Source organism: Oncorhynchus keta, chromosome 37 (assembly GCF_023373465.1).
Source record: "Oncorhynchus keta strain PuntledgeMale-10-30-2019 chromosome 37, Oket_V2, whole genome shotgun sequence".
Classification (NCBI taxonomy): domain Eukaryota; kingdom Metazoa; phylum Chordata; class Actinopteri; order Salmoniformes; family Salmonidae; genus Oncorhynchus; species Oncorhynchus keta.
This window is the reverse complement of record NC_068457.1, coordinates 12,801,386-12,945,564: the sequence shown is the minus strand read 5'-3', so window position 1 is coordinate 12,945,564 and position 144,179 is coordinate 12,801,386. Positions and strand designations below refer to the sequence as shown.

Sequence of the window (144,179 nt, the reverse complement as noted above, 5' to 3'; positions counted from 1 at the left end):
ATGGCTGCTGTGACTGAGTCCTAAGGTTTTTAGAGAAACCATTAATTAAAATGAATTGTTTACAGCTAATACATGTGATCTGCATAACATACCAATACTAATTTACATACCTTTGTATGCCTCAGTCATCTGACACCAATGCAGCTAGCCTTTAACATAGTTACCACTGGGGCCCCACAAGTGTGCGTTCTCAGCCCTCTCCTGTACTCCCTGTTCACCCATGACTGCGTGGCTATGCACACCTCCGACTCAATCATCAAGTTTGCAGACGACACTACAGAGGTAGGCTTGATTACCAACAACAACGAGATGGCCTACAGGGAGGAGGTGAGGGCCCTCCCTCCCAGGAAAATAACATCACACTCAACGTCAACAAATCAAAGGAGATGATCGTGGACTTCAGAAAACAACAGAGTGCGCACCCCCTATCCACATCGCCGAGACAGGGCTACGTGCCACAAACAAAGTTAACTTCCCACACTGAAAGGAGGGAAAAGGGCTACCTAAGTATAGTTCCCAATCAGAGACAACGATAGACAGCTGTCTCTGATTGAGAACCATACCCAGCCAAAACATAGAAATGCAAAATCATAGAAAACAAAAACATAGAATGCCCACCCCAAATCACACCCTGACCAAACCAAATAGAGACATAAAAAGGCTCTCTAAGGTCAGGGCATGACACTCCCTCCTTCTCCCCCTCTCCCTTTGGATTTGCTGAAGACCACATATTCTTTCATACCCCACAGTTTAGTTTGTTTGTGTGGATATATCTCACATTGTCTGTTATCATGTGAGTATGTACTGCTGAGGTGTATTATTGTTGGTTTGTTGGTGGGAAAAGGGGATAACCAGCCCTTGGGCATACATTACCCATTGGAAAACTTTGTCTAAATACCCTAGTTAGAACTGGGCGGACCACCCACTGTATTTTATTGGTTAGTTAGCTAGCTGTTCCTTACCCAGTAAGATTAGCTTAGGGGGTTTTGGATATTTATTATTTCTTTCCTTGGGTGCAGCTCAGCCCCTTTCCCCCACACCTAGTTACCGTGTGTTTGACAATAAACCTAAAGTGTTTGACGGTAGATTTAGGTTGTCTGTGGATTTCTTTTAGTTCTCACTGTTCCTTTTCACTGTTGTGATTTGCATGAGATGTTACGCCCCCCCCCCAGGACTGCTGGGAAAAGGGGGTTTGTAACTTTAAATTTAACTTTAAATTAAATTTAAATACATTTTTCAGTGAAGTGCCTGTACCTGCTGTCGTCTCAAATTTAAATCCGAATGTTTCAGTTGGGTAGTTAGGTTCCGGCAAGAACCCCGAACCAACTAAGGAGTTCCTCGATGAACCCCACCTCCTATGGGGATCTTTTAATAACCTTTTGGGGGCATTTTTCAGTGCCGAATAACTTTAAGGTTCTTCGATGAACTTTGAAGATTTTTGAAAAACCCTTGTTGAACCCCTAGTTTTGAGTGTAACCCCAGTATAGGTCAATCCAGAACATTCTATCAAACAACCATAAAGGAAGAGAGATTTTATACATGAAGACATGGTTGCTGTTTTCTCTGGCTGCTTTTTCCACAGAAACTCTCTCACAGCCATGGATTAAAGGTTCTAAATTATAGCCTGAGACTCTCTCTCTCTCTCTCTCTCTCTCTCTCTCTCTCTCTCTCTCTCTCTCTCTCTCTCTCTCTCTCTCTCTCTCTCTCTCTCTCTCTCTCTCTCTCTCTCTCTCTCTCTCTCTCTCTCTCTCTCTCTCTCTCTCTCTCTCTCTCTCTCTCTCTCTCTCTCTTTCTCTCTCTCTCTCTCTCTCTCTCTCTCTCTCTCTCTCTCTCTCTCTCTCTCTTTCTCTCTCTCTCTCTTTCTCTCTCTTCTCTCTCTCTCTCTCTCTCTCTCTCTCTCTCTCTTTCTCTCTTTCTCTCTCTCTCTCTCTCTCTCTTCTCTCTCTCTCTCTCTCTCTCTCTCTCTCTCTCTCTCTCTCTCTCTCTCTCTTTCTCTCTCTCTCTCTCTCTCTCTCTCTCTTTCCAATGTCAGGTCTGAGGTGCTCTTTAAGGGAAATTACTGTCCCTTCCTCCTTTTGTTTTAACAGTCCATTTAAAAAGCCTTAATTATGCCAATTTGTAAAACACCATAATATGAGGCAGAGGTGAAATTAAATAAAGAACGGTAGATAAACAGGTGGTGCTATAATCTGCATCCCAAATGGCACCCTATTCCCTATATACTGCACTACTTTTGACTAGGGCTGTAGTCAAAAGTAGTGGGAAGGGAAAGGGGATACCTAATCAGATTCACAACTGAATGCATTCAGCCGAAATGTGTCTGCTGCATTTAACCCAACCCCTCTTAATCAGTATGTAGGGAATAGGGTGCCATTTGGAACGCATCCTATGTTATATGACCTCTTGACCTTCTCCCTTATAGATAGATAACTGTTCTGCTGTAACTCCCAGATCACGTCTCCTTGGGAACTGGCTGTGGCTGCACACATTTTGACCCCCAGTTGCACTATAGGAGAGACTGGAACATACAGCACTGTGAAAGATAAAGGTTACTGCAGATTGTATTAGCATAAAGGGTATTTGACCATTGGGCAGCGCAATAGGGCATTTATCCCGGGTATGTTCAATAGCCTGTCTTTTTAAATGTAATTTGGTATTATTCTGAATAACCTTAACTAACACAATGTACTGGAGGTCACTCCTTAGTTTGGGATATTTAATGGAGGCACAGTAGCACCAGAGCAAGGCTTGAGAAGTCAGTGGAAAAATAATAATTGTATTTTCCTCAGCTATTCTTTTCCATACCAAATCCCTCTTTCTTTGTACTTTGGAGGAAAATCGGTGTTTGATAAAAAAACGTTAAATGTTTTTTATTTGTAGATCTGGATGGTATTTTCCCTTGGAGGGAAGATTGAGGGTCTACAGTAATTCAATTCCATCTCTCACACACACACACACACGCAAGCAAACGAAAAGAAGCAAAACCCCAAAAGAAAATGAGTCTTCCAGGCACCCTATTTTCTGACTGTTTGATCTGGCTACCAGTGAAAATGCAATCACAGCAGACACAGCACAAGATGCCATTTATGGAAAACACATTTTTTTGTGTTCTGTTCTGGTTTTTATTTATATTAGTCCACCAGGATCCTCTCCATCTTTGTTCGTTTGTTGTTGGATGATCAGGAATGTCTCGATCAAATCATCTATTTCCACATAATTCTATATAAATCCTGTGTCACACTTCCTTTCCAACTTGGCATTCTGAAGAGCACTGAATTAATCCCTTTCCAGCATACAATATCACTTTCCTCCATCTTCAAGATAGGATTGACGTAGAACACTGTGTCGGGGGAATGCTTGAGGTGTTTGGACTACTTCAACTTACTCCAACGTGTTAATATTCATTGCAGTGGAAGGGCAGACATGATTCTCAATGCACGCTCAATGCATGCAAATGGAAGTGAGAAGAGAAATGTGGCACTTTTATCACAAGGGATGCATAAATACCAAACACAAATCCATGGAAAAAAAACTTGGCCCTCGTAAACTAAACCAATTTATAAGGAGAGCAATGAGTTCATCTGAAATCAAATAATTCATACCTGGAATGCATGAATGTTTAGTTTCAGGTCCGGACTGAGGAGTCTTTCATTCCAACTCATGTTTCTTTCAAAGACTAATCAATCTTATATTGCAAACAATACTTGAGGGATGTGAATGGATACGCGGTCCAGTCTGACTCATACATGTATCTGTCTTAATAGATCCCAGGCTGAGGCATGGGTATCTGCCTGAGGGTCAAAAGAAAATGAAAACCAGAAATCAAACGTATCCACTGATACAGTCAGTGATTTGGAAATGTCAATTACAATCTAGAACTATGCATGCTAAAGTAGTACCTACCGTATTAAAATGTAGATGTTCAGTTATTTTCCTCCCAATTTATTTCCCAGTCTGTTTCCATGGAGCAGTGGTTCCTCTACTTTGTACTGTCCCGTACCCCTTCAAACATTCAACCTCCAGCTGCGTACCTCCTCTAGCACCAGGGTCAGCGCACTCCCAAATGTTTTTTTTTGCCATCTTTGTAAGCCTGCCACACAGACATTATACAATACATTTATTAAACATAAGAATGAGTGTGGGTTTTTGTCACAACCCGGCTTGTGGGAAGTAACAAAGAGCTCTTATAGGACCATGGCATAAATAATAATAAGCAATAATTTTGCTCTTTATTTTGTCATCTTACCACAGGTTATTAAGAAAGGTGTGCTTTGAAAGGATGCACATAACTCTGTAATGTTGGGTTGTATTGGAGAAATTCAGTCTTAAATCATTTTCCACACACAGTCTGTGCCTGTATTTAGTTTTCATGCTAGTGAGGGCTGAGAATCCACTCTCACATAAGTATGTGGTTGCAAAGTGCATCAGGGTCTTAACAGTGCGATTTGCCAAGGCAGGATACTCTGAGCGCAGCCCAATCCAGAAATCTGGCAGTGGCTTCTGATTAAATTACATTTTCACAGAACTGCTTGTTGCAATTTCGATGAGGCTCTCTTGTTCAGATATCAGTAAGTGGACTGGAGGCAGAGCATGAAAGGGATAAAGAATCCAGTTGTTTGTGTCGTCCATTTGACATTGTCCGTAAGCTTGAGTTCATTTGCGCACAAAAAAAATCATACAATGATGGAAAGACCTGTGTGTTGTCCTTGTTAATGCAGACAGAGAAGAGCTCCAACTTCTTAATCATAGCCTCACTTTTGTCCCGCACATTGAATGAATTTGAATCCTACATTCAGATCATTCAGGCGAGAAAAAACATCACCCAGATAGGACAGTCGTGTGAGAAACCCGTGATCATGCAAGTTGTCAGACAAGTGAAAATGATGGTCAGTGAAAACTTTAAGCTCGTTTCTCAATTTTAAAAAAAACGTGTCAATACTTTGCCCCTTAATAACCAGCGCACTTATGTATGTTGTAAAAGCGTTACATGGTTGCTGCCCATATCATTGCATAATGCAGAAAATACACGAGAGTCCAGGGGCCTGGCTTTAACAAAGATAACCATTTTCACTGTAGTGTCCAAAAGCCTCTCGTGGATGCTGCAGTGTACCCAATTGTCATCGTGCGCTACTGCTGGCATGCACGTTACCACTTCACTTTGTCTCCCTGTCATGGCTTTTGCGCCATCAGTACAGATACCAACACATCTTGACCACCAAAGTCCATTTGATGTCACAAAGCTGTCCAGTACTTTAAAAAATATGCTCTCATGTTGTCCAGGTTTCCAGTGGTTTGCGGAAGAGGATGTCTTCCTTGATATACCGCCCATAAACGTAACGGACATATACCAGGAGCTGTGCCAGGCCCGCCACGTCTGTTGGCTCATCCAGCTATAACGCATAGAATTCACTGGCTTGTATGCGAAGCAGTAATTGTTTCAAAACATCTCCTGCCATGTCACTGATGCGTTGTGAAACAGTGTTGTTGGATGAAGACATTGTCTGTATAGTTTTTTTGGGGCCTTTTTCCCCAGCATTGTCCCATCCATATCCGCGGCAGCGGGACGAATGAAGTCCTCCACAGTAGTATGGGGCTTGCCTGTCCTAGTCACTTGGCAGCTCACCATGTAAGACGCTACTAGCCCCTTCTTATCATTGGTATCTGTTGCTTTTATACATGTCTTACTACTTAAAAGTCGTCTTTTTTCTCGCTCAAAAAACTCCAACGCTTTTACAACATACATAAGTGCGCATTGTCATGTTTCGTTTCTAAATGTCTGCTACCTGTATTTGACATTGTTGCTATGTTGCTGAACACTAGATAGTTTCAATTTATTTTTGCGTTGTCAAAGCAGATGTTTTTATTAGAGCTGAAGAAGTCATGTTCAATAATAATCATTATAGGGAATAAGAGTCCCATGGTGACTGGCTCGACTGCGGTGTACTTTCCCCATAGTGAATTGATGGATGTCATGAACCTATTGAGCATGATCATAAGGGAGATGGAGGGATAGATACTGTGTAGGCCTTTGTGACATGAATACAATGATCAGTGGAGACTTAGTCAGTCAGGAGACCCAGGGGATGAAGGCCTGTAGAAGATGGATACGACTCTCTAGGCTAATGTTGTATGCAATACTGCATGAAATTGTGCTCTCACATTATTAAATGACAATGGTAAGTGAAAAATGATCTTAGGGTTAATAACAAATGTTACTTTCGAAAGGGAAGGATGTGCTCAGCTCACTTCAGTTTGTCTCAATCACATTGCTTATAAGAGAGAGGAATAGAATATGCACACTTGTGTGTGAACTAAATGAAACTTGAGTTGGATGGCTGAAAGAAAGTCTTCATTGTTTCCTTTTGAACAAATTCTGACCTTGATGACACTGCCATGCATATAGCACCATTCAGAATGTGTGTGTAGCTTTGGCAGCACTTGAAAGGCGTGAGGTTACACTCACCATTCTGTACATTGAGAACTTCTGCAGTCTGTTGCATTATACTTATGCAATTCTCCTATTTTCTGACCCATGATTAAAATACATTGTTGTCATATTACACTGCTCTAATTTGGCAAAGGTTTGAGTTCGACATTTCAAAGACGTGTCCCGGCATTCTGAGAGCATTCCAGCACTCTGAGAATTCTGAGAATATGACCCCTTTTACGAATGGATTTTATATTCCTTATATTCCTTCCTATTCCTGGATTTATCGTCTTCTTCGGCGCCTTTTGCCTCTGCCCTGCTCTGCCTTGACCTGACATGTTTGCTGTAAATAGACCGTGTTCTGTCCCTGATAAACTCTGCCTACCTGGGCAGGGTGAGCTCTTCTTTCTAAGGAACATTTTCCCACGTGTTGGACATTGGGAATGTTCTCAACTAGAATGTTAAGAAACAACGTTCTTCTTTGGGAATTTCTTTACTTCAGCATAACATTTCCGAATGGTTACTTCGTGGTTCTATTTAAAAAGTCATGTTCTCAAATTGTTCCAAGAACATTTTTAAAAAATGGTCTTCTGTGGAACTTTTACTACTTCAGATTATCGTTTCCTATAGGTTTCCTCATGGTCCTGTAAAAGGTAAAGTCACAAATAAAATATCCCTTTTTTTTCTGGTTTTAATATACACTGCATTCGGAAGGTATTCAGACCCATTTACTTTTCCCACATTTTGTTACGTTACAGCCTTATTCTAAAGTTGATTAAATAAAAAAAATCCTCATCAATCTACACACAATACCCCTTAACGACAAAACAAAAACAGTTTTTTTTCGAAATGTTCCACATTTATTAAAACCAGAAATACCTTATTTACATAAGTATTCAGACCTTTTGCTATGAGACTTGAAATTGAGTTCAGGTGCATCCTGTTTCCATTGATCATCCTTGAGATGTTTCTACAACTTGATTGGAGTCCATCTGTGGTAAATTCAATTGATTGGACATGATTTGGTAAAGCACACACCTGTCTATTTAAGGTCCCACAGTTGACAGTGAATGTCAGAGCATAAACCAAGACATGAGGTCGAAGTAATTGTTGGTAGAGCTCTGAGACAGGATTATGTCGAGGCACAGATCTGGGGAAGGGTACCAAAAACATTCTGCAGCATTCAAGGTCCCCAAGAACACAGTGGCCTTCATCATTCTTAATTGGAAGAAGTTTGGAACCACCAAGACTCTTCCTAGAGCTGGCCGCCCGGCCAAACTGAGCAATCGGGGAGAAGGGCCTTTGTCAGGGAGGGACCACAAACCCGATGGTCACTCTGACAGAGCTCCAGAGTTCCTCTGTAGAGACGGAAGAGCCTTCCAGAAGGACAAACATTTCTGCAGCACTCCACCAATCAGGCCTTTTCGGTTGTGGCCAGATGGAAGCCACTCCTCAGCAAAAGGCTGAATGCCAAGCCTCAAATCTGGAGGAACCCTGGCACCATCCCTACGGTGAAGCATGGTGGTGGAGGCATCATGCTGTAGGAATGTTTTTCAGCAGCAGGGACTGGGAGACTAGTCAGGATCGAGGGAAAGATGAACGGCGCAAAGTACAGAGATGCTTGATGAAAACCTGCTCCAGAGCTCTCAGGACCTCAAACTGGGGTGAACTTTCACCTTCCAACAGGACAATCCCCCTAAGCACACAGCCAAGACATTGCAGAAGTGGCTTCGGGACAAGTCGCTGAATGTCCTTGAGTGGCCCAGCCAGAGCCCGGACTTGAACCTGATCGGACATCTCTGAAGAGATCTGAAAATAGCTGTGCAGCGACGCTCCCCTTCTAACCTGACAGAGCTTGAGAGGATCTACAGAGAGGAATGGGAGAAACTTCTCCAAATACAGGTATGACAAGCTTGTAGTGTCATACGCTAGAGGACTTGAGGCTGTAATTGCCTCTAAGTTCAATAAAGTACTGAGTAAAGGGTCTGAATACTTATGTGACTGATATTTCAGGTTTTTAAAATTAATTTGCAAAAATTTCAACTCCTGTTTTGCTTTGTCATTGTGGGTTATTGTGGGTAGATTTGAGGAAAAATAACAATTTAATACATTTTAGAACAAGCCTGTAACGCATTTATTTTGTGAAAAAAGTCTGAATACTTTCTGAATGCAGTGTAAATACAAAAGTATGTGGGCACCCCTTCAAATTAGTGTATTCGACTATTTCAGCCACACCCGTTGCTGACTGGTGAATAAAATCGAGCACACAAACATGCAATCTCCATAGACAAACATGTTTACTCTGCTATCTTTGACTAACGTTAGCAAATACGAGTAACTCAATCTGGTAGCCATTTATTCCCCACCCATGTCTGAAAAACACTGTTACTAAAAATAGAATTGTAGATATAGCTAACTCACTCTCGGTGTGTTGGTAGTAATGGTGAATGTGTATACATTGTCTATGGTTGGTTAGTTGATTCTCAGATGGCTAGCAATCTTGCTGCCAATTTAGTGACTCTAACTTGCTAACAGCAAGTTGACAATATTGAAATGTCCATTTTAGGTGTGCTAATCTAGCCAGTCTAATAGAGATCAATACAATTAGTGGGGTGGTTAAATTGTGTATTGTTGTGTGCTTTGTTGTAGGGGATACATTACATCATCTGATTCCAACAGTATGTGTTTCCAACCCCAAGATGGTAAGTTGGCAAAATATTTACAAGCTGAAGGCTAAGATAGCTCACTTTGCAGTAAGCATGTCATTAACATGAATTGGGTAGTGTTTGTATGGGTTTGTGTTTTAGATGTGGCCTGAGGACCACAGAGTACCTCCTAGACCATGTAATACATTTAGTCTACCCCTTTTCTGTTTTTTTACCTTTCACCTTATTTGTAAAACTCAGGTTATCTGGAGTCCTTCCACAGGCCCTACTGAAAGTGGAGGCCTTCTGGGTACACAAGCATGAGAGTGGAGACACACAACAAGATTTTGGGACAAAAACGAGTTGGGGACACTGAAAGGTATAGAATCAAGACGACAGTAATGACACAAACACCTCATTCTTCTCTCTGCAGATTCTCTAAACACAATACAAAGACACGTCCACAAAAATCCGCTGCTACTATTGACAAGAATGATCTGTCAAAGTCAATGAGCTGGGGGAGGTTTACAGATAGGTCTTTGAGGTGAGGAAGGGGTTTTGGTTGTGCTTAGAAGCAATACATGTATTGGTGTGTATGAGAATGATTGAAAGGTGCCATTTCTCCTCAATCTTCCATACACAACAATACATACGGTGTAAGATCTGCCCTCCTAAGACCTTTAGCCCCCCTCGCCCATTCACGTTGTTGACTGATCTTTCCTCTCAAAAGCAGCTCCCAATATCCCTCATTGTTCCTAAACGATACACTAGTCTGTCTCTAAACACTTAGGTCCCAATCCGTTGACACCTTTACCAACAAAGGCGTGTTGCCCTACGTCTCGTCCACAAAAAGTGTAAAATGGTAACACCACAACCACGTCTTTCCAAGAGACGTGCAGAACGAGCAAATCTTCTGCAAGAGGTCCAAGCAATTGGTGGCTACGGTCTTCGAGCCCTACACCACTTCCGGTAGTCTTATCCATCTGGCTGTACACCGAAGACGAGACAAAACCATTCGCCACAAGCACTCTGCCTCCACAGCCCACCATGCCAAAACACCATTGCCAGTGTACCGAAGCCGGATAAAGGACCATAAAATAAACATGTATATTTTCGATCAATCCTCAAAATTTGTCTGCCTTTATGGATGAACCCGAATGTATTCGTATAAGTTGAACGTGGTTCTGCAGCATCAAACAGATGTCAGACAGAAATGTCAGCTTGTATATTTAGCAATAAATCCGCTGATAGGAACATCACTGAAAGGCATTCAATGGCTTGATCGAACAAGGACAACCAAAAACGCATAGTGCGATCAGTATCACATAAAGCCTTTGCGAAATGCCACAAAGCAAGATTACATTTATTTTCAGATCTCGCCCCCCCATCAATACACCGGAAGCTGTCAAAGAGAATCTCATTCAGCGCGCAAAGTCCAGACCTGCCTTCCTCCTGGGCAATTATGTGTGAAACACATCTCACGGACCTAGAAAGTCCTCAGACATGATTAAGCAAACCCAGATTCACCCAGGTTGAAATTCCCCTTAACTACATGTATTCGTCATTGATTTTAATTGGAGACACAAATTGTTGCACTCATTTTTCATAATTTTTTGTCTTTATTACAAGATAAGACAGGGTTGAATTAAAGGAATTGTTGTCATGATTAAATACATGTATGCTCAGTTTTCTCAGGCTTTAGTCAGTCTACCTCCTGAAATGACTTAAATCAGCCAATCCCTGAAATTACTTCAATCAGTCTACCTTCTGAAATGACCCTATCGACCCACTTTGAACTACCTCCACTGCCATCATTGAGTGAGTGTGCTCCAGGGCATCCACCCCCTCATCACCCCCACCCCTCTCTTCCCTTGCCTTGCCATGCCATGCCATGCCATCCACCCCCATCCCCTCTCTCTCGTCGACATGCCATCCGACCCCCACCACCCCCTCTCTCCCCTCAATATGCCACATTGGCACGCTTCCCTGGGGCATCTCTGCTTCCTCCCCAAACACGCCTCACTTTCTATCAGTGTCTGTGGACGCTGTAAAGGTTACAACAATACTTGCTAATGGTTTAGACTCACATGATGATGAAATAAGGAGACTGACATTATATGTGATAACCAAAACATCAATGTCTTACCATCTGCTGTACTGACATTGATTTTCAAGACATGTTACATATTTATTTTTCATTTTCAATTATCAAGCCTTGGAACTGTCAGTGGTGATTTTAGAATGTAAATCTTGGTGGGGCAAAAATACATATTTTTTAAATGATGCATGCCAGCAAAGCCACTACACAACACAACACTCAACAATACATTAATTGCACTATAACGGTGACAAACGGTGCCCACAAACTGTTAGGGCCTACATAAAGCTGTCCCAACAGCAGAGTCCCAACACATTACCACTGCTACACCTGGCTATCAGCAGATCCTTGTCTGGCAGCGAAACAGTTCACTCAGCCTCATTTACTGCCTTTAAAAAAAACATAGCTGATATGGCTGACTTGTTTAAACAAATGTGTTTTCCACTGACAATTGAGATGTACAAACAATGACATAAGGGGGGATAAGAGGCAATCTGTAATTTCAATTAAGACATGAATGAGAGAGCTAGGATGGATGTTGTCAATATAACTATTTGTTCAGATGTTTTGAAATAAATTCAGAACATGGGCCGTTCTTACAATATTCTCCCTGTACCACAAGTCAGAACAGTAGGATAAATAACGGGGGCAAAAAAGCATACAATGAAAGCTCTTAAAATATTTCATTACCATTCTCTAAAAAAAGCTGTAGGCTAATTAAGAGGGGAAAAGGGACCAAATTACTAGCGTGAGTCACATGGCCTACTAACACCTTACTACAGTACACAAAATACACTTAGTAACGTTATTACTTTCTTAGCTACAGTATACATATCTCCCTGACATATTACAGTTGAAGTCAAAAGTTCACATACACTTAGGTTTAAAACTTATTTTCAACCACTCCACACATTTCTTGTTAACAAACTATAGTTTTGGCAAGTCGGTTAGGACATCTACTTTTGTGCATGACACAAGTAATTTTTCCAACAATTGTTTACAGACAGATTATTTCCCTGTATCACAATTCCAGTGGGTCAGAAATGTACATACACTAAGTTGACTGTGCCTTTAAACAGCTTGGAAAATTCCAGAAAATTATGTCATGGCTTTAGAAGCTTCTGATAGGCTAACTGACATAATTTGAGTCAATTGGAGGTGTACGTGTGGATGTATGTAAGGGTGCGTGCTGGTGGCAGGGAAGTCAGGCGTAGGAGATTGAATTTGGTATGAAACGGAGCAGTTTAATAAGTGCTCAAAAACTCAGAAAACAAAAATATACAAGTGGGTACAAAACCCGTCGCACACCAGAACATATCTTGTACATAGCTTACAAACAAACAATCACCGACAAGGAAAATGAGGGGGAACAGAGTTTTAAATACACAAAATATAATGAATGGGATTGGAACCAGGTGTGATACAAGACAAAACCAAAGCAAAATTAAAAGAGGATCAGCAATGGCGAGAAGGTCGGCGACTTCGACCGTCGAACGCCGCCCGAACAAGGAGAGGGACCAACTTCGGCAGAAGTCGTGACAATGTATTTCAAGGCCTACCTTAAGACAGTGCTTCTTTGCTTGGCATCATGGGAAAATCAAAAGAAATCAGCCAAGACCTCAGAAAAAAATTGTAGACCTCCACAAGTCTGGTTCATCCTTGGAAGCCATTTCCAAACGCCTGAAGGTACCACGTTCATCTGTACAAACAATAATACGCAAGTATAAACACCATGAGACCACGCAGCCATCATACAGCTCAGGAAGGACACACGTTCTGTCTCCTAGAGATGATTGTACTTTGGTGCAAAAAGTGCAAATCTATCCCAGAACAACAGCAAAGGACCTTGTGAAGATGCTGGAGGAAACAGGTACAAAAGTATCTATATCCACAGTAAAACGAGTCCTATATCGACATGACCTGAAAGGCCGCTCAGCAAGGAAGAAGCCACTGCTCCCAAACTGCCATAAAAAAGCCAGATTCCAGTTTGCAACTGCATATGGGGACAGAGATTGTACTTTTTGGAGAAATGTTCTCTGGTCTGATGAAACAAAAATAGAACTGTTTGGCCATAATGACCATCGTTATGTTTGGAGGAAAAAGGGGGAGGATTGCAAGCCGAAGAACACCATCCCAAATGTGAAGCACGGGGGTGGCAGCATCATGTTGTGGGGGTGCTTTGCTGCAGGAGGGACTGGTGCACTTCACAAAATAGATGGCATCACGAGGGAGGAAAATTATGTGGATATATTGAAGCAACATCAAGACATCAGTTGGGAAGTTAAAGCTTGGTCGCAAATGGGTCTTCCAAATGAACAATGACCCCAAGTATATTTTCAAAGTTGTGGCAAAATGGCTTAAGGACAACACAATCAATGTATTGGAGTGGCCAGCAAAAAGCCCTGACCTCAATCCTATAGAAAATGTGTGGGCAGAACTGAAAAAGTGTGTGCGAGCAAGGAGGCCTACAAACCTGACTCGGTTACACCAGCTCTGTCAGCAGGAATGGGCCAAAATTCACCCAACTTATTGTGGGAAGCTTGTGGAAGGCTACGTTTGACCCAAGTTAAACTATTTAAAGGCAATGCTACCAAATACTAATTGAGTGTATGTGGACTTCTGACCCACTGGGAATGTGATGAAAGAAATTAAAGCTGAAAGAAATCATTCTCTCTACTATTATTCTGACATTTCACATTTTAAAAAATAAAGTGGTGACTCTAACTGACCTAAGACAGGGATTTTTGACTAGGATTTACATGTCTGGAATTGTGAAACTGAGTTTAAATGTATTTGGCTAAGGTGTATGTACATTTTCGACTTCAACTGTACATCATTTATGCAGCAGCATACAATACATTTTTGGATTCACCTTCCAAACCACTCATTGTTGAATTTGGGGTCAAAGTCCCCTCATTCTGCTTGCACCTCTCACACAGTGGTGAGTTGTCCGGGAATATTTTATGCAGTATTACTTTAGAGTAATGTAACCTGTGTATCACCTTAAACTGTACAAGGTTGTGTCTGGCATTCACTGAACTTTGGTTTATATTCCTGAGAGATTCTACCCAGTCCTCATCTGAGATTTCTGAACCAAGTTCTTGTTCCCAAGACCTTTTAATGGTGTCTGTGGATACCTCTATGTGGGCCTGTCGCACATCATACAGTCTAGAGACCAACCCTTTTGAATGGGGTTTGACAAGGATCAGGCTGTCTAATGTAGGATTATTTGGCTTATATGTCTGTGGGATATATGTCCTTAAGAAATTCCTGATTTGGAGGTATCTGAAATGAAGCAAACTGACCATCAATGTATAAGTTATCAATTGTTGTGAGACCCTTCTCTCTCCACTGTGAAAACACCACATCATCCAATGCGGGGTGGAAAGCATGATTCAGGCAAATCGGGCTGTCAATGTATACAGTGGGTATGTTAAGAAAATACCTCATCTGTTTCCAGATCCTAAGAGTATGACAAATGACTGGACTAGAGTTATAAGTGGCTTTTTCACATACGATGGACTATTAACAAGTGCAGGGAGTGAGGAACGTTGACAGGAGGCCTGCTCAATCAAAAGCCATGCAGGCATATCATTCTGTTGGATCCCAGGTAAACTTTTCCTCCAGAAAGACACAATGTTCAGATTAGCAGCCCAATAATACAGTTTAAAGTGAGGAAGGCCAAAGCCCCCCTCTATCTTGTACTTGCATAAATGCTTCTTTGAAATTCTGGCTGCCTTGTTATCCCATAAAAATGGAATTACTATTGAATCCAGTTTCTTAAAATAGCGTTGTGGTATGAAATTGGGTAGACATTGGAAGAGGTAAAGAAACCTGGGTAGGACAACATTTACATTTACATTTAAGTCATTTAGCAGACGCTCTTGTCCAGAGCGACTTACAAATTGGTGCATACACCTTATGACATCCAGTGGAACAGCCACTTTACAATAGCGCATCTAAATTTTTTTAGGGGGGGGGTGAGAAGGATTACTTACCCTATCCTAGGTATTCCTTGAAGAGGTGGGGTTTCAGGTGTCTCCGGAAGGTGGTGATTGACTCCGCTGTCCTGGCGTCGTGAGGGAGTTTGTTCCACCATTGGGGGGCCAGAGCAGCGAACAGTTTTGACTGGGCTGAGCGGGAACTGTACTTCCTCAGTGGTAGGGAGGCGAGCAGGCCAGAGGTGGATGAACGCAGTGCCCTTGACAACCATTTTAATAGTGTTTATATGACCAACCAAGGAGACAGGCAGAGTTTTCCAAAAATCTATATTTAGTTTAATAACAAAATAAATGTTCATGTCCCAATTCGCTTTCAAAGCTGATCAAGTTCTTGTCACTACAATGTCAAGGCTTGTGAACTTGTCCATCACTGTTCTAAATGGGGTATATTGCAGAAATTGCATATCATGAAATAGTGAAATCGACATCAATTCACAATTTTTCCAGTTTATCTTGTAGCCAGAGAAGGAGCCGACTGTATTTATCAAGTTAAGTAAGGGGGAATATAAGTTTTATGCTTGGATAAAAACAAAATAACCTAATTTGCATATATGGACATTTTGTAATGCATCTCTATTTTAACCGGAGCTATATCGACACATGCACGAATGAGAGTAGCAAGGGGTTCCATGGCTATAGCGAAGAGAGCAGGCGAAATAGGGCACCTCTGTCGGCAAACCTTGAACAGGCGGAATGACTGCGACATTTCCTGATTGGTTACCACGGACGCCATTGGGTGTGCATAAATAACTCTTATCCAATCAATAAATTCCTTTCCAAACCCGAAATGCTCCAGAACCGACATCATATACTTCCACTCAATCTGGTCAAACGCCTTCTCTGCATCAAGAGCTATTACCACGGCCTCAACCTTATGATCGTGATACATTACGTTGAAAAGGCGTCTCAAATTGTAGTGTATATGTCGGCCCGGGATAAAACATGTCTGGTCAGGGTGTATGATGTCAGAAATATATTTTTTTCATTCGGTTTGCCAATATCTTTGTCAACACGTTATTTTCGATGGGGAGTAACGAAACTGAGCGATAAGACGACATCTCCATGGAATCTCTATCTTTTTTTCAAGATCAGTGCTATTGTAGCCTCATACAGTGTTTGCGGGAGTTTGGCATTTTCTTTGGAATGTTTAAACATTCGCAACATAAGTGGAGCTAGACTGGCACAGTCCTTATAGAATTCTATTACATATCCATCGGGCCCAAGGGCCATGCTGTTTGGAAATTGTGCTATCGCTTTGTTAATTTCCTCTAAAGTTATCCCAGCATCGACTGCAGCAGCTGCACCCAGGTCTAGTTTAGGAAGTTCACATTCAGTGAGGAAGTGTTCCATAGTTTGTGGATCAGTAGCATCGGATTTTGATTGGTATACTGTAGCTCCGAGTAAAACTGTGCAAAGCATTTATTAATATCCTGCGGATCTGTTACAAGTTTACCCTTCTTGTCTTTTCAGTTTGTGAATAGCTCTAGATGCCTCTACATGCCTTAGTTGTCTTGCTAATAATTTGTGGTTTGTCACCCAGTTCAAAATAACTTTGTCGCGTTCTAGCAAGTAAAGAGCCCACCAGTTTTGAAAGGATGGTATAGTATTCATATTTCAACTTTGTGATCTTCTCAATGACTGCATTCAAGGAATTTGTCCTAAAAGCATTCTCCTGTTCCCCTAACTCTCTTTCAATTTCTCTCAGCCTAGTATTGGCACGTTTCTTACTCTCTGCTGTATAAGAAATAACGTAACCTTTGATCACAGCCTTTAGAGATTCCCAAAGGGTGGAGTAGTCAACATCCCCCATGTCGTTAGCTCTGAGGAAAAAGGCAATCTGCTCCTTCAAATACTGACAAAAAGTCTCATCTTTCAACAAGTATGTGTCTAAGAGCCACGGTATCCGGGCCTGTATACATGTTGTCGAGTTCCAGCACCATGGACAGAGAATAGGGTGATAGACGCAGCTGCTGAAATTAGTTTGGAGTTCAACAAAAAAAATAGTAAATTCTGGAATATGATTTATGAACCGACGAAAATAAAGAATAATCCCTATCTGTTGGCTGCGTCAGCCTCCAAATATTGACAAGGTTTGTCATCAATGTATTTAGACAAACACTGGCATTTGATTGTTGAAGTGACCTTGATAGCTGTTTATCTAAAAGAGGATCTAACATACAGTTAAAGTCACTTCCGACAATAACAGTTGTATCCAAGATATTTGGTATGGCCTTAAATACCCTTTGAAAAAATAATGGATCATCAAAGTTGGGTCCATATAAATTGACCAAGGTTATTGGTTGGAATTCAGTGTTCCAGCCGCAATAATATACCGACCATTAGGATCTGAAATCGAGGATGAGTAAACAAAAGGAAAGTTATTCCTCATCAGGAATGCTTACCCCTCTTCCTTTTGCATCAAAATTAGACTGGTATATCTGACCGATCCAGCCGACTCGTAGCTTGGCCTGAGCCAAGCTTTTAATATGAGTTTCTTGAAGAAGCACTATGTCAGCACCCAGTGATTTAAGATGAGACAAAACCTTAGCTCGTTTCACGACATGACCTAAGCCATTACAGTTCCAGCTGACTGTCTTTATTCCACCAGGTCTACTCTGTGCTCGGTCACTATGTGGCATTTCTTATTTTAGGGCAAATTGTTGCTTTAATATAAAACCCCAAAGAAAAACTTCCAGCTGTGCGGGAGCTTGTCATGCCACCTGTAATAAATGTGAACATAAAACACAGAGCCCCTTCCCCACTCCCCCCTCCCCCCGTCCCATTACTGAGTGACTTCCCCAAACGAAGCACTCGTTGACTAACACACAAACCTTAATTCAAGCTGTATGCCTAGACACCCTAACTCGTCATCTATAGATGCTCCACATATAAACTAATATTAAATAACACTCCCCTCTCACGTTAGGGGGTGAGTGGCGCTAAAACATGATAGGCTAAACAATGCTATATAAGCCATAACATCTCACCCATCATATAAGTCCCAATTTCTGATCTTCTGATCGAAAAGACATAGGCTGGAAATCCAAACACATTCCTGGCCTGTATTTAGCTGGCTGACACAGCCGTTCTGTATCCTCAGCCAGGGAGCTTGCTTGACAAGAACAGATCGGCCTGTATTTGGTCATTTAGCCGGTTGACACAGCCGTTCTGTATCCTCAGCCAGGGAACTTGCTTGACAAGAACAGATCGGCCTGTATTTGGTCATTTAGCCGGTTGACACAGCCGTTCTGTATCCTCAGCCAGGGAACTTGCTTGACAAGAACAGATCGGCCTGTATTTGGTCATTTAGCCGGTTGACACAGCCGTTCTGTATCCTCAGCCAGGGAACTTGCTTGACAAGAACAGATCGGACACTTTTGGGTTGTCAAACGTACGTGTTGATCCCTCGACTGTCACCTTAAACCGGGCTGGGAAGAGGAATCCATATCGGATGTTGGCCACTCTGCATTTCTTGATTAACTCATCATACTCTTTCCGTTGGTTCCTCACCTCCAAAGTAAGATCTGGGTAGAAAGACACCCTGGCTCCATTTTAGTTGAGAACTTTTGACTAGCCAGCTTTAGGATGAGATCCCCGGTCTGGGGATAGTGCAGCCGTGCGATGAATGGCCTTAGTGGCCCGCCCTTGACCGGTTTAGTTGCCTGTGATCTGTGTGCGCAGTCGATCAGGATGGCCGTTTTGAAGTGTTCACTCCCCAGCAGGGCCGGTATCAGCTCTGAGACAAATTCAGTGGGTTTCCCTTTCTCAGTGTCCTCCTGGATCCCAAATATTCGGATGTTCTGGCGTCTTGAATGCGACTCGAGCATTTCCAATCAGGCTTTCAGGGTTTTGTTGTCATTTCTGAATGTTGTGTTGAATGTTGAATGTTGTGTTGCTTCTACTTCCTGTAGCCTGGCCTCGTGATCGACTTTCGTCTGCTCAACCTCATGCACCCTGCCCCTAGTTGTCTTCACAGTTTCTGTCAAAGTCCCAATACTCTTTGAGATATCAGCCAACCTTGTGTCCTCCTTCTTGCTTAGTGAGTTTATAGCAGCCAGTAGGTCACTTTGAGTAGGTTCTGTGGGGAACTCTTGGGAGCCAGCATCTTCAGCTAACTCCTCGTGGGTCGGTGATGTTGAAATTGGTTCATTGTCTATCTCATTCAAATTATCTTGTTTAGCGCACCCTTTTTTTGATGCCCTTTCTCTTTGTCATATTGCCATATTGCCAGACATTGTTTGATGTTCTAGGTTGCGAGAGGTTAAGATAAATATTGAGCGGAGCTCTAGTACAGTTATTAAAGTGACTATGCAGAGATGATAACAACAGAAAGCAAATGTAAATCATCTTGGTAGCCATTTGATTAGCACGTCTACTACATACCACGCTTCCTCTAGCGCCCAGTGGCAGCTTGTCAGGAAGTCCAGTATCCAGTTGCAGAGTCAGGTGTTTAGTCCCAGGGTCCTTAGTGTATTGATGAGCTTTGAGGGCACTATGGTGTTGAACTCTGAGCTGTAGTCAATGAATAGCATTCTCTCATAGGTATTCCTTTTGTCCAGGTGGGAAAGGGCAGTGTGGAGTGCAATAGAGATTGCATCATCTGTGGATCTGTTAGGGCGGTATGCAAATTGGAGTGGGTCTAGGGTTTCTGGGATAATGGTGTTGATGTGAGCCATGACCAGCCTTTCAAAGCACTTCATTGCTACGGACGTGAGTGCTACTGGTTGGTAGTCATATAAGCAGGTTACCTTAGTGTTCTTGGGCACAGGGACTATGGTGGTCTGCTTAAAACATGTTGGTATTACAGACTCGGACAGGGAGAGGTTGAAAATGTCAGTGAAGACACTTGCCAGTTGGTCAGTGCATGCTCGCAGTACACATCCTGGTAATCCGTCTGGCCCTCAGCATTGTGAATGTTGACCTGTTTAAACGTCTTACTCACGTCGGATGTGGAGAGCGTGGTGCTCTCATGCATGTTTCAGTGTTATTTGCAACGAAGCGAACATAGAAGTAGTTTAGCTCGTCTGGTAGGCTCGTGTCACTGGATAGCTCTCGGCTGTGCTTCCCTTTGTAGTCTATAATGGTTTGCAAGCCCTGCCATATCAGACGAGCGTCAGAGCCGGTGTAGCATGATTCGATCTTAGTACAGTATTGACGCGTTGCCTGTTTGATCGGAGGCCATAGCGGGATATCTTATAAGCTTCCGGGTTAGAGTCTCGCTCCTTGAAAGAGGCAGCTCTAGCAAGTATATCCAGCCAGCTGTATGTTGATAATGTCGTCGTTCAGCCACGACTCCATGAAGCATAAGATATTACAGTTTTGAATGTCCTGTTGGTAGTTTAATCTTCCGCGTAGGTCATCAGTTTTATTTTCAAAAGATTGCATGTTTGCTAGCAGAATGGAGGGGTTTATTCAATCGCCTACAAATTCTCAGAAGGCAGCCCGTCCTCTGGCCCCTTTTTCTCCACCTTCTCTTCACATAAATGTCGGGGATCTGGGCCTGTTCCTGGGAAAGCAGTATATCATTCCCCTCGTCGGACTCGTTAAAGGAAAAAAAGGATACTGCCAGCCCGTGTGAGTAATCGCAGTTCTGACGTCCAGAAGTTATTTTCGGTCATAAGAGATGGTAGCAGAAACAGTATGTACAAAATAAGTTTAAAAATAAGTTACAAACAACGCAAAGAAACTAACAAAAAACACAATTGGTTAGAATATGTAAAACATCAGCCTTGTTCTCCTGGCCCCATCTTGTCAACTGCTCAATATATGATCACAGTGCTACTGAAACACATGTAACTCTGCATAAATGATTATGTTTATTTCATAACCAACTCATTTTTACATAACATGATTAAGTTGGCAAGCAACACTGAGATATTCGTTTCTCATATCATGTTCCTCAAGGCAGCTGGTCTATGAATTAACTGTTCATGACATTTCACTTCAGAGGGCTTTTTTTATAAAGCTACAGGATTTGCAGGCTTTGGTTCTAGCCCAGCATTACCCAACACTATATAAAACCGGACTCCACAAATCACTAACCGGGACCAGGGTTGAAGACCAGACCACTGCTTAAGATGTTGCAATCCCCTGACCTTTTCCATCCAGCATTCAGCAGACTGGAAAGAGCATTGGGGTAAGCATCTGTCTGGCTGTCACATCACTACAACTGCTCCTATCCTGTAACACATTATATTAGATGGACAGCAACAATATCCAGTAGTAGATTTAGTACTTGTTATTTGTTTGTTGTATTTAACCAGCTATAAACATTGCCCCAACCACATTTTAAGATCCTCCAAAAATACCTAATCTAGAACCAAAACAACTGACAACAGCAAGCATAGCAACACCGTGGGCATTATTAACAAGGAATGCATGCCTGATTCAGGAAATAAATACCAACACCGACAGTGGCACAAGCAACAATAACTCCATGCTCCCCACTCACAGTGGTACAATCTGCACGTCCTCACAGATAGTCCCTAGTTAACCTTCTCACCCATGACTGGCCAGACCAGGACCCACACTGCAACCTGGACCAGTCATACCTAAAGGGAAATCATACTGCACCATGAGGGAGCCCAGAAGAAGACTCTTTAGCCAACCTCTTGAAATATGTGGTTTAATAGATAACAATTCTATCATAGTATACAATTCTGTCATGGGGTGCGAATTGGGGGTCCTGGGAAACCAGCGGTCCGGTCACAAAATGTTTCTGACTTCATCTGAGCCCAGTGATACAGTACTTATAATTGGAATGTAAATATCAAAATGGATTGTTTACTTGACAAGCGACTGAGAGCTGCCTCTGAGTTAGGGGCCTGTAGAGTCTACCAAGTATTCACCTCCCTAAGGAGGATCTCATTTACTAAACAGAGTTTAAACTAGTCTAAATAAGGCTAAATGTCTACTGTTTGACATCAAATCATGCTGTTTTTGGATGCACCAGCCGTTTGGTATACACGCTCTAATGCCAATGACGTTGGATTCAAAGGGGATTTTGTTACATTTGCAATTTCTCATGAACCTGTTTGATAAGAATCTAATACAATGGAAAAAAAAGATGCGGAATTATTTTGATATGGGGATGTTGGCATAATAAAGTTGAAACATATGCAGTTTTTGATTGTGTGTGTGTGTGTGTGTGTGTGTGTGTGTGTGTGTGTGTGTGTGTGTGTGTGTGTGTGTGTGTGTGTGTGTGTGTGTGTGTGTGTGTGTGTGTGTGTGTGTGTGTACGCATACATGTATACATTGTGCATATATGTGTGTGAATACGGTGCAGACCGTACGCATTACAAATGTATACTAATTAAACCAATTATTAAGGTTCAGACAGTATATGCATATGCGTTTAAATCTAATCCTAAACCAGTTTAATAAGGTAAAGACAGTACAGTATCCGACAAGCATCAGAGCTGGTGTAGTAGGATTCAATCTTAGTCCTGTATTGATGCTTTGCCTGTTCGTTCCTCCGTCTGAGGGCATAGATTTCTTATAAGCGTCCGGATTAGTGTCCTGCTCCTTGAAAGCGTTTAGCTCGGTGCGACTGTTGCCTGTAATCCATGGCTTCTGGTTGGGAAATGTACGTACGGTCACTGTGGGAACGATGTCGTCAATGCATTTATTGATGAAGCCGGTGACTAAGGTGATATACTCCTCAATGCCATTAGATGAATCATAGAACAGATTCCAGTCTGTGCTAGCAAAACAGTTCTATAGCGTAGCATCCGCATCATCTGACAACTTCTATATTGAGCGAGTCACTAGGGCTCCCTGCTTTAGTTTTTGCTTGTATGCAGGAATCAGTAGAATAGAATTATGGTAAGATTTTCCGAATGGAGGGCGAGGGAGAGCCGCAAGAGCTCCGGAACACTGTGGAAAGTAGACGGATCGGAAGCTGTTTGAAGTAACATGAGTATTCCAGCTATCTGACAAGCCCATCCTCAGATAACAGCATGAATCAGCAGAGATAAGTCACATTTAGTCTGAGATGAACTATTCAGGGCTGTCTGAACCAGCATACGCTTGTGGTGCAGATTGCCTATGAAGGGGAAACAGTGATTTGGTTTACTTTGACACTTTATGCATGATCATATCCTGGATCATTTTTGGTCTACATTTCTGAAAACACATTTGTCAAAATAACTGATAACTTGTCGGATGTGGAATGCTATTATATATGCAGATGGAACATTCGGAGAAAAGAACATCCAATATTGCCAGTTGCCTTGCCCAAGGCTGCATACATTACCTTGTAGTGTTGTATTGGACATTTAATGACCCTTGTGACTATTGCTTTATAGTAAAAACAGAACATGTCCTTTAACCTTTCATGACAACGGAAATTGCATCTTCTATTTCTCCCCATCCCCTGAGACAAAACCAGTTTGTTCAGTCCAGTTCCCAGTCCAGAAAATATCAAAACAAAAACAATCAATCTCCCGCAAAGTAGCAGTGGATCCCACATGCCATACAAGTAGCAGTGGATCCCACATGCCATACAAGTAGCAGTGGATCCCACATGCCATACAAGTAGCAGTGGATCCCACATGCCATACAAGTAGCAGTGGATCCCACATGCCATACAAGTAGCAGTGGATCCCACATGCCATACAAGCCTATCGAGAGCACCAAATGTTCTATTTCTTAATCACTGCAGTGGCTCTGAGACCTGAGAGCAGGGAAATTAAGATAAAGAGCTTGAATGGGATCAAATTCTGCATTCTATGTCATTATACTATTTTGCCCCCAGGTCCTGAAACAGAATCTGTATTATTCCAGTGTGTGCTGTACATGCACAATGAGGGTGTGCACTTCATTCCCAATCTACGTTGATGTTGCTGCTGCAGGAAATACATTTGTGTGCCGACATCCAAGTCCACTTTTTTAGACCTATTCAGTCGATACTCCAATATCGTCCAGTCTATTGGACAAGGCCACACAGGTCTGTGAGAATACAGTCTTCTTTAATGATCTCATATCAGTGCCTCTTCTATGAGGGAAGTCATTATATTCAATGGTATATGGAGTGCCTTTGTAGAGTACAAAATTATTTCATAAATCGTAATATATGCAATTGAACTAGTACACATTCACAGTTTATGCTCAACGTGCAGGGTTAGGTCGAAAAGGGATTATGTCTGTCAGTCATTTATGATCATGCTCTTCATATCAAATTTATGGACTAAGAAATGACTCAAATAGGCATATTTACTTTGACTTCTGTTGTTTTATTTGTTTTATGTTTTATTTGTACACTTTTCAAGGCTATGACACGGGCTTCGATTCACTTCAAATCGAAGGTAATATCCCTGAAATCCTCACAAGATTGGAGATAGATATGTGAGCTACTGTATGTTGTAAATCTGGAATTCCAGAGGTATTAATCATTGGATTGTTCCTGAAAGCATCTGGTAGAAAGGTTCTAGCATGGTGCTTGTTAAATGGATCCAAAAACATCTGGTACAATGGGAGCACGCTCAATTATTTCCTCGTTATGAGCCTCAGTGTTTGGCATATGATGTGATTATTTTTCAGACAGCCTTCCAACCTCCCAATCATAATTAGTTTTACTCCAAATTAAAAATAAAAATATACATTAAACAAAAGTATAAAAGCAAACATGTAAAGTGTTGGTGCCATGTTTCATGAGCTGAAATTAAAGATCCCAGAAATGTTTCATATGCACAAAAAGCATATTTCTCTCAAATGTTATGCACAATTTCTCAGGTGCTTCTACACCTGCATTGCTTGCTGTTTGGTGTTTTAGGCTGGGTTTCTGTACAGCACTTTGTGACATCAGCTGATGTAAGAAGGGCTTTATGAATGCATTTGATTGATTGATTTAACTCCTCATATCAAGTAAACCAGACAGCATGATTTTTTATTTATTTTTTATTAGCAGATAGCCAGGGGACACTTCCAACACTCACACGCTGACTACACGTTGCAAAATAAATGTAGAAATCTATGTTAGCCCTTGGCAATGAGCATCTGCGTTGCCTTGGGCTAAAATATAAATCAGTTCTATTTCTGATGTATTTCTGGCAGATCGCGCTGCAAGTCCTGCCTTTCCCATCTCCTCATTGGTTTATAGAAGCAGGTACACACATGCCATCTCCTCAGTGTTTATACCCACGTGGGTGACTGAAAGACGAATGAGGTCAGTGGCGGTAATGCACCTAATTTATGAAGTCAAGAGAACAAAAATCCTGGAAGGAAGAGAGAAACGATTCGGTTGACTGTTTTATGTGTGGATTAATTGGCGGAGTAGAGGACCTTGTGCATTTCAGGTAAAATAACAACTCATTTCAGGTAAAATAACAACTCAATGTTTATATCCCAGGACAAATTAGCTAGCAACAGCAAGCTAGCTAAATAGGACAAATTAGCTAGCAACTTCAAGCTACTAGCTAAATTGCCAAAAATGTTTAAAGCTTTTCGACCTGTCCCCAAATTAATTTAATTGGTTCAGAGTTTGTGATATTTTAACCTGCGTGTTGTAATCACATTTGGTGTGGGGGGACAAAATAAATGTATGCACGATGGCGCACGCGTGCAGCCGGTTTGGGTTCTGTGTTAGACATCATTTACAGTACAAACAAAGCATTTGTGTTTAGTGAGTCTGCCAGATCAGCGTCAGTAGATCTGTATAGTATATTTCCCCATAGGAAACCATGGGAATACCACAGAGTTCAATACGTTTTTGTTGTCGTTTTATTGTTGTCATTTGCATTTTAACTAAAACAAGGTGAGCAGGTCTCATTGCCAACAAAAGCGAAGCAGGCATTGTGACATTGAACAATAAACTGGGAATAGAACGTTCTGAAGGCGAGTTGGTGCCACGGTGCGCAATAGAACTAATAGAGGCTGGTAGGGTGAAAAATGCCCTAAAATAAGGCCTGTTTTTTTGCGATTACTTCAAAACGACGGGAAGCAGCTGGGAAATATGGTCGTATTATGAAACTGGGCTCCACGGCGGATGCAATGAACTAGTTATCAGAAAAGAACGTTGTTAAAAATGTCATGTGTCAAATCGAAGTTTGTCACGTGCGCCGAATACAACAGGTGAAATGCTTACTTACGTCCAGTCTACTATCTACACGGATTTCAGAGCACTCTCGTCTAAGTGTACCAGAGCACAGAATAATACATTTACAAGCGCTCAACGCCCTTTGAATATGGCCGGTGTCAGTAAACATTGGAAAAAAAGTGTATTTAAATTGTTTCCAGCAGCACATTTACAGTCACCAACACTCTTGTTAACACAAAACCTGCCTTGCCAGCTCTGCTAGGGCAAGTAAAATGGTCAATTTTTGTCTAGAAGCATCTAGCAAGCTAGCCAATGTTAGCTTGGGTGCTTGACTGCTGTTGTAAGGCCAGAATGCTCAAATCAACCCTACTCCTCTGCCAGAACATCCAGTGTGTGCTCCGAGAGTGAAACGTTCTGAATTTACAAACTGACAATCTGACAATGCTCTGAATTTATGAGCGTCACGTTGACCAGCTCCATATTTTCTGTTCCATCATAACGGAAACCCAGAGGGTTTTTAATTTTTCATGGAATAGAAACACCATAATATTACTCAAATGAATTAAGCAAGTACCAGTCAAAAGATTGGACACAACTACTCATTCCATGATTTTTCTTTATTTTTACTATTTTTATAATAGTAAAGACATCACAACTATGAAATAACCCCGGTCTCCCGCGTGCCCTGCATTCTGTAGTACAGACATGGCCTTCTCTCCCTTATGTAAAGAATTAGTCACTTTCCCATGTTTACTACAGTAACTACAGTTACTACAGGATGAACGTCCGGCGCCGACAGAGATGGCCGCCTCGCTTCGCATTCCTAGGAAACTATGCAGTATTTTGTTATATTACGTGTTATTTCTTACATTGGTACCCCAGGTAATCTTAAAATTTAGTACATACAGTCAGGAGGAACTACTGGATAGAAGAGCAACATCAACTCACCATCATTATAACCAGGAATACGACTTTCCCGAAGCAGATCCTGTGTTTTGCCCACCACCCAGGACAATAGATTGGATCCCAGCTGGCGAACCAAAACAATGTCACCGTAAGAGGGACAGATGAAGTGGTCTTCTGGTCAGGCTCCGGAGACACTGCTCCTGAGCATTCTACTCGCCAATGCCCAGTCTCTTGACAACAAGGTTGATGAAATCCGAGCAAGGCTAGCATTCCAGAGAGACATCAGAGACTGTGACATTCTTTGCTTCACGGAAACATGGCTCACTTGAGACACGCTATTGGAGTCGGTACAGCCAGCTGGTTTCTTCACACATCGCGCCGACAGAAACACGCATCTTTCTGGTAAGAAGAGGGGCGGGGGGATATGCCTTATGATTAACGAGACGTGGTGTGATCACAACATACAGGATCTCAAGTCCTTCTGTTCACCTGACTTAGAATTCCTCACAACCAAATGTCGATTGCATTATCTACCAAGAGAATTCTCTTCAATTATAATCACAGCCGCATATATTCCCCCCCAAGCAGACACATCGACGGCCCTGAACAAACTTTATGTGACTCTATGTAAACTGGAAACCACATATCCTGAGGCTGCATTCATTGTAGCTGGGGATTTGAACAAGGCTAATCTGAAAACAAGACTAATCTGAAAACAAGACTCACTAAATTCTATCAGCATATTGATTGTGCTACCAGGGCTGGTAAAACCCTGGATCTCAAAAGGATATTCAATGTCTGCTTTGTTAATTTTTACCATCTACTAATAGGTGCCCTCCTTTGCAAACTATTGGAACACCTCGCTGGTCTTTGTGGTTGAATCTGTGTTTGATATTCCCTGCTCAACTGAGGGACTTTATACAGGTCATTGTATGTGTGGGGTACATAGATGAGGTAGTCATTCCAAAATCATGTTAAACACTATTATTGCACACAGAGTTTGTCCTCGCAGCTGAGTATTGTCACGGATCCCCCGGTACTGCAGCTCATTCCATTCACCTACTCCGGAGGTCTACTGTACGTCACCAGCCTTCTAGGCATCACTGAATTGGATTCATTACCACCAACCCCGGACTGTCTTGTGTCATTACTCATACCTGGTTCCCATTCCCCCTGATTAGTATGTTATACATGTGCCCTCTGTTCCCCATTGTCCTTGTTGGTTATTATTACCATATGGGGGTGGTCCTGTGAGTACCTGTGCTGTTGTATCGGCTTCCATGCAACTTGTTATTATACATTGTTTTACGGGTCTCGTCCCATGTATTATTTAGAGGTTTTACTCCTCGCTCTTTTGTTTGGCTGGAGAAAATAAAACCCCCTATTAGGTATTTCTGCTCGTGTCTCCTATCATTTTACCGTGTGACAGTTATGTGGCTTGTTAAGCAAATGTTTACTCCGGAACGTATTTAGGCTTGCCATAACAAAGGGGTTGAATAATAATTGACAACACTTTTCAGCATTTCATTTTGAATTCATTTGTAAAATATGTGCAAACATGCAGTAATTCCACTTTGACATTATGGGGTGTTGTGTGTAGGCCAGTGACACAATCTCTATTTCATCCATTTTAATTGAGGCTGTGAATACTTTTTGAAGGCACTGTACCTATATGTGCAGATATACATTTTCTCCCTCCAGAGGGGCGCTGATTCAATGGGCCCTGTGACATAAATAAAGTGCTTTGTGAGCCATCGATTTACATAATGTCATTTTTGATGTTGGGTGCTCTTGAGATGCTCTTTCTAATGGTCTCGTGAGTGGTACACCTACTAGCTTGCTGCTTAATTGCCTTATATTATTGGAAGAAAACAGTTAATTCTCCTTCCCTGCCTATGTAGTTGTCAGACTCTGGCTTTATTACGGAGGAAAATTGGATAAGTGGGGCTTTTAATCAGCGTTTATCTCGGCATGCTTCTTATTTAAAATGAAGTGTTTTAATTTACCCAGGTCAGTCGTCTGCTCTTCCCTCTCCAGTTGGCTCGAGGGAAGATCATTCAACTACCAGTGAATCTTTGTTTTGCGGTGTGCTAGATGCCTTAAGATTGCTGTAAAAAATATATATATATTGCTGCAGCTTTCTGCTCCCCTGAGTGTCACTCATGGTGTGATTGAAACAACGTACAAAAACGGAAGACCCTTTGCTCTCCTGGTCTGGAATGCCTCACCATCAAATGCCGACTCGACAAGAGAATTCACATTGGTTATTGTCATGGCCGTTATCCCCCCTCAAGCCGACACCACGGCGGCACTCAATGAGCTATATGGGACTTTGAGCAAACTAGAGACCGCACATCATGAGTTTTCATTTGTTGCAGTGACTAGGTACTACAGGAACATTTATATTGCTCCACTAGAGACAGATAATGGGTAATGGGTTTGAGTTGGGCTGCCAGTTGCTATTGAAATGAGTGTCCAGATATTACCTTTACTGAGGGTTCCAGAACAAACGCCAGCGGGACAATACTGTCTTCTCTGCTTTCTGGGAGATAATAATACTCTGTAAAATAACAGAAGGGAACTAACCCCAACAGTCAGAGGCTCCCAAAATTACAATTGAAAATGTTTATCGTCTAATATTGAGGTTCAGTAAAGAGACATTACGATATACTTTTTTCAATTACATGTACATAATTCAGTTGAACAAAAGTCTTGTAGTTGACATGTTAAATATGAAATAAGCCTGTTAAACCATGAATACACTGAAAGCTTGGAATGTCCTCTGTCTCAGCAACAAGCGTCCTTTCTCTTTGATCACCTGAACCACATGAAAAACACATGAACACTTCCTGTCCTAGGGTAAGAATTTACCACAGCGGACTCAGACATTGCAGTGTCTATTAATCACCTCATTGCACTGCTGCTGCTGAAGGTAGCCCACATGTTCCCATGCGCTTAAAGATCTGCATAGAAGTACTGTAGTGATGGAGCCTTCGGGATGTTTCCATGCGTGTCCTCTTCCAGAACCTCTCTGCTTCGTTCCCTTCATCTCCTGAAAGACGCCTGCTCCTGAAAGACATTTCACCACAATGGGGAGGGAAATCGAGCTTAAAATATCAACTATTCAACACTGTCTTTCTCCATCTGATTGCAGCGTGAAAAGAAACATTTTGTTAGCTACTGACTGAGTAGTAGTTGTATGTAACTACAGTGTTGACTGTGTTCAGAGAACAAGTAAAACGTGTATAATTACAGAAAGTATCGATATTAGTAGCAAGTATCAGTGAAGCTACAATCCTCTTCGACTGAAAACAGTGTTGCTGTCCTCTGTTACGCTTCTGCTACTATACACAGAGTTGCTGCAATCCCACACATACAACATCCTCATGGGAAGACATAAAGTGTCAGGTAGAAGGAATTAAAAGTAGTGAAAATCAGGGGTCTCAAAATGGTATGTCGTCTTTAATTGTAGGTAAGAGACCGGCAACACACATTCCTTTTCTTCACGTCCTCCATGCACAAATCTGTTTAGCATAGACTCCTTTCAATATAGCCCATTATACACTGCCAAGTTGTTGAGCCAATATTGCCATGCAATTTTGCAGGCTACACAGGGCATGAGACACTTGCACGATGCTGGGCAACAGGCAACATGGAGACACAATGTAGTAAGAGGCAAAGGCTCTGATCTCATCCTACCAAGACGGCAACTCAACACGTGTGTTTCATGCGCTTCTGTTTGTTTGTTGGTGTTTTTTGTTATAATCATTCCAAATACTCTGTAATGGTAATGTATGTAGTGGTCCTTCTGTAGCTCAGTTGGTAGAGCATGGCGCTTGTAACGCCAGGGTAGTGGGTTCGATTCCCGGGACCACCCATACGTAGAATATATGCACACATGACTGTAAGTCGCTTTGGATAAAAGCGTCTGCTAAATGGCATATATTATGTGTGTCTACCTCCATATTGTGTTTATGGTGTGTGTGTCTGTTATGGTATGTCTAATATCTGCTGTCTTGATTGGACCCGGTCTCTCTTGAAAAAAATATATTTTTGCTCAATAAAACTAACCTGGATCTATAAATGTTAAATAAAAATATACATTTCAAAAATGTGCACATGTATTAATCTCATATGGCTTATTGCCTGTTGACTGCCACATCTGTACTGAAATTGACTACCTAAAAATAGGACTCTGTTATGTTCTGCAGGTACACAAACCTCTGGCAGGCTAACCAACAATGGCAATGCAGACACAACAGCACAACGGGCTTAATTCTATAGCAGTGGAGGCTATAGAATGCCAATACCACGAGCCCACCCAGCTATTACCACGAGGCCTTATTTCCTCCCTCATTCGCCTCATTTGAATTCCAAGCTGTCACTGTCATTTTTCCACTCAAGCGTAGCATTGTTGTCATCCATCACCCACCAGGTTCCCTTAGAGTTCCTCAATGAGCTTGACACCTTGATTAGCTCATTTCCTGACGATGGCTCACTCCTCTTCATACTTCGACTTAAACTTCCCGACGTCTGATTAATTTCTTTCCAACTTTTTTTTCTCCTCCCTCCTTGTCTCTTTCGACCTCACCTTTTCCCAATCCTCTTCCACTCACAAGAAAGGCAATACGCTTGACCTCACCTTTTCCCAATCCTCTTCCACTCACAAGGAAGGCAATATGCTTGGCCTCATCTTTACTAGAGGCTGTTCGTCTACTAATCAAACAGTAACCCCCCCCTCCCTCCAGGTCTCTGATCACTATTTTGTTTATTTTTCTGTCTTCCTCTCCTCCAACCGTAGCTACTCCTCCAACCCTAGCTAAACCCTTCTCCAACCACCTGTTCTGCCTCTATGACCCTCCTCTCCTCTACCTTCCTCTGTATCCACAGCTAAAGCCACTTTCTATCACTATCAAGATTTCAAGATTCTGTTTCTGACCCTAGTAAACAATTTCCTCCCTCTCTGTGGACAACTTTGTCAACCACTTAGAAAAGAGGGTTAACGACATCCGCTCCTCATTCACTCAGCCTTTTGACTCCACTGGTCCCACTCACACAGAACTACCCTACATGTTACCTCTTTCTCCCCTCTCCTCCAGATTAAATCCTGAAACTAGTGAGGTCCGGCTGCCGGATAACCTGTCCATTCGACCCAATCCCCTCCTCCCGTCTCCAAACCATCTCTGTGGACCTTCTCCCATTCCTCACTTCCCTCATTAAGTCATGCCTGACCACTGGCTGTGTCCCCTCTTACTTCAAAATGGCCCGAGTCACTCCCCTCCTCAAGAAACCAACACTAGACTCCTCTGCCATCAAACTACCGACCAGTATCCCTTCTTTTGTTTCTTTCCAAAACACATGAGCATGCTGACCTGGCTATCTCTCTGAGAGTAATCTTATTGACCTTAACTAGTCCGGCTTCAAGACGGGTCACTCAACCGAGACTGCTTTTCTTACGGAGGCTCTCCACACTGCCAAAGCTGACTCAATCTCTCTCTCCTCTCCTCCCAAATCTATCTGCTGCCTTTGACACCGTGAGCCATCAGATCCTCCTCTTCACCCTCTCAGGGCTGGGTGTCTCAGGCTCTGCACATTCTTGTAATGCATCTTAGCTGGTAGGCTGCTCGTACAGTACCAGGTGACGTGGAGAGGATAGGTCTCTGCCCACTCCAATACCTTTCCACCATGGTTGACAACTCCACTGTGTCCTCCTCCCAATTGTTGTTGGCTGGGCTCCCCGCTTGTGCCATCAAACCCCTGCAAATGATCCAGAATGCTGCAGACCGACTGGTGTTCAACATTCCCACGTTTTCCCATGTCATGCAGATACACTGGCTTCCAGTCGAAGCTCGCATCCACTATAACACCATGGCACTTGCCTACGGAGCAGCAAGATGAACTGTCCTTCCCTACTTTCAGGCTATGCTCAAACCCTACACCTCTAGTTTCTTGGCCCTCCCACCCCGCTCAGCCCTGTCCAAGCTCCTCTCTGTCCTGGCACCCCAATGGTGGAACCAGCTTGCCCCTGGAGCCCCCCCAAAAGAATACTTTTGTGAACTAACACTCGCACTTTACTTTTTCGCCCTGTACTAGCTCTGACTTTGCAGATAACTACTTTATTGAGGAAACATTTACTTACTGATATGTGGTTGTTCCACCTAGCTATCTTAAGAATGTAAATGTAATCTACATTTAGAAAACTTTCCACTTATTACCTTGTATTTACAGAGCATTCAGAAAGTATTCAGATCCCTTGACTTTTTCCACATTTTGTTATGTTACAGCTAGAGGTCGACCGATTAATCGGAATGGCCGATTAATTAGGGCTGATTTCAAGTTTTCATAACAATCGGAAATCAGTATTTTTGGACACCGATTTGCGCAATTTCTTTTTTTTTTACACCATTATTTATCTAGGCAAGTCAGTTAAAGAACACATTCTTAAATTCAATGCCGGCCAATCAATCATAATCACTAGTTAACTACATATGGTTGATGATATTACTAGTTTATCTAGCGTGTCCTGCGTTGCATATAATTGATGGGGTGCGCATTCGCGAAAAAGGACTGTCGTTGTACCTAATCATAAACAACAATGCTTTTCTTAAAATCAATACACAAGTATATATTTTTAAACCTGCTTATTTAGTTAATATTGCATGCTAACAGGAATTTCTTTTAACAAGGGAAATTGTCACTTCTCTTGCGTTCTGTGCAACAGAGTCAGGGTATATGCAGCAGTTTGGGCTGCCTGGCTCGTTGGGAACTGTGAAGAATATTTCTTCCTAACAAAGACAGCCAACTTTGCCAAACGGGGGATGATTTAACAAAAGCGCATTTGCAAAAATAGCACAATTGTTGCACAACTGTTGTTACGGTTTTCTTCCGTCGAAGGAGAAGCGGACCAAAATGCAGCGTGGTGGTTACTCATGTTCTTTAATGAAAAATGAACTATACAAAACAACAAACGGAACGTGAAAACCTAAACAGCCTATCTGGTGAAAACAAACACAGAGACAGGAACAATCACCCACGAAATACTCAAAGAATATGGCTGCCTAAATATGGTTCCCAATCAGAGACAACGATAATCATCTGACTGATTGAGAATTGCCTCAGGCAGCCAGAGACTATGCTAGACACCCCCCAAGATGAAACACAGCACAAAAACCCATGTCACACCCTGGCCTGACCAAATAAATGAAGACAAACATAATATATTTCTACCAGGGCGTGAAAACTGTACCTAACCATAAACATCAATGCCTCTCTTAAAATCAATACACCGAAGTATATATTTATAAACCTGCATATTTACCTAAAAGAAATCCAGGTTAGCAGACAATATTTACCAGGTGAAATTGTGTCACTTCTCTTGCGTTCATTGCACGCAGAGTCAGTGTATATACAACAGTTTGGGCCGCCTGGCTCGTTGCAAACTAATTTGCCTGAATTTTACGTAATTATGACATAACATTGAAGGTTGTACAATGTAACAGCAATATTTCGACTTAGGGATGCCACCCGTTAGATAAAATAAGGAACGGTTCCGTATTTCACTGAAATAATAAACGTTTTGTTTTCGAGATGATAGTTTCCGGATTCTACCATATTAATGACTAAAGGCTCATATTTCTGTGTGTTATTATGTTATTATTAAGTCTATGATTTGATACTTGATAGAGCAGTCTGACTGAGCGATGGTAGGCAGCAGCAAGCTCGTACGCATTCATTTAAACAGCACTTTCGTGCGTTTTGCCAGCAGCTCTTCGCAATGCTTCAAGCATTGAGCTGTTTATGACTTCAAGCCTATCAACTCCCGAGATTAGGTGTAACGATGTGAAATGGCTAGCTAGATAGCGGGGTGCGCGCTAATAGCGATTCAATCGGTGACTTCACTCGCTCTGAGACTTGGAGTCATTGTTCCCCTTGCTCTGCAAGGGCCGCGGCTTTTGTGGAGCGATGGGTAACGATGCTTCGAGGGTGGCTGTTGTCAATGTGTTCTTGGTTCGAGCCCAGGTGTGGGCGAGGAGAGGTACGGAAGCTATACTGTTACACTGGCAATACTAAAGTGCCTATAAGAACATCCAATAGTCAAAAGGTATATGAAATACAAATGGTATAGAGAGAAATAGTCCTATAATTCCTATAATAACTACAACCTAAAACTTCTTACCTGGGAATATTGAAGACTCATGTTAAAAGGAACCACCAGCTTTCATATGTTCTCATGTTCTGAGCAAGGAACTTAAACGTTAGCTTTCTTACATGGCACATATTGCACTTTTACTTTCTTCTCCAACACTTTTGTTTTTGCATTATTTAAACCAAATTGAATGTTTCATTATTTATTTGAGAAATTTATTTTATTGATGTATTATATTAAGTTAAAATAAGTGTTCATTCAGTATTGTTGTAATTGTCATTATTACAAATACATTAAAAAAATTGGCCGATTTTAATCGGTATCGGCTTTTTTTGGTCCTCCAATAATTGGTATCGGTATCGGAGTTGAAAAATCATAATAGGTCGACCTCTAGTTACAGCCTTATTCTAAAATAGATTAAAATAATGTTTTTCCTCATGAATCTACACACAATACCCCATAATGAATGAGCGAAAACAGGTTTTTGGATGTTGCCAAATTAAAAACAGAACTACCTTAATTACATAAGTATTCAGACCCTTTGCTATGAGACTCTAAATTGAGCTCAGGTGCATCTTGTTTCTATTGATCATCCTTGATGTTTCTACAACTTGATTGGAGTCCACCTGTGGTAAATTAAATTGATTGGACATGATTTGGAAAGGCACACACCTGTCTATATAAGGTCCCACTGTTGACAGTGCATGTCAGAACAAAAACCCTGCCATGAAGTTGAAGGGAATGTCCGTAGAGCTCCGAGACAGGATTGTGTTGAGGCACAGATATGGGGAAAGGTACCAACAAATTTCCGCAGCATTGAAAGTCCTCAAGAACACAGTGGCCTTCATCATTCTTAAATGGAAGAAGTCTGGAACCACCAAGGTTCTTCCTGGCCAAACTGAGGAATCGGGGGAGAACGACCTTGGTCATGGAGGTGACCAAGAACCTGATGGTCACTCTGACAGAGCTCCAGAATAAGGCTGTATTGTAACAGAATGTGGAAAAATGAAGGGGTATGAATACTTTCTGATTGCACTGTTGATGAGAATGACATTCAAATCGATAGCCAGGTAGTTAATCTCTCTGGCACCAGTGGGATGGTAGCGTCCCACCTCGACAACAGCCAGTGTAATTGCAGGGCGCCAAATTCCAAACAACAGAAATCCCATAATTAAAATTCATCAAACATACAAGTATTTTACACTATTTTAAAGATACATTTGTTGTAAATCCAGCCACAGTGTCCGATTTCAAAAAGGCTTTACAACGAAAGCACACCAAACGATTATGTTAGGTCAGCACCTAGTCACAGAAAAAAACAGCCCTTTTTCCAGCCAAAGAGAGGAGTCACAAAAAGCAGAAAGAGATCAAAATGAATCACTAACCTTTGATGATCTTCATCAGATGACACTCATAGGACTTCATGTTACACAATACATGTATCTTTTGTTTGATAAAGTTCATATTTATATCCACAAATCTCAGTTTACAATGGCGCGTTATGTTCAGTAGTTCCAAAACATCTGGTGATTTTGCAGAGAGCCACATCAATACAGAAATACTCATAATAAACATTGATAAAAAATGCAACTGTTATGCATGGAATTTTAGATCCACTTCTCCTTAATGCAACCACTGTGTCAGATTTCAAAACTTTACAGAAAAAGCACACCATTCAATAATCTGAGAACAGCGCTCAGACACAAAAACAAGCCATATAGATATCCGTCATGTTGTGGAGTCAACAGAAGTCAGAAATAGCATTATAAATATTCACTTACTATTCTTAATATTCTTCATCAGAATGCACTCCCAGGAATCCCATTTCCACAATAAATGTTTGTTTTGTTCGATAAAGTCCATAATATATGTCCAAATACCTCCTTTTTGTTCAAGCGTTTAGCCCAGTAATCCAAATTCATTCGGCGCGATCACTACGTCCAGACGAATAGTCAAAAAGTTCCGTTACAGTCCGTAGAAACATGTCAAAGGATGTATAGAATCAATCTTTAGGATGTTTGTAACATATATCTTCAATAATGTTCCAACCGGAGAATTCCTTTGTCTTCAGAAATGCAATGGAATGCAGGTCGATCTCACGTGATCAGCTCATGCCATTCTGGCAGAGCCCTTACTCAATCAGCTCTCATTCCCCCCTCCTTCACAGTAAAAGCCTCAAACAAGGTTCTAAATACTGTTGACATCTAGTGGAAGCCTTAGGAAGTGCAATATGACCCCATAGACACTGTATATTCGATCGGCATTGACTTGAAAAACTACAAACCTCAGATTTCCCACTTCCTGGTTGGATTTTTTCTGTTATACTCACAGACATCATTCAAACAGTTTTAGAAACGAGTGTTTTCTATCCAAATCGACTAATTATATGCATATACTAGCTTCTCGGCCTGAGTAGTAGGCAGTTTAATTTGGGCACGCTTTTCATCCAAAATTCCAAATGCTGCCCCCGAATCTAGTGAAGTTAAAGAGCCAAAAAACTACCTAAGAATAACTTTTTATCAAACGTAACAGTAGCTTGAGATGGCTAACTAGAAGCTAGCTACATATAAAATTAAGTTTAATTTTAGTTATTTTCTTATAAACTTTGGCCAAATATCAAATGGGATTTTCAAGCTTTTTTTGAATGGGGCTTTCAAGCTTCTGAATCTGCCGGGTAGATGCTACCAGTAGATGGCGATGTTTCAGAAAGGCCTAGCTTGCGCACCACTATCTCTAGCTATCACTAGCTAACAGGGAAGAAATTCGAGGTCGAGCGACGGAGCGTGACTGGGCCAAACTAGAGCAGCTTTTGAAGTTGCTGGAGCCGTTTGTGATCCACACCGACCAACTTGCTGACCAGTGAGTGGGCCAAGCCAGAGCAGCTTGTGAAGTGTGTGTGTGCAAAGTTTCAGATGAATCCAGTGGAGCATTGCAATACTGGACAATATTTTTTGATACATTTTCAAGTACATAACTATAGAGAACATACAACCTTTAAGTTTACACACTTCCAGGAATGTCATACATGATGGACCATCAGCTTATACACTAACTTTCAAACATCTAGATGTTGGGGCTGGGTGGGTATGGAGCCAGAGACAGCAGGGGTTCAAACTGTAGAATCCAGTTCCTAGATTTTAATATAAAAATTGATTTTATCAAACAAAACTATGCTACATTTTATCTCTGGGACCCCCAGGAAGACAAATTAGAGCAATATTACTGAATGTAAGTACATTGTTTACATTCAGAGGTGTATGTATCAAACCAGTTGCCAGGATAAAAGGTTTTGTTGTTGTGCACTCTCCTCAAACAATAGCATTGTATTTTTTTCACTGTAATAGTTACTGTAAATTAGACAGTGCAGTTAGTTAGATTAACAATAATTTAAGCTTTCTGCCCATATAAGACATGTATATGTTCTGGAAAGTTTGCTGTTACTTACGTCATGCTAATCACGTTAGCTCAACCATCCCGGTATAGGGACACCGATCCCGTAGAGTAAGTGAAACTGAAAGGGGGAAAAAATGACTCTTACTCTCTTGCTTCTACTTCATTTTGTTCAAAACTATTCAACTATTCAACTATTATCTTTCTCTCTCTTTGAGTCAACTACTCACCACATTTATTGCACTGCAGTGTTAGCTAGCTGTAGTTTATGCTTTCAGTACCAGATTCATTCTCTGATCCTTTGATTGGGTGGACAACATGTCAGTTCATGCTGCAAGAGCTCTGATAGGTTGGATGATGTCCTCTGGAAGTTGTCATAATTACTGTGCAAGTCTATGGAAGTGGGTGAGAACCATGAGCCTCCTAGGTTTTGTATTGAAGTCAATGTACCCAGAGGAGGACAGAAACTAGCTGTCCTTCGGCTACACCATGGTGCTACCCTACAGAGTGCGGTTGGGGCTACTGTAGACCTTCATTGCAAAATCGTGTATTTTAATCAGTTATTTGGTGGCATGATTATATTTAGTATAGTTTTATCTAAAAATAATAACTTTAATGTTTTACCATTTTTATTTTTATGAAATTCACTGAGGATGGTCCTCTCCTCCTCTAAGGAGGAGCCTCCACTGATGCACGCACACACAGAGACACAAGCTGGTTGTGAACTGATAGAGGTTTTTGCTGTTGTTCAAGCTGTTTAACACTCTAGTCTGAATCCTCTGGGTCATCATTATTAGTAAAATACAGAGGGTGTGAGTTGAGGGTGTATGTGCTTGCACTGAATGTGCATGGAGTGGATGATACAATATGGAGAATGTGCTAGTGTATAAGCTAATCATTAGTCTTAGCTCATACTCGTCACATTCTCCAATGTAATATATTAGTATAGGAAGGAAACAGCACTTTTATCATCAGTCTTCCCCAGTAATATCAGCCGACAGAAGAGCCATGGTTTGATTTGCTGTGCGTTTGATGCAGAGTGAAATAATTCATAATTCATAATTGGTGGATGAAGAGTATGGATGGAGGAACACATCCAGGTTAAAGGTGATTCATCTTTATATCTAAAGTGAATCCAACAGCGTTTTAGCAACATGAAATCTCATTCAAATCTGTTCATATACAACCCCAGGAAAAATATAACACCTACATTTTCTGACAAGCGAGCACTTAAGAAATGGCCGTTTTCATCAATTCATAGAATGTTTGAGAATGACATATAGTAAGGCATTTGTGAAAATTCTATAGAAATATAGAGTGAGAAAGCGCCTGTGCATTTGGACAATTAATAGACACTGCAGTAAATAAAACCTAATAAAAACATCTTGTCCAGAACCGGAGTCTAGCCAATCAGAGCTACAGTAGGCCAATATATGCAAATAAGCCATTTGCCACATGGGCCTGCCATCATTCAGTTTGAACTGGACTGTGTGTTTACAGGCAGTAGCAACAGCACGACTTTAGATCACCTAAATGTATTCGCAAAGAGCCACAAAATACACCTGAATGGATTTCGACAAATACCACTGGAGTCCTCTTACATTTGGGAACTTTACAGTTCTACTGATGAAACAACCATGAAAAGGTAGGCTCTCTCTCACTCAGTTGTTTATGCACATCAACAAGATCAACACCTAATGCTAGCCAGAGCAAGATGAGCTCAAATCTAACGAGGGAACATTAGATACACCTTCTCAAACTTGTTCAGCTAGTAGGCCTTCTGCAGCTTGCCTCCCAATACATGCTTATCCCAACCCGCATTTTTCAACTGAATGGAAACTTACCAGCCTGCCCGCCCAATTGATCAATGCCAAATACATTTGATTGCCAACTAAGATATATGCTATGTGTGGATAGCAGTCATTCAAGTTCAGCATAGCTAGCTAGCCAGCAAAATGATTCACATTTCTTGCTAGCTAACCAAATGACACCTGCACCTCCAGCTGTAGCCACCGAAAAATTATGAGGGTAAAAAGTCACCCACTCCCCCAATGACATAACAGGCTCCAAGTTTTTAGCTTGCTAAATAAATAGCAAGCTACATAAATAGATACGCTAGCTCAGGAGTGTCAAAGGCATGGGCCATATTGAAAAAACGATGAATTCGTGGGCCAGACATAGCCTATTTGATTTTACAAAAAAAACGTGCAACTGTGACCCAAACGGGCCATTGTTTTATTTGAAAATGTCCCTTTATAATGTCTACTTCTGTACATAGGTTGCTGTATATAGCATTTCAACATATTGAAAACAAAAGAGAATCAAATCAAATCAAATCAAATTTTATTTGTCACATACACATGGTTAGCAGATGTTAATGCGAGTGTAGCGAAATGCTTGTGCTTCTAGTTCCGACAATGCAGTGATAACCAACAAGTAATCTAACTAACAATTCCAAAACTACTGTCTTATACACAGTGTAAGGGGATAAAGAATATGTACATAAGGATATATGAATGAGTGATGGTACAGAGCAGCATACAGTAGATGGTATCGAGTACAGTATATACATATGAGATGAGTATGTAGACAAAGTAAACAAAGTGGCATAATTAAAGTGGCTAGTGATACATGTATTACATAAGGATGCAGTCGATGATGTAGAGTACAGTATATACGTATGCATATGAGATGAATAATGTAGGGTAAGTAACATTATATAAGGTAGCATTGTTTAAAGTGGCTAGTGATATATTTACATCATTTCCCATCAATTCCCATTATTAAAGTGGCTGGAGTTGGGTCATTGTCAATGACAGTGTGTTGGCAGCAGCCACTCAATGTTAGTGGTGGCTGTTTAACAGTCTGATGGCCTTGAGATAGAAGCTGTTTTTCAGTCTCTCGGTCCCAGCTTTGATGCACCTGTACTGACCTCGCTTTCTGGATGATAGCGGGGTGAACAGGCAGTGGTTCGGGTGGTTGATGTCCTTGATGATCTTTATGGCCTTCCTGTAACATCGGGTGGTGTAGGTGTCCTGGAGGGCAGGTAGTTTGCCCCCGGTGATGCGTTGTGCAGACCTCACTACCCTCTGGAGAGCCTTACGGTTGAGGGCGGAGCAGTTGCCGTACCAGGCGGTGATACAGCCCGCCAGGATGCTCTCGATTGTGCATCTGTAGAAGTTTGTGAGTGCTTTTGGTGACAAGCCGAATTTCTTCAGCCTCCTGAGGTTGAAGAGGCGCTGCTGCGCCTTCTTCACGACGTGTCAGTGCGAGTGGACCAATTCAGTTTGTCTGTGATGTGTATGCCGAGGAACTTAAAACTTGCTACCCTTTCCACTACTGTTCCATTGATGTGGATAGGGGATGTTCCCTCTGCTGTTTCCTGAAGTCCACAATCATCTCTTTAGTTTTGTTGACGTTGAGTGTGAGGTTATTTTCCTGACACCACACTCCGAGGGCCCTCACCTCCTCCCTGTAGGCCGTCTCGTCGTTGTTGGTAATCAAGCCTACCACTGTTGTGTCGTCCGCAAACTTGATGATTGAGTTGGAGGTGTGCGTGGCCACGCAGTCGTGGGTGAACAGGGAGTACAGGAGAGGGCTCAGAACGCACCCTTGTGGGGCCCCGTGTTGAGGATCAGCGGGAGGAGATGTTGTTGCCTACCCTCACCACCTGGGGCGGCCCGTCAGGAAGTCCAGTACCCAGTTGCACAGGGCGGGGTCGAGACCCAGGGTCTCGAGCTTGATGACAAGCTTGGAGGGTACTATGGAGAGATAAATAATGTGTCCAGCTTTTGCTGCTTGCAGATGTACATAATATGCTGCGACCATAAACAAAGTATTTCATAACTCTAAATTTAAAAAAAGTAGCTATTGGTTTTGTAACATTTTATACACGTTTTACTTCTTTTTTTGTTGCAATGCATGGATCACTGGTGCGGTTGAATGCATCATTAATGTATGGTGCACTCAAAATGTATTGTAGTTGAGTAGCCAGCTGAGGATACTGCTCAAATATAATGATAGCCAGCCGAGGCTAATGCTCAAATGAATAGCCAGCCGAGGCTACTGCATTCAAATGCATTGCAGTTGAGTAACCAGCCGAGGCTACTGCTCAAATGCATTGCAGTTGAGTAGCCAGCCGAGGCTACTGCTCAAATGTATTGCAGTTGAGTAGCCAGCCGAGGCTACTGCTCAAATGCATTGCAGTTGAGTAGCCAGCCGAGGCTACTGCTCAAATGCATTGCAGTTGAGTAGCCAGCCGAGGCTACTGCTCAAATGCATTGCAGTTGAGTAGCCAGCCGAGGCTACTGCTCAAATGCATTGCAGTTGAGTAGCCAGCCGAGGCTACTGCTCAGATGCATTGCAGTTGAGTAGCCAGCCGAGGCTACTGCTCAGATGTTGCTGTATTAGGCCTACATGTTTCTCCTTTGCATGATGTTATGTTGCATGTTTTGTTTTTTGGTTATTAACGTCAAGCTTTAAAAGCCCAAGCCAGACTGCAACATTTTAGTAGCCTAGCTAGGACTGTGGCATGTGTCTGTGTACACTATCCGCCGCAAATATAACCTATATAACCTATTTTTAAAACCTTTTATAAAGTTGGTTTTAAATCAAACTGTGAATTTGATATTTTTGACTGATATTATGATTGACTGTTTGTTTCATATCTGCAAAGTAGTTAAAACGCTCTCATTTCCACTTTAATGACTTGTGTGGTGTTAACATTATATTATTCATCTCAGCACCCACAATTAAATCTCGGTCACAAAAGACTGGAGGGTGTGTCCCAAAAGGCACCCTATACCCTTATATTGCACTACTTTCCCATAGGGCTCTGGTCAAAAGTAGCGCGCAGCATATATAGAGAGAATAGGGTGCCATTTTGGACTTAGCCTATAACATTATACATTGTGGGAAAATGTGATTAAACGCTCCTGCTAAATGCGGTCTTTTAGTTTCATCTCAGCTAAAATTGTTAACTGTAGTTTCTCACCACGTTACTGTGCAAACCAATTTCAAGGTGAGAAAAGATAGAACTACAGCTGTGTTTCTATCCATTCAGACAAAGGGATGGAAGTAGAAAGCACAGTAGGAAAGAGAGGGAAGACGGGTGCATCGTCTTCAGAAGAACATCAGATCTCCGATACATAGAGAAGGTAGGTGAAGGAGATGCTGTGCTTTTGGGAATCGATCTGTTTTTATATATTTTTTTATGTTTTCATATAATCATTTTTCAATTTAACCACTTTTATTTTGCTTTAGGTATTCTACAAATAGATGCAGTATTCGTATTCGCTCAGTATTCGTATCCACCACTGTGGATAAGAGCATCTGCTAAATAAATGACAAATGTAAATGAATCTTTCAGCAAACAATTCGGGAGATAATGAACATAACGGAGATAATGAACATAACAAGTGGGAGGAAAATGCCAGAACAGCCAAGGTTGGGTCTAACAAAATATTTCAGAATTTGTCATTTCTGTCCATTCTGTGGCAACTTTATTGATTTTGATTGTTGACAACTGTCTGGTAACCACTACCATTATAATCAAGCATTCCCGATAAGTGGGATCCTGTTGAATATCAGTTGGCCTATCAAGATAAAATAATGTGTGTTCAACACAAGGGTAACACTGATTCTCGTGGGAATGACCACTCAGAGCCTTACATGACACCTGATTGCAGGGGTTCACATTTAAAGGTAATTTCCGATTGAGGTGACATATGCAGTGTTTACCGTAAATGTAGTCTCTGCGACCCCGGGAACATTGCCTTTAATTGTCAGTCGCACTATAAAGAGGATTAAATTGAGCCTGAGGTCAATCGGACTTTCACTGTCATGCGACGTCGTGTAATCCGGCATCAATAATAGCTGAAAACGAGATCAATTCATCAGGCCCTCTCAACTAGCTCTACAAACCTTTGAGTCACCTCTGAATAGCTCCCTCTGAGTTCGACACATTTAGTCACAATGTTTCTGTAGGGCAAGGCAGATGAGGTTTCTCCCCTCGCTATGTGACTATTGGTGCGTATTCTCATAGCAGAAGAGGGGATTCAGATTGTAACTGGATTGGCTGTTAGTCAATTTAACATGCCACTGTTATTCCGGCAATAACACGTTGTCCAAATTGTTGTTTCTAACTGTAGTTGGCTTGGCTATGCCTTTAGTTGTTTTCCCATGGGTTTGTGCTGCATAGTGTTTATGACGTTGTTATGTTACCTTAGCCTCTTTTGTTTTTGCTTATAATTGTGAGTGTAACGAATGCGCTGTGAGTCGGGATGCAAGTACAGGGAGTAAGTGTTTAATTAAATAAACGGGAACAGAAAACAAAGAACACAAAAAAACGTACCGACATGGAACAGAGTCAATAACACCTGAGGAAAGAACCATGGGGAGTGACAAATATAGGAAAGGTAATCAAGTAGGTGATAGAGTCCAGGTGAGAGTCATGAAGCGCTGGTGCGCGTGATGGTGACAGGTGTGCGAAATGATCAGCAGCCTGGTGACCTAGAGGCCAGAGAGGGATTATCCATGACAGTACCCCCTCCCTGATGCGCTGCTCCATCTGCAGGATGCTGACAAAAGAGAGGATCCCGGGGATCTGGAGCGGACCGGTCACCTCTGCTGAAGCGCGGGAACCTGTCAAGCCGGCTGGTGCGCGGGAACCTGGCAACCTTGAGTGCCGAAGGACCAGACGAAACAGTACCCCCACTCCGACGTGCACCTCCAGCCGCAGGACGTCGACCAAAGGGACGATCCCGAGGATCAGGAGCAGACCAGTCGCCTCCACCGAGGTACAGGAACCTGACGAGCAGCCTGGAAAGCCGGAGCCTGTTGAGCCAGCTGTGGCATGGGAGCCTACCGAGTCCACCGAATCTTGAGAACCTGAAGAGCTAGCTGAGGCATCCTCGCTTGACCCGCCAACCGAGTCTTGACACCCCGAGGTACTGGCTGAGGCATGAAAGACTGGTGAGTCGGCTGAGGCATCCTCGGTTGCTCCGGCAGCAGAACCTAGACCCGACGTCACCTTCAACACAAAAACAAAAAGTCCTCCCTGATGCTTCCCTTTGAGGTGTTGATCTGTAACGAATGCGCTGTGAGTCGGGATGCAAGTACAGGGAGTGAGTGTTTAATTAATACACGGACCAGAAAACAAGGAACAGGAACAACGCACAGACATGGAACAGAGCCAATAACACCTGAGGAAAGAACCAAGGGGAGTGACGGATGTAGGGAAGGTAATCAAGGAGGTGATGGAGTGCAGGTGAGTGTCATGAAGTGCTGGTGCACGTGACGATGGTGACAGGTGTGCGAAATGATCAGCAGTCTGGTAACCTAGAGGTCGGAGAGGGAGTATACTTGTCAGTGAGACTCTCCCATCATCTCTGTCCGCTATATGTCCGCATCATGGAATTCCTATTTCATTTTTTTAATATATCGAGGCATTGTTGAGAATGTAAGGGCTATTAGTCAAGGGCCATGACCTTATCATGCTGTACCAGTGGAGATAAACCCCTGGTGGGCACATGTGGAGCATTGGGGAATCGTGTAACATAATGCAACATACTGGTTACCTGTACACCTCAGTTGTCATGGAAAGAAAATGCCACGTCATGCCATAAGTTCAACATTCTAAATATGTCTGAACAGAACATACGTTTGAGCTGGTACACCTGGTGTCTGACTGAGAGCTTTCCTCTCTTTATTTCCTTTAGGGACTGGTTGTCTCCTATAAAAACAGCTCTGCTCTATCTCATGTTGCTCTCCACCTCTCCACAGATTGGTTATTACCCCTCACACACACACACTGTGGAACCCTATCATGACTATCTCCATGGAACATTAGGGACACCAGTGCTGCGCGTAACCTTGATCGATACGTAGGCAGAGCTTCAGCACGCGCATTATCACATGAACACCTGTGGAGACCTGGTGAAGAGTACGAAGACACAGATTTCAAAGATATGAACGCATACACATCCTTGCCACTGCAGCAATGCTAACCTAACCTCTCCAGAGCTGATTTATATGAGAGCAAATAGGACCTGAAACATTACTCTCTGATTTCTTCTGGGTTTTGGAACAGCTTTAGGGGCCAAGCGGTATTAGCAGCATGTGGTTGAACACATGGAGACTGACAGTCTCTCGTTAAGACTAGTTGGTCCAGCAGCAGTGAGAGTGGAACACAGGCTGAGGAGATGTGTGGGTCTTATTACCATCAGGGGGAAAGCTAGTCCATGTCTTGTCTGCCAATTATTTGTAATAAAGCTGAAGGAGCCTTGTTCAATGTGCGGTGGTGGCACTGAGGAGAGAGAAGAAGAGGGTCAGTCTCATAATATAGTGCATTCTGAAAGTATTCAGACCCCTTCACTTTTTCTATGTTTTGTTACGTTACAGCCGTATTCTAAAATGGAACAAATTAATGTTTTCCTCATCAATCTAAACACAATACCACCATAATGACAAAGTGAAAACAGGTTTGTAGAAATGTTTGCAAATACCTTATTTGCCTTGTGGGCATCCCGGAAGGGAGAGTAGCAGTATTCAAGTGTTTTACAGTCAATGTGTTGATAGAACTTTGGTAGCATTTTCCTCAAATGTACTTTTAACAAATCCCCAGCTACAATAAATGCGGCCTCAGGTTATGTGGTTTCCAGTTTACATAAAGTCCAGTGTAGTTCCTTGAGGGCCGTTGTGGTAATGGCTTGAGGGGGAACAGCCCTTGAGGGGCTGTGACTATAACCAAAGAGAATTCTCTTGGGAGATAATATGGTTGGCATTTGATTGAGAGCTATTCTAAGTCGGGTGAACAAAAGGACATGAGTTTCTGTATGTTATCACAATCACACCATGGGTAGTTAATCATGAAACATACAACACCGCCTTTCTTCTTCCCGGAGAGTTCTTTATTCCTGTCTGTGCGATGTACTGCGAACCCAGCTGGCTGTATGGACGGGGACGGTATATCCACAGAGAGCCATGATTCCATGAAACAGAGTATGTTACAGTCCCTGATGCCTCTCTGGAAGGAGATCCTCGCCCTGAGCTTGTCTACTTTATTGTCCAGAGACTGAACATTAGCGAGTAATATGCTCAGAAGCAGTGGATGGTGTCTCCTGAGTCGGACTAGAAGTCCACCCCAAATGTTTCTTTTCCGCTGGCGGTGTCTTGGAGCAGCCTTTGGGATCAGATCAATTGCTCTGGTGGGTACAAACAAAGTCGTATTCCTGGTCGTAATGCTGGGAGTTAATGCCGCTCTGGTATCAAAAAGTTATTTCCGGCTGTATACAATAACAAAAAAAAACATTCTGAGCTAATAATGTACATAACCCACAAAAAAACGAAATACTGCAAAGTTGCTTAGGAGCTAGAAGTAGAGCTGCCATGTCTGTCGGTGCCAACTTGCCATATTCTGTAGATCAATGGAAACAGGATGCACCTGATGCTCAATTTCGAGTCTCACAGCAAAGGGTCTGAATACTTATGTAAGTAAGGTAATTCTGTTTTTATTTTTATTACATTTGCAAAAACATCTAAAATCCTGTTTTCACTTTGTCACTATGGGGTATTGTGTGTAGATTGATTCTATTTTTTTTTATCAATTTTCGAATAAGGCTGTAACGTAACAAAATGTGGAAAAATTGAAGGGGTCTGAATACCAAAAGGATTGGCACCCTTCATAAAGATGGGGGAGAATTTATTGGCACCCCTGTTTTGAATGCTCCAGCACCCTCTCCACGCGAGAATAATGACACTGATTATTTTTCTAAAATGTTTTTTGAGATTGGAGAACATATTGGGAGGGATCTTAGACCAGTCCTCCATACAGAATCCTTCCAGATCTTTGATATCCTTCATCTGTACTTATGGACTGTCCTCTTCAATTCAAACCACAGGTTTTCAACAGTGTTCAAGTCCAGAGACTGAGATGGTCAATAGAAATTCCTTTGTGGATTTGATGTGTGCTTGGTGTTATTGTCTTGCTGGAAGATCGACTTGTGGCTGAGTTTCAGCCTCCTAGCAGAGGCAACCAGGTTTTGGGCTAAAATGTCTTGGTACTTGGTCAAGTTCATGACACCATTGACCTTAACAAGGGCCCCAGGACCAACGGAAGCAAAATAGCACCATAACATCAAAGATCCATCACCATATTTGACAGTATTTTACACCAGTGGTAGGTTTGGTGTGGGAAGAAGGATGCAGAAAATATCCAATAGTGTTACTGTAATATTTGTTTTACCATTAAACAACAGTACCGTGTATAATTGTAATCTTATTTTGGTAATTGTAACGAATGGATGAATTAAACTCAATCAGGGCAGATGGGGTTTGTATTTTACCGTAATTGCGTGGGATTCGTGAAAGTATGTTGGCTGCTAGGTAATGTGTTTACATATTACAGAATATCAATGAATGCCGGTTTGGAAGCCTTTGCTAAGGCCTCTGAAAGTGCAAGTGTTATAAAATACCACCTTTTGGTATTCCAAACTGGAGGTGACCACAGGGCAAAGGACATGGCAAATACTGTACTCAACCATTTAAAGGTTTGAGACTTGCTGCCACTTCAATCTGTCCCCAATACACATCCAATTGTTGTGGCACTACTACCACATCAGTTAAATTGGTACAGAACTCTCATTAATGGGTAGCACAAATGTAGCTTCTTTCTGGCTTGTAGCTTCTTTCTGGCTTAAAATAGGTTAATGAGCCAGAAACAACAACTCCATGCAACCACGGAATAACTTGTTCTAGCCACAAAATAACTTATCTTAAACCAATTTCTTTGTAATTAACGGTAACATATTGTTAAAAAAAAACAACTTTTTTAAAAAAATACAGTAACTTACAGAACTGGCTGCCAATAAGTTACCGTAAAAAGTTGTTACAGTTTTGTCAAATGGTTTTTGCCGGTACAAAAATATGGTACAGTACTGTATTCTGTGGGGTGGAATTAAATTACCCTTTTGAAATACAGCAATTATTTCCCTGCCCACAACATTTTCCCACAATGCACCATTATTTATAGTATGCTGGAGTGTAGTGCTTCACAGTATTTACTGTTGATAAATGTAAAAATGTACCATGTAGATCAGTTTTCCATTAGTGTAATATTCAGACATCTTTCAATCCTATCACTCAGAACTGTTTGAAAAGTTGACAGTTGCCAATCCAACAATGCTGTGCAGTTACAGTAATGTACTGTTAAACCAAAGTTTCTTTGGAATTTACAGTATCATTTACTGTTTACGCCTAAAATCACCCAGAGTGCATTGTCATTTATGGCAATTTGCTGAAAATAAAGAATATGATACTTTACTGTTAGTTGTATTGTATAATAGTGTCAAAACAACACGACTGTTTTACAGTGTGGTGAGAGAGAGGCGGTGCAGGAGGGTGTGAGAAGGGTTGGGGGAAGTGTTGCACTTTGCATGTAAATGGTTGTAAAGACTGCTGCAGGGACCTGTATAGAGACTGAAAGAGAACAACGAAGATGACATTTAAACGCAATTGGAAAGAGAGTTGAGGACATAGAGGTAATCAAGGGCAACCATTTGGCGTACTGTGGCCTGGAATGATGTATGATCCGATCTATGATGTGTCAGACAAATAAGAAAAGGGGTTTATTTCTGTTGGGAGGTGATGAGAGCACTTTGTACACCCCACCAAGACCTAAAGTGAGAGGATTATTTAACCCTGTCAGTCCTGAGACCCCAGCAAAAAACACATTTATGTTCAGCCCTTATTTAAACTCACAATGAAATGTTTTACCATTTTCTTTTCAGGACAACTAGGGCTACAAGTAGAACACACAACTATTTGACATAAACAGTCGCAACAGCCACTGATGAACGCTGTAAGTACAGAAATGGTTTGCTCAGTGGGAAATGAATATCCAACTAGTCAGTGACAACTGTATTGAGTTTGGAGTTTGTGACAGCAACAATGTAAGCTTATTACAATATTAAAGATACTATGTCCTGGGATTTACAATTATCTTCTATATAGAAGTGTCCAAGAGCAAACATGTGAGTGTTCGTGAGAGTCTCAGCCTTTTCATAGATAGCCTTTTATAGTTTTTAGCTCAAATCATTCAGACACTATATACTAAATAAAAGGAACTGGGCCCAGGCCCCTTCGGGCGTCCTCCCTCGTCTCACAAACACCGCTTTAGCTGAGCCCCTGTTACATCACACAGACTAATGGTACCAACAGATGCGGAAGAAACGGACAAATCAAATGTTACAACCCAGAAGTCTGCTCAAACGCACAATGTTTAAAAGGAGTTAGAAGTCCAAAACGTGCTGGCGTTGTGGTGGGACTCATTGGGTTAAAGGACACTTTAATGATTCATTTAACCTTTATTTAACTAGGCAAGTTAGTTAAGAACAAATTCTTATTTACAATGACGGCCTACCCCGGTCAAACCCTAACCCGGACGACGCTGGGCCAATTGTGCGCCTCCCTATGGGACGCCCAATCACGGCCGGTTGTGATACAGCCTGGAATCTAAACGGAGTCTGTAGCAACACCTCTAGCACTGAGATGCAGTGCCTTTGACTGTTGCGTCACTCAGGATCTCAATGCAGCGTTTTAACATTTCCTGTAATTTGAGGTTTGCTAGTGCAATAAAAAAGGTTTTTGGTGAAGCAGAAAGAAAATTAATCAACAGAAGGTGCTATCAAAAGGTTTCCAGACAAATCTGTCTGTTTTAATAGTTGGATTTAAATTCTCATCATTTGGGTACAAAAGAGTGACAGACTCGAATGTCTCATCAAGATGACTCAATCGATTTTCTGCCACAATCATGTGATTTACCTTTCTGAAGCAAAAACCCATCAGGACTTCAAATTTGTTCGGTTTTCCTGAAATTCAAAACATCAATCCATTTTCTGTGAAATGAGACTGATGCCTCATTTTAAAAGGTCACCATTGTTATTGTCTTCGTGATTGACTGAACAAGACTATGACATAAGATATCACACATCATGCAAAAGACAACTTTGTTAGGATAAACTTCACATGGCTTCTGATAAATTCTATTTTATATTGTATTTTTTTAAGAGATACTATAAATACAACATTTTATTTAAATGACAAATGGAAAACTTTAAAATGTCACTTGAATAGATAGTTACCTCTGCTTGGTTTCCATGTCTGTATTCCGCCCAGAGCATCTTAGCATGCTTCATATTCCAGTTAGTTCTGTTTGGTTTCCATGTCTGTATTCCGCCCAGAGCATCTTAGCATGCTTCATATTCCAGTTAGTTCTGTTTGGTTTCCATGTCTGTATTCCGCCCAGAGCATCTTAGCATGCTTCATATTCCAGTTAGTTCTGTTTGGTTTCCATGTCTGTATTCCGCCCAGAGCATCTTAGCATGCTTCATATTCCAGTTAGTTCTGTTTGGTTTCCATGTCTGTATTCCGCCCGGAGCATCTAAGTGAAATATGTTCACAGCATATGCCATGTCCAGAGAAGGCATCGGGAGGCCGGGGAGTCAGAATAAGTTCATTAAACGCTGAGGTGGTAACTAGGCATGGCATTGGGCTATTAGACAAAGTCAATCACACTACAATGCTCGCCCACGCTCTGGTGAGAAAACAAACCTCAACCCGGACCAGTAGAGGCCAAAGATGTGACCATTGTTTTTTTTAGGATTTGGTTTTAGATTACATTAGAAAACTTTATTATCCTCGATTTCCCTCTTATGGGTTGAAATGTCACATTCTTCGTTCTCAAATCATTCTGAAGTGTCATTAAAAATTCCCTGTGAGTCAATGTATTCCTGACTGTCCTCATCCGTCCCTGTCAGTAATTTAGTGGCCGATCTTCAATGCATACTGCATAAAAGCCAGACATGACCAGTATCTCTCTTTGGGGTTGGAACATGGTTTGCCAATCACACATAGAGACTTTGGTGTGAGCCCAGGGGAATAATGGATGAATACTGGATGTGAAAAGACAGAGGACTTTGGCTTCTAACCAGCCTTGCCTGGATTCTGTCTTAAGGTCCTAGAGGGCAGAGGGTGATTTAGTTAGAGTAGACCTTTCATGCAGACATGCAGTATGTAGGCTGTCTTTTGAGTCTGTTTTGAGTCTATGAAGTTTATGATGAAAGTGATTTGTTTTCGATAGACGTTTGTGCCATTTAGGATGAAAGCTTGTGACAGAGGCCTAGGGATCATTGTAGAAATAGTTCTGTCTGATGAGACAAGACAGAACCATCATATCCACTTTCGCGTTTCCTCATCTCACATGTCAATAAGCAACACTGATCTTTGCTGATTATTCTCCAGTGTCATGTGACTACGTTGCCTGCGGCTTCAGGGAGGTGCTTTCATCAAGTCCTGCCTGTCCTTTGTGGGTTATGATGATGCATAGGAACCATCTATCTGGACCATCATAAACTCCACACTTCTTCAATTTGAGCTATTGTCATTTTTCGAAGTGAAAGAAACTAGAGGAGCTGGGATCATATGAAAAGATCTGTTTTTATATCTGCAGGCATCCTCAACTGTGGAGGGGTTAGAGAGAAAATGACTCGCATCCCTCTGAGGTAGATGATCTGTCAATGGAGCTCCAACTGTAGTTGTTCTAATTTGTCTGTTTGAGGAGCCAGATTCTCACCCCGAGGGGGTTTTACTTCATAGCATGTGGTGCTGAGAGGAAGTGCTGTGCTGGAATCAAACAAGCCTTGAATGACATACAGTTGAAGTCGGAAGTTTACATACACCTTAGCCAAGTACATTTAAACTCAGTTTTTCACAATTCCTGACATTTAATCCTAGTTAAAATGTCCTGTTTTAGGTCAGTTAGGATCACCAATTTATTATAAGAAGGTGAGATGTCAGAATAATAGTAGAGAGAATTATTTCTTTCAGCTTGTATTTCTTTCATCACATTCCCAGTGGGTCAGAAGTTTACATACATTAATATTTGGTAGCATTGCCTTTAAATTGTTTAACTAGGGGCAAATGTTTTGGGTAGCCTTCCATGAGCTTCCCACAACAAGTTGGGGTGAATTTTGGCCATTCCTCCTGACAAAGCTGGGGTAACTGAGTCAGGTTTGTAGGCCTCCTTGCTTGCACACGCATTTTCACAAATGTTCTATGGGATTGAGGTCAGGGCTTTGTGATGGCCACTCCAATACCTTACCTTTGTTGTCCTTAAGCCATTTAGCCACATTCGGAAGTATGCTTGGGTTCATTGTCCATTTGCGACTTAGCTTTAACTCCCTGACTGATGTCTTGTGATCTTTTTTGTGAAGTGCACCAGTCCATCCTGCAGCAAAGCACCCCCACGACATGATGCTGCCACCCCCGTGCTTCACGGTTGGGATGGTGTTCTTCGGCTTGTCACGGCTCTTCTAAAGCCATGATATAATTTTCTGGAATTTTCCAAGCTGTTTAATGGCACAGTCAACTTAGTGTATGTAAACTTCTGACCCACTGGAATTGTGATACAGTGAAATAATCTGTCTGTAAACAATTGTTGGAAAAATGACTTCTGTCATGCACAAAATAGATGTCCTAACTGACTGCCAAAACTATAGTTTAACAAGAAATTTGCGGAGTGGTTGAAAAACGAGTTTTAATGATTCTAACCTAAGTGTATACAAACTTCCGACTTCAACTGTACAGTTTCAAACACATCTACATTGACTAAACCTGGGAACTACTTCCATCATCCTTGATAGAAAAAATGTATACCGGTATACTATTTTTATAAATTGCAGGAAGCATGTCAGTGACACTCGCAGTTATACTGTCTTTAATTAGTGCATCATAAAAATGTGTGTGTGTGTCTCTTTGTGTGTGTGTGTGTGTGTGTGTGGCATCAGTTCCATCAACACGAATCAACTTAGTTAAAGTAAAGATTCACCCATTTTGAATGATATATCGTATTTGTGTATCTTTGAGTTATTCACCATGCAAGCAGGCAGAAATACAGCCGGTATGATGTGTCATAGCGGCTGTATTTCTGACTGCTTGAACGGCGAAGCACTCGGATACACATGAGAATATAATGTGACCCCGGGAATCCATAGAACACCTATACGATATGACATTCCTTTAACCACCACGTCTCTATTGTATCGGCCCACTGCCTCTCCAAATCTCATCACCCAAATCTATAATTTGATGGACTGTGTGAAAATAGAGATCTACGGCTCTGAAAGAGCATTTGTCCAATGAACCGAAAATGCCATGTAGAAGCTATGTTGTGCTGATGGGCTGAGCGGTTTGCTGTGGTGTATCGTGTCCCAGAAGCATGCATCCACGGCCGTTGATTGAATGATAGTCAACATGCCATTTTTTTTTTAAAGCGATAATCCTTAGTTCAGCTTTATGACAATATATTCTCCCTGATGTCGCTCATTCTTTTATAGCAGGTTTCCAGTTGCATTTACTCTAATTCACATCTACTCCCGCTTCCCCCCCCTTCAGCACCTGACGTTGCGGTCTACTAACCACCGGTCCTGGCAACCAGAATTGCGCACACCTGCTCTCCATCGTTGCACACACCTGGACTTCATCACCACCCTGATTACTCTCCCTTCATATAGCCCTCAGTAAGTCTCATTCATCAGGCAGTATTGGTTTTTGGTTCCTGTTTGGTATTAACTTCATGATTACTATTAAACACACCTTCTGTGCCTGTTTCCCTGCATATATGTTACATCTGGTCCTGGTAGTGGGTACCCACAGGGAGGAAGGTTTGTATTTTCACCCAGCACTAACATACCAGATTCAACTAACCAACGAGCCCCTTGATTAGCTGAATCGGGTGTGTTGCCTGCATAGGATTAACAAGTGTGTATGCTTCAGTTTACCATGTACTGTGTATTTAAATACTGTATTCTCGACAAAGCTCATTGTAATTTCTACTACTGTACACTGCATTGTAGTTACACTGTTTATACTGCACTTATAGATTGCATTTGGATTACTGTTACAGTGCTATTTAGGTTAAGTGCATTCGTTGTGTCATATCTAGATTTGCAGAAATGGGCTTTTCTTTCAAAAACAAGGACATTTCTAAGTGACCCCAAACTTTTGAACAGTAGTGTACATTATTATTCAAGTCTATGGCGAATCAACTTGTTTGTGGTATAAATTAGAGGCAGGAAATCTAACTGGCTGCGATACGGCTGATTTGTGTGAAATAGAAAGACTGGAAACTGTGTCGCTATTCCCAGAGGAAATATTCTGGCATCTGTCCGTATGGTGAGGCGGACAGAGCAGGGAGCAACCTCCCTGGTGTAGTGTTGACAGAGACGTAGTTTTCACAAGATGGTACACAGCTTATTTCAGAAATGACTTTCGTAGCAGATTAGGAGAATTTATGAGATGTACAGGAAGCTAGGGATATGAAAGCAATAACATACCGCTCAGTCCATACTGCTGTTTGTCTACAAAGTTTTTTGCCCCCCCTTCAGATTTGTTTATTGTGTGTGTGTGTGTGTGTGTGTGTGTGTGTGTGTGTGTGTGTGTGTGTGTGTGTGTGTGTGTGTGTGTGTGTGTGTGTGTGTGTGTGTGTGTGTGTGTGTGTGTGTGTGTGTGTGTGTGTACAGCAACTGCAAAAATCAATAGTTCACTACAAGACTGTCTTATCTGTACGAGAGTATGGACATGAACAAATCACTGACAGATATTCCATTGTGCTTCAGAGTGGAACATTTATCATCCACTGTTGCTAGTTTCTGACTGTTGACAGTTGTATAAGGCAGCCCTATCACAGAGAGCAACTCAAACACAACACGCTTTATTTACACAGTAGTGGCAGAAACCTTCCCAATCAGTCAGTGCTATCTGGGACCCTTGAGACGTCCCAATGAAGTTGACATTTTAAATGGTTATGGGTTAGGTAAGGGTTAAGGTTAGGGTTTAGGGTAGGGACATCCCAGGGATCCAAAACAGCACTAACTTTTCCCAATCATACAGAAAATCAATTTCAGCGGGACAAACCACAGGTTAGAAGGGATAGCACTCACTACCTAGTTTCTCTCCTCTTTTAACCTCCGTCTGTTTCTTCCATTAAACTGTTGACTGTGGTTGCTGTCTCCTCAGCTTGCTGTGTTGCCCCTCCTTTGCCTTTATTTCACCATGATGGTTTGTTTTTTCCGCATCAGTTTAGGGATCGATTGGCATCCAATCTACAGGCTGGTGGAGGTACTGCCTGTATCTGTACGCTCTGCTGGTTCACCACACACTGGACACAACATGTACAAGAGTCATGAATTATTAAAGGTTTTGACTGTCTTTTATTTAGTTATTCAGACAGATCAACCCAATGCATCGTGGTCCCATCACAGCAGGTACATCAGCAGGTCTCAATCTCCCAGACAGCAAAGGATACAATGTAGAGACAGTGAAACCCAATCCATAGTCGGGGACAGGCATGTCTAAGCTCCATTTCTTGCATTACAGAGAAGGCTACATTACTGTAGGTGTGCAGAATAGCATCAGAGGGATAAGTCGCAGAAGAGGGAAGCATTCATGTGATTGGGACAGTTCAGCGATTTTTACAAAACAACATATTTGTTTCCTTACTTTGAAGTCGTCTAAGGGAACACATATCTTGCTATGTAAAATCTCAGAACTCTCTCTTTTAAGCTCATGTGATTGTTATGTTGAGACAGAGAAACTGAGTAAATCACAGCTGGCCAATTAATAGTAGTCATAATTGACATTGGCGCCGTGTCTGTATGAACTGGGGTCCTGGGGCCCGATGGGGGCGCTCTCGTCATAATGGTGCTGGCGACCTTGGTCTGACGACCGGGCCAGGTCCATCCAGTAGGACAGGTCAGTCTCAAGCCTCTGTGGGACGGATGTACAACAAGAGATAAAACGTTAACGAAATCAAGCCAGAAGACTCGTGAACTTGTTTGAATGAGAGTGAATGGAGACAAGTTGTTAGACGACACAGTGTGTGTATTTGTGTGACAGCTGCAGTTGGAGAGATCCAACTCGAGGACAACTGGAGATGCAATGAAATAACATCGTAGCAGATGCTTTGATCCAAGGTGACTTGCAGTACATTGAGTGGATATATTGTTGTATGTATGTAATGTACGACCCCAGCGGGAGGTCAACTTAAAGCAGTGTGTCAGAGTTCGAGTATGACTGGCGTTAGAGGGCAGCTGTACGTTTGCATGTTTTGTCTTGAAAAATGAACTGACACGTTTTCTATTAGGCTTCATGTGACGAGAAGGTTTGGACAGGTCCGCCGCTGTTGGACGATGGACACAGATGTGAGGGAAATATTACGGCCCCTCGTCCACTGATGTCGGAGCTGGGGTGAACTGACACACACACACACAGGGGACAGCTGCTGAGCCCGGGTAAGAGACATGTGTTACAGATACCGGCATTAATCCAATCACACAGCCTCGCCGGCTGCCATATAAATATCAACACACACCTTATAATAGAGCTGTCTAGACGGCGGAGAGTGGTTGCGTTGTGTTGCTAAGACATTGCTGTAGACGGGAAGTCATGTCTCTGTACAGCCTGTATGAGTCTGAAGCAAACACAAAAGAATGACCTTTTCATATGTTCACCTATCATTCCTGTAAATGCCACCATGGGACTTATACAAGGATGGAGATATAGTCAGAGGTTCTATAACCATATTAAATTAAAATAATTCAGATTAGATGAATGCTATAAGGAACATAACTAGGAACATAATAGGAATGTGCTGGTGCTGTGCTGTACATTCTCCCTGTAAGCCAGTTGTTTGTCATGTTACATGGAATTGTATATTTAAGCAATAAGGCATGAGGGGGTGTGGTATATGGCCAATACACCATGGATAATAGCTGTTCTTGCATTGTGCCTGGATACAGCCCTTAGCCGTGGTATATTGGTCATAAACCACAAACAACCGAGGTGCCTTATTGCTATTGTAAACTGATTACCATCATAATTAGAGCAGTAAAAATAAATATTTTGTCATACCTGTGGTATACCATCTGAAATAACACTGCTGTCAGCCAATCAGCATTCAGGGCTCAAACCACCCACTTTATAATGCATGATAGTATATGATGCAGTTGTAGTTTACCAGATCGGATCACTCTCAGAACTGTAGGAATGCTTTACTGACCAATGGGTAAAGCGTCTGTGTGTGCAGAGTGCAGTGCATTGTGAAGGGTGCAGTGTACCTACCGCCTCGTCATACCCCATGTGCATGAACTGCATGATCCATTGCTGCACATCTGGCCTGCTGCGGTCCCAGATGTTCCTCTTGGGCCTCCGTAGGGAGGTCAGGAACTCTTTGGCCTTGGAGGGGGCCACCGCCACCCCGCAGGCTTCGTACCTCCGCCCGCTAAGGAAATACAGGTAAGGAGAGGTCAGGGTGTGGCTTTAAAGAAGTCAATAAGCACACCTGTTTACCCACAGCAGGGTCGGAGGCAGGGAGAAGTGTGTAGGGAGCAGGGGAGCTGTCAGTGACTGAGAGACAGAGTGGTTCTGACCGACCAGCAGCAGCCAGGACAGACAGGAGAGGAGCCTAAAGGCTGCATCAGCGACACTATAAATATCAACGGGTGTTTTTAGATTATTAATAAGACTCATGAAGCCATCATCATCTGAGACTGTCACTTATCAGTCCAGGCACTCATCCCACAGAGGACTGCGTGTGTTGCGTGCCATGGAGGTCTGTCTGAACATGACAGGGCTATTCAAAGCTAGACAAGTGTGAAAAGTTTACCGCCTGAGGTGAATTTGTCGATAAAGTTATTTATTTTTATTGAACCTTTTATTTAACTAGGCAAGGGAAAGGTGAATTGTTTTCCTGACATTAATGATGCAGACATGTGGATGTAGTTGTAATGAATACGATTGGAGACAAGAGTGCTGGTTTAAAGCGCAGGGCGCAGCAGGTGTTTGTTAGCGAAGGACCACAGGAGGAGGTAGGTAGCTGGGTCCAGGGGCAGGCAGAAGGTCATACACAGGGGGGTCCAAAAAGGTAACAGTACACACAGGGAAAAGGCTAGTAACGTCGTCCGGGAGATCAGGCAAGAGGTTGACGACAGGAAATCTGACAGGCAGAAGTACAAGCAGGGAATGGGCAAAAAGGCGTCGTTAGTGAGGATGGCCAAAAACTATGATACACAGGAGGACTAATATGGAAATAAACAGAGCTCCGAATACAATGTGTATCAAAACAAACAATACCTCGCAATGATGGGGTGCAATGAACTGAACTAAATAGTGTGTGTAAATGACATACAGGTGATCAGAATTTAGGTGATTAGGATCTGGAGAGTGAACTGCGTTCAGGGGGATCTATGTGTTTGAGAGCGTGAGCTGGAAGCAGACGTTACAGTAGCGTGGCTCAGTGTAGTCAGTGTGCGTGTAGCCTCAGCTGTGAGATGTTTCTCATGAGAAACAGCCATAATCCATATTACCATCTCTTTTCTTCAGTAGTCTGTGGAGCTTGTTCTCCCCTGCGCCATCTGTTGGAGACGCACAGACAAAAGAGGTTAAAATAAAGGCAAATCAGATAAATTCTACTTGATTTTAACATTACATCAGTTTGTATCAACTGTTATATCATTACTATGAAAGACGTACAGTGAGTGAACAACATATTTGTATTAAGTTGCCCTCGGAACAGCCTCAATTCGCCGGAGCATTTACTCTGAAAGGTGCTGGCCCATGTTGACTCCTATGATTTCCACAGTTGGGTCAAGTTGGCTGGATGTTTTTGGGTGGTGGACCATTCTAGATACACACGGGAAACGTTGCAGTTCTTGACACACTGCGCCTGGAACCTACCACCATACCCTGTTCAAAGGCACTTAAATCGTTTTGTCTTGCCCATTCACACACACACAATCCATGTCTCAATTGTCGCAAGGCTTAAAAAGTCTTCTCTAACCTGATTTAACAAGTGACATCGATAAGGGATTCTAGCTTTCACCTGGATTCACCTGGTCAGTCTACTCTATGTCATAGAAAGAGCAGGTGTTTTGTACTCTGTGTGTATCATTGTTATGCCCTATGACAGAGAGAGAGAGTTCATGTAAGGAGTGTCTACGAAACCTAATTCTGAAACATTTAAGTGTTACAATTCTCCTATTAAGACGTCAAACCAATGCAGTATACAAAAAAACTAGTATAGCCCTCCCTTCATACCCATTCACCATGTCAATACTTGAAAAACACTCGAGTTAATCAAAGTGTTACCAAAGCAGGGGCGCAGGGTTGTGTTCCAAATGAAACAACTGCAAGTATGCTTGCTGTAGTTCCTCAACGGCACAGCTAGGAGCGCAAAAAAAAAAAAAAACATAATTGAAGACTCTTCTTTTAGTCATAAAAGAGCATTGACATTGCTTAGGAACAGTGCACACTTTGGAGAGGTGTGTGACCACTTGGAGACACCAGTTAGTCCTCTCACTCAAACTATTTAAAAAATGTTTTTGTTGCACCTACCTCACATTCTCCAGAAATATTATCGTCATGTTACAGAATATATCCAGAGTATTTTCAGATTTTGTTTTCAACAAATGTGGCAAAAAGTACAGTAAAATGCACATCAAATCAACAGTGTAATGTTTGGATTCAGTCTTGTGTCAGGTGTGCCCAACTTCGGTCTAATCACTTCCCCATTATCTCCAAAACGGTTCCCTTTCAATTGTTACCATGATTATGCATATGCTTTTCATATTTCTTCTGTAAGAAACATTTCCATGTAGCCCTATCCATACAGGCCCATTCCCACAAGTGTAAAGGGTAACGGATGTGTTGTATCAATGTGGTTATTTGATTGTAGTCTGGTTTGAAGTTAGACGGCCGGTTCGAGAGGTAGAGAGCGGAGACCTTCCTCTAGCTTAGCAGACAGTAGGCGGTAGGAGGGTGATATTCACGGACAAACAATGTGACACGAGGGTGTGAAATCCTCCCTCCGGGAGCTGTGGTTTGGTTTGACCTCCTTTTGTCCTCCACACACACATACTTCAATCCAGCCTCCCTTTTTTTTACTCTCCCTCCCTCTTGCTATTCTCTTGGTTTTACCTCTCCTTTTTTTCTCCCTCTCTCTCTCTCTCTCTCTCTCTCTCTCTCTCTCTCTCTCAACCATTATTCTTTCTCCCAGTGAACTTCAAAAATCAAAGCTTCCGACAGAGCATCCAAGATGGCGGCTACAAGGCGGATAGAATAGCCACTGATCTCTTTCAAAATCAGATGTCACACTGTCCTCGAGAAGAATGAAAAAAAAATCCAGTCTCTGCTGATCTCAGGAATTAAAGAATAAAAAATTAAAAAAAGATGGGAAAATGTATCGAGACAGGTGTGCTGGCATCCTTTTCCAAATCTCTGTTCTCTGCAACAGTTTTGTCACGTGGCAACATACTATGACATTTGAATGCATCAACCTGCAAATGTACAGTATAAATGTGATGGGTCAGTGAGTACACTCAATCACAAATGTACAATATGGATGTGAGTGACGGAAGGGTTTTTACCTGAGTGAGCGCAGTAGGAGAGGAAGACCGTTAGCAGTAGAACCTGCAGACAGAGGTTGTGGAAAGCCATGGTCTCCGTCTCTGTCCCAGACGTCTCTCTGAGTCTCGGGAAGCAGTGGGTAGAGGAAGCAGGAGGAGAATCAGGAGTCTGCCCACAGGCCCAGAGAACAAACATTCCTTCCTAGAGGAATACCTGCTTGTGCCGGTTCAGGAATGTCATAAAAGGAAGACCCAGCCAAACAGAAGCACTCGGTCATTCTCTCTCGTTTAATGTGTGGGTGATATGTTTGTTGGATGGGTAACACTTTCTTTGGATAGTCCATCTGTAGATGCTCTACAGACAATCTACAAGCTATCAGTAACACTTCAACTAACCATAACCGTATTATGTCAAACAACTGTCAAGCCTGACCAATGATGTCATAGAAACACTGAAAACAGAAACATTTCCTCAAAGACAACACAGAAAACCTCCATATCATATTTCCTCCACACAGTCAGCAGTAAATTATCATTTTCCTGTGTGCGTTTTTCCGACCAAGTAGTAATTTAACAAATAGCATCATGATGCTGCAATCAACAAATCTGCTCAATGAAGTTTTCCCCTGGGGCATGTTTCCATACAGAAAGAGCTAAATATCTCAAGGGAAGTACAGATGTTTCTGAACATGAAAAAACACATCCCCACAGAAAGAAAAAAAAACATTTGAATTAAATAAAATTTCCTTACTTTTATTTGAAGTTTGTCAGAGCCCCAATATCATGGAGACTAGTCCTCTCTACACAGGGGGCAGTAGATTTGATATGAAATTATCCCAATTCTGCACGTAGTAACCAAAAAAGTGTTAAACAAATCGAAATATTATATATTTGAGATTATTCACAGTAGCCACCCTTTGCAAACTCTTGGAATTCTCTCTACCAGCTTCATGAGGTAGTCAATGTGTTTCAATTAACAGGTGTACCTTGTTTAAAGTTAATTTGTGGAATTCTGTGGATTTCTTTCCTTTTTAATGCGTTTGAGCCAAATCAGTTGCGTTGTGACAAAAATCCATATTATGGCAAGAACATCTCAAATAAGCAAAGAGAAACGACAATCCTTCATTACTTTAAGACATGAAGGGTAGTCAATGTGGAAAATGTCAAGTACTTTGAAAGTTTTTGCAAGTGCAATCGCAAAAGTGCTATGATGAAACTGGCTGTCATGAGGACCACCACAGGAAATAAAGACCCAGAACTACCTCTGCTGCAGAGGATAAGTTCATTAGTTACCAGCCTCAGATCGCAGCCCAAATAAATGCTTCAGTGTTCAAGTAACAGACCAGTGGCGACCCGTCATTCAGGGCCCCACATTTTTAGGCTTGCCTGTTTTGCTTGTTATTTTGACATTAATACGTGTCACATATCCGTTTGCAAACAATATATTTTTTAAACTATTTCATTTTGTTAATAAAATCATACAAACATGGTCTCTTTTTTTTTTGCTTTCTTGAGTAAGGCAGCTCCAAAATGCAGGTGTTTCAGCCTAGCTCAGTGCTTTCTGTGGTGGTGGTGGTGGTGGTGGTGGTGGTGGTGGTGGTGGTGGTGGTGGTGGTGGTGGTGGTGGTGGTGGTGGTGGTGGTGGTGGTGGTGGTGGTGGTGGTGGTGGTGGTGGGGCAAGCCAGCAGAAAATACAGAGTTGCGCCTGATTGGCTCAGTTTTCTGTCACTCATGGGACAGTACGTGACCGCCAAGTCTAAGGTTAGAGCTCAAAAATGTTTGCCCCTTGGGTTCTGCCATAGAGTTATATTAGAAGTGCCCATCCAAGAAGGCTTAAGGTCATTGACCACAGAATTACATCAGATTATGTTATATCTACTGTAGCTTTGATTGGACTGATCATATCAACATCTTACTTTCAACGTCTTAGCTAGCCGTCATCATCATAAATCAAGTCGACAATCTACTAGCAAATCCTTTTTAATCCTTGTCATGTGAAGAGAAATAATGAATAGAAATTATAGATAAAACGCATCGGTGTTCATCTGCCATAAAGATTACACAACAAATTCAACAATGAGTAATTTGGAAGGAATCAGTGACTAACTGCAATCAGTAACAGTAGCCTGCTAGTCAATGGAGTGGCTGTGTGTTTTCTTTTTCCTCAGTTCCCACCAGAGAATGCCAGACTTTGATGACAAAACCTCCGCTCCACCTTCCTGTTTAAGTGAGCACATCACAAGCCAAGGAGTGAGTCTCAAAATGTATTGTATGCTGCTGCATAAATGATGTACGGTAGCTAAGAAAGTAATACTAAGTGTATGTTGTGTAGTAAGCTGTTAGTAGCCAATGTGCCTCACCCTAATAATTTGGTCTATTTTTACCTCTCAATTTCGCCTAACATTACTGTTCTGACTCATGTAGCCTATAACCTGTTTTTGAGAAATGCCATCTAATATCGTAAGAGATTTTAATGTCTGCTTATATGCTCCCCTTATCTGACTTGGTGTACAGGGAAAATACTGTAAGAGTGGCCCATGTTCTGCATTCTGTCGCTGTACATTTCAAAAGTACTGAACCTATACTGTAGTTATATTGCCTAAGTCCGTCGTCGCTCGCTCATTAATGTCTTAATCGAAATTACAGAATGCCTCTTATCCGCTCATTGTTCCCTTATGCCATGGTTTGTACATCTCAATTGTCAGTAGAAACCACATTTGTTTAGGCAAGTCAGTCATACTGTATCAGCTATGTTTTTTTAAAGGCAGTAAACGAGGCTGAATGAACTGTTTCGCTGCCAGACAAGACTCCGCTGATAGCCAGGTGTAGCGGTGGTAAGGATTCACTATGTGGTGCTGGAAGGAAAGGCCTGCTGTTGGGACAGCTTTAACATTTCATGGGCACCGCTTGTCACTTATAAAGTGCAATTCATGTATTGTTTAGAGTTGTGTTGTGTAGTGTCTTTGCTGGCTCAACATCAACTGTTCAGAGGAGACTGTGTGAACCAGGCCTTCATGGTAGAATTGCTGCAAAGGAACCACTACTAAAGGACACCAATAAGAAGAAGAGACTTGCTTGGGCCAAGAAACACAAGCAATGGACATTAGACCAGTGGAAATCTGTCCTTTGGTCTGATGAGTCCAAATTTGAGATTTTTGGCTTCAATCGCCCTGTGTTTGTGAGACGCAGAGTAGGTGAACGGAGGATCTCCTCATGCGTGGTTCCCACCCTGAAGCTTGGAGGAGTGATGGTGTGGGGGTGCTTTTAGAATTTAGAATTCAAGTCACACTTAACCAGCATGGCTACCACATCATTCTGGAGCAATACGCCATCCCATCTGGTTTGGGCTTAGTGGGACTATCATTTGTTTTTCAACAGGACAATGACCCTAAACACACTTCCAGGCGGAGTGTTGATTTAAAAAAATAAAAAAATAATTTCACCTTTATTTAACAGGTAGGCTAGTTGAGAACAAGTTCTCATTTGCAACTGCGACCTGGCCAAGATAAAGCATAGCAGTGTGAACAGACAACAGAGTTACACATGGAGTAAACAATTAACAAGTCAATAACACAGTAGAGAAAAAAAAGTCTATATACATTGTGTGCAAAAGGCATGAGGAGGTAGGCGAATAATTACAATTTTGCAGATTAACACTGGAGTGATAAATGATCAGATGGTCATGTACAGGTAAAGATATTGGTGTGCAAAAGAGCAGAAAAGTAAAGAAATAAAAACAGTATGGGGATGTACAGCTGCAGCGATCAGTTAGCTGCTCAGATAGCAGATGTTTGAAGTTGGTAAGGGAGATAAAATTCTCCAACTTCAGCGATTATTATTATTTTTTTTTTTAATATATTTTTTTAAATTTTTTAAATTTTTTATTTTTATTTTATTTTTATTTTTTGCAATTCGTTCCAGTCACAGGCAGCAGAGAACTGGAACGAAAGGCGGCCAAATGAGGTGTTGGCTTTAGGGATGATCAGTGAGATACACCTGCTGGAGCGCGTGCTACGGATGGGTGTTGCCATCGTGACCAGTGAACTGAGATAAGGCGGAGCTTTACCTAGCATGGACTTGTAGATGACCTGGAGCCAGTGGGTCTGGCGACGAATATGTAGCGAGGGCCAGCCGACTAGAGTATAGAAGTCGCAGTGGTGGGTGGTATAAGGTGCTTTAGTGACAAAACGGATGGCACTGTGATAAACTGCATCCAGTTTGCTGAGTAGAGTGTTGGAAGCAATTTTGTAGATGACATCGCCAAAGTCGAGGATCGGTAGGATAGTCCGTTTTACTAGGGTAAGTTTGGCGGCGTGAGTGAAGGAGGCTTTGTTGCGGAATAGAAAGCCGACTCTTGATTTGATTTTCGATTGGAGATGTTTGATATGAGTCTGGAAGGAGAGTTTGCAGTCTAGCCAGAAACCTAGGTACTTATAGATGTCCACATATGCAAGGTCGGAACCATCCAGGGTGGTGATGCTGGTCAGGCGTGCGGGTGCAGGCAGCGAACGGTTGAAAAGCATGCATTTGGTTTTACTAGCGTTTAAGAGCATGATGATGCATCAGAGGACCTGGCCTCCACAATCACCTGACCTTAACCCAATTGAGATGGCAATAATGTGCCCTCTTTTGTTGTGTTGAATATACCTCATTGATCCTCTCTGCAGCTTGCAAATCAAGGACTGCTGTGTTTGTTAGTGTGGCATTGTGAAAAGTATACGTGTCTATTCCAGATGATGGACAAACTGTCCTTGTCCTTAGGAGAGATAGTACAGCTATTGGTATATTTCTTATTGTGGTGTACAGACAGTATATCAATAGTAAATTAGTAGTAAAAACACAGGACACAACTTAAACAGAACAAGACTCGCCTGTTGTCTGTCTCAATCCCAATATGTATTTATATACTGAATATATACCATACGTCGGTTATACACACTAATTGGCTACCAGTCTGTTGTTGGTAAATACAGTTGAAGTCGGAAGTTTCCATACACCTCAGTTGGAGTCATTAAAACTCGTTTTTCAACCACTCCACAAATTTCTTGTTAACAAGCTATAGTTTTGGCAAGTCGGTTAGGACATCTACTTTGTGTATGACACAAGTCATTTTTCCAACAATCGTTTACAGACAGATTATTTCACTTATAATTCACTGTATCACAATTCCAGTGGGTCAGAAGTTTACATACACTAAGTTGACTGTGCCTTTAAACAGCTTGGAAAATTCCAGAAAATGATGTCAAGGCTTTAGAAGCTTCTGATAGGCTAATTGACATCATTTGAGTCAATTGGAGATATACCTGTGTATGCATTTCAAGGCCCACCTTCAAACTCAGTGCCTCTTTGCTTGACATCATAGGAAAATCAAAAGAAATCAGCCATGACCTCAGAAAAAAAATTGTAGACCTCAAAGTCTGGTTCCTCCTAAGGATCAATTTCCAAACACCTGAAGGTACCACACTCATCTGTACAAACAATAGTATGCAAGTATAAACACCATGGGACCACGCAGCCGCAGATATATTGAAGCAACATCTCAAGACATCAGTCAGGAAGTTAAAGCTTGGTCGCAAATGGGTCTTCCAAATTGACAATGACCCCAAGCATACTTCCGAATTTGTGGCAAAATGGCTGAAGTACAACAAAGTCTAGGTATTGGAGTGGCCATCACAAAGCCCTGACCTCAATCCTATAGAACATTTGTGGGCAGAACTGAAAAAACGTGTGTGAGCAAGGAGGCCTACAAACCTGACTCGGTTACACCAGCTCTGTCAGGAGGAATGAGCCAAAATTCACCCAACTTATTGTGGGAAGCATGTGGAAGGCTACACAAAACATTTGACCCAAGTTAAACAATTTAAAGGCAATGCTACCAAATACAAATTCAGTTTATGTGAACTTCTGACCCATTGGGAATGTGATGAAAGAAATAAAAGCTGAAATAAATCACTCTCTACTATTATTCTGACATTTCACATTCTTAAAATAAAGTGGTGATCCTAACTGACCTAAGACAGGGAATTTTTACTGGAATTAAATGTCAGGAATTGTGAATTCAATTTGGCTAAGGTGCATGTAAACTTCCGACTTCAACTGTATATATTATTGTCTATGGGATCAAATATTTCTCTTTACCTTGTTAGTAAATATGATCTAATACATTTACCAATGCAAGCATTTGATCAAATTAATTTGTTTACTAGGGCAAGATAAAAATGAAGAAAAGTATTTCCCTGTGCTTCAAAGCAAGTCATCCTTGAGCGGGCGATGTTCAGTTAATGGTCGATTAGGCTTTCAGGGAGCCACTGCTTCACCAACCGACAGAGGACGATATGGCAAACATCTGTCAGCGTGCAAACTGACTCTTCCTCAAGAGTCAAGACACAGAGAACTCAGCTGCTGTGGCTTGTATGGGAGTCACACGACAGACCCCTCTGTCTGTAAGGCACATACACACAGGGGAGATTCCCCCTTGTGATAATCTGTGAATAGCATTATAAACGGGGATGGAACACACCTTAACCTTGGGGTTTGAATGGTTTGCCTGGCACGTACCCTGAAAGTGAGAGGCTCAGTCTGCATTCCTGACTGTGCTCCTGGGAGAGGAAGGAACACCTGCACTCAGCTCAGGGCAGGTCTCTAATGTGAAGCAGGGTCAAAGAGAAGTCACAGAGATGGGCAAAAAAGTGCCCTTTCACTCTCTCACACACACTGGGGGAATAACTAACACTTAAGCTGGGTAGATTCGATGAAATGGGAGAAAGGTCACGCTTCATGAGATTTGTACACAACAAATCATTCTCAATGCTCCTTTTGTGCGTGATTTCTTAGAACCGGCAGCCGTAGATAAGTGTTTAGGTGTATTGTGTATCTATGGCTATGAGGATGATACACACCATCTTAACCTGACGTCATCCCCTTGGGTCTGGGGCCCATCCTTTATAACCACTCTACATCCACCTATCCCATCCCCTCTGTCCACCTGTTACCATGGCAACTGGGGGAGGGCTTCTTCTTTAAAGTGTGTGTTATTAAGGATAAAGTTCCCCCCATGTTGCGTGATCACTCCGCACACCACTACACAGCATGCCCTGTTCCCTGCCACTGCACACCACTACACAGCATGCCCTGTTCCCTGCACACCGCTACACAGCATGCCCTGTTCCCTGCCACTGCACGCCGCTACACAGCATGCCCTGTTCCCTGCACACCACTATACAGCATGCCCTGTTCCCTGCCACTGCACACCACTACACAGCATGCCCTGTTCCCTGCCACTGCACACCACTACACAGCATGCCCTGTTCCCTGCCACTGCACGCCACTACACAGCATGCCCTGTTTCCTGCCACTGCACACCGCTACACAGCATGCCCTGTTTCCTGCCACTGCACACCGCTACACAGCATGCCCTGTTCCCTGCCACTGCACACCGCTACACAGCATGCCCTGTTCCCTGCCACTGCACACCACTACACAGCATGCCCTGTTCCCTGCCACTGCACACCACTACACAGCATGCCCTGTTCCCTGCCACTGCACACCGCTACACAGCATGCCCTGTTCCCTGCCACTGCACACCGCTACACGGCATGTCATATTCACTGCCACTGCACACCGCTACACGGCATGCCCTGTTCCCTGCCACTGCACACCGCTACACGGCATGTCATATTCACTGCCTCTCTCTGATCTCTCTCTCAACATGCAGTAGTTGCCTGCCAGGGGAAAGAACACACATATGAAGAGGTAAAAAATGAATTACTGGTGTATTCAAACACACCCACATCACTGCTCTTTGAATCGCTTAATAGTTAGACATCTGTGGTATGTGGATTTACATAGGGTTGATTACATGGATTAAGCCTCGTAAGTTATTTTGAGTAATAAACTAAATCTGTGTTCGGGAAACTAGACCCGAGTGAGTAGTAGTTTCAAGCGAGCCAGGATTCTGACAAACATGTTGATAGCTGCTGCACGATTGTACTTTTCCATGAATAAATTGTTTAACAACTTTAACTTCTGCGCCACGCACATCTTTTGGGAGGAGAGCTTAGCATGCAGCGACTGTTCAAGTTTAAAGAAACAGACTATTCACAAGAATTCAATCTCCAGGGCCCTGGGAGTTTAATTGGGTCGTGGAAAAGCAGTTTCACACACAGAACGCAGGCAGATTTATTGTTCATGGGCACAAAACAAGTCAAGTGAATGAGAGGCCTGATCTGGTGTCAACGTGTGTTCTCTCTCCCACGTACAGTACTGAGCATCACATGACCTCCAAACAGACATTCCATCCCCTCCCTTTCTCCTCTTTAGTAGGTGTCAATGCATGTCTTTTCCAGGGTCCTCTGAGGACATAGAGTAGGCCTCTATATTCTACACTACTTGCATGCAGTAGAGAGCTGTTGGTTCTAGTTCTGGTCCCGTAATCATAAAGCCTCTTAGAGAAGGAGTGCTGATCTAGGATCAGTTTCTTTATTTTAGATCACAATTCATCAGATTACATGGACAGTGGGGCCTGATCCTAGATCAGCATTCCTACTCTGTCCCCCTGTCCATATACACTTATTCTTTTGGATCTAAAAAAAGGCTAAACTGATCCTTCACCAGTTTTTATATTTGTGGTTGTGGTTCCTCACTCCTCGTCAGGGTTGGACAGCTCATAGCCCAGGCGGCTGGCGGAGGGGAAGTGTGCCCAGAAGGTTCTGGACAGGTCTTCAATCTTCTCATAACCAGCGTACTCGCGCAGAGCCTCCACCCAGCCGAAGAAGTCAGAGGAGGTCAGAGCCCAGTTGGGCATGCTGCGCTTCTCACGCCCCAAATCTGCTGCTGGGAACCAATGAGAGCACGAGAAGAGAAGAGGACGTCAAAAGGGAACCAATCAGAGGCTGAGTGAATGATACTGCACTTCACTAAGACTGGTCACATGACACAACTTGACATGGATTGATAGCCGTTTACTACATACATTATTTTCAGTATAATACACAATCAACACACAATCTGTATTCATTGATTATACATGTGTGTTTGTGACAGTGATAGAACCACTGTACGGAACCTTTGCTAAAGGGAAGTCTGCCTCACCAATGGGAAAATCTACTCTGGCAATTTTCCCACTTCCCAGCCTTCCTCCCTGCTACACCAACCATAGCAGCCTCGTTCATTTCTCCGTGTTCAACTCTCTGTCACCCCTTCACTACAACCTCAGCTTAAGCCGCATTCCTTTAACCAAAGTCAATATAATACCTTGTAAAAAAAACGTCTCGTCTTCGAATTGAAACCAAATCCCCCGTTGAGCATCTCAGGCTTATGGTTGATTAAAGACCAGTCAGGGGCGAGCGGCACTGGACATCCCCTAAGCCCAGAGGTAGGCCTCTCACTGTGGGAGAGCGGGCCTGGTCCACGTTGGAAAAGCAGGCTGGGACAACAACACTCCACAGCTCCCAACTCAAACATAACACAACGGTGTGACTGACTATAGGAATATGATAAGGAACAACACCATGTAGTGTGGAGGCACCAAGGAAGTCTTCCCTCACGTCTGTCCCTCTGACCTCTCTCACGTCTGTCCCTCTGACCTCTCTCACGTCTGTCCCTCTGACCTCCCTCACGTCTGTCCCTCTGACCTCTCTCACGTCTGTCCCTCTGACCTCCCTCACGTCTGTCCCTCTGACCTCTCTCACGTCTGTCCCTCTGACCTCCCTCACGTCTGTCCCTCTGACCTCTCTCACGTCTGTCCCTCTGACCTCTCTCACATCTGTCCCTCTGACCTCCTCACTCTGTCCCTCACATCTGTCCCTCTGACCTCTCTCACGTCTGTCCCTCTGACCTCTCTCACATCTGTCCCTCTGACCTCTCTCACGTCTGTCCCTCTGACCTCTCTGTCTGTCCTCTGACCTCTCTCACGTCTGTCCTCTGACCTCTCTCACGTCTGTCCCTCTGACCTCTCTCACGTCTGTCCTCTGACCTCTCTCACGTCTGTCCCTCTGACCTCCTCACGTCTGTCCCTCTGACCTCTCTCACGTCTGTCCCTCTGACCTCTCTCACGTCTGTCCCTCTGACCTCTCTCACGTCTGTCCCTCTGACCTCCCTCACGTCTGTCCCTCTGACCTCTCTCACGTCTGTCCCTCTGACCTCCCTCACGTCTGTCCCTCTGACCTCCCTCACGTCTGTCCCTCTGACCTCTCTCACGTCTGTCCCTCTGACCTCTCTCACGTCTGTCCCTCTGACCTCCCTCACGTCTGTCCCTCTGACCTCCCTCACGTCTGTCCCTCTGACCTCCTCACGTCTGTCCCTCTGACCTCCCTCACGTCTGTCCCTCTGACCTCCCTCACGTCTGTCCCTCTGACCTCTCTCACGTCTGTCCCTCTGTCCCTCTGACCTCTCTCACGTCTGTCCCTCTGACCTCCCTCACGTCTGTCCCTCTGACCTCCCTCACGTCTGTCCCTCTGACCTCCTCACGTCTGTCCCTCTGACCTCCCTCACGTCTGTCCCTCTGACCTCCCTCCTGTCCCTCTGTCACGTCTGTCCCTGACCTCTCTCACGTCTGTCCCTCTGACCTCTCTCACGTCTGTCCCTCTGACCTCTCTCACGTCTGTCCCTCTGACCTCTCTCACGTCTGTCCCTCTGACCTCTCTCACGTCTGTCCCTCTGACCTCCCTCACATCTGTCCCTCTGACCTCCCTCACGTCTGTCCCTCTGACCTCTCTCACGTCTGTCCCTCTGACCTCTCTCACGTCTGTCCCTCTGACCTCCCTCACGTCTGTCCCTCTGACCTCTCTCACGTCTGTCCTCTGACCTCCCTCTGACCTCTGTCCCTCTGACCTCTCTCACGTCTGTCCCTCTGACCTCTCTCACATCTGTCCCTCTGACCTCCTCTGACGTCTGTCCCTCTGACCTCTGTCCTCACGTCTGTCCCTCTGACCTCCCTCACGTCTGTCCCTCTGACCTCTCTCACGTCTGTCCCTCTGACCTCTCTCACGTCTGTCCCTCTGACCTCTCTCACGTCTGTCCCTCTGACCTCCCTCACGTCTGTCCCTCTGACCTCTCTCACGTCTGTCCCTCTGACCTCCCTCACGTCTGTCCCTCTGACCTCTCTCACGTCTGTCCCTCTGACCTCTCTCACGTCTGTCCCTCTGACCTCTCTCACGTCTGTCCCTCTGACCTCCCTCACGTCTGTCCCTCTGACCTCTCTCACGTCTGTCCCTCTGACCTCCCTCACGTCTGTCCCTCTGACCTCTCTCACGTCTGTCCCTCTGACCTCTCTCACGTCTGTCCCTCTGACCTCCCTCACGTCTGTCCCTCTGACCTCTCTCACGTCTGTCCCTCTGACCTCCCTGTCCCTCTGACGTCTGTCCTCTGACCTCCCTCACGTCTGTCCCTCTGACCTCTCTCACGTCTGTCCCTCTGACCTCCCTCATGTCTGTCCCTCTGACCTCTCTCACGTCTGTCCCTCTGACCTCTCTCACGTCTGTCCCTCTGACCTCCTCACGTCCCTCTGTCCCTCTGACCTCTCTCACGTCTGTCCCTCTGACCTCCCTCACGTCTGTCCCTCTGACCTCCCTCTGACGTCTGTCCCTCTGACCTCTCTCACATCTGTCCTCTGACCTCTCTCACGTCTGTCCCTCTGACCTCTCACGTCTGTCCCCTGACCTCTCTCACGTCTGTCCCTCTGACCTCCCTCACGTCTGTCCCTCTGACCTCCCTCACGTCTGTCCCTCTGACCTCCTCACGTCTGTCCCTCTGACCTCTCTCCTCACGTCTGTCCCTCTGACCTCTCTCACATCTGTCCCCTGACCTCTCTCACGTCTGTCCCTCTGACCTCTCTCACGTCTGTCCCTCTGTCTGTCCCTCTCTCACATCTGTCCTCTGACCTCTCTCACGTCTGTCCCTCTGACCTCTCTCACGTCTGTCCCTCTGACCTCTGTCCCTCACCTCTGTCCCTCTGACCTCCCTCACGTCTGTCCCTCTGACCTCTCTCACGTCTGTCCCTCTGACCTCTCCCTCACGTCTGTCCCTCTGACTGTCCTCTCTCACGTCTGTCTGACCTCTGACTGTCTCTCTCACCTCTGTCCCTCTGACCTCTCTCACGTCTGTCCCTCTGACCTCTCTCACGTCTGTCCTCTGACCTCCTCACGTCTGTCCCTCTGACCTCTCTCACGTCTGTCCCTCTGACCTCTCCCTCACGTCTGTCCCTCTGACCTCTCTCACGTCTGTCCCTCTGACCTCCTCACGTCTGTCCCTCTGACCTCTCTCACGTCTGTCCTCTGACCCTCTCACGTCTGTCCCTCTGACCTCCCTCACGTCTGTCCCTCTGACCTCTCTCACGTCTGTCCCTCTGACCTCCCTCACGTCTGTCCCTCTGACCTCTCTCACGTCTGTCCCTCTGACCTCTCTCACGTCTGTCCTCTGACCTCTCTCACGTCTGTCCCTCTGACCTCTCTCATCTGTCCCTCTGACCTCTGTCCCTCCGTCTGTCCCTCTGACCTCTCTCACGTCTGTCCCTCTGACCTCTCTCACGTCTGTCCTCTGACCTCTCTCACGTCTGTCCCTCTGACCTCTCTCACGTCTGTCCCTCTGACCTCTCTCACGTCTGTCCCTCTGACCTCCCTCACGTCTGTCCCTCTGACCTCTCTCACGTCTGTCCCTCTGACGTCCTCTCTCACGTCTGTCCCTCTGACCTCTCTCACGTCTGTCCCTCTGACCTCCCTCACGTCTGTCCCTCTGACCTCCTCACGTCTGTCCCTCTGACCTCTCTCACGTCTGTCCCTCTGACCTCCTCACGTCTGTCCCTCTGACCTCTCTCACGTCTGTCCCTCTGACCTCTCTCACGTCTGTCCCTCTGACCTCCCTCACGCTGTCCTCTGACCTCTGTCCCTCTGACCTCTCTCACGTCTGTCCCTCTGACCTCTCTCACGTCTGTCCCTCTGACCTCTCCCTCTGACGTCTGTCCCTCTGACCTCCTCACGTCTGTCCCTCTGACCTCCTCACGTCTGTCCCTCTGACCTCTCTCACGTCCCTCTGTCCCTCTGACCTGACCTCTCACGTCTGTCCCTCTGACCTCTCTCACGTCTGTCCCTCTGACTCTCTCTCACGTCTGTCCCTCTGACCTCTCTCACGTCTGTCCCTCTGACCTCTCCTGTCCCTCTGACCTGACCCCTCACGTCTGTCCCTCTGACCTCCTCACGTCTGTCCCTCTGACCTCTCTCACGTCTGTCCCTCTGACCTCCCTCACGTCTGTCCCTCTGACCTCTCTCACGTCTGTCCCTCTGACCTCTCTCACGTCTGTCCCTCTGACCTCTCTCACGTCTGTCCCTCTGACCTCTCTCACGTCTGTCCCTCTGACCTCTCTCACGTCTGTCCCTCTGACCTCTCTCACTCCCTCCTCTGTCCCTCTGACGTCTGTCCCTCTGACCTCCCTCACGTCTGTCCCTCTGACCTCCCTCACGTCTGTCTGTCCCTCTGACCTCTCTCACGTCTGTCCCTCTGACCTCTGTCCCTCACGTCGTCTGTCCTCTGACCTCCCTCACGTCTGTCCCTCTGACCTCCTCACGTCTGTCCCTCTGACCTCTCCTCTCACGTCTGTCCCTCTGACCTCTCTCACGTCTGTCCTCTGACCCTCTCACGTCTGTCCCTCTGACCTCTCTCACGTCTGTCCCTCTGACCTCTCTCACGTCTGTCCCTCTGACCTCCCTCACGTCTGTCCCTCTGACCTCCCTCACGTCTGTCCCTCTGACCTCTCTCACGTCTGTCCCTCTGACCTCTCTCACGTCTGTCCCTCTGACCTCCCTCACGTCTGTCCCTCTGACCTCTCTCACGTCTGTCCCTCTGACCTCTCTCACGTCTGTCCCTCTGACCTCCCTCACGTCTCACGTCCCTCTGACCTCTCTCACGTCTGTCCCTCTGACCTCCTCACGTCTGTCCTCTGACCTCTCTCACGTCTGTCCCTCTGACCTCTCTCACGTCTGTCCCTCTGACCTCTCTCACGTCTGTCCCTCTGACCTCTCTCACGTCTGTCCCTCTGACCTCTCTCACGTCTGTCCCTCTGACCTCTCTCACGTCTGTCCCTCTGACCTCTCTCACGTCTGTCCCTCTGACCTCCCTCACGTCTGTCCCTCTGACCTCTCTCACGTCTGTCCCTCTGACCTCTCTCACGTCTGTCCCTCTGACCTCCCTCACGTCTGTCCCTCTGACCTCCCTCACGTCTGTCCCTCTGACCTCTCTCACGTCTGTCCCTCTGACCTCTCTCACGTCTGTCCCTCTGACCTCTCTCACGTCTGTCCCTCTGACCTCCCTCACGTCTGTCCCTCTGACCTCCCTCACGTCTGTCCCTCTGACCTCTCTCACGTCTGTCCCTCTGACCTCCCTCACGTCTGTCCCTCTGACCTCCCTCACGTCTGTCCCTCTGACCTCCCTCACGTCTGTCCCTCTGACCTCCCTCACGTCTGTCCCTCTGACCTCCCTCACGTCTGTCCCTCTGACCTCCCTCACGTCTGTCCCTCTGACCTCTCTCACGTCTGTCCCTCTGACCTCTCTCACGTCTGTCCCTCTGACCTCTCTCACGTCTGTCCCTCTGACCTCTCTCACGTCTGTCCCTCTGACCTCTCTCACGTCTGTCCCTCTGACCTCCCTCACGTCTGTCCCTCTGACCTCCCTCACGTCTGTCCCTCTGACCTCCCTCACGTCTGTCCCTCTGACCTCTCTCACGTCTGTCCCTCTGACCTCCCTCACGTCTGTCCCTCTGACCTCCCTCACGTCTGTCCCTCTGACCTCTCTCACGTCTGTCCCTCTGACCTCCCTCACGTCTGTCCCTCTGACCTCCCTCACGTCTGTCCCTCTGACCTCCCTCACGTCTGTCCCTCTGACCTCCCTCACGTCTGTCCCTCTGACCTCCTCACGTCTGTCCCTCACGTCTGTCCCTGACTGACCTCCCTCACGTCTGTCCCTCTGACCTCTCTCACGTCTGTCCCTCTGACCTCCCTCACGTCTGTCCCTCTGACCTCCCTCACGTCTGTCCCTCTGACCTCCCTCACGTCTGTCCCTCTGACCTCCTCACGTCTGTCCCTCTGACCTCCCTCACGTCTGTCCCTCTGACCTCCCTCACGTCTGTCCTCTGACCTCTCTCACGTCTGTCCCTCTGACCTCTCTCACGTCTGTCCCTCTGACCTCCCTCACGTCTGTCCCTCTGACCTCTCTCACGTCTGTCCCTCTGACCTCCCTCACGTCTGTCCCTCTGACCTCCCTCACGTCTGTCCCTCTGACCTCTCTCACGTCTGTCCCTCTGACCTCCCTCACGTCTGTCCCTCTGACCTCCCTCACGTCTGTCCCTCTGACCTCCCTCACGTCTGTCCCTCTGACCTCTCTCACGTCTGTCCCTCTGACCTCCCTCACGTCTGTCCCTCTGACCTCCCTCACGTCTGTCCCTCTGACCTCCCTCACGTCTGTCCCTCTGACCTCCCTCACGTCTGTCCCTCTGACCTCCCTCACGTCTGTCCCTCTGACCTCCCTCACGTCTGTCCCTCTGACCTCCCTCACGTCTGTCCCTCTGACCTCCCTCACGTCTGTCCCTCTGACCTCCCTCACGTCTGTCCCTCTGACCTCTCTCACGTCTGTCCCTCTGACCTCCCTCACGTCTGACCCTCTGACCTCACGTCTGTCCCTCTGACTTCTCCTTGTCCCTTGCTGTGTGTGTACATACACTGAATGCACAAGACATTAAGAACACCTTCCTAATATTGAGTTGCACCCCCCCCCACCATTCCTTTGCCCTCAGAACAGCCTCAATTCACCAAGGCATTGACTCTACAAGGTGTTCCACAGGGATGCTTGGCCCATGTTGACTCCAATGCTTCCCACAGTTGTGTCAAGTTGGCTGGATATCCTTTGAGCGGTGAACCATTCTTAATTCACACGGAAAACTGTTGAGTGTGAAAAAACAGCAGCGTGGCAGTTCTTGACCCACTGAAACCTGTGCACCTGGCACCTACTACCATACCCCTTTCAAAGCCACTTAAATATTTTGTCTGGCCCATTCACCCTCTGAATGGCACACATACACAATACATCCATGTCTCGATGGTCTCAAGGCTTGAAAGTCCTTCTTTAACCTGTCTCCTCCCCTTCATCTACACTGATTGGTCAGTCTGAAAGAGTAGGCGTTCTTACATCTACACTGATTCGTCAGTCTGAAAGAGTTGGTGTTCTTCATTTTTTTTTGGTGTATGTCTTCAAGCTATAATTTCACAACTCAAAATATTGAATCAACATTTCTAGGGCTGGTTTGATTGAATCCAACCCCATCTTGGTAACCCCTGGTTACCCAGTCTCCCACACTCACCTTTTCCTTCTCCTCCTGCTGTTTCCTCAGCCCCTGAGTTCGAGGGAGAAAAGACAGGAATTATTCAGACCGAAGGCACCATATGGGTCTTCATGGTGACTCACACAGCCCTGTTGATAGGTGACTTGTGACAAAACAGAGATAGACTTATTCACTAACTGAGGAGTGCTTTTTTTGTATTAATCTCTGTCTATCAACTCTCTCTCCCTCCTTGTCTCTATCTATGACATTGCCCAACACGCTGGGCAGGCAGCAGCAGATTAGCAGACGGGGGTGTTGCGGACAGAGAGAGGGAGACCGAGGCAGTGGGGTGTAAGACGGGATGAAGAGGATATGGAGCGGCTGACTGCTAAGTGCCATGTGCTGCGCCTGGCCCTGGACTGCTCTGACATTCAGACATTCACAGCCTTTATTAAATCTCCTCAGAGGATAGGAAGGTCGTGGCAGATCAAAGAAGAAGGTAAAGCCCAGTGGAGAGAAACAGACCTGGGTTCAAATACTATTTGAATACATTTCAACATGGTTTATCTGGGCTTAATTGAGCTTGCCTGGCACAGTAGAACCAATAGAATAGTCTGAAAAATACGAACCCTGCCCATCTGCCACTCCAGGCAGACCGAAGCAAACGCTAAATGTGTTAGAAAAATCTTGAATAGTATTTGGACCCAGGTCTGGGAGGATACATAGGAGAGGGGAAAGATAAACGCTCAGCTTGGTCAACAGAGACTAGAGAGAGCTAAGCACGGTAGGCGCACAGTGTAATACTTCTACCGTCTCAATGAAAACAAAAGAGGGAGAAGGCAAAAGAAGGGAATGAACTGCGACTGGTCTATTCTGACCCACAACCAGACGCTTTTCATCAAAACAACGTCATTTCCACTCAATCAAATATCTTGGAGGGATGTTGTGACAAAAGATCTATGTCTCTGAATAGCCAATACTGCATGTGCATTATGTTGGCAAGGCAACCAGGAAGAAGCTCTGCTCAATTAAATATACAGTATTGTGGTGTGCTGTTGAAGAAATGGTACCAACTGTCCTCATACCAATATAAAGAACACATGTATATCATGGGAGGGAATCCGTTTCATTTGAAAGAAAAACCTTCAAAACTTTCTCCTCATATTCCACAATAAAATCCAAGTTGACAGAAAAATGTGTGGCTATAAACAATGTAAAGAGACATGTTGAGGACTAAACATCACAGTTGATGCAGCGAGACAGAACCCAGTAAAAACACTATAATCAATACCGTTCTTTCGTTTGCTGCTGTCGACTGTACCGGCTGTTGAAATGTCAGAGTAGTTTGTCAGAAGGTTACATTCCTAGTGAACTAATGGACAACATTCCCTCCAGGGAAACAAATTGACTGACTGTCCGGCTGCATCTCCGAGGTAATTAGTTCCAGCTGACGGTTTCCGAGAGATGCTCCAGACTGCAGTAAGAGACAACAGCAGGCCAATAACCGTCTCCTTCAGATGTAACATTCAACATCTCAATAGTGGAGAATTCCTCTCTCTATCTCCTCTTATCCATCTACAGCACACGGAGCCGAGAACCCAGGAGAGAGCTCGTGAACTTTTCTCTGTTCTTTCACATCAGGCCCACAGAGATATTAGAGAGATGAATTGAAGAAAGGAGGCCGCCACCACCACTTCAGACTTGAGTTTTAGCCAAGTACACATCACAATCCAATACTACTCTTATGCGCAAGATAGGTTAAAATGACATTGAAGAGATTTTGGATTGGGTGCCTTCCACTATCACTGAAAATGGCGGAGGCTCGGAGGCTCTCCGCTCTGTAGAGTGCTGACAGGCTGACTTACCTATTAGAGAGAGGAGACTCAGCAGGACGACCCAGAGCAGCATTGAGACACAAAGACGAGGCATGGTTTTGCACTGTGGTGGGCCACACAAAGACTGAAACGCAAACCACAAACTGTGAGAAATTGTCACAGCTTTTATCCCCGCATGGTTTAGCTTGTTCTGTAACATCTTAAGGTTTCTCTTAGGGAGAGGAGTTGTGTCAGAGGACAACAGAAGGATACAACAAAGAAGGTTTGAATCAAGTAGGAAGACTAAGAGCTACATGGTACATTTCAAGTAGGAAGACTAAGAGCTACATGTAACATTTGAAGGTACATTTCAGATTTTGTAGCAGGTGCAAAGTTGGCATTTCCCCCAGTAAACAGATAAAAAAACACCCAAAACAAAATCAATAAACAATCTTCATTTACACTGATACAGGTACCTGGTGCTGGATCCGGGCTCTTGGTCCTCTTGCTCTGGGCGAGTGTGTGTGTGTTTGTGTAGCGTGTGTATGTCCAGATATACCCAGAACCTGGATGGGAGGACAGATACAGTAAACGGAGCTGTCCAGGATATGTTGGTCCTTCACACTTCAGATCCACATGCCATACCTTGCCTCCGAACCAACCGCCCTCTCTTTCCTACCCAGTCTCCACTTCTCACACCTGAAGCAGACATGTCAACGGACAGAAAGGCTTCCTTTGTGGACGAAGGGGAGATGGAGGAGAGGGGGAGCAGGGGAATGTCAACACTCTTACCCCTCACCAACTCAGTCCGATGCAGACAAATTGTACCTGTCTAGATAACGTACCATTGCTTATGTTCCCGAGCATGGCAATATTATGGCTGTTAAAATGTGTCCATTCATTTAATAAAACACAATCATCAATCATCCTTTCATGTACAGCAAAACGTTCGATCAATACCTGCACATCTTGATCATGAAAGTGACAAAAGTTCATAACCTACATAGATTTTGTAACCCCCATAAGAAAATGTATGCAATTTGTGACGTTGGATAAAAGGGTCTGCTAAATACATTATAATATTCTAAAAGACAAACGATACAAACACTACATGGTCTTTCACATAGTTTCTGGGAGCCAAGGATTGAGTTCTCTCTTGATTCCCCTTTATGTAGGTCTCCACTGCCTCAACCACAGACGACCACAACGGGGGCCTCAAATACAGTCCACATTTACCTCCGTTTGTCCCTGAGGAGTTGTACAGGAGCATTACGCCTCGGCAACACCTGTCCTGGATCTGGCTAGCTAAACGTCCCTTTTTCAGGACCCTGTCTTTCAAAGATAATTCGGAAAAAATCCAAATAACTTCAGAGATCTTCATTGTAAAGGGTTTAAACACTGTTTCCCTGCTTGTTTAATGAACCATAAACAATTAATGAACATGCAACTGTGGAACGGTCGTTAAGACACTAACAGCTTACAGACGGTAGGCAATTAAGGTCAGAGTTATGAAAACCTGGGACACTAAAGAGGCTTTTCTACTGACTCTGAAACACACCAAAAGAAAGATGCCCAGGGTCCCTGCTCATCTGTGTGAACATGCCTTAGGCATGCTGCAAGGAGGCATGGGGACTGCAGATGTGGCCAGGGTAATAAATTGCAATGTCCGTACTGTCGCCTAAGACAGTGCTAAAGGGAGACGGGACGGACAGCTGATCATCCTCGCAGTGGCAGACCACATGTAACAACACCTGCACAGGATCGGTACATCCGAACATCACACCTCCGGGACAGGTACAGGATGACAACAACAACTGCCCGAGTTACACTGGGAATGCACAATCCCTCCATCAGTGATCAGACTGTCCGCAATAGGTTGAGAGAGATTGGAATGAGGGCTTGTAGGCCTGTTGTAAGGCAGGTCCTCACCAGACATCACCGGCAAACAAAGTCGCCTATGGACACAAACCAACTGCCACTGGACCGGACTGGCAAAAAGTGCTCTTCACTGACGAGTTACGGTTTTGTCTCACCAGGGGTGATGGTCGGATTCGCGTTTATCGTCGAATGAATGAGCTTTACACCGAGGCCTGTACTCTGGAGCAGGATCGATTTGGAGGTGGAGGGTCCGTCATGGTCTGTGGCGGTGTGTCACAGCATCATTGGACTGAGCTTGTTGTCATTGCAGGCAATCTCAACGCTGTGTGTTACAGGGAAGACATCCTCCTCCCTCATGTGGTTCCCTTCCTGCAGGCTCATCCTGACACGACCCTCCAGCATGAGAATGCCACCAGCACTGCTCGTTCTGTGCGTGATTTCCTGCAAGACAGGAATGCCAGTGTTCGGCTATGTCCAATGAAGAGCCCGGATCTCAATCCCATTGAGCACGTCTGGTACCTGTTCAATCGGAGGGTGAGGGCTAGGGCCATTCCTCCCAAAAATATCTGGGAACTTACAGGTGCCTTGTTGGAAGAGTGGGGTAACATCTCACAGCAAGAACTGGCAAATCTGGTGCAGTCCATGAGGAGGAGAAGCCCTGCAGCACTCAATGCAGCTGGTGGCCACACCAGATACTGACTGTTGCTTTTGATTTTGCCCCCTTGTTCAGGGACACATTATTCCATTTCTGTTAGTTACATGTCTGTGGAACTTGTTCAGTTTATGTCTCAGTTGTTGAACCTTATGTTCATACAAATGTTTACACATGTTAAGTTTGCTGAAAATAAATGCAGTTGAGAGTGAGAGGACATTTCTTTTTTTGCTGAGTTTATATCTACACTCATTTATCTCTCGGAAAGAGAACGTTGGGTTAGGTTGTATCAGAAGCAGTGTCTGCTTCCCAAATGACAGTGTCTGCCCCCCAGATCTCATGCCGTATCAGGATTAAGGAGACACATTCCAAACGATCTAGCAAGACGTAAAGGAAGCAAGCACTTTTGTGGTTACTGAAGCTCTTGCATCAGGATGGGCCATCAGGTCCTGAAATGATGAAATCCTACCTGCAGTAACATTGCCATCTGTTGGTGGAAGATGGTAAATACAGAAACGCAATTTGAATGTATTCAAATTTAAGAAGATTGTTCAATCTTTTAAAAAGGTGAAAGGGAATAAAATTACACACTGCAGACAAATGCAACCAGAACTTATTTTGGAAAAACTTTTAATTGAACAAAAGTATTTCATTCCTCAGTCACCACACCGTCTTGGAGTACAGTACCTTTTAGCTGTATCTAAATTCATATAATATTCACCTTATTCTTCTTTTTAAATATACATACAGAGCTGAAAACAAGATTTAAATAACAGTGCTCAGTAACATTAAGACAGTTTTTCTTTTTTTAAAAGCAGGAAACAAAATGTTGAACAGACTCACTGGCAAACAGACAACCCACAAAACGTTTTCCTATCGCTCTTGAATCTCGGTCCTCGGCCAGCGACGTTTTCACCCGGACGCTGAGGAGGGCGGTGGATTCGAAGAGAACGTTCGGGGGAACATTTGAGCAGTATGAGGGTGTGGCTGGTACACATCCACGGACATTCAACACAGCTTACTGACCGTGTCCATTCCACAATACACCTACAGAGGGCGTCCTTTCCTTATCTGGTAAATGCAGTGCCAGTTGTGGTGCCTTTCTTTCTGGTACAACAGTCTTTATGGAAACGTAATACTACTTTCGATAACGACAGACAAAGCAACAACACCTACTGGAGACAAGCAAAAAGAGAAGAGCTGTTTCTCTCCTCCCGTTTGTTCCCCCCCCCCTCCCCCCAAAAAAAATCAGAAGGTCTCCAGTGATAATGTGATGTCAATGTCAACACATTAAATATTCACGTTCATGGTGTATGTAGCTGTTGTGACGGAACCATTGACTGTAAATCCCCATCCGTGCTCTGTCCTAAAACCTAGAGGCACCGGCAGGGCTTTACTAGGAGGCCAAGGCCAAGAGCAGATGCTTACAGACGATCCCTTAGTGAAGGCGTTCTCTGGACACTTCTGGATAGGACTCGGTGTCACTATTCTGAGAGGAATCTGAGCTACGGTGGCCAACATGTACCATTTGAGTCTCTCTATGTGCTAACTGTTGTATTGAAGGGGCATGGGCAGACTAGTGGATATTGCTGTGCTAAAATCAGTCAGTGGCAAGTCCTGTAATAAGGCTTGTTGTTAGGCCAGGCCGAGCACCGGGGTCCGGATTGTGTGTGTGTGTGTGAGTGTGCGTGTATGCAAATGTTTGCGAGCATGTGGGTGTGTGTGGTCACAGCAGCGGTTTGACCAGGTAGAGTTTGTCTCCATGTTCGCTGGTGAAGATCGGAGCTTTTTTGTAATGCTCCACCAGTTCGTCCATGCTGCTGAAGCGTCTCTGGCCGATACAGTAGACCCCGTCCGCCAGCGCTACCTTGAAGTGCTTGTTCTTTCCCATCGCCTTGAGGGACACGGAGAAATCACTGGGCTGGGAGAGAGAATTGGATGATTATTGCCATGGAGTTTCATTCTTAAGCCACTAGAGGGGGATATAAATCTACTGTAAAGTCCACCCATCCCACTGGATTAATGCAGTTTCCCTCAAGAAAGCTTTCCCAATAAAAACAGCTCAAAACACAGTATGATAAGGCTATTGTAAACCATAGAGTACATCATTATATACATAATCAGGAACACAAATCAACTGTTCTTCCCCCATTTCCACCAATCACAATTCTCTCTCGACCACTCACCGATGATTCGCTGTCTCTGACCAGGAAGTCTCCCTGACCTCCTCTCTCATTGAGCGCACTCTCTGCCTGATGCCTGGTCACTCCCCCATAGTACCAGTCCTTCCCGGCAAACTTTCCCACGCGGGCCGGCCCTGTGTAGTTGATCTGGGGTGAGTGGGGGCCCGAGCCCATGCCACCCCCGGGGGCCGGATCGTCGCTAAGTATAACCACATAGTTCTTTGGCACCAGGCCCACCTGTCCACGGGCGTTCCGACACCGCCACCACTCAGGGTCGTTCTCCGGTTTCTCCAGCACCTCCATCACTTCGCCCTTTTCAAAGTTTAGCTCCTCGTCTGTCACAGAGCTGAAAGGGTACAGCGTCTGGACAGTGTGGAGCGCCCTGGTGGTCCCGTTGATCACCCCTGCCGACCCTGCCCCCTGCCCTGGGTAACCTCCGCTTAGGTCCCCCGAGACGGCCTCCTCCTCTCCCTCCTCCAGGACATAGTTAGAGGGGAACCAACCTACCCGACCTTCAGAACTCCCTCGCCACCAGCCGTCGCTACACTTCTCCATGACAATGACCCTTGACCCCTTCACCAGTGTCAGCTCGTCTTCCCGCTCTGCCGCGTAGGCAAACTTGACCAGGGCTGAGATGCTGAGGTCGTAGATACGCTCGGCGCTGCTACCTCCGCCACCATTGGACGGGTACTCTGCGTCCGTGCTGGGCGTTGGCGAGGCATCGCGGGCACTCGTCTTCCTCTTCGTCTTCCCCAGGCCTTAGAGAGGGAGAGAGAGAGAACTATTTATACCACAAATTGAAGATCTCAGCAGTAGTTCCACAACAGAGCAGAATAACATAGTAAAAAGTCCCCCTTCAACATATTATGTTAAAAGTCCTGAGGCTAGAGTGTAGTACATCTAGAGAAAATGGCTCCAAACAGAAAGCTCGACGTGGTCATTGAGATTGAGTAGGCAGCTACGCTACTCAAAAAACAGCCTGCAACTGAAGTGCAGCAGCAAGCTGAGTTAATTAGCTCCTAGTACTGCTGGTAGAGGACGGTCCGGGGTTAGGAGGTCACCACCTCTCTCTGAGGCTACAGCCAAGGAGGCAAACACTTCAGAGTTGAGGGGTTCTGGGTAATTAGTGCTGGAAGGAAACTGGAGGTAAGGCCAGAGGAGAGACAAGGGGGGTTCTGGGTATTGACAGGCGATGTTAATTCCTCTCAGGCAGCTAATGACCAGACCACTGTGCAGGAAGGTTGTTTAGGAGACAGGAAACGCAGATCGGATGACACTGAGGTGGTCGGAAGGGTGGACATTGATTGCATCCAAAATGGCACCCTATTCCCTAAATAGTGCACTACTTCTGACCAGAGCCCTATGGGCCTCGGTCAAAACACAGGGCTCTGGTCAAAGGTATTGCAATATGTAGGGAATAGGGTACCATTTGGAATAGGGTGCCATTTGTTCGGTTGGCTCTCTTGCTGGAAAATATTAACCTTTAACCTCTTTTAATAACAACCCCCCCAAACCGGTCCCCCACTGTAAAATACTCCAGGAAAATGAGACTACTCCTTTCACTTTAGACTCTCAATCTCTAACTCGCTCTCTGAACATTTACACATTTATTTAAGACAATATAGAGAATCACTAATGCAACCAGAAGGAAGAGGATCATTACCATTTAAAGCCTAGTGTGTCGGAGAGAATTAACCTCAACCCTCTCAGCCAGGTAGGGGAGCACTCCGAAAGGTCACAAACAACCCCTTTCCTCCATCTCCCCATCTCTTCCTCCACTCCCCATCTCATGCATGAAACAACGAGGCTTTCTGACCTTCTGTGTTCTTGACGCTTAACTGGCCTTCTGCTCTGACGGAGCACGCAGCCAACCAAGGAGGGTCTTTGTTGTGAGTGAACAGCAACACTCCGTTCTTAGCAGACATACGAGAGCACGCAAACCTGGAGATGAGATGGGCTGCACGCACACAGAGACGTGCTTTTACACCTGCATTGTTTGCTGTTTGGGGTTTTAGGCTGGGTTTCTGTACAGCACTTTGAGATATCAGCTGATGTACGAAGGGCTATATAAATAAATTTGATTTGATACACTTGTATTCAAATGTGGAACTCATCTCACAATTACAAACACACCTGCTCAGGGGAAGCATCACATAGCTTACACATGACCAGTTACACGCAACACAGATAACATGACACAAAGCCGGTGGGACCAGAAAAAACAGGATTACATCATAGACCTCCTCCCGGGTCTCCTGTAATAGTACTACCCTCATGAAAAAGAGGAGTCGATGTATATGACGAGATCTCCTCTCTGCCCAGAAAGTTACCATTCACACGCTCTGCAAGCGCTAGAATGTTAAAATACATGTCACTCACTAAATACGGCCTGCAACTATCGTCATTTACTGCCGTTACGCCGCTATGTACTTCCAAAGAACTAAATAAACATTTCAATGTATTGTTTTGGTCCGGAAGAGGATCCTTTGCCCAGATACTGGTTCAATCATAGCCTAGATCATCATACTGAGAAACACACACACACACACACACACACACACACACACACACACACACACACACACACACACACACACACACAGCATGGAGACGAACAGCATGACGGACCAACCGAGTCAAATAAGACCCACAACAAACAGAATAATACACCCTCAGAGTTAAAATGACGAGAAGACAGCCCCCGTCTCCATGAATCAGCCTTCATCATGACACAGCAAGGCCAGTGGCAGCGTCACAGGGAAAACTGGGGTAAGAAGCTGCTTCCGTTTCAGTGACCTTGAGAGGTGGGAGAGGAGCGGGGGGGGGTGAAATACCATCACTTAGCCCCTGTCACAACTATCCCCCATCAACAGGCCATTCCACCCCTCACACAACAAACTGTGAGGAGGAGGCACAGACACTATTTATAGCTTTCACAGAAATAAAGGAAAAAGCTAACATTCGCTTTACATACTGGAGCGTACTGGGCTGTTGTTTTACATGGTAGGGCCGATGGCATTTCAAGGGTTGTAGATCAAGCGGCAGGCAGGGAGATTGGCATTTACACACACACGCTTGTCTATGAACACACACACACAACTTTTCTAAGCGATGACACACACATATACCTTCCTTCCTTAGCAAACTGACATCTGATCCATGACTTTCATGCTCATTCCTCTGCAGCATGCAACAACAAACAAAGTACTCTGTGTTGCGCTCACACACCACAACAGTAACGACACACTAACTCACAGTCGCCCCCACTAAGCAACACAGTGACAGTGACAATACTAATTAGACAACAACAAGCGCTAATTGGAACCTGAAAGATATATTTTTTAATTAAGTAGGCATAAATCGTGAGGAAGTGCCTTGAGAGCCTAAAGCACAATTGGCCCAGCGTCGTCCGGGTTAGGGGAGGGTTTGGCCGGGGGGGGGGGCTTTACTATGCTCATCGTGCTCTAGCGACTCCTTGTGGCGGGCTGGGCGCCTGCACGCTGGCCTCGGTCGTCAGGTGAACGATGTTTCCTCCGATACATTGGTGCGGCTGGATTCTGGGTTAAGTGGGCGGGTTAAGATACGCGGTTTGGTGGGTCTTGTTTCGGAGAACTCATGACTCGACCTTCGCCTCCCGAGCCAGTTGGAGTTGCAGCGATGAAAAAAAAATTGAAATTGGGGTTAAAATACAAAAAAATAAAGAGTGGGCCCACACCAACTCATCCATTCAACTGGTCCCAATCCAAGTCATCCATTCAACTGGTCCCAATCCAAGTCATCCATTCAACTGGGCCCATACCAAGTCATCCATTCAACTGGGCCCAATCCAAGTCATCCATTCAACTGGGCCCAATCCAAGTCATCCATTCAACTGGGCCCATACCAGGTCATCCATTCAACTGGGCCCATACCAAGTCATCCATTCAACTGGGCCCATACCAAGTCATCCATTCAACTGGGCCCATACCAAGTCACCCATTCAACTGGGCCCAATCCAAGTCATCCATTCAACTGAGCCCAATCCAAGTCATCCATTCAACTGAGCCCAATCCAAGTCATCCATTCAACTGGGCCCATACCAGATCATCCATTCAACTGGGCCCATACCAGGTCATCCATTCAACTGGGCCCATACCAAGTCATCCATTCAACTGGGCCCATACCAAGTCATCCATTCAAATGGGCCCAATCCAAGTCATCCATTCAACTGGGCCCAATCCAAGTCATCCATTCAACTGGGCCCAATCCAAGTCATCCATTCAACTGGGCCCATACCAGGTCATCCATTCAACTGGGCCCATACCAGGTCATCCATTCAACTGGGCCCATACCAAGTCATCCATTCAACTGGGCCCATACCAAGTCATCCATTCAACTGGGCCCAATCCAAGTCATCCATTCAACTGGGCCCAATCCAAGTCATCCATTCAACTGGGCCCAATCCAAGTCATCCATTCAACTGGGCCCATACCAGGTCATCCATTCAACTGGGCCCATACCAGGTCATCCATTCAACTGGGCCCATACCAGGTCATCCATTCAACTGGGCCCATACCAAGTCATCCATTCAACTGGGCCCACACCAAGTCATCCATTCAATTGAGCCTTCACCAGGCCATCAATTCCACCAGGCCCAAGGCGAGTCACAGTGTGGACCCATACAGCTGACTCATGGATGCTTAACCATACGCTCTTAACTTACGCTGATTTAAGGAGAACAGACGAGGGACAACCCCATCCAACTGACTCATGGATGCTTAACCATACGCTCTTAACTTACGCTGATTTAAGGAGAACAGGCGAGGGACAACCCCATCCAGCTGACTCATGGATGCTTAACCATACGCTCTTAACTTACGCTGATTTAAGGAGAACAGGCGAGGGACAACCCCATCCAGCTCGCTGCAGGGAAGCAATGTGGAGGACCTGGGGACAACTGTTCAATGTAGCACAATGGTGATTGCAGAGTAACACTAATCATGTATGGCTACTGCAGTGGTACTGGGGGAGTGAGAAAAGGAAGTCATTTGATGAGAAGTGAATGCCAAGCTATTCAGTATCAATCCCAGATATGGGCCCATTTCATGGGCTGATGAATGGAACAGGCCGTGCTTAGTCAGAATGTTCTCTTTGGAATATAAAGCTGATGGTCTCCAATAATAGATAATAGCATGGTGGGCGGTGGACCAATTAAGTAGCAGTGTGATCCACAAGAAGAATGTGAGCCCAGGTGGCACTTGGTGTCCATGAAAGCAGCGATGCTCTCTTCCGCTCTCTCCCAGTCTGTCTCGCTCTTTTCACTCGCTCCCTCTTCTCTCTCCTACCTCCTCTCTCCTCATAACGATGTCTCTCTCTCCCCCTCCTTCCTCTCTCTCATGATGAGACACTTCACTTAAGGTGTGGTATGAGACCAATGAATCACTCGCCAGCAACTTTCGCTTTATTCAATTTTCATAAAGCTGATTTTCTTCTCCGTGCCTCGGTCTGAAATTGAATTCCAGCACAAGGAGGATATACTGTAAACGAATACCTAGGCTATTTCTACCTATCTACCCCACAATCACTGATGAATAACAGAGTTAGATGATTATCTGAGGTTTGACGGGAACTCATTTTCTGTAAATGGCAGGGGGTTCTGGATGATAGCTGGGAAAGCTGTGTGGGTGTACTTAGAGGAAGAGAGGGATGGAGGAAGATGGAGAGGAAGATAGTTTGGTAGGATGGAGGGAGTAGAGGAGGCGAGAGTGCTCGTCTCCCAGACAATACTCTAGTCGTTTAACTCTACACCCCTCTACGGCTCCCCGTCGCTCTCTGTCACTTATCAAATCAAGCCTTAGCCATTCTTGTCTGAGCAGCCATTTCTCCGTCTGTTCTACTGTCCTCAGATCGCCCATCACAGACACAATTCCCTTGACAACTCTCTTCAATCAGATAGGAAGAAACTTCAGCAGTAGCTGAAGTAAGCCGAGCACCACTTTTTCTCAAACGCATCTCACAAGTTCCCGACAAAACACAACGTAGTTTGATCTTTATATCAGGCCTGCAATGCGACTAGCTTTCAAAACGCTAACATTTACCACTGACCAGCAACCCTCTGGTTAGCTAGAAGTCACGTCGTCTCCCCTACCTGAGCAGCCCCTGAAGTTGTAAGCAAAGACAACGTGACCATATACATCGCATGGCAACAAATCAATCCGTAACAACAATGTCCAACTGCCAGCCCTGAATGGTCGAACAGCGTATTGATAGAGCCATTAGCCAGTAACCTATAGCTTTTACAGTGGCCTGAACACGACCCGCAATACGATGACATTATGAGAGAGAAAACATCAAATCAAATGGAAGTAGCACACCAGAATGAGGTCTGCAGAGTGTCAGGACTCATAAAGAATGTAGTTAATCAAGAGGAAAGGCTGTTAACCACCTTGTTCACAGAATCACAGATAAGCAAGAGTCATTTCTGAAAAATATCGTCATCAGACAACTGTACTTGAAGGGTTAATTTAAACACAATTAAATCTACTTGACTACCTTATGTCAACCAATTTTAATTAGCCTCATCTTCGACAAACATGATTTATTTGTCATTATGAACTGGGTGGTTCAAGCCCTGGATGCTGATTGGCTGACAGCCGTCGTATATCGGACTCACACCACGGGTATGACGAGAAAGACATTTCTTTTTACTGATCTAATTACGTTGGTAACCAGTTTATAAAAGCAATAAGGCACCTCTGCGGGTTGTGGTATATGACCAATATACCACGGCTCAGGGCTACATCCAGGCACTCTGCGTCATGCTTAAGAACAGCCCTTAGCTGTGGTATATTGGCCATAAACCAGACCCCCTCGGGCCTTATTAGTTCATTACCCAACTCATGTTTGTTTAATGTCATGATTATTCAATAGCCCGTAAAGAAACATTAAGATAGATTATAGTTTTAGTTGTTTTGAAAGGTTCCTGTTGGCAAGACTGTCTGTGTCCCAAATGGCACCCTATTCCCTACATAGTGCACTACTTTTGACCTGAGCTCTGGTATATAAAAAAAAGTTGTGCACTATGTAGGGAACAGGGTGCCTATTTCAGAGGCAGCCAATGTGAACTGTTCCATTGAGATGAACTGAGGACATGGAGTTGCTGGGTTGGTTGGCACCAGGCCATTCTCTGTGGGAAGGTGAACGGGGCCAACGTTTCCACAGGCAGAGCACTATACTGACGGGCACCCAATGGAGCTAAGAACACACTGGATGCCTATCAGTAGACCCAGCTCCAACACAGAAACGGAGCTCATTTCAATCACTACAAAGGGCTGCAGTTGTGTTGGTAATTATAACACCTCGGTGGTTAGAGATGATTATGTACTGCACAAACCTGATTACTTAGGATGGAACGAACACACACACACACACACACACCGCTTTATGAATGACTAAATAAACATAGAAAATAAGTAAGCTTACACTAGATAGGATTCAAATCAACTGGTGACAAAAGCTAATATTGTCTCTCAGGTTATTCCAGTGAAAACAAGACATACGTGTCACTGGTTGAAGTAACCCTGGTAATAACCAATCAGAAAACAGATGGAGGTCCAGCCACACGCATACAGGGGTTGCCCTTGGAGGAAGCCAAGGTTGTAGCAGGTGGCTGGAGATGATTGGTTTATGTTCTGACATTTCTACTCATCCCCATTGGGGACGCAACCAATTCTATACAACAGGAACACAGCAGTCGGCAAGTTCACGTGTGTGTGGGTGCGTTCAAGGCGTGTGTGTGGGTGCGTTCAAGGCGTGTGTGTGGGTGCGTTCAAGGCGTGTGTGTGGGTGCCTTCAAGGCGTGTGTGTGGGTGCGTTCAAGGCCTGTGTGCGTTTAAGCGTAGGTTTAAGCGTGTGTCCGCATTAGAAATCACGGTGTACAGTACGTAAGCCTGATGGTATTTGAGTGTGAGGAATGCACAAAGCAGTAACACTCACCTCCCACCTCACAGCAGTTCATCTGCCTCCATCTCAAAGAGAGAGAACCCTCAATAACTATTCCAGCTATGCTCCTGTGATCTGGCTTTGTGTGTGTGTGGCGTGCGTGCGTGAAAAGCCAAAAAGCTCTTTGTCTCACTACAGGCCTGACAACATTATTTCAGTGCTCTCAGTGCTCTGGGCCCAGAGAACAAAGAGAGCTGTAGTGGATTTAGAGTTCCCCCTTTAAACAGTGTTTCCGGGGTTATATTAATTGATCAATAGTTGGATTGATAGGGAAGAGTATGTATCACTGTTAGCAGCAGAAGTCACCCTCAGGTTGCTCACTATTTATACAACGGGAGGCTCTAATCTTGCACGCTGATTGGTTAAAACCGCATTCCATCCAGTGTAAATTCCACAAGTTGCCACCGGCTAAAGCTATAACGTGGAAATGCCTATTTACACTGTTCAATCTCACTGTCTCGTCAGCCCAGCCAGACAATTTATAAACTTGATCTCCGCTGTAAAAAAGCATCTAGACATGATCTCCCATTTCTTTCAGAATAGCAATAGGTTTTCAATAGCGGAGATCTGTATTTGAACTAGCTGTCTGTCTCTCTGACATTTGCAACATTGTTTCAATATTGACATTTGATCTCCAGCTGTCCCATAGTAATGAACATGTCGGGGCCGAGAGTCAGGACAAGACAGGCAGCTTCTCTCAGCCAGTCGAAATCATGAATCAGCATAATTTTTATAGACAAATACAAAGAAATGTCAACAGAGAACAGGTCAAACGAAACGTAGTGTTGGCTGTGTTGTTGGCGAGCTCCTCTGAACAAGTGTCCTGATCAGCTACTACGCTGTAGTTCTCCATGCACTGTTTGACGTGACTGTAAGTTAACCGTAGTTGGCTAGCTAGCAAGGAAGGGATAATGCCAGCCAGTATGGCAATGTGTGTGTGTGTGTGTGTGTGGGAACAGACAAACTGCAGGTTTTTTTAATTGCATTGTCTGTCAAGACCTCTGACAACTAGGCAAGGCAGTGGGAGAAATCCTCTTGGCTAATTATCCTAATCTTTCAGTGCGACGTCTCATCTATCTTGTGCATTTCTGATGCAAGCGTCTATTCTTCACTGATAACATTGGATGGCAAGGTTCCGTCTCATCACAACGTCAGTTCCCATTGCCTAGTATCACTCTTGAGTGTCGGCCATTATCTTGCCCTTTCGCGCCATTGGAAATTATCTCCAATTCTCTGCGAGTATGAACATCTTAGTTTCTACCAACGGAGATTAATTCATTAGCCTCATAAGGGTGAGAGTTCTACCCTATTATTCCACAGTGAGAATTACCAGAGATCAGCTAATCCTAGCTGTTGTCCATCCAAGAAAACCCCTGCACTTCAAATTTAATTAGTCCTTACCTCCTCTGACCTTGGAAAAAGACGCTTCAATGCCTGAACAAAAGCTGCTTCAATACCGGAATTTCTCCTGATCGATCACACCAGCTTTCCCTTGCCTGATAATGAATAGCCTAAGGGATGCCTTACAAAACAAACGTCTCCTGTATTAAACATACTGTTTACAAATCACCATCCTTGAGAAATCATTGCTAACTGGAGAGTGTAAGTGTGTGAGGTAGTCAAGCATTTAACAGTGTTTCTTCCGAATTAATCACATGAGGTGAGACGCCTCTGTGGAGGCACCCCTAGAAAACAGCAGAGAAGAAAACACACGCACACACACAAACTACTTAGCCCAATGTCGAGATTGCGTGTGCCGCGCCGCCTCTGTGCACCCCTAGGAAACAGCAGAGAGATGCCCTCCGCATACACACACGCGCGCACACACACCCACCCACCCTCGTCCACCCACCTACACACTTAACCCAACTCACCGAGTGTGTCTTTGATGTTTTTCACCAGCGAGGTCTTCTTTAAGCTGTTTTTCCTCTCCACATAGTTAGAGGGGACGTAGCCGGTCCGGTTGGAGGCGTTCCTCACCTTCCACCACGTCTTGCTGTCATCCAGGAGCCACAGCCGCTCGTTTTTCCGGATGTCAAGTTCCTGTTCCTGCTGAGCCGAGTAGTCCCACTTGGCTATAACTATCACCTCCTCCGTCATTTTTCATGGAGTCCTTCTGGAACAGAGAGAGACACAGAGAGACCTACTGTTAGGGCAGGGTGGGGTTAACAGCAGGGCTGTGACGATGCCCTTATCGCAATATTCTTTACATGGCAAAAATGAAAAACACAAACTCTTTGGCCCTTTAAAAACAATGTATGTAAAATATTGTGTGCTATAGCTAGGAAAACATGATGATGTTTGTTTACAATATTAGCTCTGTTTTCCTAAAGAAGTCAAATCCACTTTGTGTTTTGTTTCCTTGCCACGATACTAAGGAATTGTCCCTGCCCTAGTTAACAAGGCACTTAACATGCAAAAATTGCACACACAGACGAACACCAGCAATACACACACATGAATAAAAGGGTGAGGTGAGCCGTTTCCGTGCAACCCTAGAAAAACACGAGAGAGAGAGAGAACGTTTCTCACACACACGCACATTCACTCTGAAGCCATTCTCAGAGGGATGGTGCCATCCACCACTATGGTCTGTGTGTGTCTCAGACGGACTGTGTGCAGGCCTCGTCTTGGCACTCGCGTGTCTGTCACACAGCTGTTGTTGTAAGACATCTGGCAGAGCGGAGCCTCTCTGCCCTGTAATCCAGGTTGGCTGAGACTTACTGTGTGTGTGTGTGTGTGTGTGTGTGTGTGTGTGTGTGTGTGTGTGTGTGTGTGTGTGTGTGTGTGTGTGTGTGTGTGTGTGTGTGTGTGTGTGTGTGTGTGTGTGTGTGTGTGTGTGTGTGTGTGTGTGTGTGTGTGTGTGTGTGTGTGTGTGTAAATGAGCATGTGTGACACTCAGGACTTGAGGTAAGTAATCAAAGGAACCACTAAGCTGGGAGTTCACGCTTTACTTCCAAACCACACGAGCCTCCTCTCCTTTTTACCAGCTTCTCTTATTTATCTTAAATGTACTGAATTATTCAGTGACACACTGAGCAGAGCACTGTTCTACGTTAAATGTGTCTATAAAACATGGCTTATGGGAAGAGGAAGGGAGAGAGAAAGAGAGAGAGAGAGAGAGGGAGGGAGGTAGGTAGGGAGGTAAGGCAGCCAGCACCTGCAGGCCTAATAAGGAATAAATCACACAAATCCAGGAGATATCTAGTGCTGCTGCACACTGAGGGTAAACAACACAAGGACTGGTGTCTATTCATAGAGAGGGAGGGAGGGAGGGAAACAGAGTGAGATACCAAGATAGAGACATTAGGGACATGGGGGGGAAGTAAAAGAGATGAGAGGGGGAGTAGAAAAGGAGACAGTGAGAAAAAGAGAGAGAATGACAAAGCCAGAGAGAGAGAGAGACACTATGGAGTGCTCTTTTACTGGATGGTGTCTCCAGCAAGACTGTGTGGTGTCCGAGAGATATTGCAGTGACAGGCCGTTTTTCCTTCCAGGGCCAGTCAGAGGTGCGCTCCCACATCGTCCTGACACCCTCCACGGGGATGAGGCTGTAAGCCAGCCGGCACCGGAGTCCCCAGCCCTCTCACCCATCACCCTCCGCGGGACGGCCTCTTGACAAGTCAGGGAGGGGGTGCTGGGAGGTTCCAAGCGCCAAGCAAAAATGATAATGCACACACCTCAGAGCTGTCACACTAACCACTGGCCACTTCTCCGCCTGACTGAGACGCCTTATTCACCGATCATACAGTCTTTCTTTTCAGCGCGGAAGGACAGTTTCGCAGACCCAGATCAAACTCTTTGAATAAAAAGCACGCGCTTCGATTGAAAGTGCTCTTTAAACTAAGAATAGGTTGAACCAGAAACAAGTATGTGGGGCTGCAAGGGCTGTGTCGTCAGATGTCTCTTTACTGATTCGCTGTTATTTCTACAGCCCATTGAGATCGATATGACTCAGTAAGGCTACAAGTAAAGAACCTTAGTGACCCAGCAAGAGAAAGCCACTATTGTCTGAGAGTGATGATGTCACACGACTGGAATTCTTTCCTCTCTCATCCATGAGCGTAGGGCAGGAAGAGCCTGATAAAGGCTGTCAGTCTACTCTCATCAACTGGCAGGGTTAAAAGACACAAACAAGTACATTCTTTTCAAGCAGAAGTTGCTTTTGGGCCTAATGCTGAAAACAGATATGCAAATTGCAAAGCCATAAAACATATTAACCTCGACGCATATTAAACCATCTTGATTGATCATCAGTTTTAGTTAGTCAACTTGACTTCCGTCTGATTGTACCCTAAGCTCCTTTTCTATAAAATAAAACCTTGTAGGTTTTATCCCAAGCATTGGATGATTCCCAGGGAAAGTCAACCTAAGCATATACAATAAAGTTAGGCATTTCCAAACGAAACTACATTCACAATTATGCTTATGTCTATACGTTGCAGTTCACCATTTTTTTTTATAGCAGTTTAAAGAGGAAATTGCATGAATTTTGACGATTACAGTGTAGGAGGCCAAGTCTCAAAAAATGTTTTTTACACTTTCGTATTTCATGGCTTTAATAAAGGGCTCACAGAGCTTGTTTTTCCACTCAGCTGTCAGCCAGTGTTAGTTATGGATATGAGGTGTTCATGAAGCAATACAGAACAAATGGAAGTGTCTTGAGTTGTGTTCGCGTGTTCTACTGTCTTGTAAATATATGACATTATCGCGATACTTAGGTGCCAATATGATATGTATTGCAAATCTCACAATTCTACATGTATTGCGAGTCAATACTATGATTTTATTGCGATTCCACAGTCCAAACATATTGTTCACCATATGTCTGCTGCAGACAAACAAGAGCCAGGTAATGTAGCGGTCATGAGGAAACAAGTTTGGCTCTCTATTTTAAAAAAGAACATGGGGAACAAGCTATGAAGGAAAAACATTTTGTTTCAGGTCCAGTCAACTAGCGCAAAAAAGAATATTGCGATAGTCAAAACGATACAATATATCGTCAAAAATATTCTCGATATGTACAGTGCCTTGCGAAAGTATTCGGCCCCCTTGAACTTTGCAACCTTTTGCCACATTTCAGGCTTCAAACATAAAGATATAAAACTGTATTTTTTTGTGAAGAATCAACAACAAGTGGGACACAATCATTAAGTGGAACGACATTTATTGGATATTTCAAACTTTTTTAACAAATCAAAAACTGAAAAATTGGGCGTGCAAAATTATTCAGCCCCTTTACTTTCAGTGCAGCAAACTCTCTCCAGAAGTTCAGTGAGGATCTCTGAATGATCCAATGTTGACCTAAATGACTAATGATGATAAATACAATCCACCTGTGTAATCAAGTCTCCGTATAAATGCACCTGCACTGTGATAGTCTCAGAGGTCCGTTAAAAGCGCAGAGAGCATCATGAAGAACAAGGAACACACCAGGCAGGTCCGAGATACTGTTGTGAAGAAGTTTAAATTTGGATTTGGATACAAAAAGATTTCCCAAGCTTTAAACATCCCAAGGAGCACTGTGCAAGCGATAATATTGAAATGGAAGGAGTATCAGACCACTGCAAATCTACCAAGACCTGGCCGTCCCTCTAAACTTTCAGCTCATACAAGGAGAAGACTGATCAGAGATGCAGCCAAGAGGCCCATGATCACTCTGGATGAACTGCAGAGATCTACAGCTGAGGTGGGACACTGTCCATAGGACAACAATCAGTCGTATATTGCACAAATCTGGCTTTTATGGAAGAGTGGCAAGAAGAAAGCCATTTCTTAAAGATATCCATAAAAAGTGTTGTTTAAAGTTTGCCAGAAGCCACCTGGGAGACACACCAAACATGTGGAAGAAGGTGCTCTGGTCAGATGAAACCAAAATTGAACTTTTTGGCAACAATGCAAAACGTTATGTTTGGCGTAAAAGCAACACAGCTCATCACCCTGAACACACCATCCCCACTGTCAAACATGGTGGTGGCAGCATCATGGTTTGGGCCTGCTTTTCTTCAGCAGGGACAGGGAAGATGGTTAAAATTGATGGGAAGATGGATGGAGCCAAATACAGGACCATTCTGGAAGAAAACCTGATGGAGTCTGCAAAAGACCTGAGACTGGGACGGAGATTTGTCTTCCATCAAGACAATGATCCAAAACGTAAAGCAAAATCTACAATGGAATGGTTCAAAAATAAACATATCCAGGTGTTAGAATGGCCAAGTCAAAGTCCAGACCTGAATCCAATCGAGAATCTGTGGAAAGAACTGGAAACTGCTGTTCACAAATGCTCTCCATCCAACCTCACTGAGCTTGAGCTGTTTTGCAAGGAGGAATGGGAAAAAATTTCAGTCTCTCGATGTGCAAAACTGATAGAGACATACCCCAAGCGACTTACAGCTGTAATCGCAGCAAAAGGTGGTACTACAAAGTATTAACTTAAGGGGGCTGAATAATTTTGCACGGCCAATTTTTCAGTTTTTGATTTGTTAAAAAAGTTTGAAATATCAAATAAATGTCATTCCACTTCATGATTGTGTCCCACTTGTTGTTGATTCTTCTAAAAAAAATACAGTTTTATATCTTTATGTTTGAAGCCTGAAATGTGGCAAAAGGTCGCAAAGTTCAAGGGGGCTGAATACTTTCGCAAGGCACTGTAAGTGCATCAATTTCCCCCATCACTATTGATGTGATATCTTAACTTCCGAAGCTTTGGCATTCACCAGATTTAGTGTGCTGGTTCTGAGAAGTAGTCTTTAGACTTTTCCTGAAGCAATTGTTGAATTCTTGAAATTGTTGATATCTTGAAAATGTATGTGTTCTTGCTAAGATTCTCTTGCCAAATATAATATATGCTGAAGTGCATTTCTCCTACTTGGCAGTACTGTTTTTTAGACAGAAAGATGAGAAGAGCATTTATCAACAATCTGTTAAAAGCCCTGGAGTGACTTTTCAACTGAAAGCGCCCCAAAATATAAAGACTTCATTCAGTGTCCAGAAAAGTGGATACAAATCATATTGATAAAGATAAAAAATATATAATGTATTAGGTTGTGATGCCTGGTCTTGTACACTATATTCAGACTGCCTGTAATTATACAATCATGATGTACTAAGCCTACTGCTGATTTCTTAAACCTCAAAATGACAAACGCGTTAAGATAGATTTTGAGCCAAGAAATCATTAAGATTTGATTGTCTATATACGAGTTCCATAACGGCGGGCGTAACATTCCTAACGGAGGGCGTAACATCCATAACGGAGGGCGTAACATCCCTAACGGAGGGCGTAACATCCCTAGCGGAGAGTGTAACATCCCTAACGGAGGGCGTAACATTCCTGACGGAGAGTGTAACATCCCTAGCGGCGGGCATAACATCCCTAACGGAGGGCGTAACATCCCTAGCGTCGGGCGTAACATCCCTAACGGAGGGCGTAACATCCCTAACGGAGGGCGTAACATCCATAACGGAGGGAGTAACATCCATAACGGAGGGCGTAACATCCATGACGGAGGGCATAACATCCATAACGGAGGGCGTAACATCCCTAACGGAGGGAGCATACCATCCACAACGGAGGGCGTAACATCCCTAACGGAGGGAGTAACATCCCTAACGGAGGGCGTAACATCCATAACGGAGGGCGTAACATCCATAACGGAGGGAGTAACATCCATGACGGAGGGCGTAACATCCATAACGGAGGGCGTAACATCCATAACGGAGGGCGTAACATCCATAACGGAGGGCGTAACATCCATAACGGAGGGCGTAACATCCATGACGGAGAGCGTAACATCCATAACGGCAGGCGTAATATCCCTAACGGCGGGCGTAACATCCATAACGGAGGGCGTAACATCCATAACGGAGGGCGTAACATCCATAACGGAGGGCGTAACATCCATAACGGAGGGCGTAACATCCATAACGGCGGGCGTAACATCCATAACGGAGAGCGTAACATCCCTAACGGAGAGCGTAACATCCATAACGGAGGGCGTAACATCCATAACGGCGGGCGTAACATTCCTAACGGAGAGCGTAACATCCATAACGGAGGGCGTAACATTCCTAACGGCGGGCGTAACATTCCTAACGGAGGGCGTAACATCCATAACGGAGGGCGTAACATCCCTAACGGAGGGCGTAACATCCCTAGCGGAGAGTGTAACATCCCTAACGGAGGGCGTAACATTCCTAACGGAGAGTGTAACATCCATAACGGCGGGCGTAACATCCCTAGCGGCGGGCGTAACATCCATAACGGAGGGCGTAACATCCCTAACGGTGGGCGTAACATCCCTAACGGAGGGTGTAACATCCCTAACGGAGGGCGTAACATCCATAACGGAGGGCGTAACATCCATAACGGAGGGAGTAACATCCATGACGGGGGGCGTAACATCCATAACGGAGGGCGTAACATCCATAACGGAGGGCGTAACATCCATAACGGAGGGCGTAACATCCATAACGGAGGGCGTAACATCCATAACGGAGGGTGTAACATCCCTAACGGCGGGCGTAACATCCCTAACGGAGGGCGTAACATCCCTAACGGAGGGAGTAACATCCCTAACGGAGGGCGTAACATCCATAACGGAGGGCGTAACGGCGGGCGTAACATCCCTAACGGAGGGAGTAACATCCCTAACGGAGGGCGTAACATCCATAACGGAGGGCGTAACATCCATAACGGAGGGCGTAACATCCATAACGGAGGGCGTAACATCCATAACGGAGGGCGTAACATCCATAACAGAGGGCGTACGGCGGACATAACATCCATAACGGAGGGCGTAACATCCCTAACGGAGAGCGTAACATCCATAACGGAGGGCGTAACATCCATAACGGGGGCGTAATATCCCTAATGGAGGGAGTAACATCCCTAACGGAGGGCGTAACATCCCTAACGGAGGGAGTAACATCCCTAACGGAGGGCGTAACATCCATAACGGAGGGCGTAACATCCATAACGGAGGGCGTAACATCCATAACGGCGGGCGTAACATCCATAACGGAGAGTGTAACATCCCTAACGGAGAGCGTAACATCCCTAACGGAGAGCGTAACATCCATAACGGAGGGCGTAACATCCATAACGGAGAGTGTAACATCCCTAACAGAGAGCGTAACATCCCTAACGGAGAGCGTAACATCCATAACGGAGGGCGTAACATCCATAACGGAGGGCGTAACATCCATAACGGCGGGCGTAACATTCCTAATGGAGGGCATAACATCCCTAACGGAGAGCGTAACATCCATAATGGAGAGCGTAACATCCATAATGGAGAGCGTAACATCCATAATGGAGAGCGTAACATCCATAACGGAGGGCGTAACATTCCTAACGGAGGGCGTAACATCCCTAACGGAGGGCGTAACATCCCTAACGGAGGGCGTAACATCCCTAACGGAGGGCGTAACATCCCTAACGGAGGGCGTAACATCCATAACGGAGGGCGTAACATCCCTAACGGAGGGCGTAACATCCCTAACGGAGGGCGTAACATCCCTAACGGAGGGCGTAACATCCATAACGGAGGGCGTAACATCCCTAACGGAGGGCGTAACATCCCTAACGGAGGGCGTAACATCCATAACGGAGGGCGTAACATCCCTAACGGAGGGCGTAACATCCCTAACGGAGGGCGTAACATCCCTAACGGAGGGCGTAACATCCCTAACGGAGGGCGTAACATCCCTAACGGAGGGCGTAACATCCATAACGGAGGGCGTAACATCCCTAACGGAGGGCGTAACATCCCTAACGGAGGGCGTAACATCCCTAACGGAGGGCGTAACATCCCTAACGGAGGGCGTAACATCCCTAACGGAGGGCGTAACATCCCTAACGGAGGGCGTAACATCCATAACGGAGGGCGTAACATCCCTAACGGAGGGCGTAACATCCCTAACGGAGGGCGTAACATCCCTAACGGAGGGCGTAACATCCCTAACGGAGGGCGTAACATCCCTAACGGAGGGCGTAACATCCCTAACGGAGAGCGTAACATCCATTGCGGTCGTTTTTCCTCTCTAAAATAATCATGTAAATGACAATCTTTTCAAAATGATCGTTATGGATAGCAATGGCTATCCATGTTTTGTTCCATCACCACTCTGCTCTGTCTGCTCACACCCTGTTCAGCTCGGTGTGCAGTGGAAACACCAGAATGGTGCCGTGGTAAGTTCTTCAAGAGATGTAATATTTCATAAAAGGGAAATAGAACATTGCTCACACCTTAAATCAGTCAAAACAGTTATGGTAGAGTATAGGAATCTGACAACATGCAGAAATAACTAGAATGCATTTTCTTCTCAGAAGATGGAGACAAGCTGTCCGAGGCTTATTCAGGAGGGTTTGGAAGATCGCGACCTGCTCTGGCATCTCAGGAGAGAACTGAGACAGAAGGTCAAGATCTCAGCCTCATCAAACACACACACACACACAAAATCACTTTCTTAATGTGCATCTTGTGTAAATTGTGCATTTCCACAAATATAATACTGAACTGAGAGGAAGTATAAGAAGGTATTATTTAAAGTTATTATTAAAGGCTTTAATAGATCATTAGGGCACAAAGCATGTATTAACCAATAACAGAGAGTGATTATGGAGGTCAGGAGAGCAGGGATTACCATAGAGGGGATAGGATCAGGAGGCTGGGGGGGACGTGGACCAGTTTTCACTGTAATTGCATAAATGTGCAGCAGGGTCGGAGCTGCCTGTAGAGAGAGATTCCTAACGAGTTTAACCAGGCCCAATTTAGCCAATTCCTTCATCTCCATCTCACCTAGCTCTGTAATCCAATTTGAGGATCCTTTTCATTCGTCTGAGAACCAGGAGAGAAGGGGAGGAGAGGGGATTCTAAGAGAAAGATGGGGGGGTGAGAGAGAGGGTTGGGGTGAGTAATACAAAGGGAGCGAGAAAGAGAGGGGGCAGAAAGACAGAGAGGGAGAAAGAAAGAGTGATGTATTTCATTAGAGAAAGGAGGACAGGACCAGGAGAGAGATTGGAAGAGAGACTCGTCACCATGCCACTGTATGACTCAGTGTGAGAGCAGCAGAGTGCTATAAAGACAACCACCTCAAACAGGAAACCTGTAGACCCAGACGGGGATGCAGTGCAGAGCTTCCAGTCCCGACTGGATTAGAGACTATAGGAGCTGGCAGTGCAGAGCTTTCAGTCCCGACTGGATTAGAGGCTATAGGAGCAGGCAGTGCAGAGCTTCCAGTCCCGACTGGATTAGAGGCTATAGGAGCAGGCAGTGCAGAGCTTCCAGTCCCGACTGGATTAGAGGCTATAGGAGCTGGCAGTGCAGAGCTTCCAGTCCGGACTGGATTAGAGGTTATAAAAGCAGGCAGAGCACACAGAGGCCCAGTAAGGCAAAGAGGCTCAGCACAGTTCCCAGTGCCAGCTGTGCTCTCTGCTCCCCCTTCAACCCACCCTGCTGGCTGGGTGGCATGTCTCAGCTCACCTAGGCCTAACCAGCCCTGACAACAGGGACCACTGCCAGGGTACCATGTCATGCCATGCCAAGGGGAGGGCATGTGAGAAGTGTGGAACTAATAGACTCATTTTGTGTGTGTGTGTGTGTGTGTGTGTGTGTGTGTGTGTGTGTGTGTGTGTGTGTGTGTGTGTGTGTGTGTGTGTGTGTGTGTGTGTGTGTGTGTGTGTGTGTGTGTGTGTGTGTCAGGGTTTCTGTAAACCTGTAATTGCAAAAAAAATACAAAAGCTGATTGTCCAGGAGAAGAAGAAAAAAAAACATTGTGAAATAATATTTTTTATCCTATTGATTGCTGTAAATACCAGTCGATGTAAATACATTAGACTGGTCATGCTTATTGGTCTATAGGTTCATTAGCATAATTTAGTGGTATTAAATTGGTGCGCGTGTACAGTATATTCGTTACGTATCTCATTTATTTAATGTGTACAGATACAGAGTATTTGAGCGGAAAATCTGTCAGACAGTGCGAGGCATCGGAGGGCAGGCTTCTTCAGCACGTCACACACACCACTTTGCAATGAACTGGAGGGAGTATGCATTTTGAAAACATATACTTCATTGTTTGAAACCTGAACGTTTTCCTACATATTATGAGGCATGCCTTACCTCGCTTTAAAGTAGCCTAGCCAAAAATCTGACCATATCCGTGGAGACAATTATTTTATTTCAACTTTATTCCATTATCCAGTAGGCAAAGGCACAATCCTAGTTATATTAGCAACCCATGCTAGTTGTTGCGCACTAGATCTCCCCTCTTTCGAACAGATATTTTCATCTCGGTCACTTGACACTTGCTTGCACGTGCGGTGCGCTTTTGACAAGCTAAGTATTATGCTTTGTGCGCATTACTGCGCGTATAATGTATAGAAATAATAGTTTATCGCCATTTTAAGCTAAACGTTCTGATTTGTTGCATTTATGTCGCCTGGTTGTATGAGTTTGTAATCTATCATCCCACAACTGTCCCAGAGTCTGTTTGGAATAGGCCATTTCTCTCTCAACAAACTGACCAATAGCATACGGCAATTTTTCTACTATGGGGGATAGTAGATTAAAATAGGTTTGTGATTTTGCAGTTTGTTACTCATCTCGTTGGCTGAGGAAAAGTAAATGTGGACAATTATTCTAAAATCTTCAAAGTGCACATCAGAATTTGGTAAAGGAGATTGGTAAAGTGCACATTGTTGAATCCTATAGACTCGCAGGTTCTGTTAATGTGAATTACAATAATCTCAATGTGATTCTGAGCACCGTGGGTGGACGCCCTAATCAGATTACGCACCCAATGCATATGAGTCCGGTAATCCGGCCACATTTTCCTAACTGAAAACCCTGTTGTGTGAGACAGGAGACAGGTAGTCCCTGGGTCCACTCTTCCTCAACCACTACATGAACTACTCTCATCCTCTGATCTCTAATAGGTATCCTACAGCAACCATGTCTGATGGGACACCAGAGTTGAAGTAGAGACTTCAAGCACACCACTACCCACCATACAGTTATACAGACATGTTTAACCTATTTGAAACATCTGCTATTGAGCCACCCATCAACCCCTGCAGACAGCCTAGAAGTCAGCTAAGCTTCTCTGGGCCTCTCTCAGCACAAGGATGAATAACTCATGTCCTTGAGGGCCAGAGTCTGCTACCTTTCCTTATTGCCTTTGAATGAGTGCTACATTTACACTTTGCCTGGGAGCAACAAAAAAAACAGGATTGTGGTCCTGGAGGACCGGAGTCTGTTGCTTTGCCTCTGTCTGAACAAACACTGGGCCTACAGCTAGTCTACACAGACCAGCAGAACAGAAGGATGAGACACGCAGAGCCAGAGCTGAAAACAGCAGTAGCCCGAAAGGCGGCTTCCATTTTTATTACAGCAACATAATACTCAGAGCATCGTGTTCAGCAGCCAAAAAACACTGCACTGGGGGGCAAAGAGAGGGATCATTCTACATCTGGAAAAGTGAGGGGGGAATGATAGAAAGAGGAAGAGAAAAATTGAGAAAAATATCCTCCATCCATAAATGTCCATTGAGCATGAGGGAAATGACATTTAGACAGGCTGAGTGTGCTGATGCCCAGACAGACAGAGTAATCCCCATCGTCATCATCGTAATAATAAATGCCCTTGGATATGTCAGCCTGGGATGTGATGAATTCATTTCTGCTCTGCTGTCCAGACCAGTCCACAAACCCGTTGAGGGGCTGATGTGTAGTTGTGTATCTCTAATATAAAGACGCAGATGGTTAAGGTAGCAGAATGTGTGTAGATTACAAAAGTCAAAGGTTTACACACACCTTAGCCAAATACATTTAAACTCAGTTTTTCACAATTCCTGACATTTATAATCCTAGGGAAAAAATCCCTGTTAGGATAACCACTTTATTTTAAGAATTTGAAATGTCAGAATAATAGTGGAGAGAATTATTTATTTTAGATTTTATATATTTCATCACATTCCCAGTGGGTCAGAAGTTTACATACACTCAATTAGTATTTGGTAGCATTGCCTTTAAAATTGTTTAACTTGGGTCAAACGTTTTGGGAAGCCTTCCACAAGCTTAAATTGGGTGAATTTTGGCCCATTCCTCCTGACAGAGCTGGTGTAACTGAGTCAGGTTTGTAGGACTCCTTGCTCGCACACGCTTTTTCAGTTCTGCCCACACATTTTCTATAGGATTAAGGCCAGGGCTTTGTGATGGCCACTCCAGTACCTTGATTTTGTTGTCCTTGAGCTATTTTGCCACAACTTTGGAAGTATGCTTAGGGGTCATTGTCCATTTGGAAGATCCATTTGCGATTAAGCTTTAACTTCCTGACTGATGTCTTCAGATGTTGCTTCAATATATCCACATAATTATCCTCCCTCGTGATTCCATCTATTTTGTGAAGTGCACCAGTCCGTCCTGCAGCAAAGCACCCCCACAACATGATTCGGCCACCCCCGTGCTTCACGGTTGGGATGGTGTTCTTCGGCTTGCAAGCCTCCCCCTTTTTCCTCCAAACCTAATGATGGTCATTATGGCAAAACAGTTCTATTTTTGTTTCATCAGACCATCATTAGACCAAAAAGTATGATTTTTGTCCCCATGTGCAGTTGCAAACCGTAGTCTGGCTTTTTTATGGTGGTTTTGGAGCAGTGGCTTCTTCCTTGCTGAGCGGCCTTTCAGGTTACGTCAATATAGGACTCGTTTTACTTTGGATATAGATACTTTTGTACCCGTTTCCTCCAGCATCTTCACAAGGTCCTTTGCTGTTGTTCTGGGATTGATTTGCACTTTTCGCACCAAAGTACGTTCATCTCGAAAGGGCAGAACGCGTCTCCTTCCTAAGCGGTATGACGGCTGCGTGGTCCCACGGTGTTTATACTTGGGTACTATTGTTTGTACAGATGAAGGTGGTACCTTCGTTTGGAAATTGCTCCCAAGAATGAACCAGACTTGTGGAGGTCTACAATTTGTTTCTGAGGTCTTGGCTGATGTCTTTTGATTTTCCCATGATGTCAAAACAGAGTCACTGAGTTTGAAGGTGGGCCTTGAAATACATCCACAGGTACACCTCCAATTGACTCAAATTATGTCAATTAGCCTATCAGAAGCTTCTAAAGCCATGACATCAATTTCTGGAATTTTCCAAGCTGTTTAAAGGCACAGTCAACTTAATGTATGTAAACATATGACCCACTGGAATTGTGATACAATTATTTGTGTCATGCACAAAGTAGATGTCCTAACCGACTTGCCCAAACTATAGTTTGTTAACAAGAAATTTGTGGAGTGGTTGAAAAATGAGTTTTACATAAACTTCAGACTTCAACTGTACATCCCTCCAATTTGAAAAATAAAGATGAAGGCCTACAAATTATCAAAATGTTGCTTCTTCAAGGCAAAGGGGGAGGGGACGACAACCCTACGTGAGTGGAAGTAAACTGTACCATTTACACAAACAGAACTTGAACCTTACCCAAAACTGTCTCGATAAAAGGTTTGCTGATTTGGCTTTAAGTCTGCGTATTCTTGCTGTGCAGGCCACAGTAGTAGAATGGTGTGCACTAGCTTGTGACTCCCCAGTCTAGGAGAGATACAGAGACCGGGTTTAGCCATGCCCTGGTTCACAGAGGAGCAGAGAGACTGGTCCACTCTGGTGTGCTGCTGCTGTAGGCTTAAGTGCAGGTATGAGGTTTAAGTGTAGGTATGAGGTTTAAGTGTAGGTATGAGGGGTAAGTGTAGGTATGAGGTTTAAGTGTAGGTATGAGGTTTAAGTGTAGGTATGAGGGGTAAGTGTAGGTATGAGGTTTAAGTGTAGGTATGAGGTTTAAGTGTAGGTATGAGGGGTAAGTGTAGGTATGAGGGGTAAGTGTAGGTATGAGGGGTAAGTGTAGGTATGAGGGGTAAGTGTAGGTATGAGGGGTAAGTGTAGGTATGAGGTTTAAGTGTAGGTATGAGGTTTAAGTGTAGGTATGAGGGGTAAGTGTAGGTATGAGGGGTAAGTTTAGGTATGAGGGGTAAGTGTATGTATGAGGGGTAAGTGTAGGTATGAGGAGTAAGTGTAGGTATGAGGGGTAAGTGTGTGCAGACTGTGATGTTCAGCACATTAATACGGTTGTTGGCATGAGTGTCAACAGACAAAATTAGTACTCTGGGAAGGGCCCCGAGTCAGACCTACATCAGCACTCATGTAGGCAAGTCCACTAAAAACTTTCCCTCACGTCCCGAAGTACCGTACTCCAGGGACATACCTGCTAACGTAGGGGAGGCTAGTCTTGGACACACACACACACACACACACACACACACACACACACACACACACACACACACACACACACACATACATAGATCCAGGCACTGGTGGAGGTGTTGAGTGGTTCATTACTTTGTGCAGATGGGTCTGCTGCTCTCTGAGCCAGAGACTACTCCACCACTGAGAGACTCAGTGAAGCATTAGACCGGGTCTTAATGGACAGGGAAACGCATTCTCCATTGTTCTCACGTGGTTGATGTTGAAACTCTATAGGCTCTTCGGATTTATGTCATACTACAGATTTAAAAATGGTTGTTTTATATTCGACATTCATGTGAACACAAATTTAAGTGCAGGCTATTTCTGTGCTGGCTGACAGTGACTGAACTGGGAACCGTCCCTCTACTCACTGCTGCACCATGTGCTCTGCTCCCAAACTGCACTTCTCTAAGAGAGGCAGATGAGCGGTTGTGTTCAGACTCAGAGCAGTTTTGACCTGCTAAAATCACTACATTTCCCCATGCAGTTGAGACCCGGAGACCAGCCAGTTTTAAAGAATGAGGAATAAGTAATGTGATGATACAACAGTATTCAGTTCCACTCAGCCCACAGTACCATGCTGAATGGCTTTTTTAAAAAGGTCAACGTTTTTAATACAGCTCCTCTCTTGCTCTCTCCCTCCCTCCCTCTCCTCACCGCGCAGCAATTTCTTAATTGAAGCGAGGTTCGGTTTGGCTTTTATAACCCATAAATGTCTCTCAGCGCTCCCATTTGCCTTACTCAGTTGTAGCCTATTAAAGATATGGATCTCACTACCAGCTGTAATGGGAAGGTATTATCTGTTCTCGGTTCACGCCGATTCTCTTTGAATTTCTAAAGCCTGTCCTTGAATAAGAGGAAGGCCAAAGACTGCAAATTAACAAATGATGTACGGTTTGATTCTAATGGTTATTTTTGTATTAATCATTTTCCTTTAGGGGCTACATTGTGGTGTTTTGTAATATTAGTTTGTCGAGGCTGTTTGATCAGACACAGCCAACATATCTCAACACTAGGCTGGTTCAAGAGGATTTTTTATTTTTTATTTAACTCGGCAATCGAACCAGGGTCTGTAGTGACACCTTTAGCACTGAGTTGCAGTGCCTTAGATCGCTGCGCCCCTCGCAGACTGACAACTGTTTTTGTTGCTGTTTAGTAACCCTGACTATCTGTTGGTGCCTGGCTGGTTAGCACTGGTCTGTAGAGGCTGTTTGTGTTATGACAGCTCCCATGGTGCTCTCTGGACCGGAGGTCACCGAGGTCATGTTTCTGACTTCCTGTGTGCAGAGGTCCGCTTGTATTGCTGCCACGGTCACTTCCTGTCTCCCCAGGGTCGTCTTCTCCTCTCCTCCAATGAATCCCTACTTCCCTCCAGGGTCAAGTCTTTCCCAGCAGCTGGTTCATGGCAGTCAGGTGTCACATGGTTGACCCTGGGCCAAGAGAGCACAGTGCAAACTGACACCACGGCACTGTTTACACAGGCAGCCCAACTTGGATATTTTTTTTTGTTGGTCTTTTGACCAATCACATCATATCGGATATTTTAAGAGCTCATCTGATTGGTGAAATGACCAAATCAGTAAAAAATAATAATAATAATGAAAAAATTAAAAAAGGATCAGAATTGGGCTGCCTGTCTAAACTCAGACCACTAGTATCAGAAGACAGACCAGAAGAGACTGGCTGACACACATTGGCTGCTATAGGGCCAGGCCTATCTCATGTTGGCACAGCTGTGGTTTAAAACACAAGCATACACACTTTCATTAGACCTCTATCGTAATATTGAAGAGGCACAGAAATGAAAAGAGCCGAGATTACACATATTTCTACATCTAGTCTCTCAACAGAAACAGAAGTATACTAAAGGGATTTATAAATGACTTTGCTTTGCTTGACACATAAACACACATTTTGATCTCAGTGTAAGTGTTGAGGAATGTTCTCGGCTTCGCTGCCTCACTTGCCTGCTTCCTTAATGACAAAGATCCTTAAGTGAAAGCATTGCTGCCAAGAGGCAAATCAATTCTAAAGCTGGGGACATTTGTTTGCCTGCCAGCCAGCCGCCAGCTCCTCTGTGATCAATCTCACTGTGCCTTGTGTTGATTTTACAACCCAGCCGATGCCATTCCCCTCAACCTCAATAGAACGGACAGAGTTCCAGCTCGTTGGAGGAACAGAACGTCTATCATTGTACAGGGCTGTTACAACCGCTGCCAAACCCAAATAAGTTGACCTTGGACTCTGTCTTATATCGTGCTCTAGGGTAGTGGAGGGGAAGGAGGATTCTCTCCCACTCAGAATCACAGCATTCCCATGATTTCTTTACACCGGGGACCAAAAACCAAGACCAATAGTTTTTCATGACCGTGTGGCCTGACCAGTTATAGCCGCTAAAAGATGGCTATTCCGGCTATACTTTGAGGGTGAAAGCAGCAGTATCCCCTTAAAAGGAGGTAATCCAGTGACATCAAGGGAGTTTACTGTTATTGCACTGTGAGGCTGAACAAGTATAAGCCATTCAAATTGCCACTGTGACTGTGGAGAAATGATTATACACAGAACAGAAAATATAAACAACGTGTCAAGTGCTGTGTGCCGTGTTTCATGAGCTGAAATAAAAGATGCCAGAAATGTTCCATGCACACAAAAAGCTCATTTCTCATCCCTGTTTGTCAGCATTTCTCCATTGTCAAGATAATCCATCCACCTGACAGGTGTGGCATATCAAGAAGCTGATTAAACAGCACGATCATGATCACTTTAAAAGGCCACTAAAATGTTCCGTTTTGTCACACAACATAACGCCACAGATGGCTCAAGTTGAGAGATGTATTCGGCATGCTGACTGCAGGAATGTCCACCAGAGCTGTTACCAGATAATTGAATGTTAATTTCTCTACCATAAGCCACCTACAACTTTGTTTTAGAGAATTTGGCAGTGCGTCAAACTGGCCTCACATGTAGCCACACCCTCCACATCAGACTTCTTCACCTGCCGGATCGTCTGAGACTAGCCACATGGAGAGCTGATTAAACTGTGGGGTTGTACAGCCAAATCATTTTTGCACAAACTGTCAGAAACCACCTCAGGAAAGCTCATCCGCGTGCTCGTTGTCCCCACCAGCGACTTGACCTGACTGCAATTTGGCGTCGTAACTTGGCATCATAACCGACTTCAGTGGGCAAATACTCACCGTCAGCAGCCACTGGCATGCTGGAGAAGTGTGCTCTTCACGGAATAATCCTGATTTCAACTGTACCGGGCAGATGGCAGACAGTGTGTATGGCATGTGGACGAACAGTTTGCTGATGTTAACGTTGTGAACAGAGTGCCCCATGGTGGGGTTATGGTATGGGCAAGAATAAGCTATGGACAACGAACACAATTGCATTTTATCTATGGCAATTTGATTGCACAGAGATACCATGACGAGATTCTGAGGGCCCATTGTTGTGCCATTCATCCGCCTCCATCACCTCATGTTTCAGCATGATAATGCACTGCCTCATGTCGCAAGGATCTGAACACGACTCCTGGAAGCTGAAAATGTCCCAGTTCCTCCATGGCCTGCATACTCACCAGACGTGTCACCCATTGAGCACGTTTGGGATGCTCTGGAACGACGTGTGCGACAGTGTGTTCCAGTTCTTGCCAATATCCAGCATCTTCGCACACCCATTGAAGAGGAGTGGGACAACATTCTACAGGCCACAATAAACAGCTTGATCAACTCTATGTGAAGAAGATGTGTCACGCTGCATGAGGCAAATGGTGGTCCACGCCCCTACCTTTTTTTATGGTACCTGTGAATAACAGATGCATATCTGTTTTCCCAGTCATGTGAAATTCATAGATTGGGGCCTAATGAATTTATTTCAATGGACGGATTTCCTTATATGAACTATAACTCAGTTAAATCTTTGAAATTGTTGCATGTTGCATATATATTTTTGTTCAGTGTGAATTGGCACACTGAGCAGTTGTCAGAAGGCAGAATGCCTGCGGATTATTGCAGGTATGTGCGTGTGTATGTGTCTGCGTACGTGCCATGTGTGTCCCCGTGTGTGACAGGATTGAGCCGGGCCTGCATCATCCCTCCACACAGAGAGAGAGAATGTTTATGGGAGCGAGGCACTACGGGAGAAACATCCTGTGTAGACTGGGATGATGATGCGTTGACAGTACGGCAGCACAGTGGAGATCAAGGTAGTTTGGAATCACCGTCTGTCCGCTTCCACACAGCCAGGCATCCATCCAGTTAACAAGGCTTCCAGCAAACAGGGACAAGGCTATCCTATCTCCCGACACTTGGGGAGGTAGAATCATTTTTTCTTCAAGCTCGACTAGGGTTGCACATCTTGGGGAATATTCAGGAGGTGGAAACTTTCTGTGGGAATTAATGGGAACATATTCAAATGATTGTAGATGTTTTTCTGCATTGGATATATTTACCATATCATATGGAGACAGAAACATAAACCTTTAACCTTATCATAAGTAGACATAATTGCAAATGATTAACTTCTTCCAATATAAATAAAAAACACAATTTAGTTATGAATTGAACTTTAATTAAATTAGTTGACTCTTCACATGGGATGACTTCACTGAACAACAAAAGAAAGGGAATATTGAAATATCCCAATGATCCATCGCATCTCCCAAAAACATTTTCAACAAACATCTGTAAAATTATAGTCTAGAAACAAAAGCTTTGGTTGTCTTCCTCTCAGGCTTCCATGTCTTCTCCCTGGACCTCCTCTTGAACATCAGACTATGAGGCCTCATCTTCACTTTCACTTTCCAACCTCGTCAGGCTCAAAAAGCTTAAAATTTGCCCGGATGGCTACCCATTTCCAACCCTTGTATTGGTCAGCCTGTTGCGTGCTTTGGTGTGTGTGTTCCCAAACAAGGACCAGTTGCATTCTGAGGTGGCTGATGTTGGTGGGATTTGGAGGATGATGGAGGCAACAGGGGAAAGAGCCACAAAGACCCTTCCACCAGGTGGCTGATGAGATATGTTGGCACAACTGCCATATTGCTCTCCATCCCAAAGCCCTTGCTTGGAAGTGTAATTCCCCAGGCTTCAGGCAGAAGTCTTCACACTTTTTGATGTATTTCAGAACTGCAGTTTCCTCTGCTTGGAGCAACAGTGAAGTAGGCAGGGCAGTACGGATTTATTTTCTTACATCTGCAAGCAGAGTCTGAACACCTGACAGGATGACATTGTCTCCCTCAATCCGTGAAATGGCTACTGCTATTGGTTTCAGGTATCTTACCACTCTCTCCCAAAATACATCATCCAGGAGGATCCTCTTGATGGGGCTGTCTATATCAGCAGACTGTGATATGGCCATTTCTTGGAGAGACACCCCCAGGAGACTGTCAAACATGTTGACAACACCACCCCAACGGGTGTTGCCGGGCAGCTTCAATGTGGTGCTCTTATTCGTTTCACTTTGCTTGGTGAGGTAGATTGCTGCTATAACTTGATGCCCCTTCACATACCTAACCATTTCCTTGGCTCTCTTGTAGAGTGTATCCATTGTTTTCAGTGACATGATGTCCTTGAGGAGCAGATTCGATGCATGAGCAGCAGAGCCAATGGGTGTGATGCAAGGGTAGGACTCCTCCACTTCAGACCAAGCAGCCTTCATGTTCGCAGCATTGTCTGTCACCAGTGCAAATACCTTCTGTGGTCCTAGGTCATTGATGACTGCCTTCAGCTCATCTGCAATGTAGAGACCGGTGTGTCTGTTGTCCCTTGTGTCTGTGCTCTTGTAGATTACTGGTTGAGGGGTGGAGATGATGTAGTTAATTATTCCTTGCCCACGAACATTCGACCACCCATCAGAGATTATTGCAATACAGTCTGCTTTCTCTATGATTTGCTTGACCTTCACTTGAACTCTGTTGAACTCTGTTGAACTCTGCATCCAGCAAATGAGTAGATAAAGTATGTCTGGTTGGAGGAGTGTATGCTGGGCGAAGAACATTCAGAAATGTCTTCCAATACACATTGCTTATGAGCATCAGAGGTGAACCAGTTGCATACACAGCTCGAGCAAGACATTCATCAGCATTTCTATGACTACGTTCCTCCATTGAGTCAAAAAACTTCTGATTCCAAGAGGAGCATGAGCTGTTGCTATCGATAAGGTGTCTGATTCATCATTTTCACCTCGAATAGAAGTAGAGGGACTTTTGTCAGAGGTTGCTTGTTGTGAGCGCTGAGGGAACTTTATGCACTTGGCCAGATGATTCTGCATCTTTGTTGCATTCTTCACATATGATTTGGCACAGTATTTGCAAATGTACACAGCTTTTCCTTCTACATTAGCTGCAGTGAAATGTCTCCACACATCAGATAGTGCCCGTGGCATTTTCCTGTAAAGATAAGAAACAAATAAATAAAAAAAATAAAAAAAATACAATTCCATGAATTAACTCTCCTCACTTAGCAGGCTCAAGGAAACTAAAACCCACATGGTAGCAAAAAAACGAATTAGAAATAAATGGTTAACAAGTTAGAAATGATTTAAACACACTTTGCTGTAGGCTACTATTTACTAGTTAACAAAAAAATATGTCATATGAAATATATTCACCCCACCCAGTATTGTAATCAAAACTTACCAGAAAGCATGTAGTCCTTGGCTCAGACAGTGTAGTAGTGTGGGCTCAATAGCATCTCGTTAGTGTGCAAGATCTTGAGAATCAGCTGTTCATGTGATAGATGAGTTCACTGCACATTTGATGTAAGAATGCACTGTGCCTGCAGAGGGTTGCAATTCCATTGAATTGGGGAACGTTTAACCAAAATATGCCACAAGACCTAGAATTGTCTTATGTGTATCCCACAAAAAAAGTCCACTGTTATAAGCTAAGTTTTTTGATGAATTTAAGCAAAATTCCCCAAATTCCAGGGCTTAACTTCGGCATGAAACATTTCCAGAAGAATTCCGGGAAATTTACCGGAAAGTTTCCGACCCTTTGCAACCCTAAGCTTGACCCACTTAACTATAGCCTGGTTCCAAATATGTTGTGCGTTTGGCTTTACAATGACCATACGTGAGTTGGCAAGACAACACAAACAGATCTGGGACATTCAGGCTACCATTAAACATGGTAAGTAGCGCTGCACTACAATTGTTTTTTAACCATATATTGTGATTTTACCAGCGATTTATATTAAAACACTTGGATGAACTGTTGTAATCATATACATAAAATGTGTATTCTGATTCTATGGTTTATGTTGTTTGGCATGATAACTAATGACAGCCAGGTACAGTAGAAGTTGTTGTGACGGGGTAGGAACCAAAGTGTCCCAGGGGACCCTTACTACATCTGAATGTTGCATTCATGGCATTTTAAAAAATTGCAGCCCTGTGCGATATAGATATGGCACATGTCTATATTGCAATTTAAATGAATTGTGCCGCCCTAATGGTAAGCATCACTTAATTTCACTATTAGCCTACAAATCATTCATTTATGTAAGAGATTGAGTACATAGGAGCCTATCAGACCACAATGATTTTGACCTGTCCCACATTTCAGATTTCACCCAAGCCATTTGAGGACATGTGAAAACCTTGGTGTCTCTGAGAAAACAGTAATTTAATCCCAAACAGATCTCTGAGGCAGCTGTGGGAAGATTAGCATTGACAAACCACAGTGTGTGTAGCCTGTTGGGATGAGAGCAACAGTTAGGAGGATTGTTGGGTAAAAATAGAATGGGAGTGAAGGGGCCTAGGGGTTAGAGGTCATAGTGTTGAGGAGAGACAGGAGAGTCCCAGTGGCTGTCAGAACTAGGGCTGGGTGATATTGGGATATGAGATTTTGGCCATGTAGGTCATTTCATATCCCGATAACAATACATATCACAATATAGCACATTTCCTGTAAATTCAATTCATAAATAGGCCTTTACATGTGGTAATTTTATATACACTATTTCGTATTACATGTTGAATTATACTCAACAAATAAAAGGTACTTACTCAAGTTTTATTATTTCTCCTTTTATTTAGAACCTTTGTGCAAATTTTCAATTAAGCATGTAACAAAATATGAATGTATAAAAAACAAAAAAAAAAGGTAAATAGAAAACAATTCAACTATAGTTGCAAACAAAATAAATATAGGCCTAAAAAGTATATATATTTTTGGAGGCTTGCCTGTTTTGCATGTTATTTTGTCATTAATACGTGTCACATGTCAATTTTCATTTGGCACCCTGGGTCGAGTGTTAGCACCAACTCATGAAACCCGTTTCTCGACCGTGGATATTGGGGCCATGTCTTTGCAGATATAAGTTGGAACGGCAACTGTTATCTCCTATCTTTGTGATTCTTTGCCATATGGTGTGCACTACTATTTTTAGGTCTCATCCGTAAACTTTCTCCATACTGTTTCACATGACTCTTGTGTAGGTGGTAAAAGGTTAGTGGTGTTTGGGCCTGTCGTCGGGACCGGCCTGCGGCATATTTTGCAGCGGACGGTTTTCTAGTCCGTGTCAGACTTTTCATACCAAAATCACGTCCATGCGACCAAAGTAGCCCCTCTTTTAGCTACGAGCTCCATGTTTGTTTGTGATGCAAATCTACACAAAGTGTCGTCCAATTGACGAAAACCTTGCTGTAAAGTGTGATTTGCGACACAACGAAATAAACAATAGAGCATAATATGAAACGATAGACGTTTTTTTCTATAGTCACGCGATATATATCGTCATTATCACCCAGCCCTAGACAGAACATGTAGGCTAGTCAACAAAAAACACCCGAGTAAACCTTTTGGATGCTTTAAAAAGTTTTTTTTTAAGCCAAAATAAACTAAACGGAGAACAAACATGTCCACGCTGACCCTGTTTGAAAAGAGAAATCATCCAAGTTTTACTGCCAGGGCTCCAAGTACAAAGAAGGATGTAAAAACAGCTAGTCAGTGGGTGCTTGGCCAACCCCTCCCTCCCATCTCTTTCCTCTCCATCCTCCCCTCCTCCCCTTCTCGCTTTCCCCGATTGCCCCTAAGTGTTAGTCTTTGATCTGGAGGAGCTGCCCACAACTTGTGACGCACAGAGCGTTATTGGCTCTGTAGTGCCTCATGCTCCCTGTAACGGTCCTTCCTCAGTCTCTCCCCTCCGACACGGACGCAGGCAGAACTCATAAACACAGTACTCATAAACACACACAGTACTCATAAACACAGTGTCCGGAGGTTGAGGATGTTGGAAAACCAAAAGCAAGATGGCATAGCAGAGGTGTAGAGTGATGAGGATCGTAGGGAGAACTAACGCTACTCTTGTGGTGTGCTTTCTGGCGCCAGGTGACTGCCCATAGCTTCACCCAAGCGGGTGCTTCATGTTGGTAATAGTGAAGGAGCAGCTAGCCTAGACCTACTCCGGAGTCCATGAACTGAAACGGCTGAGCTCAAACTTCATCCGAGTCACACAGAGGGGAGGGGCAGCGAGACACCTTGATGACACAGACGTGCTTTGCTCGCTCCTCCCCCTTATGACCACTTCCCTCCGATGACCGCTCAAGCCATGAGCTTTCCTGACCCTCTCATGACCTTCCACCTCATGAATGATGTTGTTTTCCTAAACTGATTGTCTTTTGTTGTTGCTTTAAAGTATTGTGAGATTATTTTAATGAATAGCACTTTAAAAAGTGTAATAAATAATGTATTATTATTATTATTATAATAAACAGAGCCGTGCACAGTCAATGATATTCACCCTCAGTGGCAGAGCTCCCTCTCTCCCTCCACACTGTGTGAATCTGGCCCCAGTACCACCAGAATGTCATTAAAATAACCCTGTCAAAGCTGCTGCTGCAGATGCATTTTTAGGACTAAAACAGGCCTGTTTTGGAAGCAGTTTTTTTGGGGGGTTCTTGAGATGTTCCCTATTTTCTCCAGGCATTGTAAATATTCTATGCAGATTGCAGAACTATGTTTCTGGAACACTCCGGACTTCACCTGGCCCGTGGTCTGAGTTGCCTGGTCTAAGGACGGCATTGGTACTAGAAGCAGCTAGAAGATGCTATACAAGGTATAAATATATGTTGGCCCATGAAAAGTGAACTAGCCAGTTACAATTATTAATGCATCGTACTTGAGACAAACAAATTAATTCAAACAAAATCCTTCAAACCTTTTCTTGAAAGCCGACATTTTACCTTCGTGTTTATCGACTTCGTCCAAAGCGCCTTAAGTCGTCTTCTGCTCAGTTGAACAGGGACAGTACTACCGCTACCCTTCATGATGATAAAGTCCCACCTTTACTACTCTCGGTTATGCAGATGACTGCAGTAGTTCACCACATTAAAACCAGGCTCCTGCAAGATAGGGGAGAGCAATAGGTGTGCTCCTTCCACACAAAATAGGAAAGCACACATACCATGAACATTTGCACACGTTGATTAAAAAGTGTCTCCTTAACTCGTCAACACTGAACACAAAGTGTGTGCTCTCTCTCTCTCTCTCTCAGCAGCATGTGCTTCCAGTGCTCCCTCTCTTCCCCTAAACCTCTAGGCCGACGTCTGGTTGCAGTTAGCGCTCACAAAAATGACCCGCTACAGTAGCAGCTAGCTGAGCACCTGTCAAAACAACTGGGCCTCCTCCTGATGGCTTTGACTACAGGCTCTCATTCATTCCTTCTCTACTGTACAGTCGAGCAATTCACTCACCTGGGACACGGACCTAGTTCCAATTCTAAGCCACAGACCTTGAATGGCCCACTCCTCGGGAAAAAGGAGAACTCGTACGCACCCGGTTGGCCCCTGCTTTAAAGGGGATATGTATTCTGTCCTTGCATGTACACCGATAAGCTAGTGGTCGGTACTCCTTTTAATGTCCGCGTATTTCCCTACGACTCAATGCATCTGCATGTTTAATCCACACTGACACCATTAAAAGTAGATCAGACCCCCAGATCATTAATGTACCTACAGACAGTTGAGATTGCAGATCGTGACTATCAGGGAGACGCATGGCCGCGGGCAGCCAGGGACACAATGAAACACTCCAGAGCGTTCACTTGTTGTGAACATACATCCGTTCACAAGCAAGGACCGGGGGAGCCGGGGCCCGTCGGCAGGCAATCATTAGCCTGAGAGAGACTGGCACGGATACAGCAGTATTCTTCTCAGGCCCATCACAATGAATCCCTAGCCTAGCCCCGAGCGAATAGAGAAGAGACGGGCTGTTGTGCAAGAAAACAAGCATCTCCCGTGAGATTATACAGCAGGCGTGTGTGTGCGCTGTCAGCAGATCCAGAGCTTCACAAAACATCTTTTAAAATGCAGCTGTTCTCCCAAAACATGACAGAACACCCAAGTGGCAGAAGCTGGGCCAATTGTAACTGTTCCCAGAAGCTGGGCCAATTGTAACTGTTCCCAGAAGCTGGGCCAATTCTAACTGTTCCCAGAAGCTGGGCCAATTCTAACTGTTCCCAGAAGCTGGGCCAATTCTAACTGTTCCCAGAAGCTAGGCCAATTCTAACTGTTCCCAGAAGCTAGGCCAATTCTAACTGTTCCCAGAAGCTAGGCCAATTCTAACTGTTCCCAGAAGCGAGGCCAATTCTAACTGTTCCCAGAAGCTGGGCCAATTCTAACTGTTCCCAGAAGCTGGGCCAATTCTAACTGTTCCCAGAAGCTGGGCCAATTCTAACTGTTCCCAGAAGCTAGGCCAATTCTAACTGTTCCCAGAAGCTAGGCCAATTCTAACTGTTCCCAGAAGCTAGGCCAATTCTAACTGTTCCCAGAAGCGAGGCCAATTCTAACTGTTCCCAGAAGCTGGGCCAATTGTAACTGTTCCCAGAAGCTGGGCCAATTGTAACTGTTCCCAGAAGCTGGGCCAATTGTAACTGTTTCCAGAAGCTGGGCCAATTGTAACTGTTCCCAGAAGCTGGGCCAATTGTAACTGTTCCCAGAAGCTGGGCCAATTCTAACTGTTTCTAGAAGCTGGGCCAATTCTAACTGTTCTCTCCTTATCTTGTGATTCTGCAACAGATCTGAATCTCATTAGAATGCTATTATGCTATTAGCTCCATTTGAGCAATTGCTGAATGTTAATTGGTATTCATTGGTTTAATCTTGCAATCCAACTACTATGCAGAAACAGACAGACAGAAGACACATACAGTCTTTCTAAACCCATAGAATGGGGCTCCCATGGCGCAGCGGGGCGCAGCGGTCTAAGGCATTGCATCTCAGTGCAAGAGGCGTCACTACAGGTTCAAACCCAGGCTGAATCACATCCGGTCGTGATTGGGAGTCCCAAAAGGCGGCGCACAATTGGCCCAGCGTCGTCTGGTTCTGGTCGGGGTAGGCCGTCATTGTAAATAAGAATTTGTTCTTAACTGACCTACCTAGTTAAATAAGGTTTATATTTAAAACATGTAAGAGAACATTCCAGCATTACTTTTCTCATTACTTAATATAGGAGAAAGAGAGAGGTTTTTCTGAACTACCAGGTTCATTCCCCAATCTCATTAAAGGATAGAGCTCAAAATGTAGGCCTCTGCTCTGCCCCCCTCAGATTCAGCATTACCTCCTCCTTCCTTTTCAATTACTGTAGATTCTGCCCCAGAGAATGAGCCATGTTTATCCTGGCCAAGGATGTCATTTTGGATTTCTTTTAAAATGACAAGTTTTTGGTCATTTTTCCCTCTCTGTCTTTTTCTAACACTCTCCCACACACAATGTCTGTTCTGGAAGAGGTTGTGTCGTCCAAATGAATAAGAGCCCATTTGTTGCCTGCAACTTGGAAAAGCCATATTCTTGACAAAAAAAGTAGCCTGTGTGAGATATCACTTCTAATCCAAGACAATAGGCTACACAAGGCTAAACACTACAAACTTGTGACTCGGTTTCTGTCTGTCCAGTTTGCTCGGTGTTCCTAATATGACTCGTGTCACACTGTCGCCCAAGAGCCACATAGGGAGGTTATGGGGAGATGAAGAGGTAGTCCCTACTCTGTGCCGTTAGCAAGACAAGTCACAGCTGTAACCTTCTGTTCTGCAAGAATTTACAATTATGTTTGTCCCCTCAAGCTAACATCTCACTGCTCAATATCACACAACACTACATCACACAACCCCGCACAATATAAACGTATTTCCCAATGTTTCTCCTCACTAGTCGAACAATAGGTCCAGGCTGATGTGGAATGTTCCAAAAACAGGGAGAGAGAATAGAGAGAGAGAGAGAGTACAGATAATTGGAGGCAGAAGAGGCAGCCTGACAAAGGGAGCAGAATTAAGTGATATACAAGCCGGAGGACACACAACTAACACACGTTAGCTACTTATTACATGGAGGGACGTAAACAGTGATAATTAAATTATCCCATCGGCTGACAGGGCCAGGGGAATTCTCAACAGTTAAACAGTTGCTCTCAGCTTATAAAAGTCAATTAAACTCAAGATAATCCATTCCAATTACTCTGATTTTACTTTTTACATTTTTGATATTTTAGGAATAGCCTAATACATTCAGGAGTTTTGTAGTAGCCAATCTTAAGCGAAATCAGGAGTTTTCATCAAAGTGATCACACGGTCATTGATTGTTAGTCAAAGTGGACAATATTTGCATTAGCATAGTGCTAGTGGTTTAGGCTCCTTCAGTAGTCAGTATGGACCAGGAGCTGCTGCTACTGCTGCTACTGCTGCTACTGCTGCTACTGCTACTACTGCTGCTACTGCTACTGCTGCTACTGCTACTACTGCTACTGCTGCTACTGCTGCTACTGCTGCTACTGCTGCTGCTGAGTGGGAGGCAGTGGGAGGAGTATACACATCGCGGCCCTCACGGTACCCACACAGTGACGGCCCGGTTTGTACATCTGCATCAGAGGGTAAACTAGAGAGCAGGAAGAGTCACGGCACAGAGAGAGTGAGGGGGGGGGGGCTGGTCCAGCTACATCTGTTGATCTGGCCTTGGCCCACAGTGGGTGAGGGACGAGTGTGTGTGTCTGTGTGGCTGCCAACTTACCATCTAGGTTCTAATCATCCGACTAGGCTCTCTGACAACACGCATGGTCACAGGTGGAGAGACGGACTACTCTCCTGAATTCTGAAATAGACGACGGAGCTCAACGCCCCACTAACGGTGGACTGACTGGCACACGCACCCTCCTACGCTCACACTGTGTGAGCAAGGAACGGTGTCATCTTCGGCCATCCTTTTGCCTGCCCGCTTGGATATTTTGGAGCAGCCAAATATCCCTGCTATGCACAACTTGCTCCAGACATATGCTTTATCTGATCTAGGGCCTATCGTGATTTAACTGCTGACTGATCGTCAAGCCCCGTTAGAGCAATAAGACAACCACAAGCACAGGCATCCACTGGGCCTTTCAGTGTTGTCAGTTACACAGTCAAGGGTGACAGGTTCCCGAACTAAAAGACATGAAACAATGAATCCTTGGTAATTCTGTTGGACGTGCAACAGCATGGATGGATGATGGATGGGTGTGTGTGTGTGTGAGAGAGAGAGAGAGAGAAGAGAGATGGAAGGAGAGCGCAAGAGAAAAAAGACGAGAGCGAGGGAAAGAGAGAAAGCTTTTAAAAAGCCTTATCAGAGCGAGGATGCACACGGTAATTGCGTTCCACTTGATTTGCTCAGAGGGGCCTGGTGACACCCACACCACAGAGTGAACCCATCCTGTGGACTAGCTAGCTGCCTGCTGCGTTAAAGAGAGAATAAAACCTGTCTTTATGCTAATCTCCGCTATCGGTCTCTGCCACGCAAACTGGAGAGGTGAGGGTTTCAAATGAGACCACATTCAATCAACACATAGTCCATATTGAGACTGGGCCTTTCACTCTCGTGTGATCTCCAGCTTCCTCAACAGGTTTAGCAGAGAGCGATGATGAGATAGCGAAGCCACCAGAAATGGAAAGTTGTGGGATCCATCATGTTCACAGAACGGCTCTTTCCAACAGACAAGAACTGATGACATCGGCTACCGCTCAGACATGGAGATGAAATATACATGATAGCATGACTGAACAGGCCTATCACATCAGATCAGCAGTCTGGAGAGAATGGGAGGGAAGAGGGACGAGATCCATGACCTAAACAGGATGGAGGAGGGGTCAAAGGTTACCACAACAGCTGGAGACTGTGCCTTAGGGAGCCTCAGGGGCCAAGAAATGTCCCTCGCTCTCCCATAGTATAGTCACGATACAGAAAGTACAGGCTCCCTAGGCCTCTCTGGAGACTATCACTGGCTATTGGAGCAGCGACGACACCTGGACATGCATATTAATATCATATTACCATAGGCCTACATGCTAACTAAACCATACGGTTCATGGAAGAGGCCTGGGAACCTGTACTTCCTGTTTCGTGACTGGGTCCATACATGTTAAAAAAAAGAGATAGAACGAGGATCGGAACCGGAAGGAAGAGCTCCACCGTCTCTGTTTGCAAGTCTATTGACCAAATGTCCCCTCAGAATTCACCTTCGAAATCGTGATTTGTCCAAAGCACCGGAAGTAATACTGCTCGTTACCTCACACATCCGGTTGTATCATGACAGATCTACGGTACCATTTATGTTTACGTAGTCTGTCCACAAGAGATTATGAGAGCAATTAAGGCAGGTGTATGTCAAAATGTCTGACTACCCCCTCTGTCTCAGCAAGGGTTACAATGGGGTCGGAAACTTTCCGGTACATTTCCTGAATTTTTAAGCCAGTGAATTTTGGGATTTTTCCTAAATTCATCAAAAAAAGTTGGCTTATAATAGTGAACCATATTTGTTTGATACACATAAGACAATTCTAGGTCTTGTGGCATATTTTGGTTATACTATCCCCAAGTCAATGAAAATGCAACCCTCTGCATGCACAGTGCAGTCTTCCATCACATGTGCAGCAGATTCTCAAGATCTTGCACACTAACGAGATGCTATTGAGACCACACTACTACACTGTCTGAGCCAAGGACTATGCTTTCTGGTAAGTTTTGATTATAATACTGGGTGGGGTGAATATATTTTATACGACATATTATATTTTTTATTAACTAGTAAATAGTAACCTATGGCAAAGTGTGTTTGAATCATTTCTAACTTGTTAACCATTTCTGCTAGTTAGTTTTTTCTAGCATGTGAGTTTTAGCTTCCTTGAGCCTGCTAATTGAGGATCGTTAAGTTACCTGTTCCCATACAGGTTTCATTTAAAAACATTTATCTTACAAATTAGTTGTTTAATCTAACTGCTTAACTATTTATCAGTACATGGAATTGTATTTGGATTTTATTTTTTACTCATCTTTACAGGAAAATGCCACGGGCGCTATCTGATGTGTGGAGACATTTCACTGCTGCTAATGTAGAAGGAAAAGCTGTGTACATTTGCAAATACTGTGCCAAATCACATGTGAAGAATGCAACAAAGATGCAGAATCACCAGGCCAAGTGCATAAAGTTCCCTCAGCGCTCACAACAAGCAACCTTTGACAAAAGTCCCTCTACTTCTATTCGAGGTGAAAATGATGAATCAGACACCTTATCGATAGCAACAGCTCATGCTCCTCCTGGAATCAGGAGGTTATTTTGACTCAATGGAGGAACGTAGTCATAGAAATGCTGATGAATGTCTTGCTCGAGCTGTGTATGCAACTGGTTCACCTCTGATGCTCACAGGCAAAGTGTATTGGAAGACATTTCTGAATGTTCTTCGCTCAGCATACACTCCTCCAACCAGACATGCTTTATCTACTATATTGCTGGATGCAGAGTTCAAGTGAAGGTCAAGCAAATCATAGAGAAAGCAGACTGTATTGCAATAATCTCTGATGGGTGGTCGAATGTTTGTGGGCAAGGAATAATTAACTACATCATCTCCGCCCCTCAACCAGTAATCTACAAGAGCACAGACACAAGGGACAACAGAAACACCGGTCTCTACATTGCAGATGAGCTGAAGGCAGTCATAAATGACCTTGAACCACAGAAGGTATTTGCACTGGTGACAGACAATGCTGCAAACATGAAGGCTGCTTGGTCTAAAGTGGAGGAGTCCTACCCTCACATCACACACATTAGCTATGCTACATTGCTTCTGCTCCCCAAGGACATCATGTCACTGAAAACAATGGATACACTCTACAAGAGAGCCAAGGAAATGGTTAGGTATATGACGGGGCATCAAGTTATAGCAGCAATCTACCTCACCAAGCAAAGTGAGAAGAATAAGAGCACCACATTGAAGCTGCCCAGCAACACCTGTTGGGGTGGTGTTGTCATCATGTTTGACAGTCTCTCCAAGATATGGCCATATCACAGTCTGCTGATATGGACAGCCCCATCAAGAGGATCCTCCTGGATGATGTATTTTGGGAGAGAGTGGTAAGCAGCCTGAAACCTATATCAGTAGCCATTGCACGGATTGAGGGAGACAATGCCATCCTGTCTGGTGTTCAGACTCTGCTTGCAGATGTAAGAAAATAAATCCGTACTGCCCTGCCCACTTCACTGTTGCTCCAAGCAGACGAAACTGCAGTTCTGAAATACATCAAAAAGCATGAAGACTTCTGCCTGAAGCCTGGGGAAGTACACTTCCAAGCAAGGGCTTTGGGATGGAGAGCAATATGGCAGTTGTGCCAACATATCTCACCAGCCACCTGGTGGAAGGGTCTTTGTGGCTCTTTCCCCTGTTGCCTCCATCATCCTCCAAATCCCACCAACATCAGCCGCTTCAGAATGCAACTGGTCCTTGTTTGGGAACACACACACCAAAGCACGCAACAGGCTGACCAATACAAGGGTTGGAAAATTGGTGGCCATCCAGGCAAATTTGAAGATTTTTGAGCCTGACAACAAACCATCCTCTACAAGGTTGGAAAAGGACAGTGAAGATGAGTCCTCAGAGTCTGATGTTCAAGAGGTGGACATTGAGGAGGTCCAGGGAGAAGACATGGAAGCCTGAGAGGAAGACAACCAAAGCTTTAGTTTCTAGACTATCATTTCACAGATGTTTGTTGAAAACGTTTTTGGGAGATGCAATGGATCATTGGATCATTCAATATTCCCTTTCTTTTGTTGTTCTGTGAAATCATCCCATGTGAAGAGTCAACTCATTTATTTAAAGTTCAATTCGTAACTAAATAGTTTTTTACATTTAAATTGGAACGATTTAATCATTTGCAATTATGTCTACTTATGATAAGGTAAAAGGTTTATGTTTCTGTCTCCATATGATATGGTGACTATATCCAATGCAAAAAAACATCTACATTTAAATGGTATTAATATTAATTAGCATATATTTCAGTTAATTCCCATATATTCCCGTTAATTCCCAAGGAAAGTTTCCACCTCTGAATATTCCCCAAAATGTGCAACCCTAGTCTCAGCTACACCCTCCACTTCACCTCGTCATCCTAAATGTCCTAAACTGCCCCTTCAGTCTCCACTTTCCTCAAATTGGATTTCCAGTGTAGTCTCTGGCTCCAGATCATGGTCTGCATACTGAGAGCTTTAGAAGGACCTTTAGGCAGTGTGACAATGTTCACGTCTACTGTTGGAGCACATACTTTTAGTCTTATTGGATCTATAACACGTCTTATTTCCCCAGTGAGGAGAGAGCAAGACAGAACACTGCAACAGTCTGGTTCACCCCAAGGCTCTCATCAGTAGCGAGGAGAGAGTCTAGGCCTGATATTCAGAAACAATGTTTCTTTGCACTCACTGTCTGGTGGGGGAAAGGGTTTGCAGGAAGCAGATACAAAGAGCAGAGAAAGTAGCCTCATTCAAAGAAAACCCATCTTTATTCTATGAAAAGAAGAACATGGAGACGGAACGGCAAAGCGGACAAAACAACTCAGGGCCTGCCCAGAAAGTGCAAGGGAACAAGATCCTGCCCTTCTGAATTGAAGAGCCTGCCTTTCTTAGAAACCAGTGGGAAAAGACATATTGACCCGTCAACAACAGCAAGCTCTCTTACATAAACCAATCCTTTCCAATTATTATTATTATTATTATATAACCAACCTTTCGGAACCACTTCTCAGTTCAAATGTGGTACCGACTCCTGTTCAGCCTGTCCACGGCTTGTGCCGTATCCCTCCCCGCTAGCTGGTAAAAATAGCACTGTAACATGCTCCTGTTGGGAAAGAGCTGCTCGGAATGGAGGTTTGAGTGGATAGATAGTGGAGAGAGTGAGAGAGAGATAGGGAAAGAGGGTAAGAGGAGAGAGAAGGAAAGGGAGAGAGAGAGAAAGCTCTAGAACATTCTAGAGAGAATAATCACTCCACAGTTAGACTCAGAGGCAGGCTCTGCCTCACCCTACCCTGCTGCCTCTGTTGACAGTGAGGCATGGTGGCACACAAACAGAAACATAACTAAGTATTTAGTTATAGCCTCCGACAGTAGACCAAAATGTAATCGTGATGTCTGTTCGATTTAGCTTCTTCGATGGCCAAAATAACAGTTATATTATTGTTCTATCACACTGTTTACACGGAACCCAAACTGCGTGCGTGGGCCATCGTGCGCTATCGTGCATAAATGTATTTTGTCCCCCTACACCAAACGCAATCATGACACGCAGGTTAAAATATCAAAACAAACTCTGAACCAATGACATTAATTTGGGGACAGGTTGAAAAGCATTGAACATGTAGCTTGCACTTGCTAGCTAATTTGTCCTATTTAGCTAGCTTGCTGTTGCTAGCTAATTTGTCCTTGGATATAAACATTGAGTTGTTATTTTACCTGAAATGCACAAGGTCCTCTACTCCGACAGTTAATCCACACATAAAAAGGTCAACTGAATCGTTTCTAGTCATCTCTCCTCCTTCCAGGCTTTTTCATCTTTGAACTTATATGGTGATTGGCATCTACACTTTCATAGTGTTACCACGACAACCGGCAAAACATTTCCTCTTTCAATTACCCACGTGGGTATAACCAATGAGGAGATGGCACGTGGGTACCTGCTTCTATAAACCAATGAGGAGATGGGAGAGGCAGGACTTGCAGGGCGAACTGCGTCAGAAATAGGAATTACTTCTATTTTAACCCTTGGCAATGCAGACGCTCGTTGGCGTGCGCGAGCAATAATTGAACAACATAGATTCCTAAATGTATTTTGCAACGCTCGCGCACGCGACGCGAGCGGTGTAGTCAGGGTATTAGTGTCATGAGCACAGTAGGCTATTAGAGCCATCAGGTAACATACCTACAGAACAATGTCCCCAGTTTAATTTTCACAGCAAGCATCCCATCTGCTCAACACAGTTGAGTTCCATGAGGCATTCTGACATTCCGGTAAAGGTCACATACTCATGACTCATCATGATTGAATGGATAGTTTATGAGGTCAAGCGCAGGTCACGACGTAGGCCTATTCTAATCGATGACAAGCCTGCTGCAAAGTATTTTTCTCAGTCCATAGTCACAAAACAACCATCTAAAAGTAGTGTGTGCTGTCAGGTGCTGCATCTGAAAAGTGAATTTGCCATCCCCGTGGTTCAAACTTCGGACGAGCATTGAGACAGTAATCGAAAGATTGCTGGTTTGAATCCCAGAGCCGACTAGGTAAAACAAAACAAAGATTCAATGTGCCCTTGAGCAAGGCACTTAACCCTAATTGCTTCTGTAAGTCGCTCTGGTTAAGATTGTCTGCTAGATAATTAAAACGTCAAATGTAAGGGTAGTCCTATTCTACTTGTTGGGGCCGCGGTCAATGACTGCAAAATCTCTGAATAACTTTGAGCAAAAGGGCTTTTAAGTGGCGATAAAAGTAATTACGATGCGTGATATTAGTGTATTAGCCTAAACCTGAGTTGGCGGCTGCTATGAAGGGTAGATAGCAAGATTATGCTTTTCAGATCCTTTAAACTCATTCAAAATGTCACAGCAGTGGAATCTAACATCCCATCTCCACAGCAGTTAGCCTAAAACAAGCTCAGAAAGGGCTTGTTTTAAAAGACATTATGAAAGTCCACATGAATCTGTGCAATTCACCACCATAGCAGGAAGCTGTGGATGCCTCCGCTGGACGGAGGTTGTTTTGGTGATGACCAGGACCTGTCTGACATTTCCTGGAAGAAGAGGAATCCCTCATTTGACAGTACACATCGGTCAGTTTTTAGTTAAAGCCCCTGTACTCTCTAGCATTCATCAAATGAACCTGAACTGAAAGAACTGGAGCTCGAAGCATCTCTGTTGCCATCATACTGGGTTAGCAGAGACTGTGGCCGTCTGACTCTGACAGGCATCTTCAGGTTCTCATTGATCTCTCCCGTGATTGAAATTTGCATGTTTCAAACCCTGATTTACTTGAGGTAACAAAATAGATGTTGGGGAATTCGTCTTGGCCCCAATTCCTGAACAACTCTATAGTCATTCTTCCAGGTACGAACTAAGATGTTGAGATTTGAAGTGAAGTGATTGTTGTGGAAATCTGGCATCCACTGCACATCCTGAGACTGTTGTGATAGCAACCGCCTCCAAAATGGTGTTAAAATCTGTCATTCTGAGCTGAGGTGCTGAGAAAACAGAGACAGTGAGAAACTGTGAAATCTATATTCCAGAGGAAAAGTGGGACAAAGCAGGTAAAAAGACATACTCATGAAATATTCAAATATCTCACATTGGTGGAGTCGGCGGAGCCGTTACTATACGCCTAGAGACAGAACAGAAGCAGACGCCGTACGTCTCAGAGAATCACAGATGGGAAAATCATCCATTTCACAAACATACCGGTGGAAGATAGAACAGATGGAGAATTTTCAAATTACTTCTTATCCAAACACAACAACTGACATTTCCACCACCACATGAAAGGAGAGGAAACAGTGCAAGCTAGCAACAAGGTTCCCAGAGATACTGTAACCTACCCATGAGCCATCTTCTAGTGAAAATCTTTTATTAGCTCAGACCAATTAAGGAATAATGCTTCCGAGGTCAGCACATCTTAATGAGATCAACTGCCAAACGCGACAACTTTTGGGTAACTGTCAGATTTTGTTAGACATCTCTACAGGGGCTGTTTCTCCTTCTCTCCCTTCGCCTTTCTCCCTCTCAATCTCTCCCGGGTTTCACTTTGTTCCATTTAGCATCGACAGCCAGAGTCACAAGTGACAAAGGTGTTCTGTGATAATGATTATGATCTGGTGACACCAGGCTCTGCTTCACTGATAGAATTGCTCTTTGACCTCGGAAGTGTAAAATCCCTACTCTGACAGACCCTCTCTGACACGCACACTCAACACAACAGACAAATGTCTCGGCATTATACTGTGCTCCTGTTGCAGTTCACATTACCATGGTAGAGTAATCTCACTGTCATCCAGCCTTTTGTGAGGCCTGCTCTAGTCTAGGTCAACACAAAGAAGTGTACAAACTGGAAACTGCATGGGGTGTGTATATATTAGCTGCATACGGCTTACTTAGTCATACACACTAGTCTATGTTGTTAGGCTACATAACATCCTCTTTCACGTTGACTCTGATTCACTGGAGAGTCAATGTTGTAGATTCCCCTTTTCTATTGGAATCTGCTCCCCTTGAAAAAGGAACAACCATTTCTTGTATGTTGAAAGGTTCCCTCTCCTGTTCTGTTTTTCCCCTCTGGATGAGTCTCTGTCTTGGCAAACCTGAACACGCAACGCTGTGGCCCTGTGGGACGCCGGAATGACATCATTATGTAGCCGGCGCCTGAAACAGAGGTACTATGATGTGTCAGAGTTCGGTAATGACTACCAATCTCAGAGCTCTGGGGTGGAGGAACACTGTCTGTCTTCAGGCTTAAACAGGGCAGACCAAAGATGCAGATGCAAACGCGTACACACACACTGCAATCTTATTTAAGCTACAGACGCCTTCACAATCCAAAAAGTGGCCTCCCCTTGACAGCCCTTTGGTCTGCCTACGCACTACAGCCCATGGATTTCTTGACTGGCTTTGACCAGAAGCCAAGGTAATCCAACGTCTGCCTTTTTGACATCTGTCTACAAGCAGAAACTCCCCGGTAGGACCCTTTCACACGATAAGAAACGGCAACAGTGGTGAGGATTTCTTCCCCAGCACAATGTTCTCTTCCGGCAAGCAGCCCTTGAGATCACTAGCATCCCAAGGCTTTAGGCCTATGTTTCAAACCCAGTTGTATTCACATACACCAACACATGCACCGTCTATGCTTGTCCGCTTCAACTCCAAAATGGAGAATGCTCAAATAGCACCTTCACTCGAGAGGCGAGACTCCAACTCTAGCCCTGATACTGGAAATATTCCTGGCTACTGGAACTGTGTCAAAAACTCACTCGGTAAAGTATCCTCGTAACAAATTAGCAACACTGCTCCTCGCCAGCTAGTGTCATGTTTTACAGCTACCCTAAAAGTTAGCGCACTACCAAGTTCCCACAGACAGAATCAATAACTGGTTCAAATGGTGTTCTGAAATATAGTAGAGAGATACAGGAAATTGAACGCCTTCCTCTCGTAAGAAGTGCTAGAGAATATTGTTGTAGGGCAGCCCCCGCAGTGACTCTTCTGATTAACACTCTATGCAAAAAGCTATTATCATCTTCTCAGGAATTCAGCCTCCTCTGTGTTGATCTCACCAACTCCCATTGTCACACCTCTGAGAAGCTGAGTTTCTATTGGTATTACATCGTGTAGGTCTGATATCTGATTGGAGGTTAACTTCACAGTATGTGAAGATGTTATAAAAGGTCTTCGATTCATTGTCTCATTCTTTTTTTTTGTTCCTGACCTGCTGTGGTGAGATTCAGTGCCTTGTAATGCTTTGTAACTTAAGCTTTATGCCATGTATAATGTATTGTTCACTTTTACAACGTAATTAAATACACTTAGAAAAGCATAATACTTGCACATGGTCTACATAGCACCTTGCATATTGCTAAATCATCTTTATGGAGTCAGATATACTTTTTAATAGATTCACTGCATGTGAGGTATATACACAATATAGCATATGCGCACACATATCAAATATCACCACACTACATTCTCCAAGGTGAAGGACAAGTGGAGAGGGAGGAACGAGATACAATATAAAGACCAGGCGAAGTGACATAAGGTCCGGTAACTAGTGTTATACTGCAAGCCACGTATATATGAATCCCTTTGCAATGGAGAAAAGATAGAGCAAGTGGCGCCACAAAGAAGTATCCTACTACTGCCAGGGGCACTAGCAGTTCCGCATCCAAATCGGCTAGACATATGCTCCCAACGTGAGGGTCCGGGAAGTGCGTCAGCCCTCACTACCAAACAGAGCGGATCATTGTGCCTCCCCTGCCCATGCCTCCTCATGTTCAGAGGTTACAGCATGCTACTGGGATAATCTTTCATGTGACGAAAGAAACCATGTTTGAGTGCACTAGGGTAATCAAATGCCCTGTGCATAATCTATACTAGCATTGGGTTCGTTCTGGGTCATACTGACCAGGATGTGGCTCAGCCCGATTTTTTTCTTGGATTCACTGGTTGCATCCCAAATGGCACCCTATTCCCTATATAGTGCAGACGCTGAGCATTAAGGTTATGTTACAGCTCTGTCTCAGTAACCGCTGGCACAGGAGTTTGCTTTTATGTGCTGGATAACATTTACCTCGTGTAAAAGGAAAGTCAAAGTTTCCTCCAATACTTTAAAGTACCATTACCCAAACTCATTCTTGTTCATGGCATCGATGATTCACTGCACAGCGATTAAATATTAAAAGGCTACTTTTTCCACGTCGACCTCTAATAATAAAAAAAGACTTATTCCAGACATCCATCAACATCACTCTCCTTCTCGTTCTGCTTCACCCAACTGTTGGGGAAATAAAGCAGAGTAGAGGGAGACCTTCTTATCGATAATGGCCTGCCTGATTGTGCTGTGAGCTGGCTTGGATTGGTCAAGGACTTTGCACTACACAAAATTTGCAAGCCAGTTGGGTGTAATTGCTTTGCTACAACTATGTAGCTAATGAAGTTCTAACAATATTTCTCTTCGGAGTTGGAACCAGTCCATTTTGTGAAACGTGCCGTCTGCTGTAGCCTGTTAAGTTGACACATTGTGAACTAGCTGAACACTTAACTAGACTGTGTGCTAATATCACAGTCAAGAGGCAGCTAACGTCATTCGAGAGGAGGCGTTTTAACAGGCAATTACAACGCTCTGCAGAGAGACATTTCAAACCTGGAGCTTGGATATTATTTTTGGCCATGCAGGTTCACTTTGGGATATGGTAGAAACACATAACTCTGCAGTACTACAAAGGTTAAATTCATTCCCAGATTTCATTTTCACAGTTTAAAGCGATAATTCAGGATTTTGGCAATCTCCTTCCCCAGAGTCCGATGAACTAGTTGATATCATTTTTATGTCTCAGTGTCCAGTATGAAGGAAGTTAGATGTAGTGTTGCGAGCTATTGCTAACTAGCATTAGCACAATGACTGTAAGTCTATGGGTATTTTCCACTAGTTAGCAATTGTGCTAGCACTAGTTAGCAATTGTGCTAGCACTAGTTAGCAATTGTGCTAGCACTAGTTAGCAATTGTGCTAGCACTAGTTAGCAATTGTGCTAGCACTAGTTTGCAACTTCCTTCAAACCACACACAAAGACAAAAATGATGGACTCTGGGGAAGTACATAAAGGGCCCCATTTCCAAAATCCCAAAGTATCCATCTAAGAGTCATATATTATTTATGTTTAAAAATACTATGATTGACCAAGATTAACCATAATAATTTCACACTTCCTCTAGCCTACATTCATAGGTCTGGATGCCAATGCATGTCATTCAACAACTAGTCAGTCTACATCCAAAGACTCATTCTCTCTATTTATAGTTTAGACTGCTATTTTGATTTGCTTTTAATAGCAGTGTGAGAACTGAAGCAGAACCGTTGGAATGCATTTGAGAGTCAAATTATGTTACCAGTGACATTTTGCACCACCCTATGTGGTACATAACTAATTCATGACTTATTGGACTTCAATTATCCATTGTAGCAGACAGATGAAAATAGTATGTCTGTGAAGGATATTACTATTCTCTAAGTTAGTCCTGCGCAGGTAGAGGAAATAATGTGCAGTGAGAAAAACAGAGAGTGAATTTCTGGTTTCTCTAGCACAGGTGCAGAAGATTCCTTGGCTGCGTTTACACAGGGAGCCCTTATTCTGATATTTTTTTCACTTAGCCTTTTGACCAATCAGATCAGATCTTGCCTGCATCTAGAGTTTCTATTGGACAAATTCAGGTATGTTTATCCCCGTTTCATTCCATTTAAGAAATGTTTTTCAACAGAATCGTCAGAATGAATACACCCCTGATCACACGTAAACACAGTTCACTTTCATAGCAGCCACGTTGTATTCCTCTCACCTTTTCCCTTCCCTTGTGGACTTCAATGCAGAACACATCAGCTGTATGTGACCAGGCGAAAAAACCTTTACAAGCCAAACCATATCATAACCTCTACACACAGCCTACATCGTTGTCACCATATTAGCTAAAGTAACGTCATAGTCAAGATACCTAACATGTTAGCATACCCGCTACAATCATGAAGTAAAGTTACAGTGTACAGTCAGTAAGCAGTTCAGAAAAACAGTTTAGTAATAACTTAGTAAAACCAAAAGCTGTTGGATAGTCGTAGCCAGCTAGCTAACATAGTATCCCTCTGTTTGAGCCGGGTGTTTGAGTAGGCCAGGGGTGGGCAATTCTAATCCTTGAGGGCCTGGTTGTTGTCAGTTTTGCCCCAGCCCCAGCTAACACACCGTACTCCAATAATCACCTAATCATGATCTTAATTTTAGAACACAATTTGATTAATCAGCTGTGTTTGCTAGAGATGGAGAAAAAGTTTGACACCAATCAGGCGCACAAGGACTGGAGTTGCCTAAACTAGCTAGCTAGTTGCATTTATTTAGCTAAGTAAGTGAAAGTGAGAAAAAAATACAAAATATAGCTTTCCTTCATTTTTTTTACAAATTAATTTGTTCAAAACTGTTCACATTTTATGCACTGCAGTGCTAGATAGTTGTAGCTTATGATTTCATTCTCTGATCCTTTGATGGGTGATGATGGGTTGGAGGACATCCTCCGTAAGTTGTTATAATTACCGTGTAAGTCTATGGAAGCGGGTGAGAATGAGCTGCCTAGGTTTTGTATTGAAGTCAATGTACCCAGAGGAGGACAGAAGCTAGCTGTCCTCCAGCTACACCATGGTGCTATCCTACAGAGTTGTTTTAAAATATATATATATTTCACTAAGCAAGTCGGTTAAGAACCAATTCTTATTTTCATTGACGGCCTAGGAACAGTGGGTTAATAACCGCCTTGTTCAGGGGCAGAATGACAGATTTGTACCTTATCAGCACAGGGTTTCAATCTTGCAACCTTCCGGTTACTAGTCCACCACAAGGCCACCTGCCGCCCCAGAGTGCTGTTGAGGCTACTGTAGACATTCATTTCAAAACAGTGTGTTTAATCAATTATTTGGTGACGTGACTATATTTACAATTTTATCTAAAAATTATAACTTTTAATGTTTTACTATTTTAATGAAATTCACTGGAGGAGGATGGTCCTTCCCTTCCTCCTCTTGAGGAGCCTCCAGTGGTTTAGGTGTGGCCAAAGAAAATGTAGGCCTAAGATCTGAAGGTGTTCATTGCACGAAAAGGTTTGAGTCCCATCTTGCGTACACCTCGTGGGCTTGCAAGCCTACACCCTCTGACATAGAGAGAATAATGGTTGCATCTTCTTCATCGCCACAGTTTTTCAGGTTGTTACAGTTGAGCAAAAACAGGTACACCACACCTTATCATAGCCATCAAAATCAAAATCACCTCACTATGAGAAAACAACAGAAACAGATAGGCAGAATGTATTATATTGTATATATTGGGTTTGTAAATCAACAACTACGCAGGGCATGTATGAGCACGTTTTACAGAGAATAAAAAAATAACGCTTATTGCAAATAGGCCTACATGTTGCTCACCAAGACTGTCTAACTACAGTATGTAAACAAATGTACCACGAAGGAAAATCGAAGCGGAGTGATTATTCAAGAGATATAATGTTATAGTTTGAAACATAACTAATACAATGTTTCAAAGCATATTAGGAAAAGCGCAAACACCCATCTCTGTCGTAGCGTACCAAGCGGCAATGGGCTATTGTATTGTACTGCCATTGACAAAGCCACCGAGGAGACAGAAAACCGCATGGACAAACACAACAATACTATTCTACTTTCTCGGCGCCGAATCCACGAGCATTATTCTGACTGCTGTATTTTAGCATCTAAAAAATAACAATCTGAATCCGCTCGTAACGGTGTCATTAACCAAAATCCACAAATGCCAGTTATTACCAACCGCACCTCCCGTCAAGCAAGCAACCATAACTTTGCGCTCAGTTCGTCAGCAGTGTTCTTACCTTGGTGGTTTCTCCAGTTGAATCTGATTATCAGCTCGGGAATTTGCAAAAATAGTCTTCGATATTCACTTTCGAGGTCTAAAAGTTGACGTTTAAAAACCAATACGATTGGTTATCTTTTTTTTTCTTCTTTTTTTCAACTCGCTGGGTTGCTCGTCTCCTCCTCTACCTCCAGCTCAACCAACTGCCTTGAAATGTGACGTCACGCCTGCCCAAAGCAGTGGGTAGGGAGCACAGAGCACAACACAATTATTGTACATACATTACATCACATTTGCATTGTCTTGTATAATGTATATCCCTCTCAACAGAGCAATTCATGACTCTTTGTGACTGATTATCACACTTCACACAAACGATTATCGTCACATGAATAATGACTATTTTCCTCCAGATGTGAGGGAGTAGTGGTACATAATGCCATCCACACACCACACAAACATCATGAATGCTACTGCTCAGTGCTCTAACTCTCTCTCTCCCTCAGCGGTGACCTGCTCTGTGAGGCTCCTCTGACTGAGTGCAGGCGTGTTTGTCAATGCCTGTCTGCCGTTGCTGTGGCCCCCCTGATGAGAGATGCAGTTAGACGTATTGACTTGTGCTCAGCTTCCTCCCTCGCCACAGCATCAGCCACAGAGCTAACTGGATATTGGATAAATAGACAGGCAGGACCTTCAATATCATGTGAAGGACACCATCATGTTTTCTCCCTGGATTTCTCCCAAATGGCACCCTATTCCCTACACAGAGCACTACTTTTGACTAGAGCCTATAGGGCTCTGGTCAAAGGTAGTGCACTATGTAGGGAATAGGGTGCCATTTGGAACACTCATTCTCCTCTCTCTGACAGGTCAGGCCCTGCTGTGAAGGAGCCAATAAGGAGAGCTGGTGGTGTGAAACAGTAGCTATGCTGACACAGTACCAGTCAATATTGTAATATATGGTTATGTGGGTATTTGGAATGAGTCATTTTATTGTATTGGCTGCGGGACGATTCTGTACTCTTTCTGGATTTAAAGGAATGGACTGGTGTAAGAGAAGTATGGTGAGAACTTGCATGCTAGACCCAGCTTACGCCAATCCAATGCTTTTTTTTTATCCATGAGGGGGAGAGAAGGGTAAGTAAATAGGGAATTGTAATTCAGCAACTTGTCCATCCATAACATACACATCATAATGAACAGCCAATATGAATAATTCATGTCTCTCGTATGAGTCATAGATTAAAAATGTAAGGGTCAAGAAGATCACTGGCTCGCACATAACCACTGAAACCAAATCCCTGTTTTAAAACATGGCATTACAAATGGCAGAGCACTACACTGTTGAAATATGTTCCAAGTAAAGGGTATGTAAGGCTTTGTAAGATTGGCCTAAGAATGGGCTAAAGAGTTTCCACCATATTTCTTACCCCAGCTCATTCCTTTTAAATTGAAACAATCTCAGGAATCCCAAGGATAGTATCTGTTAGGTTAGAATAGAGAGAAGTCTATACACCCATTTTCCCCAACGGCACTCTATGTATTCCCTGTACAGTGTACAGTAAGTAGGCCTGTATTTTTCCTTGAACATCTGCCTCCCCTGCTGTTCAAACCTGAAAACTACAAGCAGTTAACAAGAAGAAAAAAAAGTTTTCACTTCATCCAGATTTAATCTTGAGGAATCAACAAAAATGCATAACATTGTCTTGTAAAAAAAAGGATTGAAAGACTTAAAAGAATAAAGGATTTATTTAAATACGTTGTGCAAATGGTAGTAGTTTGGGTCCTTTTATGGAACTCTGCAAAATCAATGCCAGGAACCTTTGAATGAATGCTGAGAATCCTCCATCCCAGACCTCACCAGTGAAGCATATCGTTCATAGTGTGCCTTTGTGTTGTGTGGGAGCACATACAAATGCAACAGGGTCCACTTTTACTGATGGTAGATGAGAAACTGAAGAGGTGTGTCATTGCTGTCAGGAGGACTGAGCCAGTTTCAATCTGCTCTCTGTAGCTGGTGCTTCGATTATCTCCCCAGACATAAATTCCTCCTGGTTAATAGAGAAATAGATTAGGCATCATGAACACAATAGTTACAATATCAGAGAAAGAGAAAAAATCTATTCAAGGACAAGGGCGGGGCCATCAATACACTAGTCTCGCGAGGCCTCCTAATTGTCGTTTAGTCTCATTGACTCGATCAGAACGTGAGACACCGAGGCTACCTAAACACGAACCTTGTCGTAGATTACTTTAACAATGAGCGAGCAGCTCGGACACGTCGCTACTTCTTCACCATTTTCCAAATCCTCCTGCAAGTAGAGATATTAAATACAACCATCACAGGCTAGTTGGCACAACGTGACTCGCAGGCGATCTCCTCACGCGGTACTTACTTTGGTTATGGCAAATCTGTCGCCACATGGGCAGGGAAAATAGTATGTCTCTTCATCCTCGTCATATTCAAAGTCCTCGATCTCAACTTCGTCGTGATAGACCGACATTATTAGAGTAAAATAATTTAATTCGTACCCAGCTACCTAGCTAGTTGATTACATTACTCTGTTAAGCGAAAGTGTGACGTACCATCTCTGCGCAGTCGCACATCATGTCGTCATTAAAAGTAATGCCAAATATGACCATCAGGGGGTACCATAGAGTTCTGAATCCTCAACTGAGGACAGCATTGTTGGCATGGTCATTTACACCTACGCAATTACAGATGGTTATACTCTTACAGTGTATTCGGAAAGTATTCAGACCCCTTGACTTTTTCACATTTTGTTACGTTACAGCCTTAGTCTAAAATGGATCAAATGAAATGTTTTCCTCATCAATCCACACAATACCCCATACTGACAGTGAAAACAGTTTTTAGAAATGTTTGAAAATGTATTTGAAAATAAAAAACAAATGCCTTATTTACATAAGTATTCAGACTCTTTGCTTTGATACTTGAAATTGAGCTCAGGTGCATCCTGTTTCCATTGATCATCCTTGGATGTTTCAACAATTTGATTGGAGTCCACCTGTGGTAAATTCAATTGATTGGACATGATTTGGAAAAGCACACACCTGTTCTGCCTGCTGCTATGGAACCCTGACCTGTTCACCGGATGTGCTACCTTTCCCAGACCTGCTGTTTTCAACTCTCTAGAGACAGCAGGAGCGGTAGAGATACTCTTAATGATCGGCTATGAAAAGCCAACTGACATGTACTCCTAAGGTGCTGACTTGCTGCACCCTTGACTACTGTGATTATTATTATTTGACCATGCTGGTCATTTATGAACATTTGAACATCTTGGCCATGTTCTGTTATAATCTCCACCCGGCACAGCCAGAAGAGGACTGGCCACCCCTCATAGCCTGGTTCCTCTAGGTTTCTTCCTAGATTTTGTCATTTCCAGGGAGTTTTTCATAGCCACTGTGCTTCTACACCTGCATTGCTTGCTGTTTGGGGTTTTAGGCTGAGTTTCTGTACAGCACTATGAGATATCAGCTGATGTAAGAAGGGCTATGTAAATACATTTGATTTGATTTGATTTTTTAAGATCCCACAGTTGACAGTACATGTCAGAGCAAAAAACTAGCCATAAGGTTAAAGGAATTGTCCGTAGAGCTCTGAGACAGGATTGTGTCGAGGCACAGATCTGGTGAAGGGAATCAAAACATTGCAGCATTGAAGGTCCTGAGGAACACAGTGGCCTCCATCATTCTTAAATGGAAGAAGTTTGAGAACCACCAAGATTCTTCCAAGAGCTGGCCGCCCGGCCAAACTGAGTATTCGGGGGAGAAGGGCCTTGGTCAGGGAGGTGACCAAGAACCCGATGGTCATTCTGACAGAGCTCCATTGTTCCTCTGTGGAGATGGGAGAAACTTCCAGAAGGGCAACCATCTCTGCAGTACTCCACCAATCAGAACTTAATGATAGAGTGGCCTGATGGAAGCCAGTCCTAAGTAAAAGGCACATGACAGCTCACTTGTCGTTTGCCTAGAGGCACCTAAAGACTCTCAAACCATGAGAAACAAGATTCTCTGGTCTGATGAAACCAAGATTTAACTCTTTGGTCTGAATGCCAAGTGTCATGTCTGGAGGAAACCTGGCACCATCCCTACGGTGATCATGGTGGTGGCAGTATCATGCTGTGAGGATGTTTTTCAGCGGCAGGGACTGGGAGACTAGTCAGGATCGAGGGAAAGATGAACAGAGAAAAGTACAGAGCGATCCTTGATGAAAACCTGCTCCAGAGAGCTCAGGATCTCAGACTGGGGCGAAGGTTCACCTTCCAACAGGAAAACCACCCTAAGCACACATCCAAGACAATGCAGGAGTGGCTTCGGGACAAGTCTCTGAATGTCCTTGAGTGGCCCAACCAGAGCCAGGACATGAACTCGATCGAACATCTCTGGAGAGACCTGAAAATAGCAGTGCAGTGACGCTCCCCATCCAACCTGACAGAGCTTGAAAGGTTCTTAACAAAGTACAGAGTAAAGGATCTGAATACTTATGTAAATGTGATATCGTTTTTTTTATGAAAACATTTGCAAACATTTCTACACCTGTTTTTGCCATGTCATTATGGGGTATTGAGTGTTTTTTATTTGATTTTTATTTCACCTTTATTTAACTAGGTAGGCCAGTTGAGAACAGGTTCTCATTTACAACTGCGACCTGGCCAAGATAAAGCAAAGCAGTGCGACACAAACAACAACACAGTTACACATGGAATTAACAAACGTACAGTCAATAACACAATAGAAAAATCTATATACAGAGTGTGCAAATGAGGTAAGATTAGGGAGGTAAGGCAAGAAATAGGCTGTAGTGGCTAAGTAATTTAGCAATTAAACAATGGTGTGATAGATGTGTAGAAGATGAATGTGGAAATAGAGACACTGGGGTGCAAATGAGCAACAACAACAAAAAATAACAATATGGGGATGAGGTAGTTGGATGGGCTATTTACTGATGGACTATGTACAGGTGCAATGATCTGTGAGCTGCTCTGACAGCTGATGCTTAAAGTTAGTGGGAGAGATATGAGTCTCCAGCTTCAGTGATTTTTGCAATTAATTCCAGTCATTGGCAGCAGAGAACTGTCAGGAAAGGCGGCCAAAGGGGGAATTGCCTTTGGGGGTGACCAGTGAAATATACCTGCTAGAGCGCGTGCTACGGGTGGGTGCTGCTATGGTTAGCAGTGAGCTGAGATAAGGTGGGGCTTTACATAGCAAATACTTATAGATGACCTGGAGCCAGTGGGTTCGGCGACGAATATGAAGCGAGGGCCAGCCAACGAGAGCATACAGGTCGCAGCGGTGGGTAGTATATGGGGCTTTGATGACAAAACTGAGGGCACTGTGATAGACTGCATCCAATTTTCTGAGTAGAGTGTTGGAGGCTATTTTGTAAATGACATCGCCGAAGTCAAGGATCGGTAAGTCAAGGATCGGTAGGATAGTCTGTTTTATGATGGCATGTTTGGCAGAATAGGAAGCCTATTCTAGGTAAAAATGAAGGATTGGAGAAAGGAGAGTTTACAGTTTTACCACACCTAGGTATTTGTAGTTGTCTACGTATTTATTCTAAGTCAGAACCGTCCAGAGTAGTGATGCTGAACGGGCGTGCAGGTGCAGGCAGCAATCGGTTGAAGAGTATGCATTTAGTTTTACTTGCATTTAAGAGCAGTTAGAGGCCACGGAATGAGAGTTGTATGGCATTGAAGCTCGTCTGGAGGTTTAGTTAACACAGTGTCCAAAGAAGGGCCAGAAGTATACAGAATGGTGTCGTCTGCGTAGAGGTGGATCAGAGAATCACCTGCAGCAAGAGCAACATTATTGATGTATACAGAGAAAAGAGTCGACCCGTGAATTGAACCCTGTGGCACCCCCATAGAGACCGCCAGAGGTCCGGACAACAGGCCCTCTGATTTGACACACTGAACTCTCTGAGAAGTAGTTGGTGAACCAGGCGAGGCAGTCATTTGAGAAACCAAGGCTGTTGAGTCTGCCGATAAGAATGTGGTGATTGACAGTCGAAAGCCTTGGCCAGGTCGATGAATACGGCTGCACAGTATTGTCTTTTATCGATGGCAGATATGATATCGTTTAGGACCTTGAGCTTTGCTGAGGTGCACCCATGACCAGCTCTGAAACCAGATTGCATAGCGGAGAAGGTACAGTGGGATTTGAAATGGTCAGTAATCTGTTTGTCAACTTGGCTTTCGAAGACCTTACAAAAGCGGGGTAGGATAGATATAGGTCTGTAACAGTTTGGGTCTAGAGTGTCTCCCCCTTCGAAGAGCGGGAAGACCGTGGCAGCTTTCCAATCTTTGGGGATCTCAAACGATACGAGAGGTTGAACAGGCTAGCAATAGGGGTTGCAACAATTGTGGCGGATCATTTTAGATAAAGAGGGTCCAGATTGTCTAGCCCAGCTGATTTGTAGGGGTCCAGATTTTGCAACTCTTTCAGAACATCAGCTATCTGGATTTGGGTGAAGGAGAAATGGGGGGCTTGGACAAGTTGCTGAATCAATTTTAGAATAATGCTATAA

The 144,179-nt window shown here is 44.1% G+C and overlaps 4 protein-coding genes across 7 annotated transcripts; all 4 read right to left on the bottom strand.

The window, feature by feature from the left end:
* Positions 1-56,949: 56,949 nt before the first annotated feature.
* LOC118399636 (augurin-A-like) lies at positions 56,950-61,480 on the bottom strand. The gene is made up of 4 exons (XM_035795888.2): positions 61,095-61,480; positions 60,068-60,115; positions 58,824-58,983; positions 56,950-57,470 (listed from the first exon to the last, which is right to left on the bottom strand). Exons 1-4 carry the CDS (start codon positions 61,196-61,198, stop codon positions 57,321-57,323), a joined length of 462 nt encoding a protein of 153 aa, XP_035651781.1. The 5' UTR covers positions 61,199-61,480; the 3' UTR covers positions 56,950-57,320.
* Positions 61,481-70,232: 8,752 nt separating this feature from the next.
* otos2 (otospiralin 2) lies at positions 70,233-80,766 on the bottom strand. 2 transcript variants are annotated; one of them, XM_052499230.1, is made up of 4 exons: positions 80,698-80,766; positions 80,273-80,366; positions 78,447-78,479; positions 70,233-70,936 (listed from the first exon to the last, which is right to left on the bottom strand). In XM_052499230.1, exons 2-4 carry the CDS (start codon positions 80,334-80,336, stop codon positions 70,743-70,745), a joined length of 291 nt encoding a protein of 96 aa, XP_052355190.1. In that variant the 5' UTR covers positions 80,337-80,366; positions 80,698-80,766; the 3' UTR covers positions 70,233-70,742. The 2 variants fall into 2 exon arrangements, with proteins under 2 accessions (XP_052355190.1, XP_052355191.1); XM_052499231.1 differs by having other exon boundaries at positions 70,233-70,933.
* A 2,598-nt stretch (positions 80,767-83,364) lies between these two features.
* Positions 83,365-138,140, bottom strand: LOC118399629 (cytoplasmic protein NCK2-like). Of its 3 annotated transcripts, none has more exons than XM_035795881.2 (4): positions 137,643-138,140; positions 94,789-95,027; positions 84,938-85,692; positions 83,365-84,672 (listed from the first exon to the last, which is right to left on the bottom strand). In XM_035795881.2, the coding sequence occupies exons 2-4, from the start codon at positions 95,012-95,014 to the stop codon at positions 84,478-84,480; spliced, it is 1,176 nt and encodes a 391-aa protein (XP_035651774.1). In that variant the 5' UTR covers positions 95,015-95,027; positions 137,643-138,140; the 3' UTR covers positions 83,365-84,477. The 3 variants fall into 3 exon arrangements, with proteins under 3 accessions (XP_035651774.1, XP_035651772.1, XP_035651773.1); XM_035795879.2 differs by having other exon boundaries at positions 94,789-95,030; positions 137,643-138,138; XM_035795880.2 differs by lacking the exon at positions 137,643-138,140 and adding an exon at positions 128,231-128,332 and having other exon boundaries at positions 94,789-95,030.
* A 1,213-nt stretch (positions 138,141-139,353) lies between these two features.
* Positions 139,354-140,252, bottom strand: LOC118399637 (diphthamide biosynthesis protein 3-like). The gene is made up of 3 exons (XM_035795890.2): positions 140,020-140,252; positions 139,861-139,935; positions 139,354-139,674 (listed from the first exon to the last, which is right to left on the bottom strand). Exons 1-3 carry the CDS (start codon positions 140,125-140,127, stop codon positions 139,600-139,602), a joined length of 258 nt encoding a protein of 85 aa, XP_035651783.1. The 5' UTR covers positions 140,128-140,252; the 3' UTR covers positions 139,354-139,599.
* Positions 140,253-144,179: the final 3,927 nt, after the last annotated feature.

Coding starts and splice junctions, on each gene's coding strand:
- LOC118399629 (XM_035795881.2), bottom strand. CDS start 95,014: ATGACGGAGGAGGTGATAGTTATAGCCAAGTGGGACTACTCGGCTCAG. Junction 85,693..94,788: donor AAACATCAAAGACACACTCG/GTGAGTTGGGTT, acceptor TCCCTCTCTAAG/GCCTGGGGAAGACGAAGAGG. Junction 84,673..84,937: donor TCAGAGACAGCGAATCATCG/GTGAGTGGTCGA, acceptor TCTCTCTCCCAG/CCCAGTGATTTCTCCGTGTC.
- LOC118399636 (XM_035795888.2), bottom strand. CDS start 61,198: ATGTGCATTTTACTGTACTTTTTGCCACATTTGTTGAAAACAAAATCT. Junction 60,116..61,094: donor ATATTTCTGGAGAATGTGAG/GTAGGTGCAACA, acceptor CGTCTCCAACAG/ATGGCGCAGGGGAGAACAAG. Junction 58,984..60,067: donor ACTACTGAAGAAAAGAGATG/GTAATATGGATT, acceptor GTATTTCCTTAG/CGGGCGGAGGTACGAAGCCT.
- otos2 (XM_052499230.1), bottom strand. CDS start 80,336: ATGCCTCGTCTTTGTGTCTCAATGCTGCTCTGGGTCGTCCTGCTGAGT. Junction 78,480..80,272: donor GAGTCTCCTCTCTCTAATAG/GTAAGTCAGCCT, acceptor CCTCGAACTCAG/GGGCTGAGGAAACAGCAGGA. Junction 70,937..78,446: donor AGCAGGAGGAGAAGGAAAAG/GTGAGTGTGGGA, acceptor ATTGGTTCCCAG/CAGCAGATTTGGGGCGTGAG.
- LOC118399637 (XM_035795890.2), bottom strand. CDS start 140,127: ATGTCGGTCTATCACGACGAAGTTGAGATCGAGGACTTTGAATATGAC. Junction 139,936..140,019: donor ACAGATTTGCCATAACCAAA/GTAAGTACCGCG, acceptor CTCTACTTGCAG/GAGGATTTGGAAAATGGTGA. Junction 139,675..139,860: donor TTAAAGTAATCTACGACAAG/GTTCGTGTTTAG, acceptor TCTATTAACCAG/GAGGAATTTATGTCTGGGGA.